Source organism: Lytechinus variegatus, chromosome 10, assembly GCF_018143015.1.
Source record: "Lytechinus variegatus isolate NC3 chromosome 10, Lvar_3.0, whole genome shotgun sequence".
In the NCBI taxonomy this organism is placed as follows: Eukaryota; Metazoa; Echinodermata; class Echinoidea; order Temnopleuroida; family Toxopneustidae; genus Lytechinus; species Lytechinus variegatus.
This window is the reverse complement of record NC_054749.1, coordinates 35,290,028-35,434,206: the sequence shown is the minus strand read 5'-3', so window position 1 is coordinate 35,434,206 and position 144,179 is coordinate 35,290,028. Positions and strand designations below refer to the sequence as shown.

General features: G+C 36.1%; 3 protein-coding genes across 4 annotated transcripts in view; all 3 read left to right on the top strand.

Annotated features, from left to right (window-relative positions):
* Positions 1 to 73,702: 73,702 nt before the first annotated feature.
* On the top strand, positions 73,703 to 106,456 carry LOC121422745 (speract receptor-like). Of its 2 annotated transcripts, none has more exons than XM_041617925.1 (20): positions 73,703 to 73,854; positions 79,755 to 80,073; positions 82,561 to 82,707; positions 83,075 to 83,250; positions 87,858 to 87,996; positions 88,418 to 88,569; positions 88,984 to 89,028; positions 89,731 to 89,915; positions 90,445 to 90,550; positions 95,575 to 95,733; positions 96,114 to 96,218; positions 96,813 to 96,884; positions 97,774 to 97,939; positions 98,603 to 98,752; positions 99,438 to 99,621; positions 100,361 to 100,501; positions 101,105 to 101,228; positions 101,586 to 101,829; positions 102,843 to 102,941; positions 103,307 to 106,456. In XM_041617925.1, the coding sequence occupies exons 2-20, from the start codon at positions 80,034 to 80,036 to the stop codon at positions 103,975 to 103,977; spliced, it is 3,105 nt and encodes a 1,034-aa protein (XP_041473859.1). In that variant the 5' UTR covers positions 73,703 to 73,854; positions 79,755 to 80,033; the 3' UTR covers positions 103,978 to 106,456. The 2 variants fall into 2 exon arrangements, with proteins under 2 accessions (XP_041473859.1, XP_041473858.1); XM_041617924.1 differs by having other exon boundaries at positions 73,703 to 73,875.
* A 5,504-nt stretch (positions 106,457 to 111,960) lies between these two features.
* On the top strand, positions 111,961 to 131,004 carry LOC121423174 (autocrine proliferation repressor protein A-like). Its single transcript, XM_041618486.1, has 15 exons — positions 111,961 to 112,574; positions 117,851 to 117,965; positions 119,446 to 119,511; positions 121,032 to 121,080; positions 121,594 to 121,710; positions 122,271 to 122,363; positions 122,927 to 123,016; positions 123,597 to 123,726; positions 123,993 to 124,110; positions 124,820 to 124,907; positions 126,806 to 126,850; positions 127,464 to 127,552; positions 128,459 to 128,552; positions 129,180 to 129,245; positions 130,619 to 131,004. The coding sequence occupies exons 1-15, from the start codon at positions 112,385 to 112,387 to the stop codon at positions 130,739 to 130,741; spliced, it is 1,473 nt and encodes a 490-aa protein (XP_041474420.1). The 5' UTR covers positions 111,961 to 112,384; the 3' UTR covers positions 130,742 to 131,004.
* A 4,505-nt stretch (positions 131,005 to 135,509) lies between these two features.
* The window catches only part of LOC121423029 (autocrine proliferation repressor protein A-like), an 11,911-nt gene continuing 3,241 nt past the window's right edge, over positions 135,510 to 144,179 (top strand). The window contains exons 1-10 of the mRNA XM_041618302.1: positions 135,510 to 135,860; positions 136,509 to 136,623; positions 137,269 to 137,334; positions 137,919 to 137,967; positions 138,336 to 138,452; positions 139,201 to 139,296; positions 139,799 to 139,888; positions 142,525 to 142,654; positions 143,441 to 143,558; positions 144,001 to 144,088. Coding sequence (XP_041474236.1) covers positions 135,611 to 135,860; positions 136,509 to 136,623; positions 137,269 to 137,334; positions 137,919 to 137,967; positions 138,336 to 138,452; positions 139,201 to 139,296; positions 139,799 to 139,888; positions 142,525 to 142,654; positions 143,441 to 143,558; positions 144,001 to 144,088 — 1,119 coding nt within the window. The 5' untranslated portion in view covers positions 135,510 to 135,610. The remainder of the gene's footprint in view (positions 135,861 to 136,508; positions 136,624 to 137,268; positions 137,335 to 137,918; positions 137,968 to 138,335; positions 138,453 to 139,200; positions 139,297 to 139,798; positions 139,889 to 142,524; positions 142,655 to 143,440; positions 143,559 to 144,000; positions 144,089 to 144,179) is intronic.

Sequence of the window (144,179 nt, the reverse complement as noted above, 5' to 3'; positions counted from 1 at the left end):
AGTATTAGATGTAACTTTTTTTTGGATACTTCTTGATGGCTTTTTTTATTTTTCCTATGTTGCGTTACTCTACTTCTCAGTGTCTCATCGCTATCTTAAATCTCCTGTTCACTTAGTCCTCTAATAAAAAATATTGCCCTTTTTTTCTTTTTTCCTCCTTATCTCCATCATTTTTTTAATTCTGTTCAATACTTTTGTTTGAATTGCTGTTTCTGCCTCTCCTTTATCCGCATTACTTTGTTCTACATGTACTTCGACCTATTTGTATACCCATTTTTCGTCTTTATACTTCTAACTCACTCAATTTATTCGTACTTCTGTCATAAATCCTGCTTTTTCCCCTTCCTATGTTTTAATCCCTTTTTCCTCTTCCTATTTTGTGTTTCCTTTATTTTTCATTCCCAGTGCCTTATCCAATATTCGTTATGTTATCTTCTTCATCTTCTCCTTGCGGGGAATACTACATCAGCAATGCATGAGTTCCCATCAACTTGTTTAACTACTAAATGACGTATAATAAGAGAGCTGATGACACGAGGTCACACAGGTTGACAATTTGTACACACAGACTACCTAATGGGACAGGTGTGCGTGATCTTCTCAGCTTACCTTGTCTAACACTGTCACAGCTGATATGTATAATGCAAGATTTATGAGAGTGTGCGGTTTCTAGATGACAATTGTGGAATCAATGTCCTCCCGATGAAGTTAATCTTTCTCCTTCTTAGCACTCACAATAATCATGTATTTATTTTATGTTTAGACAACATTTCAATGTTGTTTTTTTTATTATTCACAGATCAATTATTCATTGTGAAATATGGTTATTTACGCTTTCTGATTTCAACAAGAAATTCCTTTGATTTCACTATTTTAAGAAAAACGTAATATACATAAATTTGTATTTTCTAAGAACTAATTTAATATCTTCCCTTGCTTAATTGTCTCCCGTAAATGTATCACTTAAAAAATATATGCCTCGTACAAACTTTAAATCCAAAGACGAGTTCAAAGTGACTGGCCAAGTGTCATCGAGTACCGTTGAAATAGTAAGTTGACTAGAGTTTTCTGTTGATTTTCCGGCTCCTCGTCTTTTCCTAATCTGTACGTTTTGACATGCTTGTCTGATAATGTTTATTTCATGTCGATCTGCTGGGAAATTACCCATAGTGAATGGTTGCTTAGTGCGGTTAAGATCCACCCCCACGTCATACACATTGGCTGCTTGCGGTATCACTTTTCTTTGTTTTTTCGTTACGGGCACACTCGGATCTACGGTAGATGTGAAGTAAGTTTTGTTTTAAACCGTTAGAAAAACCCGAACGTAGAAGTCATTTTTCAAATTCAACGAGATTCAGAGCATTCAGACGACAAAAAGGTAGAGTTGAATTTCAGTATAGTTCAAAGTCAGCCGCTGCTGTTAAAATAAACTTTAATTCACATATTTCGTAACGTGCCGTTAAATGAAGTGGTTGTTTATGTTTGTGGATAGCTAGAATAACGTTCGTCGTTCTTCTAACGAGCGAGGAAAACGTGAACCAACGTGAACCATTTCACTTCACAGGAAAATATTTGAAGGCCAATACACATTTCATATGCACCAGATCAAATTATGAATACCAGATACATTTAGTGTCGGAATTGTTTCTGGAATTTATTAGCTAAGAATATGCTAAGGTACTGAATCGGTACCTTAGCACATTTTTAGTTTATAAAAAACGTGGAGCGTTGTAGCCCAGTGGATTAGTCTTCGGACTTTGAAACAGAGGGTCGTGGGTTTGAATCCCAGCCATGGCGTAATTTCCTTCAGCAAGAAACTGATCCACAATGTGCTGCACTCAACCCAGGTGAGGTAAATGGGTACCGGTAGGAAGTAATTCCTTAAAAAGCTGTGTGCGCTATGAACGCCTAGCTTAGCCGGGTAATATAGGAGCGCCTTGAGCACCTAACAGGGTGGATATGTGCGCAATATAAATACCCTATATTATTATTATTATTATTATTATTAAATCATTAAGAAGATGAAGACAGGTCACTTTAGTTTCAACTAGTTTTAATTAGTTTTAGTTTAAGTGTACAATTGCATTTGTAATTATATTACGGGGGTAATCTAGCCCACAAAGAATGACTGGAAAGACATTCGTTAACAACGTCTTCATGGAAGCAAATTAGTTTTTCAGGCAAGGTTAGATCGCCTAAACATTACAAAAGGATTCGACTTTCAACGAGTAACCAGAAACTCCAAGGTTAACTGAAAATAGCTTCAACCTCGCCTCCTGGCTTGATGCTGCTACCCATTATGCGTAAGCGAGTAACAAAAAATAAGAGGAAAAAAGTAGAAAAAGCCATGAGATGTAATGAGAGTAGAGTAATGCGATTTCCCGTGGTTCGCTCGGATGTACATGACGGAGTTTCGTCATAAACAATGTTTATTTTATAAGACAAAGAGAGGGTGACGAAAAGAGGAATTTGAGCTAACTTGGCTTAATGCTGAATGCATTTGATGTATCGGTTTGTATTGAGTGCTCCGGGTAACCCTATGTCTAGAGGATTAAGTAAGATGATGAGGAGAGGGTTACATGGAAACAGAGTAGATAGAATGTATGGATAGAATATGTGTGTGGGTGTGTGTATTTGGCAGGGAGCGAGAGGGAGGGGGGGGGGTGTAAGGAAAGGAAAAATGTAAATACATTTTCATGAATGAAATGGAAAGCGACATAAGGAGATATAATTTCTAATTCTAATGTGGTGACGTACAAATTTTCAATTTTCTTGAGGGGTTTTTGAAAACTTATCCTTTACATGTTTACGAGCCAAAGCTCTTTCCCTATTTAAATCAACCTGAAATTTTGTTAATAATTATGTTAATATACGTCATTCCATTTTGAATATAACAAGATATTTCAGAAAGGCTTCCATAGGCGGTGTCAGAGCCAGGGCTCACAAAAGCTGGTGTTTTGTTTCAAGTTCCACTATAGCATTCTTCTTTAGGGTAAGAAAGTAACATGTTTTTGTACGTCGTTTCCTTTTTTGTCATGTTTCCTGTCCATTGAAGGCTTATTTCCTGACTTGTTTGTTAGTGTCACGTTTCGCCTGCCAAGCTTGCATTCCAAAGACAATTCTTGCAGGTGGATTGACGCGGGAATATGAGAGACCCAATGTCATGTTTATTTTTTCCCCAAGTATTTGTTTGTGTTATGACGTCTCGTATTACATTCTCGAGGTTCAACCCAAGTCCCCCCCCCCCGCCCTTTATCATCATTCATAACCTCAACGATATTTCGACATCTAAACAAACTGATATATTATTTGGCAAGTTTGTCCCCGTTTGTTTGCAACTTCGAGTTTAGACGTTTCTACTTTGCTAAGCTATACTTCGCAATACATTTGCAGAGTGATAAATGTCTATTTTTATATTTTTTTCCTTCCAATTTCAAAATATATTCAGCAGGTTAAGTTTACAATAAGTTGTCTGAATATCATATCTACATTTCATTCAATTCATTCTCGCTTCCCCCAAGTACACCCCCCACAAAAAATAAATAAATGTTTACAAAAACGACCTATCATGCTATCATATCAGAATGCATTTTTCCCAAATGTGTAGTTTTCCAAGGCTATCGTTTTAATCTAGCCAGTGTGATATTTAATTACTTTAAATTCTCAGGAGTGGAGAAAAGAATGAAGTACTTGAGGTATGACTGGAAAAAAAACGTTTCAATGCCACGACAAAGTGGAATTTCGTAAGATCGAGATTTCATGTGGTCTTGATACTAGATTTAACCTGCGTGTAATGCCAAACAAAAACAAAAGAGCAAGTGTTAAAATGCTAACGTGCATAAAATGGATCTATGGACATGATGGAAGTATTGAATTTCTCTGCTGGGGAAAGTACGTTCGACCATAGTATGAAATGACTTTAAGCGTTGTTAACAATATAAATCCTATAATCCCAATACTGCAAATATTTGCCTCCTGGTATCTACCTGTTGGCGTTGCAACATGAACCGAATTGGAAAAGGATAACGGCCTGCCTCGACCTAGCTTCCCACGAGAACATTTATTTTTACAAGCGATCCAGGCTGAGCCCGTGTCTCTTTCCATACCACACAATAGGGGTAGTAGGCTTTCTTAGTTAAAATCTCACCGACTCTCTCATCCCTCTCCCCCTTCTCTCTCTCTCTCTCTCTCTCTCTCTCTTAATGATTATATTTTCTTCATCCTTGTCATCCTTTCGTAGAATCCCTCTCGAGAGAAGACGCACAGTATGGAGCAAAAAGTACATGCCCCTCTTGCTTTTATTGCGACACGCGTTCAAGGTAAACTCGAAAGCCCAAAGATGCAGCATGCTTATGAGCCAATGATCTGTTGGGATGATATTTTGCCACTCGCAAATCATTTTTCCATAAAGTGAGAGCCGGCTGCCGGCGCAGAAGGTTTTAAAGAGAAAAATGTATTCTCAAGATAGAAATAGACATGAAAATTATAATTTCATTTCTTATGTTTGCAGGATAAGAAAAAAAATCACATAATTATTTTTTTAATTTCGGAAACCTCAGACCAAACCTTGTAATTAATAGCATGTTATGGTGTTTCATAATATAATATAATACTTAAATTCGTCATAGTTGATTCTTAAGGGAAATGGTTTGAGAATTCTATGTCATGGTGCGGTAATCACTAATAACGTATAGCGACTAAAAGAGAAATTTCCTGAATATCATTCATGCTAAATCGAAACATTACATTGTCAATCTGTTTCAAAATCATTAATTCTAAACAGCTTTTACTTGCCTTTTAAAATATGTCTTGCGTCTGTGCATGAACATATAACAGAAGTCTTTTCGCTACTACAACCCATCTTTTATCTCGCATACATTCGTAATTCCGAAGCTTCGTTATTCCGAAGGTTCGGTTATTCCAAAGGTTCGAATTTCCGAAGGTTTGTAATCCCGAAGGTTCGTAATTCCTAAGGTTCGTTAATTCGAAAACGAAATAAGGTTCGTAATTCCGAAGGATCGTTGATCCGAAAATGAAATGAGCTTTGTAATTCCGACGGTTCGTTAATCCGAAAACGAAATGAGGTTCGTAATTCCGAAGGTCCGTTAGTCCGAAAACTCATGATTAACAAACCTTATTTCGTTTTCGGACTGACGAACCTTCTGATCAACGAACCTTATTTCGTTTTCGGATACAAACGAACCTATGGAACAACGAACCTTATTTCGTTTTCGGATTAACGAGCCTTCGGAACATCGAACCTTATTTCGTTTTCGGATTATCGAACCATCAGAATAACGAACCTTCGGAATAACGCCACAAATGTTCGGATTAACGAACCCTTTTACGTTTTCGGATTAACGAACATCGAGGTATAGGCAATTTACGCGTTTCGGAATTACGAACCTTCGGAATAAAGACCCTTCGGAATGACGAACCTTCGGAATTACGAGGTGTAACCCTTTTATCTTGTACAACCAATTTCAAACATTTGTTTCCCTTTCTAAATTCGGTTTTGATCGAGCTATTAAAGCGGTAGGTGCAGAAGGCAGGATAGCTAAATGGACATCATCCCAAATTGCAGACTGTATTTACATTACTCGCAGCTATTAAAAAACTGTCTTTTATGAGTTTCATAACTCCAGGAGCTTTTGAAAGGAAATATTATAGAAGTCACTTAAAGCACTTACTGGTAATCGCCTAAGCGCCTTTGTGCTAGGAGTTGCAGTCTCTTCTCTACCCCCCTCCCTCTCCATCTCTCTCCCTCTCTCTTTCTGCCTCTCTCGTACGTCTGTTCGAACAGAACAATGTAAATGTATATTCTGATAGATTTAACACTATAATAGAGTGCAAAATACCGAATCCTCTGGCAAATTGACGATTGAAATGCCACCTTTGCAGCTTCAAACGTGACCGGGATTGCTTTTCCCATTAGAAAAACTTTATGTATTTTACACATGACTGCACTTCTAAAAGCAGTCAGGATGTTACAAGCACTTATCATAAAAGAAAAAAAGGAATATTCTAAGATTTCTTTGCATAAGTTTACCCGAGAAAAACAAGGACAAGTTGGCTAACCTTCATGATCCAAGATTTCAAGCTTTATCCAATGTTAATAAAATGAGTCGTAAAAATAACATTATAAAGACATCCGTTGATACAGGTGTCATATTACATTCATTCGTTATATATGATAAATTGTGACGTTTTGCTGTTAGTCATGTTCGCAAATTTGGTGCATGGTTCATAGTAACACTAATGATTATTATCTGTTCATAGAATTCTCGTAACGTCCAAACGTGCTCATTGAAACTGGCTATGAATAAGAATATAATCTAGAAAATGACTGTAAATGTATTATTTTGATAGCTTCTGCATGTTAGTTGGAAAGTCCGACATTCTCTTTGAGATCGAGCTTATGAAAAATGCATTTAAAACATTAGCATTCAAATTTTACACAAAAGTGGTTTAATTACCACAACAGATCAACGAACTGGTTAAGTTACTTAATTTATTTTTTTATTATTGTGACTGGATCTTTATTTTTTATCATAAAACCGAAAACAAACTTTGCGTATTAAGGGGATTATGTACCGGTAGAGTAATTCGTATTATGGATAACAAGGATGAGCCATCTTGGTCATCGCTTTATTTTATTTAACTTTCTAAGATTGCTAGTCCAGCCAAAGTCCTCGCCACTGCTATCTTTGATTCTATCCATTTTCTGTCAATGCACCTTCAAATAGGCGCCCCCAAGTATGGCTATACTTGTACTTATACGGAAGGGATTTTCCGACTTTCCCTCTAAAACGGATACGGATTTCAAAGTATCCAAACACCAGATGAGGGTGCTACCATTAACGGAAGTCAGTCAGGAACATAATTCTTACAAAACAACCTCTTATAGACTTACTCCAAGATTCTTTCCCATTCTTTCCCATCATCTCATTTACAATGTCCTCATCGATTTCACTTGTTTATTATCGAAGCCATCGACGATCCAAATAAAGCGCTAAAAACCAGCCCATTGCAGGATTTCAGCCCAGAAACCAAGTGGTAACTTGACAGTACAAGATATGTTGTTTCCTCTCGGTTCATCCCAAAAGAAGGTTTGTTTATTCAAAGATCTGCGGATAAATCGGTGATTGGGAAACCGCAATATGTAAGCCATGCATGATGTTAACATCATCTATGTGATCACGTGATCGAATGAAAAATGATCGTATATATATCCAGAATGCATCCCGAGTCAAGGCCCGCGTTCGCAAGTGAAAGGCGGACATTGAAACGTAAAAAAGTGGTTATAGTTTTGATAGTTTAGCGACGACTTATCTCTTCTTCTGAGAGACAAATAAAAACAGAAACAAACAAATTAATTCGAAACCATACTACAAAATAAAAGTTTATGACTGTATACTTAGAAGTCAAAAAGTGTAATGATGATTCTCAAATTAATTTTCGTCAAGTGACAATTAAACATAATTGATATGCCTATAACATAGACTACTTTGATATTGCACTACGTATATTTTAGCGTTAAAAAAGTATTGCATTAAGATCTTTTTAGAGCCGGAGGTAGTTGTGATAAAAAATACGGATAAATAAAACATTGTATTCTTAACTTCATGAGGTTGTTTTTTTTTGCTACGATTCAACGGAATTCTTTATAGTTTGCGCACTCGGTTGTAATTTATGTAGCAGTGTTTAGAAAGCATGGTTAAGGTTCTAGGGATCCCTTTTCACAAAGAAAAATTAATTCTGTCACTGTTGCAACTACCATGGTAACTGGGTTCAGCAGCCAATCAAGGTTTCTATTGTAATTAAAAATGTTTCAGTCACAATAATTGCAATTCTTTACGAATTGGGCCCTGGGAGACGAGCGTATTCAATGAGGTCAAACGGATGTGACATTGGTATAATCAAGCCTGTACCTATTAGGAACAGGAATTACTGACATTCATTTAAACAAAACAACCTCCGAGATAATCAGGCAAATACCATTAATACGAGCAGAGGCGAGGAAGGTAATTACACAAAGGACATCGGGATTGAGTTTAAAATTTAATTGGTCCGGTGCATAAGGTAATCCGAATCACTCCAGCACTTTTGTTAATCAAGCAGAGGTCACTCCGGTCTGTACTTTGTTCATGCATGTAAGTTTAAATTCCCAGTTGCGAAGGGTTTATAAAATGCGTTACCGCCTTGGTCACCCAGAGGACGCGCACTGATCAATGCTATGTGGTTACGTCATTGTGAGACTTACCCAGGGGAGCCGGGTATCATTGATAGTAGTTTTAATAGATGGATGTTATAAGCTACTAATATCATTGCATCTGATTGGCTAAGAGTAAATTAGTCAGTGAAAATCACCGACATTTTTTATGAATGCTGTCCAGGGTCAAGTCCAACAAACAATCACGAGTAACTCAAAATCATCCATAAGTATCGATGAATAAATGATATCTATGATGCGCAATTTCATTAATACGCAGTACTGCGCTTAAAGGGATGGTCCAGCCTAGATATATGTATATTTAAAAGTATTGTTTAACTTTGTAAGCAGCCGATTTAAAAAATTCTCAAACCAAGATGAAACATGTGTACAAGTGCATGTATTAGAACTAATAAACCCTGAAAACAACCATTATTGAGAATGAAAAGCTAAAACTACAAGGCAAACCCCGATTTTGTAAGTAGGTGTCTTATAGACGCTTAAATACTACACATAAGTGTATGGGATGAAATTGAATTTTTTCTGGGCTTCATTTTTGTTACATATCACAGACACAGGTGACAAGTGTGACCTTCTAGCTCAGATTTTTTAAAAGTCAAACCAATGTTAACCAATCACTTTAAAATAAAGAGTAACATTCACAATCCAGCATGCTGGAAATTTGATCAAAATCGGATAACAAAGTTATCACATTTTAAAGATTTGAATTATTCCGGTGAAACAGTTCTAGGCATGTCTTTATAGATATCGATTAGTTGGGCTGATGTCATATCCCCACTTTTTCTGTTCTATTTTATTATATGAAATTAGGTTTATTCAAAAATTTTCTACCAAGAACTAAAATAATTCGATTGATAACTAATTAAGTACATTTATTATTTATTGCCGCAACTGATATCATCATAATGGAGACACATAAATTACACATGTATGAAAAAAATGAAACAATTATGATTTCACGTAATAACATACGAAAAAGGAAAATGGAGATGTGACATCATATTTATGGCGATGTGCATTCAACTATTTTCACAAAATATTGATAAACTTTAAAATTCAACAACTTCATTATTTGTGATCTGATTTTGATGAAACTTTCAGCAATTTGCTCTGTGAATTTTACTCTATTTATTTAGATATAAATATTTTCAGCCCGGCGCATCCCTTTAAATCCCTTTTGATTTTTGTAACCCCCCCCCTTCCCATCCATTTTGAGGTGGCCACTTTGTGATATAACTTTCACATAAGAAAATGTTTAATGCTTTTAGAATAATGAAGTTGAATTATATTTTATGTGTGAGCCAAAAGCTCTAAGCTCTGACAGTTTGTGTGGTTGTGATGAAAAATTGGTGCATGTGTTTACTACAAAATTAGTCCCATATTTCAATCAAACAATACGCTATTTCAATGTAGCGAGATGGACTCGAGATAGCACTCAAACACAAAGATACCACAAGTCCTTACCCGCAAACATAATTATGATCAGACTGTGAAGAAACGAATATTTATTGGTCTATCAATTAGGTTTTATATCTACAGGTGTGGTGATAGTTATACCAACACAGTTTATTAAGTGGCAGAAGCTCTTTCTCGCTCTTTAATGCAGTTTTATGTTGTAAAAATACAAAGCAACCCTTTTTGGCCACCTCTCCCTTGTTGATGGCTGTTTTATTCAAGAAAAATTAAGTTTGGGGTCATGAAAACCGATAGTGCTGTCCAGAATGTGGTTTGCTGAAGCAGAAACTTCGCCTTGAACCGTATAGAGAGATAGAAAGCCCTGAGATTGACTTTAACCACGCACTCAATCGCCCAGCGTTTCCGTTCGAAAACTCGATGGAATAATTTGAGACGCTGGGAGAGATAGAACAAATATTGGCCGAGATCTTTCTACTCGACAAAAAGTCCATTTGCAAGAACGCTGTACAATATTTGCGTAAATTGAAGAGCGAAACGGAGAAAGAAAAAGAAGAAGGCAAAAAGAACATACGGCGTAATTATGTTCATATTGCTAAGATGTACCACAGAGGGTGTTGCTTTCACTTTAGCGCAAAGAGTTAAACGGGGAAATTGTGTAACAAATATTAACTACAACGCTTCTCCGCTGGTTTGATTCTATCAATAGTTCTCAATTTTATTTGCTGGCATATTGGAGGCAATCAATAAATACATTCATGTTGTTTAGCCTATAGAAGTATGATATATATACAACGGATAGACAAAAATGAAACGGAAAACAAGAAATAAAATTGATTTACTCAGACGAGCTTAGAAATGCCAAGGTAATATCGGGATGTTTAAATAGGGACATGCTGAAGCCTATTCAACAGATAGATCTAAAACTTACTAGTCGAACACACAATAAGAAGAAAATTGTGATTGGAAGTGGCGTATGCTTAAACCATTGACGAGTATTAAAATTCTTAAATATATATAATTTGACAATACAGTGTTATATTGAACTGGCTAGGGAGTGTGAAATGAAGTCGTCAAAGAAAGCCCTCTCAATACAGTGATGTAGCGTAACGTCAAAGGAGACGTGGTTAGCCCAATGTGACTAAAGCACCCGCTTCAAAATGGGTCTGGGGAAACGCGAGAATTCTCGACCTCAAGGACCCTTGTATAGTGGAAAGCGATTCATGCAACCTGTTCAAACCCGTGCTTGGTTTCCCAAAGTTCATCCAGGGAAGGGGACATTGGGAAGCTCTTGCTAAGGCGTGACGGCAAAGAGCACTCGGCATCGACAAGTCATCCATATTGACCCACTTACATGCCACGCCACGTCGTATGATACTCGTCAATGCGATAGCTTAGTTATGAGAAGAGGTAGTCAGAAATTGCAAGATACGACTCAAAAGGCGAATGCCTAATGGCTGGTAAGGGGTGACTGTAATTGAAAAAAAAAATAAGATGAATCAAATAATATTGATTTACTTCTGTATTATGTTTCTGGTGCTCACTCATTCAAAATTATATCTACTTTCAAATTCTAAATTCTTAACATTGGGTTTGAAACTACCTGCTAAAAAACAAGGTACTATTGAAATAAAAGCAATCAAGTGGCTGTTATTTTGTAATACACCGTTACCATTGTGATATCAATCATTAATAAGTTTCATAATAAGGTATGCACGGTTTTAAAATATACATCGGTCACATCAAGCATGGAACTCGCATTCTCTCTTTCTAATTTCCCATTCATGTATCTATAATTCCATTTTTCAATTGACTTTTCCATATTTTTAATGGTACTTCGATTTTGTGTTTTTCTCCTCATGGTTTTAACATTAAAAAAATAACTACATTGTCATATTGCAATGCAAATTGAACCTCTCAAATAAATAAGATCATTTGAATATAACCAATCTGCAATACTATAGAATAGTAGTTATTTATAGCAGTAATTTCTCATAACTATCGCTTTAATAACATAAGTTGAATTTCATGGGCGGTTCTTCAATATATTTCAAACATCAGCGTTACACGAATCGTCTATTTCTCTATCCGTTTAAGTTTGTTGATGGGAAAACTTCATTTTATTGAAGCATTAATAGATAATCCGCCAAAATGGTTTCACCTACAGCTACATGTTCGAAATGGGGATTAGCTCGCTCGTTTACACTCCATTTAACATGTTCGGCAAGCGAGTTTGATTAGGTCTATTAACGTTAAATATATGTTTTAGCAATAACAGAATGGCATTATCCTGAATATTCTCTGGTAATCAGGTATTAAGCAAATTGCTTTACACTTTATATTTCCGATGCAGGCTGCCATTATTACAATGTCATGCGACGGTTTGGCGACGTCTATGGCTATAAAAATTATTGACTGCAGGTTTTGTTTTCTTGTGAAGCTCTCCCAAATAAACATTATTAGCTTTCCCTTTCAAGGTAGATCATGTAATGGGATTGGTTTATGAACTAGAGATATATCTGATCAAAGTAGTATTTCAATCAACACCATTACTGAGATAACACTTTCAAACACATTAATCAATGTTCTGAATTACAGTGAATATTACCAATGATAAAACAAAACGGTGGCCTCGTCCCGTTTTCATTTAATTATCATTTCAAAGGGCATTGGCTGTTTACGAGAAGTTGGTCGGAAACATTTAATATCATAATATGATTGTACTAATTAAAACAAAATAGTTTGGCTTTAAATATTTTAGGGCAAACCATCCCACCCCTTTCAAATAATTACGTACCATTAGGCCGGGCGTGTATTATTCTTCGGCTTCCTCTGTTTTTTTTTTTTTTTTTTGAAAAAATCATGTTACATTGCTATGACCTTTTTTCGCAGCAAATGCCGGTTGGATTTCTTCTCTTTTGTTGAAATATCGCAATCTTCGTAATGTGTGATTTGTTTCCATAAACTATATTTTCATTCAACATTCTTAATACCCTTAATACAATTTTTTATCAGTCCGCCCACTTATATACCTCTAACAAGACTTATAATGAATCATTGTTTCTTTATCGAATTTGTTTCCTATTTTCACTACCACTGTATTATTTTATTTGTTGGTTTTTTTATTTTAGTCTACCTTATTCATACATCAATCCTAATACAAAAGAGATATTGCAGTGTCTCTTTCTTTCTCTCTTGACTCTTTTCCGCAGTGTCTTTGACATGTAGATACATTTTTTTATCGTTTCGACTTCGTTTAATGATAATGATAACGACAACAATAATGGTAATGGTAATAGTGATGATGACGATGATGATGATAATAATACTGATAATAATAATTATACTGAGAATTGTTGTTGTTATCAATATCAATATCATTATTATTATTGTTATTATCATCATTATAAACATTATATCATTATTATTATTATCATCATTGTTATTCTAAACCATTTTTATTTATTATTTTTTAATACTGCAACATTTATTTTCTGCAGTCCCTTTCATCTGAGCAATCAAGAACATTTTTCCCTCGAAAAGAATGTCCACAACGGCATCACTCTTTCTGACATTCACCCATTAGTTTCTTATCCCTTTCAAAATCAAATCTTTGTCGTGTACCTGTCCGCCTGCTCGCTCCATCTCAGTGTACACAGCATCTTTTTTTTCTGTTATCATGTTTCCCGATCCCACATCAATCAAGGAGGAACAGACAATGTCAACAGCGGCTAGGAGAACATTATCGGTGAGACCTGATGTCGGGGTCACCAATGTTTATATGAACTTCCATGAAATTGTATTAGAGTTCGAATAACAGTAGGACAAATATAATAGATATGGTGCATGCGTGCACATGAATCGTGGTTTCGGTTGCGTCAATAGATGCGTTGATAACGACTGGTGTAAATGGCGCGTCCGCCTATGCATATCATCGGGATAGGCATGTGTTATAAACCAATACATGCGTTATTAAAGTATTTCTCAAGTGGCAACTTATAATTATGCTCAACAGGTCTTATATATATACACACACATACACACTCACACACACACACACGCACACACACCACATATATATATATATATGTAGAGAGAGAGAGAGAGAGAGAGAGAGAGAGATGATCACATACGTCCCATAATAGTCAATGAATGAACTTTTAAAAAAGCGGTTCATTTTGTTAAAAAAATATTTATTTATTTATTCATTTTTTTCGGGGGGGGGGGGGTCTACTTTACTTGTATAGCTTGTAGTTATATTGCGGTAGTATTACGGTCCAGAACGGTCAGCATAGACTATTATCCTGGACTGAGTTTGACCATTGATGTACACTGAGACCATTTGAATTCAAGGCTGAAAGGACTATAGATGAAATGATATTTGAATATGTTTGCCCAGTGAATGATTGAGGTTGGGTTTGCAAAGAAGCTTTACGTTTTGTGTTTGCTTCTTTTTTTTCTTACGGTTTTGTGCTTATTTAGAGTCGAGTTTAATGAGTACTTGATCCAATATACATTTTATAATAATTGGATCTCCTGATACACACCCACTCCGTAATTGTTTCAAATGAAAACACAGACGATGAAGTATTCCCTTAAAATACATGACCTAAAATTATTAATAATCGTGCTGTCATGTTTGTATATTTCAGTCCAAATAATAAAATCAATTTTACTTATAAATAAATGGATATAATTCATAACGAATACATTTGATGAAGAAAGAGATCGCACCAACATTTTTGTTTCTTTGCAGTCTGTACATAATTCGCTGTGTATAGTCATAATAGATGAACAAAATGCCAAGATACATGGTCAACAGCGGTTTGGCTCTCTGTATTCAAATAGTTGGTTTTGTCAGAATCCATACAGGAGAGGTTTTGTCACGCAATGAGTCCTTATGTGTGCTTGTGTGAAAGATAATAAATTCGTTAATGGTCACCTAATTGGACTGCATTACAGAAAATATCCAATAATGAGCCACAAGGAACTGAGCGTGATACTACGTGGTGATATCAATTATAAGAAAATGTAACCATGGTAACAATGTCATTATGCGAAGACACAAGGTTAATATGCCCATCGTTATGTAACAAAAAAAAATATGGATAAGATAAAGATAATGAATTTACAAGAAAGGGCTACACTGGACATTATATTCCTTTCTCAGAGGTAGGGCTACATAATCATTATCGCGTTTGGTAGTTCATAATCACTGAATGGGTTTCATAGATTGTGGTCCTGACGTTCTATGAGGGTAAATTGTGAAGAATGGACTAAATTCTCAATTAATCGATCAGTCATGTGGACTATCCATGTGACATTTTTGTTCTCAATGAAGAGTGCCCCCCCCCCCTTCGCCAAAAAAAAAATACAGATCACCTGCGATCCTTACTCCCCAGGGCTGGATACCGTTCATGCCGATTCAGCAACAACTGACCACCCTCACTCATTAAAATACGATTTACCATGGTTTACTAAGCTCCGAGGTTCGGGGGCTAAGACTTCATTAGTAGGGGTTTGTAAAACACAAGAGCTCCATTGCCTCTGTTCACCTATTTTCAAGGGCAGGCAGGCAGGCATGATTCCCCGTTCTCCGTATGAGAGTCAAACACGCCGTGTAATCGTCCTATTTAAGCGTATGATTGCTTTCCCGACGCCCATCAATGTTTAACCTTTTCGCAATTCGGATTAGTATTATCATCCTGTCTAATGTCTTAAATTCCTTTTGAAGTCGGAGTTCTAACATATTTGCCCTTATTGTTCTTAATTTTTGCATCGCATCAACCGTAGATCACTTGAATAGATAATGATAATAATGATGATAATAATAATAATGTAATAATAAGATCAATAATAATAATTGTAACAATAATAATAGCTAGACTTTTTATAACGCTTTGTTCCTATGAGGCCTCAAAGCACTTTAATTATTTCATTGGCTTTAGCTGGAGTTACGATTGTATTCATCGGCGCTGAGTGCATTCAAGGAATTATTCTATGCTAAGGAGATATCACCTCTTGAAGTGATGTCTCCTTGCCCATTCACATAAGCTGGATTGTGTGCAGTCTAAGATTGGAACCCACGGCCCTCATGTTTGAAAGGCGAGAGTCAGAATCACTAGATAGCGATGACTCCAAATAGGAATTTACTTTACGATTCTATTCGCTCTACGTGACGTTTGACTTTATCAACTTTTATTCAACTTACTAATTTTATAGATTTCGTGCAAAAAGAAATGTTTCAGATGAAACTAATTCGCTAAAATATTCCCCTTCTATTGGGTCATAAGTAATTTTGTGACTTTATCATATTACATGTATGCTGGCTACCAACCGTTGCCCTTGCCACTAAATTCAGGTTCCATTTATTTATTTATTTATTTTTGGCTTAACTGACCATCTACCTATTTAGGATCTTCTCCTTCTTAATCAAATGTAAATATCGGAACACTCCTCCCCCTCTCGCACTTGAACAGTCCGTTTCAGATGTGAGATTAAGTTATGCCAATCGAATGTGTTGTTATAGAGGCGAGAAGAAGGCAAATAGGTTTTACAGAAATAGGGCGAATTGGGAGAGAGATTACTACAAAATAAAGGTCTTGTCTGTATTTATAGCACCCCATGCAACTTCGAATGAAGATGGACTGAAAGAGAAGAAGGAAAGCATCATTGAGGGAAAAGAAAGAGAGGTATTCTGAAGGAGGTGGGCTATTCTTTTATAACGACGCTCTTTAGTCTGACATCAAACTCCGAATCTGTCATACGGAGCGGACATTTTATACCACTGCTACATTATAGGTCTGTTCCCATTGCCAAGTTAACACTGCAAATAAATGGAAAGAAAGAGGAGCAGTGAATTTGTTCTACTCCACCAATAGTCTGTTGGCGGGCATGCGAACGTGAATAGTGTTTGTATTTGGAAAGAATGATATGGAAAGAGGCCGTGACGAAGATGATGTGAACGCAAAATTATTGGAGAAACGCGATATAAACGGGTCAGGTTTGCGCTTTTAACGCACCAAGAAGAGCGGTACCATATCTCACCTGTCCCATCTAACATGCCATCCGCCATTAGCTCTGTTATTTTAGGGATGAAACAGGAACAACAGTCGATGCTATCTCGGACCAGATTTCATCTCTTACCGATGCCTTTTTTAATCTTTGCTGTTGCGATATAGAGCTTTAAACGACTAATGACTTTATATACATTTAAAGATGGATTGCTGATTGCATTGTGTGTGTGTGTTTTTAAAGGCAAAACATTGTAGGCATGAATGAATATATTCCGTCACCAAAGATGCGAGGTTGATTTTTTTCTTTTCTACCCATGGAAGATGTCAATGTTTGCAGCGGACTCGTCTTCTGGTAAAACAAAAAAGGTTCAATATCAAATTCGATAAGTTCATATCTACCCCTGATGTAGAACCTGTATGATGTAAGTCCCGTAACATACCATTAAGGGTTTTTTTATAAGTCAGTCCCACAGTCATTCAATGTATTATAGGGCTCTGAATCCTCTGATCTAATGAAGAGGAACAATGGTGACGGAACGACATTACGTCTTTCACACAGTACCGAATAAACAATACTGACTAATATAATCCCCGTGTCGGTTTAAGAGTTTTTGTCACTAGGAGGCGCGATAGCTCAGTTGGTAGAGCGGGGATTCGTATTCCGGTGACCCGGGTTCGATTCCCACGGTGCGCTAGTGTCCTTTGGTAAGGCATTAACCTCATTACCAGGTCCTTCGGAGAGGACCTTAAGCCGTCGGTCTTCTGGTTGATATCACGCCGGGTTAATTATTTGTTGACCATCCGGAATCGAATCCGTCCATGTCGACTACCCGCAAAAGTTCTAAATGACAATTTATTTCAGTTTTGAAGAGAACATAACGTCTCAAAAACAATTCTCTTTAAACGTGATCAGGCAGAAAATTAAACCAGAACTACCGTAATTGCTCGTCCAATTAGTCAGTCCATCGAGTCATAGACCTATTGATGATGCGTATGACAAAGGAAAATTATGACGGGTCAATCTTTATATAAATATGGCTGACTTCAGTGAACGGTTTTATTTTGATTAGTACTTTTGTTATATTGAGGTCAATAAAAATAATCGTCGTCTGCCTGTAAATGGCATGGTCAATCACACATCAAGGTCCACTATGGAGTGAAACTTCATTCTCTCATTAAAAACCAGCTGCAAAGTCCCCCACCTCCTTCACCCTGAGTACATTTTCAAACCTTGATGATTCAAAGAGCAAAAAGAATGGCCGCTCCATTTATACCCCTTATGGTAGCCTGCTGGGAATAATGAAATGGGTAAGTGTTCCGTGTGCATAAAAGCAATCACGTCTTGGATTGTCTTTGATATGATCCAAACACGCCGAACATTTTTACGGGGGTGGACTATGGAGTAATGCTAATCGCTTACACGAAATCATTTTGGGTGCTCTCATAACAACACCTGGATGATGATATAAAAAGGCCGAAATGCGATCTTCTTTGTCGGCTTATGATCGGCTAAACCGAATTTGTCAACATACTTCACGGTCGTTTTAACAGGGTTAATATGGAAATGAATACATAAATTTCGGTCGTGAATGTATAATGCTGTTTGTTTTTGCCTTTACTTTTCCCTCTCATTTTGTTTTTGTTCATTTTATGTTTTTGTTTCAATACGTCTAATCTTGCGTGTGGTTCAAAGTTGGTAACCTATCACATCGGGTGCTTCTGCCTGCGATATCCTATAATCAGCATATTTTCCCCATCCTCTTCGATATTTTCTCTTAGAGATTGAATTGTGGTCGTTTGGATGTGGCCGAACGGCAACTTTTTTTAAAAATTGGATTGCTAAAGGATTGTAAAGCAACCAATATACAAAACGGCCATCGTAACAAATATGACTAAAAATGTCAAATGGGCTTAATATGTATGTGTAAATGATAACAGTTAGGAAACAGAGTATAAAGAGTTTTCAAAATTATAGGCTCACAAAACCTTGTTTTCGAAATATCAATGTCTAGTATTTTATTTCCATTTTTATTTATCATCTGATACGTTAATCTTTGCTATGATCTTGCCACAGTTGAGTTATTGTAACATCATATGGGGGAATTGTCCAAAATACTTATTACAGAGGTTATAGTTGTTGCAGGAACATGCTATTAGAATAATAACAAAGTCACCATACCTTGCCCATACAAACATAATTTTTAAAAATCTCAATATATTAACAATATTTGACCTGAATGTGTACTGCGTTGCCATATTTATGTATCAGTATTTAAAAAATGTTTTGCCTGAATGTTATAATGATTTAATTATTTTTCAAAGGGCAGTCAATAAATATGCAACAAGACACTATAATGATCTATACTTGCCAAAGTACCAATATGATTTTTCTCGTTCCATTATTAATTACAGAGGACCTATTATTTGGAATAATTTGAAATCAGAACAGAAATCTTGCCAGTCAATGCCTCTTTTTAAAAGACGATACAAATCATATCTTATTAATCAATCGTTCTTTAAATAGACTTTCAGTTGCCTGTTTTTGCCCTTTTTGTATTTGGTGTATACTTTATTTATTTATTGTTATGTTATGTTCGGGGACTAGCCTTGATAGGCCTTTGGCCTTTGCTGGTCCCCTGCATCCGGTACTTGTATGTTGTGCTTTTATTTGTCCTATTTGTTATCTGTATAATTGTATTTTGCTTTTTTATCCCTTTGCCTCTTTATAATATTTGTAAATATTGTTTTATCATGTTAAATGTATGATTTTATCTTGGATGCAAATAAAAGGCCATATCGGCCAATCAATCAATCGAAAGATTGTTCAATTTATCGCAATATATTGGAAATGGAATTAACTTAGACTAGATGCCTTCAATTGCATCTTAAAGATTGCCATATTTTATTTTGTTTAAAGCATATTTTGATTCTGAAATATGTTTATAAAAATATATTTTCATCATATTACCATCCTGTTATCAGGAGTTTCTTCAAGCTAAAATGGCCAAATTAGAGACAAACTTATGGGAAAAATCAGTCTTATTTCAACACATAGTAATATCTATTCTTATGTTTTCTGACGTGCAATTCATTTGTACTAATGCTATTTTGACTGTGTAGCCATAAACAAAAAATCACGGTTTATTTGCAACTGCTTTGCGGACATGATAGCTTCAATTCGAAAAGAAGAGAAATCGCTTTGAGGTGTGAATTGATTCCGTGTACTCCCGACCTCTAAGACAATTCAATGTCTGATGAAATGACATGCGGACACATAATACCATCACCTCAGGGAGGGTTGATTGAGAAAAGAGTAGAGTTTGTGCAGCACTCGATGATACCATTAGCCAAGTAATGGGATTTTACTTGCACCCTCCAGCTCCTTGTACACCTTGACTTATACCGAACGCATCCGGAATCGCAAACCCATTGCCGCTGCGTGCAAATTATCACAGCAAACGTAGTTAGACAAAAGAATATTAATTTACCCTTCGATGCAGACTCATTGCGCTATCCCACCACGCTTCCAATTAAATATTAAGGGACCCTATTCAAACCGCTACTTGATCTTCATATACAACCAACAAACGCCCTACGTTTGGCGAACAGTGCATGATGTGGATCGCTATATTTGGCATAGAGGGGGGGGGTTAAAGGAGTAGTAACCTTTCAAAACTATACTTATGTCTACCATTTAATGAGGCTGGATCGAACAAATTAAACTGGTAAATGCAATATTTGGAAAAGTTGTTACTTCTCCCTCCTTTCAATTTCTCATTTAACATTTGAGTGCATTATGACAGGAGCATGGTTAAGATTATTGGCCAATACATACAAGAGGGCAACACATTATTTGTCTAATTGCTGATGTGTTGCCCTCTTGTATGTATTGGTCAATAATCTCAACCTCAACCGTCTTCAGGAGTGGACAGTCAGCCTGTCCGAAACGTCGAGTCTCTCTACTACTCATCATCTCTACTCGCCAACTCAAGCCAGCATCTCATCAGCTCTACTACTCAAGCTGTTCTCACTCAACATTCCTTCTGGTTTACAATCCTTTTCAGGACTATTTTCAAGAAAGAATACTCTACTCTCAAATCTCCACTTCTCGCCTATCCACTTCTTCTCTTCTATCCACTGTTTCTATAACACTCCACATGGTGTACCGTAAACCACATCAGCAATTGTACATGCCACCATGCAAACCCTCAAACAACATCTGACATTATTTGTCGTTTTACGCCATAGTTGACCCTTGTTCACCAGGGTCTTATTTTCATTCCCGCAATTAGGAAATAAAACTAAATGGTGCATGATCGAAACATGATTTCACCATCGAAAAATGGTTTCACCATCCATGTATCCCAATACGTTTAAAGCCTCATTTCAAAGAGAAAGAAAATGCGAAATCACGCTTTGATATTGATAACAGCAGATAGAGAATCACTTTTTACTTACATTGAATATGAAGTTGGAGTCATCTACTCTCTTCTTCAAAGTGCTAACAAGAAGGCATTACTTCTCTCTCTCTCTTCTCAACCCCTTTCTTCCCCCCTCTCTCTCTCGCACCTTTTCGCATTGTTTTCCTGTCCCTACCATTATCCTGGTTTGAGTGGTATTGTATGGGCATTGTAGTCTGATTTCATGTCCTATGGACCAATCATAGTTCTGAATATCCGACAGCCATTAGAGTCCTTACTTGAGACAATGCCTGATTATGTGGATGAGTTTGCGTTCACATTTTATACCCTTTCTCTCTCTCTTTTCACCTCTTTTCTACATTTCGATCTCTCAAGCAAGCTCAAATACGCGCGCCTGCACCCTCGCACACGCACAACACAATACGTGCAATATTAAATAATAGTGAATGCTTATTTTCTTCCTGTGAACATACTCACTTTCTCTCCCGCATCTGTATTTTTTGGTGAAGACTCGAGGTCTTTTCACACATCGTTTAGCCATTTTGAATTGAATATAACGCCAAAATGTCAAGCGCCTTTCTGCTCTGCCGGCTGAATTAATCATACGTAAAATGGAGGGTGACTGCCACACCTCGGGGCGGTCGGGGCCCCGTTGGGAGGTGGAAGGACTTCTGCAGCATTCCGGTGCCTTGCGGCAAGGCATACAGTCCCAACACCACTATCTGTTGGACTCTTCATGTGAACGCTTCGTAGAATTATATATGCCACACTGACCTAATGGAAAACACCCTAGGCAGGTTTTTTTTTCTTTCAAACTTCCGTTTTTATCATCCTCCTATCTTCCTTTGTTTTTATGTTCTTGGAATTCATCTTAGTAAGTCATTGTTTATCATTCGTATTCTCTTTCTCTCCTATCATCTTATTCCAAGCATTTCAAGTTCAGTGATTTTCAATTTCTTTGCATATAGTTTGTGATGATATATTTTTTGTTCAAACAGTTTTGAGAATAAAATAATAATGTCGTACAAGCAAAAAAACAAAAACAAACAAGATGCAAGCTGTCATGATTTGTATTAATTGGCTCACCATTCATCTTCAACCCAAGAACACTTGGTAAATGACATGCTCATGGTGTCCCGCTCTATCCTTAGTTTTTGGTTTGTCGTCTCTCCCAACTTTGTTTCCACCCTCTCATTCTCCCGATCCCACACGTACCAACCCTCACACACACACATACACACACCCTTACACCCACGCACCTAAACCCACACCCATACACCTTTCATTCATTTATTCCTTTCATATACTTCCTCTATTCGTCCACAATGAGGAATTGCTATGGCCTGGGGTGCTTTGCTCTTGAGAGAAGTCGAGTATAGCAGGTCGAAAACAACTATCAAGGCCCGACCATTCCGGAACAGTCAATAATTATTTCATTAGAGCAATGTGGAGCTGACAGGCCACTGGTGTAACGCAGAGAACATTAATTCAATTTACTGGAAGAGTGCATGAATGCTACACTATACAATTAAAATGATATAATTCAAACCTGCCATAGCTTCCTACCTGAAAACACATACTCTTCTTTATTGTTTACCTCTCCTTCACTTCAAATGCTGTGGAAGAAGAAGAAGAAGAAGTAGTAGTAGTAGTGGTAGTAGTAGTAGTAGTAGTAGCAGCAGCAGCAGTATTAGTAGTAGTAGTAGTAGCAGCAGTAGTAGTAGTAGTAGTAGTAGTAGTAGTAGTAGTAGTAGTAGTAGTAGTAGAAGTGGTAGTAGAAGAAGGAGAAGAAGAAGAGGAAGAAGAAGAAGTAGACGAAGAAGAAAAGAAGAAGTATTAGCAGCAGCAGAAGTAGCGGTGAGTAGTAGTAGTAGTAGTAGTAATAGTAGTAGTCATAGACGGTGGAGCAGAGGATTATCTTTTGTGTTTGGGGGAGGGGGGACGCAACAATAGCCGTCCCCCCCACAAACACAAAAGATAATCTGCTCCGCCGCCAATGGTAGTAGTAGTAGTAGTAGTAGTAGTAGTAGTAGTAGTAGTAGTTGTTGTTGTTGTCGTAGTAGCAGTAGCAGTCATTTTTTTCAATCATTTTCTTATCATCATTTTTAAGCTCGAACATGCTTCATGTAATCATAGAAAGTATTATAATGTGACCTTTCAGAATATGACAATCCTATTCTGCAAGATCCAATTTTCATTTTATAAAATCAAAACAAGTCATCGGTTAAAAAGAAATATTTCCCTTGTAATTAATTCCTTCGGATTGGATTTATAATTATCTAGGACAGGTGGATGAGATAGTTGGAAGTGTTGCCATGGCAATTGGGAACTGGTCAAGATAACTTGCCATGATTCGTGCCCTGAAGATATAGTAATAATGATGAATTGCCTTCTGATGCACACGCTATAAAAGGTCCAAACTATGCTTAAACGTGTGTCGAATGCTCGATAAAACCCATTCTATTATCATTTTCATTATCACTAGTGCTGTCATTGTTACAGTGATCATAGCTGGAGAAAAATAAAATACGACAAGACAGTTAGGTCACTTTACTTGAATTAGGCGCACTTTTTTTGGACAATGTCATTATTGTCAATATATAACGAAACTCTTCTTGTCTGGGCCTTATGATAAATATAACAAAAAAGTTTACTCTCATTATAGTAATTCAGCATCGCTTTATTAAAGCTTGTGGATACTATTGTTGGAATTGATTAAGAAGACCCTGCATGTGCAAGTACGTCAGTACAGGAAGATCCTCTTATTTTGAACCCGACATTGCACTTTCCCTTAATTCAAAATACCCATCATGTTGATCAATCTATATCATAATGGGAAACGAACATCGTTAATTGTGTTCAATCATCAGCGATTTACTCAGGCAAAGTTCCTAATAAGATGGGAGTTATGTATCTCCCTTGGTAGGACAACTCGTCATTTCCATTCTACATCATTTGATGAAGAACCGGATAAGGTTGACTGCTACCTGATCAAAGACACCCGCGTTTGGCTCTACATTTATTTTAATTGAGTTAATATTGGTTAGTGATGGGTGTATACAAACAACACGTATGATTTCTCATTTTGATTACATTACTGTACAAGCTGTCGAGTCCAATTAATGTATCAAAGTCTATGGCGTTGTGGTTAAATTTCAATGGTGTCATTCTATAAAAGTTGTATAACCGCCATTGTTCTGCAGCTCTAATCCTATTAAGCAAGTATACTTTTCCAAAGTAAAAAAAGAAAGAAAAAATGGGAATAAGGAATGTTCAATAATGAAGCTCTCTTGCAATTTCGAGTACGAGGCACATATAAACACCTGTTTTCGATTTTAGAGCAAGGTCTTGAAAACAAGTTCATTAAATATTGTAATACCCCCCCCCTTTTTAATGTGAAATTAGAACGATTGTCATGGTCATATCCACAGCGATTGATTTTGAAAGATTACACTTGGGGGCTTTGAATCACATCTGGGGACCGCTTCATCAACATTTTTGTCTGACAAGTTGTCATATCTGACATCTTTCCTTCCTTGATTCTGATTGGCTGAGATGCACTATTCCTATGTTAACTGTCAGAGAAAATGGGACTTGTCCGATAAAACGTCCGACAAGTCCTTTCATGAAACGCTCCCCTGAAGTATTTAATTAAGTAATTAAGTAAGCATAAAAGGAGCAAGAACAGAATACAGGAAAAACCTATGTCAAGTGTAAAACATTCTTGTTCCATCTGCTGTATACAGGTAACTACCTAGAATAACCATTTTTAGTTTTCCAGATGAAGCCAATTAAAATAGAAATGCTCTAATATGACAGGGCGGGAGAGGGAAAGTGCATTGAAATTTATCATCCGTAATTTAGAAATAGCTATATAGTTATTGGCTTTGGGGCAATATGCTTAACACGTGTCAGGCTAGTATTTTGTATTTTCCATGGTACACCTAGCTTTTACAAGATAATTAGAATGAAATATTTATTGAGTAATCTGCTGTTTTTCCTAGTGCAGATATCCACAATAATTTGTCACTGATGAACTCATATAGCAAGGGTAGAAATTGTTGAAATTATGTGCAATATTGGGTAATCTGCTGTTTTTCCTAGCGAAGATATCCACAATAATTTGTTACTCATAAACTTATATAACAAGGGTAGAAATTGTTGAAATTATATGCGATATTGGGTATACAATACTACAGACTGGAAGACTATTCCATTTTTTATGACAGCATAAGTGTTGTTAAATGTTACACTTTTAACCGATTTTAGTAAAGAACACTTTTACAAGCTTTCTAAAGGTTTTCTTTAGAGTTCTAGCCTTTTGAATTTTTGGCAACTGGTAAACATGTTAAGAACATGAAAATTGATTTCGAATGTTCTGTCAATATAGACTCGAATAAAATATAAACGTTTTCCGAGCACTGCTTACGTAATTGATCCTCCGCATGTCTGAAGAATTTTGAAGTAAGCTCATAACAATCGTGACAATATGTAAGTATTTTCGCAAAATGCGTCTCGGATAACTTTTTTCCCAACAAAGTCTCAATTATATACTAAAACAAACATGTTAGCAATGAAAAAATAATATCAGGAAATACAGATATAACGAAAGAGCTTTCCACAAGAAAGTCGATCTTTCAACCGTGATCGATGCGGTGTAACCTTAAAAGTCAAGTCCACCTCAGAAAAATGTTGATTTGAATCATTAGAAAAAAATCAGACGAGCACAATGTTGAAAATTTCGTCAAAATCGGATGTAAAATAAGAAAGTTATGACATTTCAAAGTTTCGCTTATTTTTAACAAAATAGTTATATGAACGAGCCAGTTACATCCAAATGAGAGAGTCGATGATGTCACTCACTCACTATTTCTTTTGTGTTTTATTGTTTGAATTATACAATATTTCAATTTTTATGAATTTGAAGATTAGGACCTCCTTGCCTGAAGCACAAAATGTTACAATGATGGAATTCCACGTGTTCAGGGACGAATGAAACTTCATTTAACATGACAATGGTGAGAAAATCAAAATATTTCATATTTCATATAATAAAATGCAAAAGAAATAGTGAGTGAGATATGTCATCAACTCTCTCATTTGGATGTAACTGGCTCGTTCATATAACTATTTTGTTGAAAATAAGCGAAACTTTAAAGTGCCATGACTTTCTTATTTTACATCCGATTTTGATGAAATTTTCAGTGTTATGCTTGTTGAATTATTCTCTTTTTATTCGAATCAAGTTTTTGTTGGGGTGGACTTGTCCTTTAAGTAATTAAGAGGGACTTCCCTGTAAAAAAAACTGATTTTACAGGGGAAAAAGAGAAGATTTTGCAGGAAGCAATGACAGAATCACTCCGTAAATTCATAAAACAGGAATTATTCTGGAACTTAACAGGGCAGGTCTGTTTAAAAAGGGGATAATGGTGTTTCACTTAAGGAAACTTGTAAGGTTCAATACACCAAATTCCAATTTCGTGTAAGATTACGCAATCTGGTAAGATTACATATGTTTTCGAGACTCTGCTGCAAGAACTTCTTTTATTTTAAGAATAAATTTTCTAACATTGTTATATCTATCTGGGTAAGTTCTGAATATCCAAGCGCATAATTGTATACTCAAGTAATTTAAGGCTTGAAGGAAGATGGGTTGAAAACAATCTTTGGAATTAGATGCTCGTATAAATTGTATAATTAGTATTCAGCGTGTATATTTCATGTACATTAAGCCCGTGTGTGAACATTACATCAATCGATCACAATACGAATGTTGTCTAGACGCTGATTCGGTTACATTTTCTTATTACTGCGAAATGACTTGCCCCTAGGCATCATTTAAATGAACAATATGCATGAAAACTCTCACGTCAAATTCATGTTTGTCACGTTTCTATCATTTATAGGTGTTCTATGAACCATCAACCATCGCCAATAAAAAGCGTCACCTTTCGATTCGTTCGCTCATTATTTTTGACATAACATAACTGAAGGCAAATATGTACCACGCTTGAAAGCCAGCACCAATCACAAAACTTGAACATCAGTATTTTTCTTTATAAAGTTTACCTTTGCGCCTCATTAAATGTTAAATCTTTATTATTCATGGCTGAGTTCATCCGTACCGCACACTAATGTTGACTCAATTTTCTTTCTATATATATCTTTCTGTATCTCTGGATCCCTCTAACGTAGAAAACTGAATAAGTGTTGGTCCTCCCAGTTTTGGGAAATACGTTTTGGCGTATAATTTAGGAAAGTGTTGAATGTGACAAAAAGGGTCCATTACACATCAACCAACTGTATACATTAAAATAACTTTAATTGAAGTTGCAGTTAATGAACAACATTTTCGTCTTTCTTGTGAGCATCGTTCTTTATGCGTGACACTTTGTTACCCTAATGTTTTGTTTCGAATTGCTCCGACACCATGAACCTGGCGACGGAATGGTTCACATGGAATGTTTTGATTGCAGAATTGATTATTCATGATCATAATCCAAGCCCGGCTGCATGATTCTAATCAACAATGGTAGTCATTAATGCTTGGTGATAAGACACCTTGTGTACATTGGGGGTTCTTTATTGCCTTTTCGTACTTATGGCATAATCGATTTGGTTTGGGAATGGGAGAAACGGACAAAGAATATACAAGACAGTGCGTGCATTTTGTCGACTTCTTTGTAACTAACTTTAATCACTTATGGCTTTTTCGTATGTAATGGTGTTTGATAATTGTGTGTGAGAGGGTGAGGGTAGATAGGTGTGTGTGTGTTTGTGCGTGTTACAGTGTACCTGGGTCTGCATGCATGGGTGCCTGGCTGAGACGAAGCATGCGCCGTGATATATACAACCATTAATAAAAGATACTTCTCGTTTAGCCTTTACTCTACGAGGATTAAAACTATTTTATTAGTCTGTGGGGCATGACTTCTAAACTCTGTAACGAAGGGCTTTCATCAACACCATTCGATATTCATGTTGTCAAGAACACGCTTGAGCACCTCGAATTCGAATATTGTTATGATCCATGGCGTAACGGGATGCAAAATGCCGTTAAAATCAACATTTCTAATCATGGTATGAGGTCTATCCCTCACTTTATGAAATATACACTGTATTGCAGCGCCATCTGTGTCCTGCATATGATGTGTAACAAAAGTGGACTCAAAATGCATCTTGGCCCCTCCAGTGACAAAGCATGGTATTCGAATTGTGTGTATTACTTAAAGTGATTTTAATTTCCTTCGAATAAGAATCAATTGGTTTTGATAGAATTTTGTTGATATTAGCTAATATTAATTTTGTATTTTATTAAACGAAATGACGTGGAGTTGCCCCCCGTGCAATTTGGCGAAGTACAGGTCTACTTTGTATTATAGTTATTGGTATTTACTATCCAGACCCTACACAGCAAAAATTGTGGTGTTAACCGGTGTACATAGAGGAGCACACCAGTTATTTTACACTGGTGTTACATTGATGGTTGTTACATTTATACTCTTTGGTATAATGTTCAATCTCTAGGGTGTTATTTTAAGGGTGTGGTCCTCTATTAACACCAATTAGTCTCAGTTTTAACACCACGGTTTTTACAGTGTAGGTTGTAAATTAAGAAAAAAAAAAGATTATGTCCGTGCTTTTGGCATGTTATATTGAACAATGCGAATGGAAACAGAAGACACTTAATGTGAAATATATTGCCTCTATTCTGCCCTCGCAATGCCATAAAATGCATTACCTAGCGTAATGTAGCTGATGTTTAATAGCACCCGTAATTCAAGTCTGTCTCCTGTGTCCTGAAAACGGTAGCCGTAGAGTATTGTCATATGTTGGACCTACTTTGTTTATGGCTCAATTCTAAACAACCTACCTCCATCAAAATCCACAAGAGGGTCATAAATGAGTCTTTATGTATACCTTGACACTCTCCAAAGATATCATGTCACTATTTGATTGCAACTCCTTGACACAGAGTGATTACATTAATCCATGTTCGACAAAAACTAAACGAAAAAAAATCTGCAATCGTTCTGTTGCCTACTTTCTGTATCGCCCTTCACCTCCTTTTCTATACCTCTATACCCCCCCCCCATGTCTCTCTAATTATATCTTGCTCTCCATGTGCTTATAGTTATCATGCTCATTTATTTCATTGTTTTTTTTATTGTTTAAAGATAGGAAAAATTATCACTCTTGCACTTTATTATTTTTCTTTTAGATCTTTTCCCTTGGATATCTACTTAGCCCGTTTCCTCCCTCTATCTACTGATATTTCATGGTTATTTTTTATCGTTCTTGATTTGCGAATATATGTATACAAAAATATAATATAATGAATCTGGATGACACAAAACGTATAGCGTTGGGCATTGTTTTTAATTCATGGGCAATCAATTTTACGTTATAATGTGGTGTGATAAGGTAATTACTTTCTCATCATTTGAACATTAATCATCACTAGTATAATAACAGTTGAGATCTGTTCCACCTTCATAAGCCTAATTATTTTTCCCCAACATCACCCGTTCCCTATTTACAAAGAACATAGGAGATATACATTCTTATGTATTGCTAATAACGCAAACTGTTTGTCTGTTTTATGCAGTATATGCAAATCGAAAATGTATTTGCTCGTGCAGCCCAGTTTTATCTTAGACTGCGGTATTGTGGAAACTCAACCAAAGTCATGTCGTGTTAATCTACCCATTCTTTCCAATCTAAACTGTCTTTCTTCAACATCATTCAAGTGTCTGTGGAAACCTTAAGCATTTCACTTTCTGAGCGCAGAATAATTTGTTTTTGGCCCGATGTAATCAAAGGCCTTGGCGTAACAAGGTGTCTATGATATTGGGGTGTACGATATAGGGTAATTTAGGGTTGATATCCGAGTGGCATTTGTCCCCATTCCTACCCCTTCATCCTTCGGAGCCGTCAGCGATCAGAGGTAATAAGTCTTTTTTGGTGTAATGATTGGAGCAAACACCAGCGTGTTAGTGTATGATACCTTAGAGATGCAAATAGTGAGATATTGCACCCGCAGTGGAAAATCAGATCATTCGATAACGCACTGTTCTCAGTGTGGGGTGTTTACACACACAATATGTGTTTCCATTGAGTAAGTTTGGATATTCAATGAGGAAAAACCTTGATACTTTGAAGAGAAAATGTAATAGCAATTCGAAATTTAGAGAGGGGAATTGCGTCCCACACACTTAAATATCCTTTCTGCCTCCACATCTGCCAATTTCTCCGTCTCTGCTTCCTTTCATTAAAAAGAGTCTTGATTAATTATATTATTGCTTAGCGTAAGCCTCACCCATTGCTGTGCAAAAATGTAAAATACAAGTATTGAGAGAAAATAGGGAAAAAAGCAGCGTTCATCTAAACTATATGTTGAAATCACTTCGTTTCTTGATTATTCAATGATTAATTTATGTTGTTTTTTTAACCCAAGCTCTCGGGAATGAAATGGAATACATATATGACCTAACTTCTTTATTAAAATGCCATAGCCAATCCCGCTGTTAATTCTATCCGAGTATCATTATGAGGTATACCTGTTGCGTTGTGAACAGGAAAAACAAACATAACTCAGCTTTTAGATGACGCAGGATACTGCTTCCTTTCCACAAACCTTGTCTTATCTTGCATTTGTCAGGGAATGGTACATGAATGCTTTGATAGTGTGGACCCGTCCACTTCCATTTATCGAACGAACTGGATTTGACAAGCCCTTAATGCAGACTGTCGCCGACCGTTATCCAACCTGAAGTTGAGGGGTTAGCCCCTAGCGGCATCGGACTTCTGAGGGATTAACCCTTCCGAGTCAAAGATTCTCTATACGCGTTTGGGCTTTCAACATGTTCAATAGCTAAAGAATTATATGACTATGCATGTGAATAAAACGGCAGACAGACACTTTACATTATGACAACAAAAATACACAGACGGACTACACTGTAAAAACTGCGATGTTAAAACTGACACCAGTTGGTGTTAATAGAGGACCACACCCTGAGATGTTAAAACTACACCCTAGAGATTAAACATAACACCAAAAAGTGTAAATGTAACAACAAAAGGTGTTGTAATAACACCTATAGGTGTAAAACTAACACGACCAATTTAACACCGGTGTAAAATAACTGGTGTGGTCCTCTATGTACACCGTTTTGTAAACCACAGTTTTTGCTGTGTACATTTCTTCTCCAACCTGTGGAAATTAAACATATCTATTTTATCAACTTGTTTATCATCCGATTTTTTTTTGTCAACTGATGTATGTCAACTCCAATAGCCTATTGATAGTATCATTAATTATTTCGTGTGAGATAAATTCGGTTAAAGGAAGTTTGTAGTGAAGTTCTTCTTTCCTTGCTTAACACTATTAACCTAGAATCTGAAGGTGAAAGTTGAGCAGACCAGGCTCTAGGGTGAACTCCCCCCTCACACAACCTTGTTAGAATTAGAGTGATCCTTGTCAGCACCGGATGAAACTGAACACGATCACGGTCCAAGACAGCATTGACTTCAACCCTATACAACTATAGTTGAAGAGACACGCAGAGTCACTAGGGGCCGCGAAAGTGGGGGAGGGGGAGGCGGGGGGGGGGGGGCTTCAGTCCCCCCACTTCTTCCAAAGCTGTGTACGAAAACGTAAAAATTACCAAAATGATTGCGATCTTTTGCATAGTCAGCCCCCCACTTTTGGCTCAGCCCCCCCCCCCTCCCTTTGAAAACCGTTCCGCGGCCCCTGGTCACAAGTGCAACAATTAATAACGTAATTGAAGCTACCTGACACCTATATCCTATAGCTTTGTAATAAGTAAATGAGAACACTATATTACAAAAACCGCTATTGAACGATTTAAAGTTAAAGACGTAGTGTAATAGTAAGTGAGATGATAGAATGTCGCCAGCAAACAAGAGGACATCCCAAACTGTTAAACAAGTACAGGAAAATATAGCCACAGACAAAGGAAAGAAATATAGAAAAAAAGGGGGAATATAAGGAAAGGCAGTGAAAGGGAAGAGAGAAGAGAGAGAAAAGGGATCAAACCTTAATAGTTGAAAATGCTAAAATCACACTCATGGATATTTGACACAAAGCGAGATCGATTACAAAGCAACATTTCTCTCAAAGATATGCAGATACTGTTATCCTACGGCCAAAACCTAGTGATATGAAAATGTATTTAGCAGATGCACTCCATTCAAAATACAGTTTGTCATTTGTTTATAGTGATTATATTGAAATAGGTGGGTGGCTACATCGTTGTGACGTACCTACTGTCTTGTAATAACATGATCATTCCTGCCAATTCTGACTGCCATGCACCTAAATGGCTAATAACAACACGTTTACTGAAGACAAAACAGACTTGACTTTTCCTTCCTGTCTGCCTGTTCTACTCCATACGCCTGGAGGACCGTGTCATCCTTTAATAAAATACCAAGGGCTTCGTTGAAGGAGGAATATGGGTCTGATTTGACAACCTCATTTAAATTTTAAATGATAGAACTGTAACACTGCCCTCGAGTTATCTAGTAGTCTATAATACTCTTTAGATTACCTCCTTGGAATCGTGTCGTATTGGACAGGGTTCTGTTCATGTTGTTGATATTGTTTTATTTGGATCATGGAATTCGTAGATTACCGGTAGTCATCCTTGCTGATACTATATAAATTATAAATCATATATTATTGAAATAAAAACAAACAGATAGTTTTATTTGTTTTTATTATTTTTCTCCTGGTTGTGATAACTTTGGCTAACCAAGATGCGATTAATCACGCCATTCCCTTCCCAACCCCCGTCGCCACAACAGTACCAAAAATAATCTAGCCATGGTAGTTGAAATTGACTAGGATAACAGTTGGATGGTGTACCCTCTCGGGGCTTAAGACCCTGATGGCGGTCGAGACGTCACATTCAACGCCTCTATAACTGAGTTGAAGACGTCACATGTTCCCAATAACAGCCTAACCTAACACCTCCGCGCTTCAGTCATTCTAAAGAATGTACTTCGGCAGTGGCGAGTGGCGGATAATTGGAACATTCTCCTGTCAAATCGACCATGTGCATGGTCCCCTTCTTTCGTTCTCTTAGAATATACTTAAAGGGGTGATGGAATACTCTTACAGATGACTGTTCATGGAAATAAAATTATGGTTTATATCTAACATTTAAAATAAGAAGGGATATCAGGATAATGATTTTGAATGTTGTTACAACTGGCTAATTCCCAACTCATTATTTTGCAAGACCGTAAGGGTCAATGCGATGTAATACCTCTTCCATAATATCGGGTCAGCAAGTCCGATCAGGAAAAGATGGATGTCTACTATACGGGCGATCACAGGACGATAGTTTGCCATAGTCAGGTTGTTATCATAGCATGTCTGCAGTGTTAATAGTGCAAGATATTCCGTTCATTGTGGAGCGTTTTGGCCCAGTGGATAAGTCTTCTGACTTTGAAATAAAGGGTCGTGGGTTCGAATCCCAGCCATGGCGTAATTTCCTTCAGCAAGAAATTTATCCACATTGTGCTGCACTCGACCCAGGTGAGGTGAATAGGTACCCGGCAGGATTAATTCCTTGAATGCATGAGCGCTGAAAGGCAGCTCGAGATATAGCCGGGATAATAATAATAATAAAAAACGCGCCTCGGAATAGAATATTTCTAGATAGATGGCGCTATATAAATGCCTATTATTATTATTATTATCCATGCCATATTTCGTTTAGTATTCTCCACTGGCAGTTATGTCATGCACAATGTGAACATTTTCTATTCGTTAAAATATTTGATCCATTTGTGCGAACTGCTTTTAAAAAAGTGTGTTTAATCACTTCCCAACGAATTTCACAATAAGGAACCTTTAAAACTCCAATAGAAACACGATCTGTCTGTCACCAACAAAGCACTCGACGAGAAAATAATAACAGGGCCACCCTATTAGCCCGCCATCACGCCAGTCTCACATGCCTCAGACACTGGCACGTGACCAAATTATCAACCAGGAATCCATTCAGGATGCAGTTGTAAGTTCAGGACACTTAACCATCGATTGAAACAGTAGACTCCTCTCTGACCTTACCCCAAACCCTTTTACACAGGGAACCTTGAATAGCCATATTCTACGCACCCATCCCCTACAGTATATAACGTAACATAGGCCCTAATTATATTTTAGACATAGAAATTGGCAAAAAATGGAAATCTTTTTTTTCTTCAATGAACATTTTTTGTACACGATGGAGCTGAACGCGAAAGGAATACACATTCAAAATAGATATGACGAGAAATTTACGTCAAAAGTAACAAATTCTCGCTATGTTCATTTGGTAAAAATTAAGATATCATTTAATATGAAAGACTTCATTGGCATGGTAATACGGTATAAATAACAAAAAATGACGATTACCAGCATGTTGCCTGTTCCAGAAACATTCCAATGCAAAACATTCCATATTACAATAAGTTATAAGCTCAACCTTTGGCATAGCGACGATTGAATTGGATCAATTGCATGTATATCGCAAGTGTTAGCACATTTTAGTTTTAATCAGCGCTCTTTATATTATCAAAATAAATTTGTTCGAATAAAAAATAAGATTTTATGGAATGAAAATGATTCCATATGTACCATCAGATATTACCTAATGCCTATCTTCATTAGATATGAAGCAATTATTTTTGCTTGCCTCCAATTAGAGGATTTATTTACAACATCGCAACATGACACATTATAAAAATGAACATACATGAGATGACATGAGATGATAATGAAGCAATTGTGATTCTGGATAAGTGATGCATGACCCTTGAGAAGTATGGTCCCGTTGCATTAGTATACAGTATATACTTACATTGGTTTATATTACCCAGTTCCCGGAGAAGACTTGGCGCCGTTTGTTCTACGATCAAAATACAAAAAAAAAACACAGATGAACAATAGGTACTTCAATGTCGGTCCAGCGATATAAGTACAAAAGTAGTGTGTGACTCTTTTTGTTAAATGCATAATATCATCTGCGTTGAGATTCTTATCTCAGCAATCGTGCTACCATAGTATTTTGTTGTTAAAGGAATCAATGCGTCCAGTATGCATATATCGTTGTATTGTTTATCATGCGTAGATATATATATATAATATATATATATATATATATATATATCCGAGGTTTTTTTTTAGAAAAGGTATAAACGATTAATATAATGGACGCAATATTAAAACAAAGTAACCCCCCAAAAATAACCTCCTACGAATGTTTTCTGACAGGACAAGATTCCCTGTATATGGCCATGAATACTGACGAGTGAATGAAATTGGATTTGAAATGTAGGAATTGAGGGCAAATGTATATCTAGTTTCAATCTGCAAATACGATTGTCAAGACAATGTGTCTGAAATATGAAGTACTCTTTTCGCTGTTTTTGAAGGGTGTGATTTATTTAACATTCACTTGACTTCGCGTCCCAGATAGTGTTTCTTATTTACGATCAGATATAAGCAGCCTATTCAATAACCCATTTCCAGACAATGTGGTCGGAAGGGCGATTGACCACAAGGAATAGACTGTAATGGACAGTCACACTGGAGCAGACCAACCATAGTTATTATTCACTTTCAATAACGTATAATCAACCGATTTGGAGTCGATTGCATTGATGTGACGACACGAAGACTAGGGAAAATGAAGAGTTTGGAAACGAAACGAGGAATTATTTCAAAATAAGTATTTACTTATTTTGATTTATTTTTAGATTATATTTGACAGAGCACATGCCTTGGTCCTGTTTGGTGGTAAAAGGAATCCAGCAGAAATGAGGTTATGATAATTATAACGGATGTTATTGTTCCTACCATTACTGTTACTACTACAATTACTACTACTACTACTACTACTACTACTACTACTACTACTACAACAACTACTACTACAACTACTGCTAATAATAATAATAATACACTACAACAACAACAACAACTACTACTACTACTACTACTACTGCACTACAACTACTACAACTACTACTAGTAGTACTATAGTACTACTACTATTACTACTATTACCACCATTACTAGTACTGCTACCAAACTACTACTTCTATTACACTATCGCTGCTGTCACTCCTACAGTATCTTCCACTGCCAACAGTATAAATAATTTATTGCATTTCACCTAATCTACATTTTAGTGATTTCACAAACCCCTTAAAGACTGACAATGTTATACCTCTTTTATGCAGGTTAAAATAGTTACAGTCAACTGCATTCAACTTATTCATATAGTTACTACTACATGAATAAGTTGAATGCAGTTGACACTTTTTATTTAAAAAAATCAAATCACTCGAGTCGATATAGGAAGCTTAAGTTCGCGGTTGATTATAATTCATAACCGAATCATACATTTTAGTGCTAATTTCTCCCGGGAAACATATACCCTTCGATTGAAAGTGATACTACAACAAGCTCAACGAAAGAATGATCAAACCTGGTTATCTGTATTAGAAGTGAAATGAATCAGTTGTCTCAGATTTTTGTCAATGGTTTGGAATCGGAATGTATGGGATGTAGGTGGTACAAAAAAATGTAATATCATTTTTTTTTACCTTATATATAATAGGTGCCGATGCCGAGGCGTAAAAAACCGCCTCACTGCACAGTTAAAAGTCCATGGTACGAGACCTAAGGGCCCGTAACACAAAACTTAGCAATGATCGTAGAACATTTTTCTACGGTTGATCCCATAGACTTCAATGTACAATCAATCGTAAAATCAGTCATACAATCAATCTTTATGCTTTGTGTTACGGGACCGTGGTCAGGGTAGACACACGCACACACACGATCGCACGCCCGCACACAAAGGCACGTTCACAAACGAATTTTAAGCTGTCGCTGTTTATGATCACCTAAAAACATGAAAAGTACAAATTTGTTCGGAAAAGTGAACCTATCAAATTGAATGAAAGCTAAGATTTTTAAATTAATTGCGTGAAACTTCATTATATTCTTCATTAGAGATTGTCTTCATCAAAGACTTAATAAAACAAATCTTATATACAGTATTCTGATTATTAAGTACGTAGAATTGATATCAAGTTATCGGGTATAGCTCAAGAGATTCAGATTAAAATACATGGGGATCAGCAGTTTCCATGGCGACTACAGAGTAATAACAAAAAATGAAAGCAAATTTCTAATAGGATTTGATAAATGCGTGGGGGCGTTTAGCATTGCAGAAAGTTCAACAAAAAAGATCTGCAAATATTCCGTTTCAACTTTGAGAATCCCGAGCACATTGCCATACGGTTGATGTACATCCTCCTACTGCTACATTTGTACAGAGAAAGTTGTTTGATTACGATGGTAACCAAGATGGTAAATTCAAGATTGACAAAATCGAGATGGATTTATCACTGTAAATTTGGTTATAATTAAAGGACAAGTCCACCCCAACAAAAACTTAAAAAAAATAAATAGAGAAAAATTCAACAAGCATAACACTCAAAATTTCATCAAAATCGGATGTAAAATAAGAAAGTTATGGCATTTTAAAGTTTCGCTTATTTTCAACAAAATATTTATATGAACGAGCCAGTTACATACAAATGAGAGAGTTGATGACATCACTCACTCACTATTTCTTTTGTAATTTATTATATAAAATATGAAACATTTTTATTTTCTCGTCATTGCCATGTGAAATGAAGTTTCATTCCTCCCTGAACACATGGAATTCCATTATTTTAACATTTTGTGCATCAGGCAAGAAGGTCCTAATCGTCAAATTCGTAAAAAATTGAAATATTGTATAATTCAAACAATAAAAAACAAAAGAAATAGTGAGTGAGTGACATCATAGACTCTCTCATTTGGATGTAACTGGCTCGTTCATATAACTATTTTGTTGAAAATAAGCGAAACTTTGAAATGTCATAACTTTCTTATTTTACATCCGATTTTGATGAAATTTTCAGCATTGTGCTTGTCTGATTTTTCTCTATTGATTCAAATCAACATTTTTCTGGGGTGGACTTGACCTTTAAAAAAAGTATTTGCAACATAATAGCACGTGGATATGATAATTGATAGTTCGATCATACTCCTTTGAAAAGAATAAGTACCGATATCATAACTCCGTCATTGCCTGATATGAATAGCTAAGAACTTGCCCTCATTTCCACAAAATAGCATTTCTTGTAGTCTCATTTTGGACATGTTGCAGAAGGGTGGTTTAAGATTCAGCCTCAGGCCACGTTTAACCCGTCATCGTGTCATCAGGGAGTAAGACAAAAATCATGGAAATTCATATCATCTATATTCCGCTTTTGGTTTCCCCGTTTAATCCTCATGAGAATTACGACAGTGTTCAATTTTCAAGTACTAGGAATAAAAAAAACAATAGATATATTAAAGATTTGCAGGGCACATGCACGTTGATTAAGGGGTGAACTTTTGCACTGAAGAAATTTTCTTTCCAAGATGTATATTTTAAGCATTCTTTCTCTTTTGAGCAGTAATGAAAAGGGGAGAAATAGCAACACTTAAGGGAGGGAGGGTGGGGGGGGGGGGTACTCAACACCACCATTCCTTTTTACATCAATAATTCAAGCGAATGAAATGCAATGATTCTGATTGTTTAGTAAAGAAACATTTTCAGTTATGTACAAAGGGAAAATATAAACATATCACCGCCGATAACGCATCATTATTATTTTCTTTCTATTTTTTTTTTAAATTAGGCATTTCTACAGCGCCATCAGTTTAAAAAATATTTTATTCCGAGGCGCGTTGGTATTATTATTGTTATTATTTCCCCGGCTTGAATTATACTCTGATAATTAAAGTTCATGAACGTCGATGATGGTAATAACAATAATGACAATGATTTTAATAATAATCATAATAACAATGATAATAATAATAATAATATTAATGAAAATAATAATGATGGGCATTTTTATAACCCCATTTATTTATAAATAATCTATTCCGAGGTGCATTGTTATTATCTTTACCCCGGCTTTTAGCTCGAGCTGCCTTTCAGCGCTCAGTACATTCAAGGAATCAATCCTCCCGGGTACCCATATACCTCACCTGGGTTGAGTGCTGCACAATGTGGGTAAATTTCTTGCCGAAAAAAAACGAGAGTCGTAACCACTTGACCCCGGCGCGTCCGTGATTAATATAATTTCCCCAAAAAGTCAATAAACATATAAAATATTAGATAAAACACATTCATTGTATACGCACTGTATTATTAAAAGATAGGGAGAGTTTAAATGACCTTCCATGACATGCAGGATCTATACATACTTGCCCTCAAAACATCCTGGGCATTTCTTTTCATTTATTTTGTTCTCGCTTATATCCATAATACTTTAAAACGAAAATTGTCTCCGTCAAGAATGTTCTTTGCTGCATGTAGGAAGAAGATAGCCAATTAATAAAATTTACATAAATTTGTAAGCATGGTAAGTGTGCCTTGTCGGCATTTGTGAACAAGGATGATTGGTCCTTGAAGTACGGAAGCATTTTTCTACGAAGTAGAAGACTTCTTCTGCGAGTTAACAAGACCAAAAGGAAATTAAGAATCACCTTGTAATAAGATGGATTCAATCATGTCGGAAAATCCTTTGAATTTTTTCCGATAAAAAGCAAATTAATTATTACATTATCCCGGCCATTACGATGTTCTTTTAAGGTTATTATTATATATCAATTTTCATATTTCCTCGGCTAGAAGGTTATATTGTATCACCACCCACACACACTCTCTCTCACGCACATTGTTTTCAGGCACCAGCCTTCTCTACTTATCTAATGATAAGGCGCTCCTCAGCAATACACTAGATCCTTCGTAGATAAGTATTCACATCAGTTCTTATTTTATAATGATGATAGTAACAATAGTAATAATAGTAACAAAATATTACCTGTAATAATATTGCAAAAAATAAACACAGATTTTATGCAAACGTTTCGAATCATGAAGGGCGAAAAAGGAACAAAGCAAGATGACGAATAATTAATGGTACAAAGACATCTTAGAAAATATAGATACAGACGACTGAAGGACAAACAGTATAAATGACAAAATACATTAATGCAAGTATGATATTGTGATTACCAATATTATGCAAGGTAAATGCAAAATATCGGTTTGAGAACTATTTACTCGATATTTACTATCTAATTAATCTATATCCATCCCCTCTCACTCAAACACCCCCAGTTTCTTTTTCCGTAAACTCTTCATAATCCTTTCCCCGCATTTTACTATATCCACACATATATGTGTTTCTGCTGAAAACTATTGTCGGTTCCATCGAGGGTACATGGTTCCATAGAGTCGAGACCAGTTTCTTCAGATCCCTTCCCCTATCTCTCTCTCTCTTCCTACCTCATACACACAAACGCCAATTCCCCACACATACGCACACCCACTCACACTTATACACGCACCCGCATCTACGCCTTGCACACAACATGTAGGTACGCACAAAAGCAAGGTAAATGAAACACCTGCTGTTTTCGCAGGAAAGTAAATCAGATCAGGTTTCAAATAAAGTGATTGCAAATCAATTGCACTTATAGTGCAAATACTAGATTTAAGCCGGAATTTAAGGATGCCGCTATAGACGAGGGAAAGACCAAGGCACAAGTTCTTATGAAAAGTTAAAAAAAATGCTATATTAGGCATGGGCTGTACAATCGAAGTACAATATTTGAGCATTTTGCGTGTCTCGTGGTTACCTTTATTTCCCCCTTTTCATATTCATATGGCGCGTATATTCCATCCCATCCCTTTGTGATCCTTGAGTTGATGCCCTGCAGTCATGGCAGCGAAGATATCCTTTTATAGAATGACTTTCACGGAAAAGAATTGAATTCTATTTTGAACTTTTAATCTCTAAAGCGCAGCAGGACAGACCTAGGCAAAGCACCCGTTTGCCTTGATAAACTATAGCATAGGCTAAAGGATGACATAATGGAATTGGTCCTGCTTACTCCCCTTTCAAGTGAGCACTCCAATTTGGTAGAATCTCGTCAAGGGTTGGCTAAGGGCGTGTTTTCGTGAAGGAAACATTCTCTACTTTACATTCCCTAGCCTTAAGGTGTAACTTCAGACTTGGATTCGCCTCTTTATACACAAGGACCATCAGTGATCGAGAGGTTGCAATCGAGAGAGTGAAAGGGGCACACATAAGGACCAGTCTCGTATCCCCGGGCTACAAACGATTCGAGAAGAGCTTTAATTGTCTATACATCATCTTATACACTCTTAAAATGTTGGGCAACATACTGTCCACACAACAATTGGTTAAAAAATGTATCCAACTCTGGTTGGTTTTTAACCAATACTGTGTATTTTTTTTCACCCAAAGCACACATCGTTGGTTTAAAACTATCCAAAATTGGATAAAGTGTTAACTAATTATTTTTGTGTGGACAGTATGTTTCCCAACATTTTTAAAAGTGTAAGGTAATGTTATTTCGGTAGATAGCCCTAATCATTTTAGAACACTTTCTAGGAATATGGAAGTAAAATACACTTAATACAAAGCAAATACAACCCGAATATAAAAGGAAAACATGGTATCAGAATTACGACTCAGTAACGAAGTGGTTTTGTAGAGACATCAGCTTTGGTTGTTGGCATCAAACGTGAATGAATAATTTAGAAGTATTTATATCACGTAATGAAAAAAAAACCTTATCTAAAAGCAATATTATCTTCATGAAAGTGAGCAATCACCTGAGAAAAAAAAATCGAATCTCAATTCTTTTAAGCACAATTTTTGCATGACCATTAGTAGGTCAATTCTTACTATAAATTTGTATTTTCATTTCCTCCTGGCTTTCGGTTTGCCTTTACTACAAATCCGCTAGCGATTCAGTTTCTAATCAACGAACTTTTAAATCGTTGGCAATGTTTTATGCAAACAAAATGCAAAAACTTAAAAGAAAACGTCCGTTTGTGTAATTTTTTTAATCGATAATTTGTCCTTGGGTTATTTTATTCATCATGGTTTTGATCATATTTTCATCTTTCTGTAGTGACGGTCGTATTTCAACAGTATCAGCTGCAAGCATTTTCATGTCCATCTACTGATGACGATAAAAGAAATGAGTTTATTTCTTTTACAACTTTTCTAATTTGTCTTAGGCGTGAAGATTAACTGCGGATTGGTTTTAGACTTAGCGACAGTAGGCAAAGAAATAATAATCAGCTTCGATTTCCTCTTATGTTTGATAGTTCTATGGTCTTTCTTTGGCAAAGATATTCTGCCCCCCCCCCCTCATCAGAAACCAAAACGTCAGGTAGGATTCGAAGTTCTAATTCCATTCTTGTAGGAATAGGGATCAAGATATTTTCTTTCTCCTATTTTCTTTTTTCAAGTTTTAGCCACTGGTTGAAAAGAATTGACCCATATACTCTCTTAAAAAGATGAATTCCAATCATGATCCCCTGTATGAGTAGGGGTCTTGAAACAAAAGTCAACATTACAATCATTACTAACAAGAGTAAATATCTTTCGATACATCATATAACAACATCCAATCACAGACAATCATTGGTACGCAATTCATTAGAGGTAAGAAGGGTCAAAGATGTTACATCAAATTATTACAATTTTGAAAACAACTTTTCATTTTTCTTAATTCTTGCGAACTCTTGCTTCAAAAGTAATTCGATCAATTAACAACAAAACATTCATATACTTGTTTTGAGAAGGTGATAACAATTTAGTTTAAATCAGTTTAGGAATTTGTTAAAGTTCTTTACATACATGTATCAATATTCTTGGATGTCATTTCGATTTTACTTTAATATTCAAAAATGTGGATAACTTGATTTAAGATCAATGTCCCTGTTCTTCTTCTAATGAATCATATATCAGTGCTTTACTAGCATCTAAGTTCATTTGCGAAATTGCTATTATTTTTGCTAACCTCAAATCACTCAAGTAGATTCTAGATTGTATTATTTAATAAGAATTAATGAGGATCTGTATAATTTTACGAAAAAGCAAAATGTGTGTCTTTTTGCTCCGATTTCGTTGATATTTCGGCTGTGATTTTTAGAAATTAAGACTTTATTACGAAAACTTGCGTCTGTATACATGGTATGACGTCTCTTTTCAGCTTCTTCAATCCATTTGGAAAATTACATCTGGACAACTCGAATTGATTTAGCAATTTCATAAATTGATCGGAATGTAGCAAAGGGGAAATGCAGTCTTTTATATCTGATGTGCATTATGACAATTTTACATTATATAACTATATTATCTTTTTCTGTACCTTTTTTTTAGGGGGGGGGGTTCTTTAGCTCTGTCTTAAGGGGGTTCAAGAACATACTTTAGGCATTGCTCATGATTTTTCTTCATAGTATCTGGCTCGATGAAAATCGTCGATGCTGACTGAGATATTGAAATAGAACAAATCCAGTAACAACCCCCCCCCCCCTCTCCCCTCTCCCCCATCTCTACTCTCTGTCAATCCAAGGATATCTGGTAATCATGAAAATTAGTTTATTTCTTAATGGAATGCAAGTCACTCGTTAATCATGAATCTTCTACTTGACATTTCTGGGATTCATAAAGTATGATGAAGCACACCGTTGAAGTTTCCGAAACGTGAGATCCTTAGGGTTATTACGAAATAAATGAAATGAGGATTTGCATTTGATTTCTAATACAGTGAAATGAGGTATCGTAAAAAATAGAAGAGCGATAAAAATGCGAAACCGGAGTCAAGACAATATTTTTTCATAAAATCTGAAACAATAATCAAGAACATATCGCCGTTTACGGAACACACTAAAAATATCTGGTAGCAAAATTAGGTGTGTGTGGTTTTTTTCCGGTATATCTATTTAGGTATTAAAGATCGGCATAAATCTGTTTTTCGTCAATGACCTGATGAAAACGAATAAAACATTACAACAAAAATCATCACATCATAGTATATATATTACACGAAAATAGAATTTAATAAATGAGTGGAAAATATATAAGCAATGCTTGGTAGCATAAATAATCACTTATTTTTTTTCATAAATGATAACATGAATATGGCTTAAAGGTTTACGATATCAGCACGGAACAGATATGAATAACTAATTGTATGACTTATTCTCTGATAAAAAAAAACTTTTTTTTTTCAAATTCAAATAAACATTTATTTTCCTCCATTTTACAAAGTTACATTCATTATTGTTCACAAGAATACACTTCAAATCAATTTCTATAAAGAATATAAATATAAACAACTTATGTGTAAAGAGGAAGGCGTATGTCCCTAGAAGCATAATGCTTGTGGCGGGATACGCCTGTGGACAAATATATACAATACACAAAATACAATACAAAGATAAGAAGGGCGAGGAAAGGAGAAGAGAAGTAGAAAAGAAAACGGGAAGAAAACGAGAGAGGGAGAAGTGAGCAGGAAGACGGGCGGGCATGAGTTACCGAGTACCGAGCAAATAGAGCGTACAACAATGTATGATGGAGAGAGGGAGAGATAAAAAATAATAATGCCGCAACATTTGCACATTATTCATGTTAACTTAAGATCAAAAGGAATGTAAGGTATTAGGATATTCAAGCATAGGATGATAAAATTGATTTTTTAATCTTAAATTTTAAGCTAGTTGCTGACAAGGATTTTTTTTATGTAGTCTGGAAGATCATTCCATATTTTCGGGCCAGAATAACGGATGTTGTGTTGAAAGATAATCTTTTTGTGTTTAGGAATATATATTTGGTTATTTGTTTGGGTATCAAAATGATGTATATTTGATACATGCGTAAAGAAATCACGAAAATTTTCTGGAATTTGAGAATTTAAACACCTGTACATAAAATTACATTGCTGAAGTTTATTGATGTCGTTAAATTTCAGCAGTTTCTGGAATGAAATAAAGATTTCGTGTCTGTTGGTGGTATGATGTCGTTCACAAGAAATTATACGCACAATTTTATTTTGAAGGGAACATAATTTTTTAAGATGGTTTTGGTATGTGTTAGCCCAGACCAAATTACAATAATAAAAATATGCAAGATTAGAGCAATATAATGTACGTAGGACCGGTTTTGGAAGATAAAAGCTTAGGCGATATATAATTCCGATATTTTTCGCTACCTTGTTTTCAATTTCATTTATGTGATGTGATCATGTTAAATTACTGTCAATGATAATACCAAGAAATTTTGTATTTTCAACTCTGGGAATAATTTGGTTATTAAGCCTAACTTCAACATGATTAAAATCTATATGCCTTGTAGAGTTACGGAAATAATGTAATTGCATTTTTTGTAATTGATTGTGAGTTTGTTTGCACTGAACCATTTACAGACATTACTCAATTCGGTATTAACAGTTTCACACAAGTGGTAAAGATTTTTATCAGAATAAACTATGTTTGTATCGTCAGCGTACATGATAAAGGAAAGAAGGTTTGATGAACGATATATGTCATTGATAAATAAAATGAATAAGAGCGGGCCTAGTAATGACCCTTGTGGAACTCCACATGTAATTGTCCTGTATTCGGATTGAACAGAGTTATATAAAGTACATTGCTTACGATTTAAGAGGTAGCTAGAGAAAAGATTAAGGGCAGTCCCACAAATACCATAGTTATTTAGTTTAGTTAAAAGTATAGTATGATCAATCGTGTCAAACGCTTTTGACAGGTCAATAAATATTCCAATCGCGAATGAATCGCGTTCAAAAGAGTCAATGATTTTATTTGTTAATTCAAGGACAGCCAGTTCTGTTGAATGGTTACTACGGAAACCGTATTGAGATTTAAAAAGACAATTATTTTTTTCAAGAAAATTATAGGTCCTTTTATAAATAACCTTTTCCAATATTTTGGAAAAAATAGAAAGGACTGATATGGGCCTGTAATTATTAACCTGTTCTCTATTACCGGTTTTAAAAATTGGAGAAATTCTTGCAGTTTTCATTTTATCTGGAAATATCCCAGACGCAAGTGATAGATTAAATATATGACACAAAGATTCGCTTATTAATTCGATTACAAGTTTGACAATCTTAGGAGAGCAATCGTCTAGACCCGGGGCCTTGTTATTACCAAAACGCATGACAATATTACATATTTCACGTTGGGTTACCGGACTGAAAAACAATGATTTAGAATTTGGTTCAGGTAGATACGTTTTGAAATCTGTATAATTTTGAGGAGTGGTGTTAGCTAGCCTAGGACCAATTTCAACAAAGAAATCATTAAAAGTATTTGCTATTTGGAGTGGGTCTGTCGATACACTTCCATCACAAACTAAAGAGTTGGGGGTGGTTTTTCTATTTTTATTCAATATTGATTTGATCAATTGCCACGTATGGTTTATATTATTTCTATATTCTTCAAATTTACATTTATAATAACATTTTTTAGCCTGTCGTTTCAAAAAGTTAACGTTTTTAAGAGAGTCTTTGTATTTAGTTTCGTTTCGAACTGTTGGTTTATGGATATATTTTTTTATAAAGACTGTTTTTATAACGAATAGTTTGAAGCAATCCATCGGTCATCCAGCATTTAAGTTTAATTTTCTTTCTAGATGTTTTTTTTCAATGGAAAATTACTATCATACATTGCACGGAATTTGGTTATGAATGTTTCATATGCTTGATTCGTATCTTGCATATCTAAAATGTCACCCCAATTTGAATTTTCAATTTCATTTTTAAATTTCGAAATATTGCATGCCGTAAAAGCCCTACGAGGTACCGCGTGATCTTTCGATTTAGTTTTAATAACATTCATGTCGGTTACGTGAAATATTGGTAAGTGATCTGACACGTCTGAGTATAACAATCCACCTAAAGTATGTAAATCAAATTGATTAGACAAAACATTATCTAAAAGGGTAGCACTTGTTTGTGTAATTCTGGTGGGCCGATTAATTATAGGGAGAAAAAAATTACTAAAAAGACAGTTTACAAAGTTTTTAATTTGAGAACTAGAATTATGCTTTAAAATATCTATATTTAGATCACCCATCAAAAATATCCGTTTGTTTTCCCTGGAAAGACGAATCAAAAGGCTATCGAACTCCTCGATAAATTCATTAATGTCTAAAGATGGGGCTCTGTACAAGGTTCCTACAATTATATTTTTCCCTGCGCACTGTTCCAGTTCGACAAATAGAGAATCACATTTTGTTTCGCTTTAGTTAAGGTCATTGCGTTCTAGGAAATTAAAAGATTCATGTACATACATTCCAACTCCACCGCCTCTGGAATATTTCCTATTGTTACAAACGAAAGTATAGTTGGGCATATATACAAGGGGACTTTCGAATCTTAGCCAGGTTTCGGAAATGGCAATTATATCAAATGTAAAGTCCAAAGATTTAAGACAGGTTGTAATGTCATCAAAAGAATTTAAAAGACTTTTGGCATTTCACTTTAAGTGAAAGGAAAGAATACATTCTTGGCATTGTCTGATAAAAGTTAAATGAAGATATATTATTCAGGAATTGCTTCAAATTTAGTTGACTATCCATACTCTCTGTGGTATACTTGTAAACTCCGTGTTTATACAGCAGATGCCTTTTTCAATAATCCAAACAAATTTAAATAATTCTAAAATACAATTTAAAGCAATATCCCCGTTTTATGATGGTTCGATCAAAAGTGATGAATTCAATAGAAACTTGAACTAAACTTACCCGTATAAGTAGTCATTACACATCCCTTTTCATGTGAGTGAAGAGAGGATGGTCGTCGTGGATTATTTTCTATGTATAACATTCGGTCTTTAACTTTGGGTCTCTCCAATCCATTCGTTGCGGGGCCAATGTGATTCCTTAGTCACATTTGCTCTTCGGAGTCGAAAACAACCGTTTTATTTATTTTTTATTCAACCATTAAAAAAAAAATCAACGGCTGCTTTCGACTCGCCATAAGTCCACCGAAGATCAAATTTAAGTGATGTATTAGTAGTGTATTGATCCTGTCAGTATAACGTCATATTCTTCCCGATATAGGTAAAACGAAGAAAAAAAATGAACAGAAGAAAGTTATTCCAGATACTATTCCAGGCTTCATCGATTTTTGCCATCGAGAAACTCGATTAATCAGCATACACACACTTCTTAAACTAGATCTAGGGCATTTTCATCTTCTAGCAATAAAATCGTTGAGGTTACATTAATAATACTAAAGGTTTAGCAAAAGGAATTATTACAAGCCGCAGAAAGGCTCTCGTATATCAATCAAGCTAAACCCACTTAACGCCAATAATTTAACTTAAACTAGGTCGGTTTCTAAGGATCCCCAGACGATATGACGTCGTGATTTTTATGGATCGTCGATAGAAATCTGGGCCATTTTTAAAGCTATTTAATAAAAGTGTTGAAATTATTCACGCAGTTTTGATACAAGTAATCGGAAACCACGAAAGAGGACTTTTGAATTTATTTCAAAAACTTAAAGGAAAACCTTATTCAGACAAGGAATATATGTTTAACGTACATGAAGAGATATTTTAATAGAGCAACGTGATTGTTTTTTTAAGAATGGAATTCTACATGAGCATGATTAGTCTGAAATATGGATTGAAAATGTTGTGTGTCATGTATCTCATTTTTCTGTTAATGTGTTTTGAAGTAATGGATTTCAAATTCTTATTCTGTGAAGAATCGAAATGAGGATTGAATTAAAAAGTTAAAGATTCATACTTTGAATACGATTTTAATGTAAATATAAAGGTTAGTTAATAATTGTCCATCGTCCAACCCACACACGAGAAAGCAAGCACAGTTATCGTATAGATCTTGATATACACTGTACGTACTTCAAAATGTGTAAAGTTTCGATGAAAAACAAAGGAACAGATCGACCTTGCCCTTCACGAGAGCATTTTTTTTAAATTTCAAATTCAAATTCGAAATCTAGTGCAAATGTATCGCATCTCGGTTATGATCGTTTATGAATGCTCTTTTGATTTGTGACTATATGAATAAAAAAATATCTTTCAGACTTGGCTTCATACACTGACCCTTTTTCAGCAATGTTGCTACCCATTTTCCCATCATTTAATTATATATGTTTCTGTCTGCCTTTCACTTCATCCCCCCCTCTCTCTCTCTCTCTCTCGCTCTCTCTCTCTCACACACACACATACACACACACCAACACCCCGGCGCACATCCACACACACCCTCACCCCTCTCTCCCCCCCCCCCCTCTCTCTCTATGTCCCTCTCTCCCCCTCTATCTCTTCTTGTATTATTACATATGTTTTTTTCTGATTTCATATAATCTTATTACCCCTATCGAAAAAGAAAAATCGACAAACCACTTCAACTAGGCAAGCAACATCGATCAAATCCCACAACGGAGGCACACCGTGTACCCCAACGCTGAAAACATGCGTTTCACTCTTTGTAACAGGGTCGCTGTATTGATTACGCGTTCTGAAATATCATCCAGCTAAAAAAAATGTTAACGGCTTGAAAACAGGGTAAACGGCTGATGGAAAAACAGATGTTCAAAGGCATTAAAAGGAACGGTTTAATGATACAAAAAGTCGGTCTACTTCTTGCGTGAGGAGGATCGCTAGGGAAAGATTCCTCGAGTAAACACAGGAAAACAGATAATTGCTGACTGATTATGGTATACGATAGGACTGATTTCTAGATAAGAGGTTTAAAACAGCCTACATCTGGGCATGTTGATGTTAAGAGCTCAGAATATTCTGGCAGAGTTTAGTTTTGGGTGTCAGATTGTACTATGGATCTTACTGTCGCAAGTTAATTAATGTTAATTGACTCTCAATGCTTATAATAAATCATCAGATTCTGCTGGAGCCAAATGAACCCACTTCCTATACACTTGCTATAATAAGTACTATATAAAAAACATAATCAATGAATAAAAAACAAGTTGAGCTTCCCTTACAATAAATATACATACATATCTAAATTATTCAATTTATAAAAATGGAAGTCTCAAAGTAATCAAAATGATTGAAACAAAAAGCGACTAGATTTGAAGCATCTGTATATAGTCATTGATTGTATATTAGTCGCCGGATACAAATCTTCTGAAGGGTTATTTCAAATAAAACCATCTGTTCCAACTTTGACACTCATGTTACTTGTTACCAGATACACAAAATAAGCATCTGGGTCGATCGCTTTGTATTTGTGATATGTTTTTTGAGTTACTCAATGTTCAGTCTGTGTTGTCAACAGAACATCTGATGATAGTGTGTATGTCTTCATGAATCAATAGCGTACCACGAGATGGATCGGGAAATGTAGATCAATTGAGGACTACTTCCTTTTACTGTTAGGGGAATCTAAAAGGTGCATTGCTTAAATCGATTGCATGAATGTAAAAAATCAGGGTATTGAATAGCTCAATAAAACGTAATCGAATCGAACTGATGAGTGGCACAGTTTCAGCGACAGACATGGAACAGCCCCCCCCCCCCCCCCCCCCTCTCTCTCTCTCTCTGTCCGTGCAAAAAAATCTACGACTTGAAAGGATAAACGAGGGCAGTCAAAATAGGGAGCCTTATATTATGGACCAAGGTCCATGCTAATATCAAGGCTGCAACCTTGAAACCAACCAAAAATTATCTCAAACAGATATTTCCTGTAGACCTGAATTGCAACTTATCCAGGACAGTTTCAAAATTAAGGTGATGAGGTCGGCCTGTAGTCGACATTGGGTCGGTGTGGAATCAGTGTGGAGTCGGTTGTAGTGAGTCGTTATTGGGAAGTGTTGTGTGGTTGATAGGGAAGTCGGAGACAGCACTTATGATAATATGATGTCTGACTGATCTGATTTAATTTTATTATCAATGATTTAATCTCAACTGATAACTATTTTAAAAATAAAGTATTTTAGCCCCAAGTTCTGGGAGAAGGCAGAATTAATCCGTTTCAGGAAACCTACTGGTTTTGTTTTTCAACGCGAAGGCTTTTTTTTAATGGGTCGGGAATAGCTCGGTTATTGCATTAAACAGGTGCGCTACTGAGGAGCAATCTGACACCTTACCAGTTTATTGTTTTTTTATCAAAGAATAAATGAATCTTTACCTTCATAAACACTTTTTTTTTGCCTAAAGGCATGAATGTTTCTTTCATGATATATCAAACAATCATTCAATTTCTATAGTTTTTGTTAATACTATACATTTTGGTTAAATGCCTGTCCGATTACACCTCACTTCGTTCTCTTTGTGTCATTGTTATATCGCTGGATAGTGACGTGTAATTGAATATGTTGAATATGGCGAAGGAAACAGCAATTTCCCATATCGAAAATTGATTTTCCCTGAATATATCAATGGTTTATTCTTAGGGACTAAATTCGTAGGACACGGACCCTGTAAGACGTGTGGTACTATCAATTGCATTTAGAATCTTTGTCGATATCACTTATCAACCCACGCAGGCATACCACAACAACATCTTCAGTCAATCTTGTTTAGAGTGACATTTTTTGCAAGGTTTAGATGCCGCATGACCTTTCTTCGATTGTTGAAATAGGTCAAGATGTAGAATGTTTTTTTGTTATATACCTGTCTTCTTTATTGGGGGATATTGCTGGGATTCATTTTATTGTGTTTCAAAAAATGAACTCTATTATGCAATATAATTATATAGTTATAAAATAATTATATAATTATATGGATCGTTATGGCCCGGTGGATAATTCTTCTGACTTTGAAACAGATGGTCGTGGGTTCGAATCCCAGCCATTGCGTAATTTCCTTCAGCAATAAATTTATCCACATTGTGCTGCACTCGACCCATGCAGGTGAGGTAAATGGGTACCCGGTAGGATTAATTCCTTGAATGCATGAGCGCTGAAAGGCAGCTCGAGCTAAAGCCGGGGTAATAATGATAATAACAACGCGCCACGGAATAAATTATTTTTCTAGATAGATGGCGCTATATAAATGCCTATTATTATTATTATTATTGTATAGATTTCTGAATGCTATTGTCATTTATTATCGTCCTCTGTATTGTCCTTCTCTTATTTTGTTCTCCTCCATCGTCATTATCTCCTTCTGTCACTCCCCCTGACCCTATATCCGCATCGATTTTTTTTCTTTTTAGTCTTTTTCCGCGCCCATTTTCAAATGCCTTCCCAGAAGTCATCACTCCCTTCATCATCCCATTACTCTACAATTTACTTCTCCAACTCGTCTTGCCTCGCCGTACTGAGTTCAACACGCTCTGTCATGGAGTTTCGTTTTAAATATGCTCTGGATTAAAGTCTTAATATGCGGGTTTGATAAACATTGATGATTAAACATGTTCAATATAAGGGACGTGGCATATCAATAAGGCATGGAGTTTCGTTTTAAATATGCTCTGGATTAAAGTCTTAATATGCGGGTTTGATAAACATTGATGATTAAACATGTTCAATATAAGGGACGTGGCATATCAATAAGGCGCGAAATTGAATACTGATTTCGATTAGTAATCAATGCATTGGTTGGTTGGTGTTTGTTTTAACGGCGTGTGTATGTCTATCATACAGGTAGTCTTCTCCAATGTTTTTCTTTAATATTTATCTTCCCCCTGCATCCCTCTCATCTTTATCTTTAAATAATTCTTGTCGCTGTTATGTCACAATCTCATATCATATGTGACGGTGAAAGAGCCAATCTTCACCACAAGGCGTTTTAGCAACAGTTGCGCGGGATTAAGACGTGAATTACAACACTCTTGAAAGTTTTGTGGTTTTATTAAGATAGAAAAATCGATTTCACCAAAGGCAAAATGGACATTGGTTAAGGGATAATCTCACACAAAGCTATCAGAAGCATTATTCTATTCATATTGATTGAGTTTCAGTCGAAACACTTATCCTTTGACGTCACGATAAACTATTTTGAGAAGTCATCAGAGCTTCTTAAATAGCTTCAGGTCATTACTATGTTTAACGCTTTAAAGATAATTATCTAAGAAAATTATTTTTCGCTTTTATAATCGTAGTTGACATTTCTTGATGTTAAAGTATTGTTTGATAAACAATTTCTTAGCTGTATACCCGTTGATCTATCAATTTGAAATCAGGCGACTAAGTATGATTTTGATAGAATAATTATGAGGATGATAAGTCTTTCGACATTCACTCTGGAAAAATGATGAAATTTATTTTGTTGTATGGTGTGAACGGTCTGGAAATAAATCTGCTCATAACCATATTTCTCGAAGAGCATGACAGGAGAAATTCTATATCAAAATGTTGACATTTGGGTTATATGCAAATGGAAGTGAGCATCGGATTGCCATGGTAAAGATTCAAAGTTCAAGACAACTTAGTAAGAGAACTGTACGTACGGTGATTCCATATCTTCCTTAGATCGTATTAGTGTATCGTTATCCATCGACCCTCGTATGACCTATACACCAACGAGATCAATCTGAATTTGCAAGCGTGCGGCATGTTCTTTTTACTTTACCGCCTTTATCCTCTTCTTATGATTTAGCCATTTGACCAAGATGATTAGGCTTTTTTACCTAGTAACGTATAGCTTACCCTGGCTGCAGGGGTGACTTAAAGCTAGACCGCCATCATGACTTATGTATGCGTAATGGCCGAGGAGTTATGAATTATTCACCTTTATGGTTTTTTTAGTAATAATTAATATTGAAATGTGCCCCCACCCCCCGAAACAGAATGAATAAGAAGGGGACGCCATACAATGTACGATGACAAATAATTTATTTATTTATTTTGTTTGTCAGATTGAAATTTACCCCCAAGTTATGCATGTTAGCGTTAAACATATTTTCTCTGCGGGGAGGGGTAGATTAGAGTATCATTTTTATCATTATTATTTTCTTTCTTCCACACTCTAAAAAAAGTGTTTATCATGTTTATTTAGCACCTAAGGACCTAATATAGTTATTGCACTTCCGATCGCTGATTTAGTAATTCAAATCTGTACTTGAAAATCAGCACTCCGAAATGGCTCTGTACAAGCTCTGTAAAACCAATATTAGCACTTCATTTTTTTTATCAATCTGTGGAATTTTCAATTAACGTGTTTCACAGATAAAGTTGAAAAGTGTTTGATAATGGGGATGCAGCTTATTGGATGGGATATGCTGTACAACAGGTCAACATTTCTTGACAACAGTGTATAAAATACCCTCTGCTTCGGTACATCACCTGACTCAAAATAATCCAGCGAAGTCTCACAACCTTCTTCGGGCGTGCACTCCGGTGATTTTATGCGCGTCACATTCTGTGAAATCCCCTCTAGCTTTCTTTCTCATCATCGCTGTCATCAGTGGTTTCGATCACCGTCCATTCAAACTCTTGCTTTACAATTGTGAGATTTCACGCCTGTCGTTCCAGGCATCAACACTTTAATCAACAGGGGATGGCTAACCTCTCAAGACAGTCACATTGAAGAGAGTGGCTATCTTGTTCCCTTGTCTCAGCCCATTCTCTGTAACCCCCACAATGACATCTCACTCCATCCCGTGTCTGCCTCTCCCCCTTTCTTCTCTCACCCTCCCTCTCTTTATATCTCTTTATCTCTCTCAATCTCTCTCCCTCTTTCTCCCTTAATCAACAAATATACCCCTCATCTTCTTTCATCTTCATCGTCATCTTTCCAGGTTTACTTCATTATAGTGGATAATATTTATACGTTTCTTATATATATGTATTGTTTTTTTTCATTTCAAGTAATCTGTACACCCGACATTATTTTTACACAGTAACATATTGAAATGCTAGAAATATGCATGAGGTTTACTTAATAACAGTATGTCTAAATTGATTCCCTATTGTACTCTATGTTCAAACTGGGATTTAATTTCTCTGAAATTTTGATTATGTTGCCATCTTCAAACACGCAAATTACACAGAAACATTCACTTACCGAGATAAAATTAGGAAGATAGCTTTCCATACTAAGAAAGGATATAAATTGTGTCACCGATGGGCTCGGATTACAAGAAACTGGTCTGAAGTTGAGAGCCTGTCACACATTAATATCAATTTAGGAAGAAAAATCAATGAGGCATTGAGGTAGCTGTATTTTAGAGGAGCCCATACAATGCTGGGAACTTGTACCGTAGAAGATTGATGGCTCAGTTATTGGTGACTTGTTTTAGAAGTCCCCGGGTTCATTAAAATAAGATAAGTTGATCAAGATAAAGAGCCCTAGAAGGAATTTTACGGGGTTTTCAAAAAGAACTGATCTATAAAAAAATGGGCAATTGTCACTAAACATTTTTAAGATATATTTGAATGATGATATTTGAACGTCAGACGTTTCCTGAAATTGTCGAACCTTTGTAAAAAAAAAAGACTCTCACCATGTTAGCCGCAATATATTAATCTCAATAAAACCTTTTTCGTGTACTGCCCTCCTGGGTTGTCACGGGCCCGTTTACGGTAAGACCTTGGGCATTTTGGACTGTTGGGTTGGTTTCAAACTTTTATGTTACTTAACTTATGGACAAGGGATTGGGCCTAATTATCTCCTTCGCGTATAGTCCCCTCATCACGCAATTGGCTTACAAATTCGTAATCACCATTATTTCTGTCATATAGGTCCTAAGCATTATCCTACTCTGTGATTCGGACCTTTCTCTCCTTCCTTCTCTCTATATCTATCTATCTATCTATCTATCTACCTATACTTGTCTATCTATCTATCTATACATCAATATATCTATTTATCTGTCTATCTATCTATCTATCTATCTTTCTGTCTATCTATATATCTATCTTTCTTTCTTTCTATTTATCTATCGATCTATATAATATCTATCGATCTATCTATCAATATATCTGTCTATCTTTCTATATATCTATCTATCTTTCTATCTATCTATCTATCTATGTGTCTATCTATCTATTTATCTTTCTGTCTATCTATCTATCTTTCTATTTATCTATCGATCTATATATCTTTCTATCTATCTATCGATCTATCTATCTTTATATCAATCAGTCTATCTATCTATCTTTCTATCTATCTATCTTTCTATCTATCTATCTTTCTATCTATCTATCTATCTTTCTATCTATCGATCGATCTATCTATCTCGTGGAGGTGCCGTGGCCGAGTGGTCTAAGGCGCCTGGCTATACATTGAAAGTCCGGGGTTCGATCCTCGGCCGCGGCATCTATGCCCATGAGCAAGTTTCATCTACAATGCTCTTTTATCCTGCTTTCAAATAAATGGAAATGCTTTATGCACTAATGGTAACTAGGTGTGCACTTGTTTAAAAAAAAAGTTTTAAAAAAAATCTCTTATCTATTTATTTTTTTCTATAACGCAATTCCCTGGGATACCACCTGTGACTACTGGATTTTCATGGTTAGGGAGAGATTATTCTTTTGACATTTGGAGGAAAAAATGCAAGGAAACACATTCAGGCAGGCGATTATTATAGTTTCTTATATAAAACGTCGTTTCGAAAGGTTGGATATTTTGTAGGTTTTGTGGTGAATAACCGTGGCAACATTTGAATGACTTATGCATGTGTTTTGATGTCTCTTATGGGGAAACTCGGCCTTTACTTGTTTTATTCAGGATGATGTTTATGGAAGACTGCCATCTTGAAGAACCTCCGATATATGGGAGATTCGTTAAGTTTTTCAAGCGTCCGATTTTTATCAAAGAAACAAATAACAGGCAATTTAGGCAGGTATGGGGCTTATTTAATTGGTATAGTCATATCATGCTTGCCAAACCTTCGCGTTTATATCTTGTAAACAGTCTTATATGATATTAAAACAAAATCGCAATATTCTTGTGATTTTTTTATATTCATGGGTAAATCTCAATAACGTATTGCCCCAAACTAGTTACAGATACACGACACCTCCTTTCCCGACCTCTTTCTCCCGAGTATGCAAAACGGATGCACGTCTGTCACAAACACCTTATAATATAAGTTGAACTGTTCTGCCAATTAGATTAAAACTACATCCAAGGAATGTTGAAATTGATGCATCGGGGCATTATGAGCCCGATTACAAAAATATAAACAAGACATATTTTCGCCTGACCCGTTTTCATGGGGAAGATCATTGTTCTTGGTGATGTGAGCTTTTTTTCTCCGGCCCCACTTCCTATCTCTCTCTCTCTCTCTTTTTTTTGTGTTTTCTTCTCTCTATATCATCGTTCATTATCTTCTCAATTTATACTTCTTCGGGGCTTTACAATGATCGAAAACGGGGTGAAACCACCTAAAAATCATTGGGCCGTTTACGTCGCAAGCGTTAAGAAGTAGAATGACAAAGGAAGACGGTGTGTTACAAAGTCTGTTCCTACCCCTTCCTCCCGATCTTCAATATAAACCTTGGAATCTCTACCTGGTTTAATGTTGCGCGACCTATACCGGGGGCACTTGTCTCAATCTGTCACCCATTAATCCATATACCCCTGAAGTGAGAGGTAAAAATATACAAATTAAGCTCACTTCGAGGCCTTCGTCGCTCTGAATTCCCCTCATCTGTCAAATAGGAGAGGCGTTTTCAACTCTCCTCCATTTTGTACTGCCTTGGATTTTTTTAGTAGTATATATGAGGTACGACATAACAGTTAAAAAATTTGAATATCCAATCCAATCCAATTGATATTTGAATTTTTAATTGTCTAATATTCCTTACTTTTTAATATTGTATTTCCTTTTTCGTTCTATTTTAGTATATTTCAATCAATTTTTATGTACACTTGCTATTTGAAATTTATTTATTATCTTTGTACATTGTAAATTGTAATTGTTTGCTTTTATCCGTGACTTGTGAACGTTTTATTGTAAACATGTTAATTTCAGCCTTCTGGCTTTGTAACATGTATTGTTTCTTATACGAAATAAACCATGATTTGAATTGAATTTTGAATTGAATTGAATTGAATATAGGTACTACCTTTGCATTTACAGGCCTAGCACCATTAGAAAAGGCTCATGTTTTACATTCTGCTGCAAAACTGAAAAATGACACATCAGTTGTAAAGTTGACAATTCTGTTATCTATACTACCTCTTTCCCTCTCCTGATTTTATTCTAATATTTTGTTTTAACTTTGACGTAATATTTGCAAACAATTTCGTCATTATATATTTACATCTGCCCTTGTCTGGCTGATTTTTATTAAATATTTTAATCAGATTTTACGAGGGAGAACTTCCATGGTATGAATATATGTTGTTTTTGTGTGAAATTTTCAATAAGCCTTCACGAACAATGATAGGAAAGGAACAAGAAGACAACCAACATATTTTTTTTTCCTGTTTCGATGGACCTCATATCGTATGGTGGTAATCGATAATCTGGAAATCTAAAAACCTCGTTCTCATTTTTGTACCCCCGAAATTAATCTTCAGTTTGGAATTTTCCTCGAAAAAATACTACTTTATGATCGATTTGTGTTCCCTTGACATTGGATGGCCAGAATCTGATGTATTCATTAAGTTTTAATAACCATTTTTTTCTGAAATTATAAGCCTTGCCATCGTTTTTCCTGTCAAACTCAGCTCCTCGGTATTTTTATTCTATCCCTCCCTTCAAACAATATCTCTCTCTCGCCAGCCCTATCAAATTTATTGTATGCACTTGGAAGTCTGTACTCTCTTCAGTTACATATATATTCAAGATTATATAAGCTAACCTTCTTCTTTACGGTGTACCAGTCTTCATTTTAATTATGTAGTTTATGATCAGTATATGATTAAACTATAAGATAAGGAAAATGCGATATTCCAATTTGTATCTACTGATTATATTCCATTACCTGCCTCAGGGTGAGACAAATGTCAGTTAAGCTGAGTCCATCTTATTTTCTCTCAAATATCACCCCACATCCAATTGAAAAGCAATTATTTGTATTTTGTCGCTGTTTCTCTCTCCTAGTCGCAGATCGTTCCCACATTTCTTTGGGGATGGGAGAGGGTCGGAAGACATTCAACTTCTTTTAGTTGAAAAAAGCAGATGATTCTCTTCCTGTCCATCTAATCAGACTCGTATCCAGGATTTTGCACCACGAGGGCCCGACCTAATCTTGGCGCCCCTCTGAACTTTGGGAAAATGGCACCCCCTCCCTCCTTCCGCCAGGCAAACATAGGTTTTTAGCCTTAAATGCACGTTGAATATGTTGTCATACCACTTTTTGAAAAGAATAGGTGCGACCAGGTGGGTTTTCATAAAGCTGTTCGTAAGTTAAGGGCGACTTTAAAAACGTCTACATGGTGAACCTTTCTAACGCTCTAAAAAAAGAAAGGATCACCGGTCGTTCTTAAAGTCGCTTTTAATTTACGATCAAATTTATGAAACGGCACCCTGAAAGCATAGAATTTTAAGCACTTTGGGGGTTTCAACTTCTCATCAGAGTAGGCCTCATATGTCAATTCGGTGCCCCCTTCCCTATTTTTTTTTCTCTTTACCCTTTTTTCTCTTTCTCTTCTTCTTTCCCTCGCTTTTCTCCCCCTTTTCTTTTCCTCTATTTTTTTTTTTCTTTTTGGCGCCCCCCTTTTCGCCTACCCGGGGGCCCGGGCCCAAAGAGCCCATACGCACATGATTAATGGTCAGTCCCTTGCAACATGACAACCAGGAAGTAGAATGTCATCATCATCATCTATCTACTCATGATGTCGACACACCATTTTATAATGTCAAACAACCGCTTTTCTGGCAGATAAACTTCTCCCGCTGGAATGCACCTAGTAGGTTTTTTTCAGGCAGCTCTCAAACGTCCAACCCCCCTATTTCATCATTTCGAATTTCATCTGATTAAATCGCTTATGCGATTGGATTCTCCGGGGAAGCATTAGGGATGGAAAAGGCCCAAGGGTTGTTGTTATTTTCGAAGCTCAACCACAATACAGTTTCATCTTGTTACCAAAACATTTCCAGATGTCCAACCTGATCCTTCTAATAAAAAAAGAACTCATATGGAAATTGATATTTTGAATAGTTCAAAAGGCTTTCAATACATTTTTTTTCTAATTAAATACCTTACAATTTATTTGTCTAATCTATATTATTATTGCATTAATTCTATACGATTGTTTGTGTCACTGACTATGGCGGTTCATTCATTTCACGTTGGTTTTCATAATGAAATATATAATCTGTTGAAAGTTTTAAACCCAAAAGCTCTTGCCGCCTTCAGATATTACGAATACTCTGTGGAATTTTGACAGACATGGTAAACCTATTTTATCCTCATAAGTTTTCTAAGTCAAATGGTTAATCCACTTATAGTATTTTCTAAATGACAATTGCTGAGTTATCGTGGTGATTATAATTATAAATTTTTCAATCTTAAAGAAGCCCTGCATTTGCAGACCAAAAGGGAACACTCTAAAAACACTGAGTAAAATTTTACACAATATTGGGTAAAAAGGGAACATGCATGTTTGCTGGGTATTTTTTTTACCCCATATTGGGCTATTTCAACGAAACATTGCCTAAAATTTACCAAATATTAGGGATATTTTTACCCAACCAACATGTTTCCAGTTTTCCCTATAATGGGTAAACCTTTTTTTAGAGTGAAATAGACTTTTTAATTTTTGATGTTAATATCTAATCTTAATTTTACTAAACTTGTATATGTATTTCCGTATGAATTAAATAAAAGGGTTCAATCTATAAACTGGACACACAGTAATTCAATCTTGATTGATAATTTAACAGTATTTGAGGGTAAGTTTGTTTGTTTAAGCGAGAAAGAGAGAGATTAGACATTGTATGAAGAAGGGCACCCTTATTTACCTATATTGAATTATCCTGTCTGATGTTCGGAAGCCATTGCTCACCCTTTGGCATGTGGATTATCTAATTACGTAAATGGAGATGGCATTTTGACTTTGATTTATCCCTTTGCTCCCAGTGCTGAACTATGGGTCGCTTTTCTCCTCCGTTAATGAGCCATTGATGTCAGGGTATAACTGAATTTCCTGATAAAAAGCAGAATTTGATATCTTGAAGACACCGTTTGTGAGACTCCACAGGAGGAGTCGCATACACGCACGCACCCACACGCACACGCATCCATATCGCAAGGTCGCGACCACACAGCCCTTTCTGCGCAGAAAAAACGTAATGACGTAAACAAAAAATAACTAATTGATACTATTTTCTTAAAAAATAAATGACAGGTATGTTGTAATCTATGTACTCTTTATAACAATATTTATATTGAATCTTTCATGTATATACAGATTAGACTTTTGTATTAGATTAATTTTTACTTCGTACGGCATGTGTTCTTAAGTGACATTAGCTACATCAACTATGGTTGTAGTTTAAAGCTTAGGTTTTGTAAGACCAAAAATGATTCATGTTACCTCAGGAGAATGTGGATTTGATATTTTTATTTTTATTTTTAATATGTCAATAAACATGAAAAAGAATGCAACAACTTTGGTCTGACTTTTTAAGGTTTACCTATCTAACATCAAACTTCTTTCTTTTGTTATATCCATCCGTTTCCCCTTTCTACCTCACTGTCTCTGCTCTACCCCCCCCCCCCCACACACACACAAACTCACCCACCCTTCCACCTCGCCTCTCAATAAGCTATGTGAGACAGCTATTGCGGAAAATGATAAATCCGTTGATACACCAGGATGATATGCCTTAAGTTACTCTCACTTGAGTAGATCTCCTTATTCATTCCTTCTGTGGGTGATATATTTTCATGAATAAATCATTGCTTTTCAGTCACGTGATTTACATTCTCTTATTTTTGTTGTTAGTGAACTACCATCAATATGCTTTTTGTTAGTAAATAAGAAACGCAAGCTGATCAGCCCTGGGTGAAGAAGTCTCAGTTCGTAATATCTTCTTTATCATTCTGTATAGAAACAATGAAGATTATGGTGGTTTGTATTATTACTTGGCTGGTTTCTTGGAAGAAGAGGGGGGGGGGTGCAGAGGTTAAAATGGGTTGACACGTGGTTTATTTGACCATCTAATTGACTGATTGTTGGGTAAGCAACTTTGGTATATACATCATTCTTCAGATGCACATTTTGTAATTCCAGAATGGGTAAGACTGCAAATACATTGCATCCATATTCCAACCTAGAGAACGTCTAGACGTCTAAGTATTGTCTTCGGTTAGAACATAATGAGAAATATATTGAATGGACTCAACCTTTTGTCGATGTTTTTCATGTACAGAAGAATAATATGAACCTTCCTGGTAGGAGTCCAAATGTATTTTTTACGACTTTTTGCCAAATTTGCCCTCTCCCAAAAGAGAGAGAGGAAAAAATCTTTATCATGATTTTCCTTTATTATCAACTGAAAATCTCCCCAAAATTACTTTGTTAATTTATGAAAAAATGATGTAACGTAATATAAAGTCGCTTATCTTGGCACACAATGTTTCAGTCTTATTCAGATTTTGCACATCTCTAGTAAGAACGATCGCCGTCTGTCAATGAAGATTAATAACACGTGTGTAATTATTCTGCCAAAAATGGAAAGTATAACCCACGAGCAGTTCTCTATGTTATGGTCGTCTTTCTAAGTTTCATTTCCACGCTAGTAGAAGGAATATTCAAAAAGATAGATGACATTTCAACGACTTCTCCTCCGCGGAAATTGGGGTTATATAATCAGTCAGTGGACATCACCCATACATCTATAGACCAGCCCTTAGGGGCATGCAGCATCTGTCAAGCAGAAGGTTTCTTAACCTATAGTGTCTGTTCAGATCATATTCACCATCTTGAAACCCAAGCCTAGCTCGATCATTGGTAGTGAACGGGGTTAGTACACTCTCACCACATTGAGTCAAAAACAGGGAATATTTTTTGACTATATTCTTTTCGTCAATCTCGGCAGAAATATCGATGGTCGTTGACAGAAATTATACCAAACCATCTGCTTCTAAGATTGCCTTATGATAGGTCTATATTTACAGATCTAGATCTCTGACGTTTTCGATTTTCTCCCCCTGTCTTCTCTCCGTGAAGATTAACTTTTCCAGGATTAAACCAACCTTTTCCTATTTTAGCGTCATCTGTCGTTCTAATTAAAAAAGCTAATGCCGATTCGAAGAGCTGGGGAAAATAAGGATATTAAGTAGATTTTTTTTTTATTCTTTATTCGCAATACGCAGTTTGACAACATCGATGATCCATATTTAGCACAATTAAAGGAAATATGTTGGTTTGAGAATTTGTTTACTCCAGAGTACATGTGATTATCAAAATATGGTTGACACGGATTTTTTGTTGTTCCTCTGATTCTAAATCTTTCAGGGCCATGGGACCTATTTTTTTTACTGTAGGTGCATGCAGATGTAAATTTGAAAAGCAAAACAAAAATAATGAATGAAAAAAAAGGTTTTCGCTTTAAAGTGAAGGTTCCCTCGTTCCCAAAAAAATTTACAAACCAAAAAAAATCGTTCACTCAAAAATTAAGGTTATTTTTGGAGCGAGAATCTTGACAAGCTGAAATAAAGAGGGTTTTACTCAAAGTATAGCTCATTTGTCTTACGTTTCTCCATTTCTTACACCTACCAGAATTGCTGGGGGGGGGGCTACCTATTATGGAAAATAAATACACGCAGCGTTCCCTCTACATGCAGGAAATGATTTTTTCTCTTTTCGATTTTATCATTATAAGTTGAATAATGATATGTTTTACAAATTTCCCGTACTTGTGTTGCGAAAATCACAAAATGACATTGCGTCTCTATGTTGGTACATATATATATATATAATATATATATATATATATGTATATATATATTGTAAGAAATGGATGAAGAGAACAATGGTAGGCGTAGATTAAATCAAGGTTCCCCAGAGCTATCTACCCTTTGGAAAATTGGTGATGCCGAAAAAATGTCTCTGCCGGGAATCGAACCCGGGCCCCCAGCTTTGAACGCCGTGCCTTAACCACTAGACCACAGAGACGGTTAGTAGCTAGGGCGAGCCCGATCCGATTGACCGTCAGATAACTTTACACACATATATATATATATATATATATATATATATATATATATATATATATATATAAATATATATATATATATATATATATAATACTTTTGAATACAGTTCACCTGGTTTTATCCAAGTCGATTCGTTCAAGGGAAAAATCTTTCAAGACCCCATGCAGTCTTCAGTACTAAAAATCAATTCTACAATTTACCCCCAAAAAAGCGGGAATGCATATTAGAAACGTCGAACGCTCTTACAACAAATGGCAGGCACTTAAAAAAAGAAAAGAAACGTATAAAATTAGATACAGAATCTATCAAAATTTCCAAAAATCTAATATCATTTCTGTTTATGTCTGCCATAGGTCTACATCTCTATGTTAGCAATCAAACATTATGCAACCAAACATTATTGATGTTTTATTACATAATTATGAGTTCGTTGATCCTAAATTGTTGTCTTTTAGTAGGCGCACTTTGCAATGGTGCACTTCTTTTGCCAGACTAATCAATTTTCAATATAAAAGAGTTTTCCAGGTCATCTAAGGATGTCAGCCTTAGCAGATGGCCTTTTTAATAATCTACACAAACTATTATTTGTAATTCTATATTCAAACGTTCTCCTTCTGATTAGGACCCGTAGAGACCATCCACGTGTACTTGGTGGTGAGGCTGGAAGAATTGTTTAACAATTAATATAACGTGACCCATGCGTCAATATGACCCCTGGGGACATCCCATACGGTCGGCAGTAAAACTCACACAAATCAATATGTGTGACTACAGTTTAAAAAAGACAAATCAAAGTAGAAAAAAAAGATAATAGCATTACACCTTTTTTTCGTACTCAGATTTGCAGTATTTCATCACAAAATTACAAGGAAAATATACCCATTAGGCATAAGAACCATTAGGTGTACGATAAGCCTTTCTATATTCTTAATACTATTAACGTTTCTACATTTTTTGTTCTTGTCCTATAGATTTTCTATTTTATTTTCAAATGTTGTTTACTGTTCCTTTTAAGAAAATATTTTGCGAGAATGAAACAAAGCTTATCCATTTTCTATGTTTTTTTTTTACAATTTCTCTAGAAACACTTGAAAAGTAAATTTTGTGAATATCACATCTCAAAATAAAGCACCTATAATTTCTTGGCTTACCAATAAGGAAGGTATGTATTATGCATCTCCATTGCGGTAAACCCAGCTGTTATCCTTTTAAATTCCACGTGCATTAAATCACAAGAGGCACTTGGGAGACCGAGGCATCGTATATCATCAAATATTTTGTATTCGTGTAATAATGATCAATAGTTACAATGTGACTCTAAAAATACTTCGTTGTTAAATTGGCTCAATAGCAGCAATATAAGACAATGAACTTTACACGCGTATTCGCCCATATCAGATTTTTCTTTCATTACTTTGTTGTTGCCTTTTCGTCACTTTCCTATGTCGCTGTTTGTGGTTAAGTCATACTTGAGAAAATCCACATTTCTCCTCTTTGCAGGAAGAGATCTTCGACGATTTTTTTTCTTATTTGTCCGTTAATTTGATTTTGTCAACAATATTTGAGGGAAGCCAGGTGGTGTGAAAATCGCAGCCAGCTTTGCATAACGACATGCTCTTTTGTTATAGATGGAGGCTGTTTGAAAGTAATTGCTCTGCAACGTTATCATTACCGGGCATCTACCTCAAATACCATTCATCATTTCCTGATTTTAGAGAGTAAGACTCATTATCGACAAAGAATGTCCTTTTTCAAAGAAAATTTGTTTTCTTTTAATTACAGTCATAACTGGGATGTTCTTAAAATGATAGATTCATCCCACCCATATTTATTCAGCTTAAGTATTAAACTCGTCTAAAAACACGTCCAAAGTGTACTGCATAAACGGAAACAACGTACACATTCTCGTAAACTCAGGAGAGATTAATGTGAAGTTCAACACTTAAATAAAACTATTGTAATTCAAATTCCTAATTGATGTTTAAAGCCAAGTAAATCCGATGTAGTCCTTCGAAAAGACTTCTCAGTCATCTATTCCTTAACGATCCATTATTGTTTATCTCACGTATGTCGTTCACTGACAAAAGGAAGCAACTCTATGGAATGTGTTTCTAAGTAAACATGGTAAATGAGGAAAATGTGTCATGAGTGTATGTGAACAAATGTAGAGTTACATGATTTGAAACGTCTACACTTTAGGAAGGGGATGCCAATTATTTTAGCAATATGTAGGGCATACACGATATTTCCCAAATCGAATTAAAGTGTCAATTTTAAACTCACAAAAGTCAGAGTTGCTTCTTTTTGTCTGTGGACGGAATATGTCATATCTTCTTACATCAAAGCTCTACTAGATAATCCTTCAGATCTACAAGCAACCTTAAACAAACTTTTCAGAGTTTTTTTTTACGAAAGATTTAGTTTTTTACGGTGTCGTATATCTCTTTCTTGTCAATCATGCACTTAGGCTATATCACTTTACTTTGAGGATTTTGAAGTTTGGTTTTGGCAATCGAACTAAGTGCAAATTAGTTTTAAAGAAAACAAAGACCTTTGTTCTGAGTATCTTTTTTATTTGGTCCCCGGGACATGCAGGTCGCTTTGTTCACTTTACTTGTTTTTTTCTTAATAGGACATCGTATCGTATTTGCTTCCAATTCTTAGTTTTCTTAGAATTTTCCAGAACAGTCAAAAGAGAGAGAGGATGCTTGAATCAAAAGCAGACGTCAGGATAAAAAAGATACTATCATTGTGATGTAATTCATCGATCTAATTCGGCTAAGTTTAAATGAAAATTGAAAAAAAGAAGAAGCGTTTGAAATAGATACTAGTGTCTAATATAATACTTTCAGAGGCTTAATTAGTAATATATACAATGAAAACTTGATCTAATTTCACTTGAGAAAATCTTTGATATTTCCATTTTATTATAACTCCAAACTGAAACTCCGTTTCCTTCTCTTCATTCACCCCTTCCAAATTCCCCCCCCCTCTCAATCTCTTCCTCCTTCTCTCAATCTCTCTCTAGTTTTTTCTTTATCCCTCTTCCTTTCGCCCCCCCCCCCCCCGCATTTGAAAAAAAACTTTCTCTCAATCACTCCTATTCTATCCCTGTCATACTTTTTTTTCAATCCATCCCTTCATCCACCCTTGTTCCTCGTTCTCTTTTAATAACCCAATTTCTCAGGCGAGACGCGAAAAGCAATATGAGAGCCCGTCTGAAGCGAAGAAATGTACGAGTGTATTTGATGGAAAGCAAAGTACGATCCAACTTGATAGTAATAATGTTTCTCTATTCGGTTACTTGAAGCTCTCTACCTTGTTACTTTCTCCCTCCCCCTTTCTCTGTCCTCTTAGGGGCCCCTATGGGAGAGAAGTCTTATCCTTAGCGCCAAAAGCCCACGTTGCGCTTCTGATAAGTAGTCGTGGTAAATCTGATTAGCAAAGTGCACCGTGCTTTGTGCAAGTCAACCTGTGGCGTCCAACCGTTAACTTTTCCACAACCGGGGATCCCAATTCTTCTACGCGTAGATCAACATGGTTGGGAGTGAAATGGTTAAAATCATTCCCTCCGACGGCTACTTTGTTTTTTGTTTTGTTTTCCTCTTCCTAGCATTGTGATGAATCCTCAGTAAAGCATTTTTTCCATGGACCTCATTATTTCCCGATTGCAGTTCGTAGAAACTCGATAAATATGTAATGAAACATGCACTTACCCACCTCTACCATGGGTAATGCAATGTCTTGTTATCGGTATAACCTCTACATTGCCCAGCTACTGAAACTGCTTTACGTCCATTTTCCGGATGGAAGTGTTGATCTTAATTGTAGTAATGGCTTGACCTCATAATTCCATGGAATTATTTTCAACTCTGTTCATATCTCCCGTAGATTACAGACATGACGTGATAAGCAGTGAAACCCCGAAACTTTATAAAATCGAAGTACACTGTAAAAATATGATTTAGGGGTATAGAGTGTAGGTGATTTCTACAAGTGACTATTTCTACTAGTCACCTATACAAAGTACTTATGGATTAGGGTGGACATTTTAAGACGAGTTTAATACTGACGTTGACAAAAAAAGGTTTAAAATGAACAAAATTGATATTTGTAGAGACGTGTGGAGAAATACCAAATTCATGTGCAGAGTAGTAAATATATGAATCCATTAATAACAGATGCAATTTAAAATGCATGCATTTTCTTGAATAAAATGGGACCTCATTTGATGTGAACAGAAAGGGGAATTGCTTCTGACACTTCGCAATGTTCTACTGAACATTCATCCTGTCAACCTCCACAATCCCTTTTCGCTCGTCACAGTCATAATCTATCCGACAATCGTTGTTTTGACCTACTCCTCTCACCTCTCAATATTCTCCCATTCGTACCACCGGCTTTATTTTCATTGCAAACAGCCTTCACAACAAACAACCTTACGATGAGCTCGAGTTGCAGCTGCAAGAGAAAAGAGAGGTGAAAACAACCCCCCTCCTTCCCGCTCATACCGTATCTTAAATATAATGGGTATATACTGGCCCTAAGCGACACCGGCATCAATCACTACCCCCCCCCCCCCCCCTCCACGCCCTTTCTCCAAAAAAATAAACCCCAACCTCCTTCCCTTCCGAAGAAACACGAAAACGACAAAACGGACAAAACAACTAGAAATGGTTGGGCCGGCTTTTTTTTCTTTTTGTACAGTTTTTTGTAGTTGCATAGTCATGTATTTGTTTGCTTTTATGATTACATACAGTGAAACGCCGAAATTATTGAATTAGTATCTTGTAAAATGTCATACATTGTACACATCTTGTTTTCAGCTTCTGTTTATACAAAGTACATAGCCAAATTCTCTCTCTTAGTTTCCCCCCATCAAAATTGTCAATCATTGTATATTCAAATAATTACGTTAGTGCTGCGTTAGCTATAGAATCATGTGAGCTGTGACATATTCAGGCGTGAAATAATGTAGCATCAACGAGGCGTAAAAAATACATTTTGGAGAACAGTGCGTGGTTCTCCTACTGCTATAAATGCAGGTGTGTATCTTACAAAAGGAATTGTTTACAGATCATGAGAAAGTAAAACACAGGTGGAATAATATTTTATTAAATGCTTACAATGATATATCGTGTGTTGTTCTTGATTTTTTTTTTATTTTAACGCATCCACTGTCGTGGCAGTGAATTATATATGACGGTAATTCAACTAAATTGTATTTAATGCTGAAACGTGCAAGTTAGATGTAAATATATATATATATATATATGTGTGTGTGTGTGTGTGTGTGTGTGTGTGTGCGCGTGTTTATATATATAAACGTGTGTGTGTGTATTTATATATATATATATGTATATATATATATATATATATATATAATATATATATATATATACATTCGTGTGTGTGTTTGTTTGTGTGTGTGTATCGATGTAATTTAGAGAACGTTAATTTTAATCTTGTCTGCGGTACCGATTTGGTTAAATATAGTGCGACAGTCAATATAATTTGTATTTCATTGGTCCTACTCGCGATTATATTGTCTTACATTCTGTTATCATTTTAAGTACATCATTACTGTGTCTTTTTTATTGGAAACTTCCGAAATTCGAACGGTTCAGTTTATGATGCAGGATGGGTTTTACTTATCTATTCATGCTGAGACACGTAGAAAACCCATTATATCCAGTGTACCGATAGGTATATACAGACGACCGTTGTGATTAATCGCTTCCAAAGGGAACGTTGCCCATCCCTGTATCATCGCTCTGATGTTGATTTCTACGTCGGCTTGTTTCCATGACAACGCATCTCATCGTGTCACATCGAGTAATACACCGAAATAGTGAGAATATCCATTTAGTAGACCCGCGGGAATAGGAGAACAAGCAAAAATATAGGTGAAAATGATGTACTTGAGGTGTTGGCAAGCATTGAGAATAAGTCGGATTAAAATTGTATTCTGCGTGTATTCATCTTATATTACGCTTTTCATTTTCAGGATAATATGATTATCATGACATTTCACGCCATGTGATAGGGTTACAGGCGAAGTACTTCAATGAAAGAAATAATTCCTTGGGCCTTTTTCTCGGAACATTAACGAAGTTTTCTTGACGTAACAAGAGTCATTGCACGGATTCTTGAGGCAGTGAAAAAAAATTGATGCATCAAACCTTTTGAAAATAATGTATGGAATCGAATCTTATTCATGTTTGTAAATTTTCAGTGAAGTCCCAAAATATTTCGGAATTGAGAGGGATATAAAGTCATAACTGTCTTTTACTCAAAAGTCAACATTACCTGACTCTTTTGCTAATTTAATCATACTTCAAATTTTGTCAAAAAACACAAAAGGCTACATTTTTTTCCCATTTTCCTTGAGTGAAAAAAAATCAAAGGAAAGATTGTTGTTTGATCAAATAAAAAATGCTATCATTTATTTTAAGGTGGATATGAAATATAAAGCAACATGGATCACTCTGTCGATGCTAAATTAAGCTTTTGTTACTCAAAAATCATTTATTTGTATTATAACCATATTTTCCCGATTATTTCTATATTGTTATGTCTACTTAATTGTAATGATGTTTTTACTTTTGTATAATTTCTTGTTCTTTCTATATGTATCTTGTATATTCTTATTTCTTCCATTTTTTTTTTTTGCTAATATAACGTTTTGAAACTTCTGTATAACGCGCTTCATGATTTTTTTTATATTGTTGTAAAGATTATAAGTTTTTAACTGAAGACTGATTATATGAATGTAAACCTTGTCATGGTAAGGTCTATGTTCATCTACCCCGACTCGGCGGTGTTGATTCCGACTTTCATTCAGCTATACGTAGAAGTAACACATGCATTCGAAAGAAGATGATCAGGTCAGCAGGTCAAGGCCTCGGATGATGAACTCGTAGTTATTTTACACCTTGCCGCTGGTGGCGCTGCTAATTGTTCACCCATCTGATTTTCATGTCACCTTTTGTCATGTTTGTCTTAAATTTATTGCAGGCACATCTCTAAACACTTTACGGCTTGTTCCCACTATACTTACAGATGCAGAGAGGGTGTAAAATGGAAAAAGAATCGTGGAAAACTTTATATATCCGTTGTGTACTCGTCCACTGCGATTTCATTATTCGCCCATTTAATGTCCGTTGTCTGGAGCGGATGAAAACGGATGGAGCCACCCCGAAATTTCCCTTGCCCGCTGACTCCGTTTTGAATACGTTATGTGTCCGTCGGCCAGAGAGACCAGGCCTATAGAAAAGTGTGAACATAATCCAGATCACAAAACAAAGGTTTCGGAAACATTTTAATTAGACGGATCCGATTCTTTCAGGAAATATCCCCATCACTTTTACTTGATTTTTTTTCTCGCGAAAGGGGAGACGAACCCTGTTGCACGTAGTCCTACTTCATGACGAATTTGATGTTATCAAGTGCCTTTCCAACCACCCTTCGTGTCTCTGGGGGTGAAATGATCACCAGGTTACAAACAAAATAAATCGATTCCGCCCGAAATGTAGTTACAATGACATCATCTTCAGCGCAATACCGAGTTTTGTTTCGTATCATTCATGTATGAAATTAACCCATTCCTCCCGAAGACAGACACTCTCGGCACGTACGTTGGTATGGATATTGTTGGATTGATATAGAAGAGGTTAAAGAAGGCATGATGGAACTCTTGCCTTGGCTTGAGTTTCATTTTATCGATTAGTTCTCATCGCCTCTCGGTGCGTATGTCCCTATGATTGTAGAGAGAAGGAAAGTGTAACACATATCTTCGGTCTACTCTGCAGTCGACAGCCGATGTTAGACCTATTGGTGGCATGGGGCATGGTGACCGCCCTACGTTCTGTTCAAGGTGTGAATAGATATATTAAATGGCCCATTCAAACGGTTTATATTCCAAATTCAGATACTATGATCATAGTATATATATGATAATATTTAAAAAAAATCATTTTAGAAATGGGAAAATAACTCAGATGACAATCACAATCAACCTTTGCACGGCTTCATAACGATATTGAAGTATTCGATTCAAGGCAAATTTGAAGATGATACAACACTCATTACCGCCCCGTCATCTATTGATACGTCATACGATTGAAATTATGATGAAAAAGACGACATAAAAATGGAATATGATAGAACACATCGTATACCAGACGGCAAAATGTCACAGTTGTGTTTTGTTACTCGATAGAATAGTGATGAATCGAAATAATTGTTGATGGCATTAAAAAGATGACCCACGCCAACTCTTCTTCCTCTCCTAAATGACTTTCCAATATCATTAAAAACACACACACATAATGTTGATAAACTGGTGTCCATCCAGCCCTCCCCCACCCCCCCCCCCCCCCCCCTCTCCTTCACTACTACCCTGTCTCTCCTGTCTGGTGTATTTCCGGACGGCGTTGAGAAATGGAAGATGACAGTTTAAAAACTCGCTCCGGGTGAAATGATTGATATCTTTCATTCGTTCTTATAAAGCTAAATCAGTAGACGGTAAGAACAGCTATCCATTTCAACTGATACCGTCACAAAATCAATCTGTTCCTCCTTCCAATATCATTGCATGCCTGAAGAACACTGGCATTGCGCCAGAAAGAGTATGACATGCTTTCCATCTTTCGTTCTTTTTTCGTTCTCTCAAGGGAGTGTTTCACGGACATTTATAACACCTTCCAATTGACTGGCTCTCGCATCTTCATCTACCTTATCAAGCGTATTGCTTTGCTAGTAATCTATATTAGGAACATCGGATCGCAATTTCGGGTGTAAATCCATCATCTTTCAAGATTCAGTATGGATATGGCTTTCCCCCTCTCCTTATCTATGTCTATTTCACTTGGTGGAGATAGTTCTTATTGTTTTCAGCAATTGGCCTGTGGGTTAGATCTCGGTGATGCTGTCACCTCTCGATGGCTAATCCAGACATGACTCAGTGAGGTGAAGAAATGTAAAGAGTGAAGTGGTATTAGGACTACCCCCCCCCCCCCCCCCCCCACACACACACTTTCCTTTCATACACTCAAACAGTCACTCATTATCAACTTTTCGGGCGAAATAGAGTACCGAAATGTGACGTCACTGTCATGACAACGAACCGGTTGGTTCTAAACAGAGTCACAGCCGACGATCGTCTATTCGCAAAAATTACCATCATTCTGAGGTTGCAAGCGATGAAATTCCGCTAGCAGCCATTTTATCCTATGATAAACACACTCCGGGTTCATTTGTTTAGATTCAGGCCGCCATGACACCATGGCAACTGACGTCATCGCTTCGTTACTCTTAATTAACCAACCATTTCATAGGAAATGGTATAGGGCAAATATTATACATGGTATTTAAATTTTGACAGAAAAGGAGAATGTGAGAAAACAATGATAACAATACTGTAACCAACCATCCCTATCATGCCTATTGGCCAAGACGATTCGAATGATGTTTTTAAATAAAAAATACAATGTATGGACTGACACAGCAACACACCTGTACCATTGCATAATCCATTGAACGTGTTCTTTGACACCATAAATTGCATTCCTGTGAATTCTAATTCATGAAGAGCATCCCTTCTACTATGAACACGGAGAGGTTATATCCACGTTACCTGATATTTTCGACGACTGTCAAAAAACAGTCACGTGTGGTCGCCGTTACGTCGGGTGTACACTTTAGCCAAGACTTCTGTCCCAATTGCATTTTCGAAAGAATTGAAGGATGGATACATATACAAACTTGGGACAGAGATTTTAAGAGGTAAAACGTAGAGTGAACATGGTGAGAGATCTAAAAAAATTTCGCAGTTAATTGTCTTTACCCTGTATACCGTTATATGCGGGCGCGTCGTGGTCTAGTGGTTCTGATTCTCGCCTTTCAAACAGAGGGTCGTGGGTTCGAATCCTAACCATGGCGTGTTTTCCTTCAGCAAGAAATTTATTCGCACTGTGCTGCACTCGACCCAGGTGAGCTGAATGGGTAGCCGGCAGGATTAATTCCTTGCATGCACTGAGCGCCGGTGATGGTAGTTCGAGCTAAAGCCGGGGTAATAATAGCAGCGCTTTGTTTCCTCAGGCAAAAGGCGCTTTATGAATACAGCTATTATTATTATTATTTTGTCTATTTTAATTGAGCACAGAGAAAAAAGATCTATATGTCTGTTTATTTCTCTTGTCATCATAGTTATTACATAATACAAAATTTTACGAATAAACTAAAATACTTCAATGCCATCTTGATTTATCGACACCCTGAATTAATACTTCTCGATCAGATCTGATAGATGAAATTATTAGACAAAATATCCCTTGACTTGATACCTTAATTTTAATAAATTTGTTACTCAGCTACATATGTTCATGGTATATGGAGGGAGGTAAAGACCGTTCGAACTGGTTGACAAATGCCAATTTTGATTTTGAAAATTATACTAAGCTTTCAATTAAATTGATTGATTTGCAATTCACGCTTTATCACCCGTAATACGCTCTAAAAATATTTGATAAAATGTTTCATGAGGGTAATTATATGTTTCCAACCAACATTGGGCATTTCTTCTGGGCATTTTTATTTATCCAGTATGATGAACATTTTTCCCATGCTAAAGTAATTGCTGCTCATTTTTAACTTTACTGGACGATATGCTTCAGGAATGGGTAAAATACTACCCCAAGTTGTTGGACACATATTTATCCTCGTGCTGTTTAAAAATTTACCTAATACTTTTTTACAGTGTACACAGCCCCCCCCACACACACAAACACATATAAACTCCCACTCCCACATACATACTTAGCCTTTTCTGCTGAAAACGTTTTTTGTGTGTACTCTTTCATTTCAATAATTGACACTTCTTTAGGCATAAAACCTATTTAAAACGTGTTAGAATGTTATTCGAACATCTATCACGGTTGATAACGATCTAGCCTACTTTCTCTGAGTAGGCCTACATCTATATGCAGGCAGTGCGGTGATTAGCCTCGGGACATAAACGCAGACGCAACGAGAAACGCAGTCAGAAATTATCTCACTTCCGCGGGCCAATGGAAAAACTTCACTTGTGTATGTAGCCTTGATCAGACGTTGGATCCTTGTAGAAGTAAAATTACACTATTCATGGATTAAAGATATATATGTTATCATGACCGAGACGTGGGCTATTGCGGTCGGAGGAATAGTAGGAGAAAAGGTCGGAGTAGAGCCCATCTGGACAGAGTTACTCCGACCCTCGTCCGACCAAGATACCCCTACTGGTTTCCTGGAGTGTCTTGTTCGGAAGAAGACCCCTAAAATGAAAAAAAGAGGATTTGGAGAGGGAAAGGAAAATGAGAGAAGTGTACTGGAAAAGTATAGGGCTTATCCATAATACCTCAATGCTCAATCGATTCATGAAAAAAGGCAGGCCCATCTGGGGCTACCCCCCCCCCCCCACCTTACCCCCATCAGGTCATAGTAAATTTTACTGGGAAATAATGACTGAGTTGATAACCGGTTTCTTTATCGGAAAACATCAGTTAAGGTTTAAATTGCACAGGCTGATCAGTTTGGTTTTAGGGCTAACACCAGATAGGCGTTTAACAACACCAGTCAAGTGTTAAAGCATCATTGGTCTGGTTTCTAAACCGGTGTTGTTTCAACACTTTCCGGTGTTTTCCTACATAAAAAAGCCGGACTGGTGTTGAATTAAACACCAAATATTTTGCAGTGAATGAATGCAACAGTTAGTGGAAACGTTACCCTTTTCGTTATCATTGCCCGTAAACAGTGACGATTCTTGTTGGCTATGGGCAATATTCTTGGCTTACTAAAATATATTAAATGGCAATACAAATTGATGTCTGCCAGCAGTCACAGTAATAATAGAACAAATTTGATTTGATGCAATGGAATAGCGCGTCTGGCGGTTAGATAAGCTACCAAAAATAACAATACCGACTCCGATTTGGTAGATTGAGATAAGAAATGAGGACAGCATATACATCAGATTTCATTTTAGAATCATTCTGTGAGCTGTAATCACCAAGGTCTATCATCTCTTGCGCCTTTCGTCCATCTTATGAATTACCCTGTCTTCAATTGTTATTTTCTGGTTTTGTTTTGCTTTTTACTGCCCATCTCGTTGTACAGTATATTTGATCTTCATCTTTTCTAACATTTTGTACTTTCCATTCCTACACCAAAAGACTTCTACATCTCTACACATTTTAATAAAATAAATTCAGTTTCCAGGATTATTATACGGATTATGCTATTCTCAATAAACTTTCACCGAACCGTAGTTAGAGCATCGTTCATTACGCGATTTTTTTTTACCAACTTCTAGTTTGGATGTCAGTGAGCATGTCTCTCTAATTGATTAATCTACCTGTCACTTCCCATCTCAAGATTAAAAATGGCTAAAACTGCAAAATATATGTTAATTGCATATTTCGGGGGCTTATCGAATCACAAAAAGTAATTGGTACAATATGCCTGTTTTTCTGTTTGTGTTTCTTTCTTCTCATTATGTTCCCTTTTAACCCCATATCTAGTCTTCCATAATTATTTACGTTTCCTCAAATATAAATGTTCAGTGTTTTCTTGTTTTCTCTCAAATTTTGTACAAGCCTGCAAAGAGAAAACCTTGTTATATACTCACTGGGTATTTTACCTAACATAATCATTAGCTTTAGGTAATCTTAAAATGTTAATCTGATTTCCCAACCCCCTTTTTTTCATCCTGTTTTGGCTACATTTTTCGAGAAAAAAAAACCTCGCTAGGGTACATTCGCTCTCTAAATCCCGATGAAAAACCAAATCGAATTTTCATGGACAATATACACATGGGGAACATGTGGGATTTGCCAGAGTATGATGAATGTTCTGCGCCCTGGAATCATTCAACCTGTCATTATACACTCGACGTCTAATGCTCCGACCAAACCCCTCGACTGAAGATAATCGAAATAATTCAATATTGCCCCAGCTGACATGACTGCTTGAGTTTTCTGCACACACATTCAAGAGTACATTATGCACGAGGTCTATATCACCCTGTGATGGCGAGGACAGGGATGGGAAAGGCAAGAGAGAGAGAGAGAGAGAGATGTCTCAGATCGATACATTTAGAGACAGTGATATATGAGGGAACTGAAATTCTATGTTACACTATGAAATAATTAACGACTCTTTCATTTGAAATTGCATAGTCATGAATGGCCTATGTTTATTTAAGTTCAACGTGCATGTCTCTGTGAACCCAGTTTATCCACTGCATGCAACATTCCTATAAATGACCTGGAATTTCAAAGATAAAGATTTCAAAATGATCATTGAACTTTGTCTCGATGACATCCAGTCGTCCTTCAAAAAAGCTAAATAATAGCAAATGAAAGGAATTTACTAGTGCGCCACCAATTGCTCTAAAATAAACAACTATGCACTCTCGTCATGTTCGGTACACCGTCTAAGAGTAGCGAATCGGTGACCCATTTTGTTGCCACGTGCTTTAATAGAAAAATGAGAGACTTACCGGAACGCGATGAAATGCTACCGGGATGTGGCGCCTTCTTGATTAATTGAATCGTGTTAAGAGTGTTCGAAAATTAGGGTAAAATGGTTGGATTCCCGCCTCATCTAGGCTTCTAGCGCTAGATTGGTTAACACCGGAAATGAACCTTGGAATAAAGCATGGAGTTGAAAGGACCTGGCGTAGTAGGAGCGCGTTCTTGCAAAAAGCTTGGAAATGTAGCACATGCATTGTTAGGGATTTTTATTTCGTTGAATATGACTGCAAGGACGCATTTGCCGAGGTCTGATTATACTGAAGTTCATGTTTAAGTTAGCTCTGGGCAAAGCAATGCCTTTTCATGTATTCTCTCTCTCTCTCTCTGATCAGGCCTGTCTCTCTCTCTCTCTCTCTCTATAAGGAGACATGTCAATGAACTGTTCATATCATTTATCCCTGTAACAATGGAGTTGCGCACATTAAGTAAAGCCAACGTTATTCAGTCGCCTAGCCTAACCTAACAATAAAAGCCTTTACGGCAGATTTCATGATCATTTTGCTTGGATGGAAAAAAATTACCCTATCGCTTCCTGCAGGCCCTTTCCTGTGAGCCTGTATTTAAATACTTTTTTTTCAATGCTTTCAAGTTTCTCGTATTGATTTTAAAATGTCGAAGTCATATCAAATAAATGATAAGGCAAGATGTCATGTTTTGTTAAGTCGATTTTGGATGAGAGAAGATCTTAGATCAAACCAGGATGACTTCAGCAGAACGAGTACCATCCTCCATATTAAGCATGATTTGAAAGGATTTAGAACTTCTTAAATTCTGGTTCCAACAAAGTCGACTTGACAAGAGCAGGACCCAGAAATATTGATTAGAAAAGCTGTTATATTCTCAAATATTGATACTTATTTGAAATGGTGACAGTGTAGATCGCCCAGAAAAGAAATTGTTGCATTGCGATTCAGAGAAGCTGTACATGCAACGATCGACTTAATCAGTGAATATTTCTGGCCGAGGGACAATGTCCTGTATGTTGTTGGACACCGAGGCGAGTGTAGTTCATTCTAAAGCTACGTGACCGTACCATGAATACATCGTTGAACACACTGAAAATTATCCAGGGCTCCGAATTTCCGAGAGTATTGCAGAACCAATGTTTAATAACAACTGGCAAGGATCTAAGATTATTGTCTTATTGCTTTCTGAAGTAAAATAAAAGTCAAAGCATCGCCAACTTGGTAACGATACACAGGTCATGGTCATAGCGTGGTAAATGGTTGACACTTCTACCTGATTGCTAAAAAAGCATAAATGCTTGTAGGCAAACAACCAGAGGACCGACGATTTAAGGTCCTCTGCAAGGGACCTGATAATGAGAATTGATGCCTTACTAAAGGGCACTAGCGCATCAAGTAGGAATCGAACCCGAGTCACCGGAATCCCGAACTCCTGCTCTACCAACTGAGCTGTCGCACCTCCTCTGAAAGCTTGAAATAATCATCCTGATTGTGGGCCTACTACCCCTGGTAGGTCCCTGAAAGACTAGAAGGAAAAATGAAAGAAAAACTTGGCAGAAACATAAAGAAATTGTTCGTTCTTTGGGAATCCACCACTTATATTTGCATTTGAATTATTCAGAGTACGTTTACCTTCAATTATATTCATTTGCTTAAGATAGTATACTTAGTATCTAGGAGAAAGCCGCGGGCTTTGGCTGATAGCAGCTTCTAAAACTAGAACACAAAATAAGACTTGCATAGATATGGAGTGCCGTGTGTTGATGGCATTGTCAATACTGGGTAGTGTCTCAATGGCTATGCACACATGCATTACTAGTTATTTGGTTAGGGAATACGTATGACCCATCTGCGAATGAAATAACAACTGAGTGTGAATGTTGCGCTTGGCGTAATCATTTTACCCCCTTAAACCCAGGGACTTCGATCTATTAACAAGACAAGGAGAGGCAAGTACCGTCTAAATTGCAGGCATGTGTTGAAGCTAGTTTCGGACTAAAGAGGATAGTTCTCCTAGCTTACAGATTTTTAATGATCGATTGACATTTCTCCAATATGGTCCTTGTTAGATTGTTAGGTTGAATTTCTTATTAAATATATTCTAAATGAAGACGTATTTCTCCTTTTTATTTCTCACTGCACTATACAGACTTGTGCCGAAGCTAAACTGAGCGATAAGAGCATATACCCGACCTTTGCCAGGACGATTCCAACAGACGACCTCTTGACCGAAGCCGTAGCCGTTCTCCTAGAGCACTTCAACTGGTACAACGTCAGTATCGTGTCTTCGTCGGCATCCAACAAGATCAGTGTAAGCGAGAGCCTGCAATCGAAGCTGCCAACCAAGAATATATATATCAGCGACGTCAAGGTGTACACAAGCCCTTACATCCCTCCTCAGTTTGAAGAAGATAAAGAGGAACCAGAGATGCGTAAGATTGTAAAGGAGACCTACGAACACACTAGAAGTAAGAGACGCACTCTGTTTACCTGCCGTTTAAATTGATTATGAAGACGATATTTTTTTTACGAAAAGAAATTGTTCAACCCAAAGTCTTGAAATATATAGGTATGTATATAATGTATATACATAACTAGTTATTCTCTGGTACCATTTTCAACATTCATGCCATTTTCATAATCACAACCCGATCCCCAATATTGCTTTTCGGAAAGAATTTTGTACCAAAAAGTTCTTTATCTACTAATGATCGAACTTGATATTCTGATGACAATGTTAAAAACAATAAATGACATGGAAAACTTGCTTCGGCCTTAATGGGTAACCACATTAAATTTAGTTTGTTAAAAAAATACATAATACATCTTATAAAATGATTAATGATAATAAAAACATTTTGGTACCGGAATCATGACCAGTTGACAAAACTGTTAAGATATGTTTAATGTCATTCCAAATTTCAATGTTCACCAAGGTAATTAAAAAATAAAATGATTTTATTGGATCTAAGATTTAAGAGTGTGTATTCCCTTCCGGAAATAAACTCGGTTTTCAATTAAAAAAATAAACAACATAGATCAGGTAAGTGTCTTTAGTAACAAACAAGATGATTGTTTACTTTGTTTATAAAAAGATTGCAATCATCAAGTACCATGAAGACCCTGAAAGATTTATTCGGTTTCACTCTACCTACGACACTGTCCAACAGCAATAAAAATACCATCCTATCTTCCTTTCTCATATTGCTTCTACACATTAGGATTAGCGCGGTAAGCAAAATAGGTTTTCAATTTGGGATTCGTTTTAATTGATCCGTTGATCCCTGTGGCCAATTAAAATGAAATTTGCTCGTTTGTTGTCCCGAGGTTCGAAAATCAACCATTTGTGGATGGAATCGAAACGATAATGAAAAAGGGAAATTGAGCTTCGTTTCAATTTTCCTTGATTGGTTATATCACTCTTCGTTGTGATACGGGTGATATGAGGTATCATGTTGAAAGTAGAAGAGCCAGAAAATGTCCCAGCTTATTCGAGACCGTTACAAAGGTCCAACAAAGAAACTAAATTATCAGTGTCCAAGGCACGGGAAAAACTTCCATTAGGCCTACACATTGTCTGAAATGGTGGTCAATGATCAAAATCTGGACATTTTAAAAACGACACATCAAAATGAAAAAAAAGAGAATACAAATGATATAAGCTTGATGAACGTGTAGAAAATGATGGGGATTTTTTTTTCATAATTACATCAAGTTTAAGACGAATACTTCCCCCCCCCCCCCGAACCACCACCCACCGCCTCAATCGGAATACCCTGGAACCAACCTCCTTCTACTTCACGCGATACTGGGACTTTAAAAGCCAAAACAACCTAAACGATATGGAAATCCAACAATGCCATAATTTTTTATCTCCAGGAAATTTGCACAATGCCCTTTTAAAGAAAATATAAGCACCCTGAATTTTCAAGAAAACGATAAATGTATGACTTTATATCATATATAAAAAAATATTTTGAATAAACTTTCATTTTAGATGTTGATGGCTCACCATAGTAGTGGTTGATCGAATCAATCGTAACTACTTGTAAGACGGGGTCCAGGAATCGTTTGCCACAAAAGATGAGGGCGCCCTATAAATGGCTCCGAGTTCTTATTTAGGTCCCTACGTAACTGAAGACTATTGTTCCCCAGAGGTGGAATCTTCGATTTCCTGCTTTTCCCATTGTTATGATTACCAGTGTTTAATGTATACCCACCCTGACCAGGTAAAAAAAAAGGTCGTCATTGATTTATCCGTTTCTGGATGCGACTAGTCCCTGGGCCGAGGAAAGGCCATGCGATATAAGGTCTAGCAGAATCATGTAACTAGTCCACTGTTTGAGAAAGGGGGTAAGGTAGCAGAAAGAGGTAGGTTGAGACCTGTGGGGCAAACATCTCGCATCCACTTATTCTCAGGTTCCATGATGCCGTCGGAAATGGTGTAGTTCAATATATCTGTGAATCCCCCCCCCCCCCCTTATCATCAAATGAATGAGCGTCTAATTAATAGCTTGATAACTACTGAGGCTGTGCTAAACGACTGATTGAATTCGATTACTGGGGCAATACTATAGCACGTATATATATGTACAGCGCGCAGACACGTCGTTCCGATGTATTAAATCCTATTTAAAGGGGAATTATTATTATTAATATTTGTATCATTATTAATATTTGTATCATTCTTCTTTTTTTTTTTCCTCTTCTGAGGTAATTTATTTCATAAACTCAAATAGCAATATTAATATTATCATGTTTTATCATTGTCATTATTAATATTATCATCATCATTATCATCATTATTATTATTATTAGTAGTAGTAGTAGTAATAGTTTTATTATTATTATTATTATTGTTGTTGTTGTCGTTATTATCAAAATATGGCAATGGTATGTTCGTTATTTATGATACTAATCTATCATTTTCCCCACTTTCTCCTTACAAATTGAAGTCTACATATTTTTTGGTGAGATCTGGGAAGTTTACGAACTGCTGAACGAGATGAATTTCCATGGGCTTTTGGAAAACGGTGAATACATGGTGATCTATGCCAACCAAGAGAACTACGATGACAAACAACTTCATCTATTTCAAGGAGGTAGGGCGCCACCACATTTTCAAATTTCAAATAAAAATACTAGGCGATGGGGACAAGAAATTTTGTATTTTATAAGTGTTGATAACCAGCCAAATGACAAGCAGCAGATTTTTAATGTTTAAATTATTTTGGTTTTGTTTATCTTAAACTTTATTTTTAAATGTACTTGCTTTTTACGGAATATCTCCCGACACTAGGCAAATTGCCATTTTATCTTTATAATTCATTAGTGGCTCAGTAAGGAGGTGAAGCTGCGAAGTATATACACGTCCGACCTATAAAAGTACGTACTACTCTTTTGCAAACATAGTTTAAGTAGTATTTTGCCTTCCAAATTTTACCGCATAAAATTACACTACCTCCACAGATCCTTACCTGCGTCAACCTTCTTCGAAGGTAATGATGTATTACCGGACGTTGTTGGCGCTCTTCCTTTCACCTGCTACGGACCCGAGCTACAAAGATTTCAAACGGAGAGCATATCAACAACTTCAGGAAGAGCCCTTCAAATTCCCATTCGGAGATGAAAAAGACCCTTTGGGAGTAAGTTATTACTATATCTGTCATCCATCTACATTGTTTTAATATCTAATGTGAAAAGCACGATAAAGTGTTCTTAAAAGGAGATATTAACTAAATTGATATTGTCTTGCGCAATGCCCTTCATCCCGAAAATAGTAGAAGTCGTAGTACGAGAAGTAGTATAGTAGTAGTAGTAGTAGCAGTAGTAGTAGTAGTAGTAGTAGTAGTAGCAGCAGCAGTAGTAGTAGTAGTAGTAGTAGTAGTAGTAGTAGTAGTAGTAGTAGTAGTAGTAGTAGTAGTAGTAGTAGTAGCAGCAGCAGCAGTAGTAGTAGTAGTAGTAGTAGTAGTCGTAGTAGTCGTAGTAGTTGTAATAGTAGTAGTAGTAGTAGTCGTAGTAGTTGTAATAGTAGTAGTAGTAGTAGTAGTAGTAGTAGTAGTAGTAGTAGTAGTAGTAGTAGTAGTAGTAGTAGCAGTAGTTGCAGTAGAAGTAGTAGTAGTAGTAGCAGCAGCAGCAGCAGCAGTAGTAGTAGTCGTAGTATCGTAGTAGTTGTAATAGTAGTAGTAGTAGTAGTAGTAGTAGTAGTAGTAGTAGTAGTAGTAGTAGTAGTAGTAGTAGAAGTAGTAATAGTAGTAGTAGTATTAGTAGTAGTAGTAGTAGTAGTAGTAGTAATAGTAGTAGAAGTAGTAGTAGTAGTAGTAGTAGCAGCAGCAGCAGCAGCAGCAGCAGCAGTAGTAGTAGTAGTAGTAGTAGTAGTAGTAGTAGTAGTAGTAGTAGTAGTAGTAGTAGTAGTAGTAGTAGTAGTAGTAGTAGTAGTAGTAATAGTAGTAGTAGATGCAGCAGTGTTACATATTTTTAAAAGTTCGACTAAATTATACTCATTGCATTATCACTTGTAAAAATAACTATTCTCCCTACGCACAGTACAAGTCAATGAAAGTCGTTATTGAACTGGCTTATACGCACCGATCAAGCCATCGTTCGAGCAACACCCCGAATATTAATGGACGTTTCTTTTTTTCAATATTGCTGATGAAATTACTGTTCTCGATTCAGAATAGAATTAAGACCAGACAATCTGGATCATCAACGTTTGTTTCTGCAAAGTGACTCGAACCTAATACATTAATTTCGATGCGTACTGGGTCGGAACTAGTTCCCATCCCCCTGGACGGTGTTAACCAATTACAACCCCGAACAGTAAATTCAATGCGTACGTTGTGAAGTGATGCCTAAGTGGACTTTGAGAAATCTCAAATGAATATGCCCTAGAGTACCGTTGATAGCCATCAGTCGGTATTCAATTTAAATTTGGCGTCCGAAGAAAGGAAGAAAGGTGTCTGTAAACCAATCCTTGTTTAGCCTGCATGTCCAGACTTTAATTTGAAGATTCAAGTATTTCTGAGAATCGTAAACAGGTTAAATACAGTTTGTCGTCATCGGCATGATACTGTTTTTGAGACCACCGAAATGAGTAACACAAACATTTTGATTTGCATTTGCTTTAGAGTCTAGAGTTAATATAGTTTTTAAGCCATGGTGGATTTCGTGTTTCTTGCTCGCATCACGTTTTTCGTTGCTAGACTATCTTTAGTCTAATCTATCCCCACGAAAAGCATTCTGGGGAGAAAAAAATCGGTTAAATATTCGCTAGTAGGGGAGGATTTACCTATTTCCACTATTTTCCGTTACTTGTGAAAGATAATTGTGATTAATGTTCGGCGTGTGGGAGTAATTTGATATATGACCATTTGCCTTTCAGTTATGCTCTATAATTAGAAGTAATTTATGGATCTCTTTCTAGAGCGCACGCCGTCGTAAACTGCCGAAATAAATGAAATTGATAGGTTGACGATATATTACCAGCAATATTGTGCTTTGAAAAAATATATTTGCTATAATGATATAATATATTTGTATTAAAAAACATAGGAAGACTTTTGTAATGACAATTTTTAAACCTTAAACATCTTTAACATTTTCTGCGACGATTCCACCTGTCCGCAGCACCAATTTTTAATGCGCAGCTCCATTGCCGTTTATTGTCATCACTTTTGCATTATTTAGAGACCACATTTGCGATATCCGGGTACGAGTGCTCTAGAATGTGGTTTAGCGTTGTGTTGTCAAGAAACCTATATAGAGCAATGCCAATGCTGGCAGGATTCCTAACATTTCTTGACCATAATCATGCACCCTTGATGAGAACTGATAAATCTTGATTACGCGCACTAAGAAAAAAAAGTCGGTCATATCCCCTTTTTTTAATTAATGATCAGAGTTATCAAGGATTCGATGAACAGGATGAAAATATTAGGATGGGTTTAAGCAGAAGCTGGCAAAAACCTGGTTTACAAAGCATTTCCGATCGATTAAGAAAACAAAACTCGTATCGGGCAGGTGCAGTATTAGTGTTGTCTTGTTAAAAAATATTGATTAACACAATATGGTTTAGATGATTATTATTGTGAAGACTCAACGGATTCTATCCCAATAATTTCCTTTTTTGGGGTGACTATTTTTTGCTCTTACCCGAGCGATCATTCACCTTTATCCCCGGTCGCTCTCCAATCGTTGTTTCCCTTAAAAAAACCGAGAAGAAAAGCAATAAAAACCAAAAGCAAATTAGAGGTCTGGATCGTGAATATTGATCAATATTCCATCACCTGCTGTTCAATGTAGGGGAAATTGCGTCACATTTGGTCTTCTTGCCCCCTTCCCCCAGTCAAAAAACAGCCCATCCCAGTTTTGTCAACATGTGAGAGCAAAAGGGGAGGGGGTAGAAAAGGCATGATAAGAGAGAGGAACCAAGTACAGAAAGAGGTATTAGAGGTCGTGTAATTATACTAACCGCATGTAATGTTGTCTCCAACCACTTTTACACTTTACACGCCCCTAATTATAATGAATTATAATATTCACTGTGTGTCCGTGTTTGTCACTGGAATGCTCGCTCTCAGCCAATCAGATGCCAGGATTTCAAATACGTTTCCAGGGCTTCGTAACACGAAGGTTTGCAATCAATCGCTAAATACCAGTGACCAATCAAGATCATCATTGCATGCGTACTTTGTTTAAAATACTGACCGAGAACCAATCAGTGCGGTTCTTTCATGTTTGCTATTCATTGCAAACCTTTGTGTTACGGAGCCCTGGAAAAGTTACTTGTAGTAAATACATTTTTCTGCTAGTTCGAAAATGTATTTAAAAAAAAGAAAAAACATCACTAGTTTTGTTTATGAGTGTGTTGTTTTGTCTGCTGCATTTGCACTATAAATTTGATGATAACAGGGGTATACAGCTGAGATTAGTTACTTCTCTTATCGGTGGATATTCATGCAAGACTATCAAAGGCGCGAAATCTGTTAAAAGAAACAAAAACAAAACAAATAATCAACGATTATGATGTTACTGTATGTTGTTGTATTATAATATATAAACATGAAATACATGAACTTGTGAAGAAATGCCAGTATTTTAATAACAATAATGAACAATGCTTATCTACGAGTATAGTAAAGAAAACGAAAAATTTGACATTTACACTGTCTTAGCGAAGAAGTTGTGATATAAATCTATAAAATATTTAACAATTAACTTCTGCTGCTTTAAGTTGATATCAATTTAATGAAATAGTCATGTCGCGGATAAAATGTGGTTATTGCACCACTTGTACTTGATTCCTAGGACTTCTCCATTTTCTTATGTCTTGGCATGAACCTCGAGGGGTTCCGATAAAACTTCACAATCGTGGCAGAAAGCATGTTTGGCGTCTTGGTTTCGCTCTCTTCGGGGATGTGAAGATCTTTATGAAAACTGTAAAAATGATCTCCTACAGGGCGTCGAGAGGATGAATTATGAGGATGGGTATAACGGGAAATGATTTGATACGACCTCTTGATTGGATTTTTGAGAGATTTGGCGCCTCTTGTGGATCGGGAAGACCTCAATTGAAGTATGAGTGCGCCAGTTGAACTTTTGAGATTAACACCGGGTCCATAGATCTTAAAGGGTTCATTTAAGCAGATAATTGCTTGGAAATGGAAAATTGAATACTCCCAAAGGAATGCATACGTGAAGGACTATTACAAAAATATTTTTACGTATTATACAAAGGTCTTAGTGTAATTGAACAACAATGCTGTTCATCATCAAGTTTTTATTTATTACCATGACGCATTCGTTGCAATTTCTCTATTTTACGATCCAAAATATGTCATCAATATTTCAATATCGTATTAAGGGTAGACACCTTTTATTATTATGACATCACCAGTAACAGGAAGGTATCAATAGTCTCGTTCTTCCTCTTCTTAGTCATCTTCTACGTCTTCTCTTCCACTCCTCCTCCTCTTCTTCTTCTCCTCCTTCTTCTTCTTCTCCTTCTTCTTCTTCTTCTTTTTTCCGCCCCATGCTTTATTTTTTTCTGTATCATTACCCTTTCCTTTCCGCATATTTTCAACTACTGCCCAACCCTTAATATTATTTTCTTGGTTCGTCTACATTATCTTCCTATTTGCATTTTACATTTTCTTCTTCGTATTTTTTTCATGCACTATTCATTTTCCTCTCTCAATGTCATCTTGTCATTCCATTATTCATTCGATCATTTATTATCTTACCCCATTAGATTCCTATCGAGGCTGCCTACCTCTATGATAACGTGTATAATGTGTATGCCCCGGCACTCAACGAGACCTTAGCCGAGGGTTACAGCATGAGGAATGGTACAGAGATCCTCAAAAGGATACTATGCAGGAAACACGCCAGTAAGTTACTATGCTATCTCCTCTAAATCTTAGCAAAATCATATGGGGTATGATTTGTTAAATGTTGGAGCAGTAAAATGGCACACTTGGTTTACGAGATGGGGGCATGGTCTACGGACAATTGGCGAGTCAGCTATTTTCTATATATATCTGATATGATGACGCCTTTTGACTGAAGAAGGGGTTTGAATATGAGCACGCACAACGAGAAAGGAGAGTGTTCCTTCCTTGCGATTTGCAGAAGCTCTGAAATTTCATTGATTTAGTGTCCTAATGAATGGGATTAAGTTGTTCCAAATTTATTCCTACGAACTAAGAAAATAAATATTCATTTTCTTAGCCTAATGCTTGTGGGAAGCGCGAACAAACATTTCGTAATTCATCAATCTGAAAACATTTTTTTTCTTCATTTCTCGCTCAGGTATTACGGGGAGACCGAAGTATATTGATGCACGTGGTGATGCCTACGCTGATATCACTGTCATTGGTGTCAAGCTCGGTGAAGAAGTTGATGAAAAATTTGGATATATCATGCATCCAGTGGCCACCATCAAAATCACCAACAGTACACCGGTAAAAATCATTTGATTTGTTTAATATCAAACGCCCTAAAATATGTCATTTGAATTCATGATTGTTTTTTTAAGCTAATCTATTCGGGAAACGTGAAACCGGCCACCGTCGAGCTTAGCCGGGCAAAGCAAGTATATTTCCAGATGAACGGTGAAAGTACTTCAAAATTAAAATTAGGTTGTGAGATAAAACTTGTTAAGAAATTTACCCCTTTCTTTGCACGTGTATACAGCCTAATTATTTTTTTCAAAAGTATGTTACGATCTACCTTAGATGTAAGGGTAGAGTATGGATGACCCCTGGGATAGGTTCTTCCAAATAGGCTTTAAATTTGGCATCGAGCAACACCGCATTGAACGTTTCAGACACTAGTTAACAATATTATGGTATAATACAATTTTTTCCATAATACAGGCAGTTGAAAGATCATGTCTAGGAAATGGTACATCGTTTCAATGGGTGAGTGCATTGTTTACAATAACCAGGGATACATCATACATACTTTGTTTCCGTCATTACAATCTATACCATTTCATGTATTGGTAACGCCCGCCGATGGATAAGCGCAAATGCCAACAGAAGTTCGATTCTTACATTTTTATCGTCAAATGGCGCGGAAAGTGCAATACGGGTGCAATACTACATGTAACTCTTCCGCCAACGATATCCCTACCTTTCCGGATCTGGCAGTTCAATAAAGTTTTAGATAGGTGTAAAATAGTTGGTCAAGCTTGAAAAATAATGATGATCATTTTCAATGATTACAGTCGAACATTAATTTTGTTATTTTGACTTTAATCATATTGCAATAATCACTCGCCAGAGTACTAAGGTCGACCGGTGACCCCTCTCTCTAATAGAAGCCTGCACAATTAACATGTTCGTGACATTAACCGGTAAACATTTACTACTTCAGCTTCAAAACATCACGTGTAGAATGATTTGCCACTTACAATTTGAGAATGTCCACCACCATCTATTTTTTCAGGAAGGCATTATGTAGTTTCTGGAATGACATATTTCGACACACTTAATTATTTTTAAACCTTTCGGACCAGTAATAATAGTCTATTCTTTTAACAGTGATGTTGACTTTCATTAACAATAACATAGACCTAATCTATTTCTGTGTTATCCGGAATCCTGCCGATATCCGTACAGGTTTACGAGCCGATCAATGGCACCTTTATCCCATGGATCAGCGGTGGTGTTCCCCTGGCTGTCCCCAAGTGTGGGTTCTATGGTGAATTCTGTGATACGCCATACAGACCCGTTGTCGAGATCGTATCGGGGGTCGTCGGCGGTCTCCTCCTCATCATCCTCATCGTCGCCATCGCTGTGTATCGGTAAGCATCTTGGTCAATCTTCCTCGCAACAGAAATTAATTGTCCCACGAAATTATTTCCCAACACTGTGACACTGATTCCCCCAAAGTAGTTTTATTATTGAAAAGTACAGCAAATATTCATTGGACAGATTATTTCTACGAAATATCGACTTGCGAAAGACCAACCACTATCTAAATTATTTCCAGTTGAAAATTTCACAACTGGACCGTGCAGTGTGGCCACGGACAACTCATTTTTCAGATTAATATCATGAAGACAAAACGAAGATTTCCCAAAGGGATATCCCACGGGTTGATCAGTTTCTCTGGAATTCGGATCGTTGATACAATGTTATTTAATAGTCAAGGTGACCTAGAAACACAATTCAAAGAAAAGCTATCAATTTTGTTCTCTAAGCTATTTTTCTTAACTTTCCACTTTTTTATTCTTCAAGTTTTTACTGCAGATTAGGGGATGCTTTTAGGACTAGGGCATGAAAGGCAACATAATACGTCAAACATTTATATTTTAATGATTGTTTTCCTAGAAATTGGAAATACGAACAAGAGCTTGCAAGTCTTCTGTGGAAGATTGACTATGCAGATATTCAAACTAAACGCCATAATGGTTCAACTATCTCAGCGATTAGTAAGGTAGGTCATGCACATATGTTATGTTATGTGGAGGATTATTCCGTAGGGCTGATGATTATCATACAGATAGTCACTAGGTAATCTTTCTGATTGTTATCACGGAAAGCAAGCTTAGAGCAAGTAGAATTTTTCCCAAAACTGACCGAAATTTACATGTACGTACTTGAGAAAAGGGGAATTGCAGAGCAGAGTGCGTCGGTGATTAGTATGATTCGCCTGAAACAATACATGCTTCAGGCCTATATTATAGTATTATTTTGGTTAAAACTGAATTAGATAATATGATCATGAATGTAGGACAGGAACATTAACTCCTATATCGAATTCAACCAGAGCGAAGAGTCGTAATCGTTGCAAGATAACTCGGTATAAAAAGAATTTATTCAATCCGTTTTTCAGGTGGGGGCTTTCTTAAAAGCTCAACATGATTTTGTGAAAGCTTTTTAACTTTTACGAAAGATCCGTATTGGAAGTGGGTGATATGCAGGTATCTTAGAAGTCCCTTAATACTTAAATTAAGATACCCAGAGGCTCCAACTATTCTAACAATTTAAGAATGACATATTGTTTTAGTAGTGGTTTCACATTTAAAATAATATCTGGAGCCCCTGCGATGTAACAGATTATTTCTACATGTTCACATCAAAAGTTCTTAAAATGGTTATTGGGAGGTGGCTTCAATAATCGCGATAATCTACCCATGTCGATCGCAGTGTGAATAAGCTCTGGAACAGGTAACATAGGTAGAATATTTTTAAGTGAAACTTCAGGGCATAATCGTTTTAGTTTTGACGATAGACGATAATACATGTTTAAACATTATGGAAGTAGTTGTGGAGGAGGAGTGTGTATTAAGAAAATGCCGATGTAGAAAGTCATAATGATCAATCAAGGACTGACAGACGTCGAAGTCTCTTTTTATTTACATAATTTTAAAATGTACATATCATGCTACATTACCGTAGAGGTGTTCTGGAAAATTCTCTAAATAGGGTTGGATTTGTCCTGGAAATTAAAAAAAAAAACCTGTATTACCTTTTAGGCTTCATAGTTGAGGAAACTGTAACAAGTAGCGGAACACAAATACTTTTTCCAGGTCAAACTGCTCACTCGACTGCGTTGAGTTAGAATTCGCTCTGAAAAGAGTGAGTCAAATAACAGAACAACATTCATAATTGGAGTCATGAGTGCGCACTTGGTATACTTATAGACATTACGATCATGATACATCGCACACATAAGTGTGTCACGTCACACACAAGTGCGTCATGTGCCACATTCATGTTACTCATTCACAGTATACATTTATATATACACCATTTTACTCAATAAAATATGTCACGTGAACCAGAAAAGTTTCCCATTTAAATAAGATATCGTTATTACAATTTCATAGTATTTTTAAAGATGGATCGAAAAAAGAGGGGAAAATTTTGGAAGCAACCCCTTACGTTTTATGATATTGAAATGAATGGAATGTATACTTGGTAAATAAGTTTGCATTATGGCTTTTATTTCAAATGGATGCTTTACCATTATGATTCGACTATTAGACCATATCTATTTCAACTACATGAATGCTAGCATTCATTTTTGTTTTAGGCCTAGTGAAACCTAGATAGATTTAGACAAAATATAAGTATTCATCCTCACTAATACTGCCGAGACGGTTTTACTTTTAAATAACGGAAAGTCCTTAAAATTTACCTAAAAGATTCGCTAATCCATTTGGTAATTTTTAGATTCAATTCCAAGTTATGTTTATGTTTGTATAGTCACTTTTTTTCATTTGATATTGATTCAACGGAAAATTCCTGTTTCAGGTCCATCATAGCAGTGCTGCAGCATTTTCATAACTTTTCATACTATTTTCATCTTAAAATCTACAGATCTATCTTGAATGTTGGGATTTCCCCAGTACAATACATAGTGAAATCAGATATGACAGTTGACGTAGTGTTGACAATTATTGAATGGATCTTTTTTGTTTTACTTTTGTTCTACCCCCAACATCATTATATTACTATCACATGTATGTCACCGTTACCATGGTGACCTAGCTCGTTACTACTCGTACGGGAAAATGGCTAAAGGCCAACATGTTACATCCGTTGTTAAGGGCCAGGCAACATCTTCATACGCTTGTCTCGTCTTCTAGGAAATTTGAAGAACATGATATCAGAAGTAATGACCTACAAAACGACAGTGATGAGATCAAGTGATGATGCACAGTAACTTGTAGACACCCCCGTAGCGTACCTACGGCACTCTGCCCCCCCCCCTGACGAGCCACAACCCATGCAAAGGACGTATACCTGCCCCCCCCCTGACGAGCTTGAAAGACCCTTTTTGCCCCTCCCCCCTTACGAGCTTGAAGACGAACTTGATTGTCACCTTTTCTGGTACGAAATCCATTATTTGTGATTTAAGACCTTTTTTGCTTGTCAATGTTTTGCCCCCCCCCCTGTGGAAAATCCTAGGTATGCCACCGCTTGTAGACAAAGGTGGAAATACCGAATTTCAATACCCCCCACCCCCATCGCTTCAATTAACAATAAATCAAATTGGGGTAGAGTGAAAGTGGTTTTGGGATTACCTCTTTCGGATCTAGACGAAGGAACATGCACACCACAAAGTTGCTCACGTGTATAACGACAAAATGATATTCACAAGAAAATAGGAAAATCAACCATTGTTAGAGAAGAAGTCATTTAAACGCATTTATTAACCATTATTTGTGTTATGTAACCTCCCTTCAATTGGTATTACTCTGTGATATCGCACAGATCATAAAATTTGAATTGAATACTATAGCCATTTATATGCATCTATATGAATGTTTAGTAGGTAAAAAGAAGGGTTGACTTCTCTTTATGAAAAAAATGAAGATCGAATTTGCAAGAATTTTCTTAGATCTAACTTTCCTCATTGTTTCACATGAACCAGATGAACTCAATTCTATCTAGATCAGTGTCTTCGCCAATTGGATTAGTTCATTCATAGCGGGTTTCTATACGGAGTAGTGCTGCACATACATTGGCTAATAATTTTGCTTGGCTGATTGATAATCATCAAAATCGCTGCATCCTACATGTGAATAATCTGATGAGTGCCTTGGAGGAGTATCTCGAATTGACGTTGAGTGGTTGTTTGCGGAAGCAGTAAGACACACTCGGTACCGGCTTCATAACTCAAGACCAAGGCGTGGGTAGAATATAAATTACGTCTGGTGCCAACGGCCAGACGTGCAAGTGCGCAACTCTACTGCGCATGCAAAATGCGCGTGAGGTCTTTGAACAGTATAAGTGTGTTTGAAATCGTTTGAATAGAAGGTTCAACTGAGATAAGATATCACACTTCTGGCACCGAAGAAGACAATATATAATCATCTTAAATCGCCTAAATAGTTGGATAGATTGGTCTCAACCCTCTCTCAATTGTCCCCAGGAAAAAAAAGCTTAATACAGGCGTATGTTTAGTAAGAATCAAACCTCAATTCACTCTTAAAGGTGTTCGGGATTTTCCCTTAATGATTAATAGAACGATAAAGCGCTTTTCAAAATGTTGGAGGCGATAATTCCGTGTGGGATTACGAACTGAGATGCAAATTACTTATAATTGCTATAGGATGTTCTAGAATGTCGATAATCTTGTTTGATGGTGGAGGTAATTTGTACCAACTGAAATAGGTCCAGTCTCATGGATTTCCGAGGCTTGAACATCATTATGTATGTACGGGAAAATAGGGCACAAAGAACTAAATATACAGTGTTTCAAGATGAATGTAATTTAAATTTACTGGTTTGATATGGACTAATATAATAAGTATCACAATTTTGGTTTAGCAGAACATGAAACAGAACCTCCTACTTTATATTATCTTATTGACATCTGTCATGCACATATACCCTGCTCACACCATATCCTACTTTCCCACAAGTTTAATCAAATGAGTGAATGGAAACTTGAAAATAATCATATTCATGTATTAAGGCCACCGCACACCGTACGACTGTTCGCGGTCCGATTGTGGATAAAATCGCATTTAAGTTGCTCATTTTCTGAAAATGTGAATGGAATATATCATTTTATTTAGTTTTTTTGTTAAAATTGATTGAAAGAATACTAATATAACAATTTTTGTAAGATTTCAAGCCTTTATTTCTGAGTAAAGGCCAAATTAGTTTCAAATTGTAGCCAATCGTACGACTGCTATGACGTCATTACGACTAGATATTAAATTTGCGTTTTTTCTAAGGATGATAGCATAGTCACATATTTGAACGTATAGGTATTCGTACGATGATTTTGAACATTACACCTCGATACTCCAAGATATTCCAAGTTTCAATATTAGCATCAAATTCTAGCTACTACATTTTATTCCAAAATTGAGTCGCATACCAATCGTAAGGTGTGCGGTCCCCTTTAAACATTGAGCCATGAGTTATGTTAAATGTACAGATATTGTATCAAGTAGAGAGCTTTGGAGTTGTAAAAAATACTTAATAATCTTTGAATACCGTGAATACTAACCTTCTAAAATGAAATTACTTTTTTTGTACAGTATAAACTGTTATTCGCCACTCATAAAAAAATGTATAAAAGATAGCTCTCGTGTCATAGTCCTGCCAAAATTAGAATACGATATACATGCATGAAAATATGTGTTCTGAAGGACCCATGAATATTAGGCAATTATCTTAATTTTAGTTTCAATGTGTACATGTCCGTGTCATAAGAACTCACAAGAATCACTAACACCAGGCCATAGAGAATCTGACTTACTGTAGAAACTGTTTAAGCTAGTCAAGACTACTATTGGAGGGCTATACATGTACCTGAAAACGTGATTTGTTAAAGAATTAATTTCACTAATCACCTACACAGATGCATCTTTGCTTTTGCAAATGTGAAGGCGCTCCTGGACATGTCGATGCACTATCGGTAACGTTGATTTTTTTTTAATTGGTGCGTAAAAAGTATGGTTTTAAGATCACATTTATTTGTTATCATTTCAACAGCTAAGTCTTATGACAACAGACAGTAAGAACTCAATAGATCCTTACAGATGTCAGATCTTCACTGAAGTAGGAACATATAAGAACATGCTGGTCGCCATCAAAAAGATTCACAAGAGACACGTGGACCTCACCAGATCCGTGAGAAAAGAACTGAAAATCGTGAGTGTTTCATTTTTCCTCCTATTCTGCTCCCTTCTTTTTGTTAAATCTCGTTTATGATTTAATTTCTTCCTTAAACTTTTATTTACCTTTTGTATATTCGTAATTATGCACGACAAGATCTATTTGAATGGTAAATTCGCACTTTTATTGCAAAACTGGGAGCTATTTTTAGTGGATAGGTCGTAGGTTGTGGACAAATACGAGAATAACCAAATAACTAAAAAGTGTATTTCGATTGCCACGTCAAGGTCTTTGCAAAACTCAAAAAGACGAAACAATCGAATTGCAAAGAGATGAAACAAAATAAACCCATTGAGTTAGATATAGTTAATAATTATGTGTTGATTAATCATTTATTTATCTATCTGTTGTTTTAGATGAGGGACTTACGTCATCCTCACCTAAATCAGTTCATCGGCGCATGCGTGGATCCACCCAACATATGCACCATCACAGAGTATTGTCCTAAAGGAAGTTTACAGGTAAAAGTCAAAACATGAATGTGTTTTTATTTGACTTTTGATTATTATTTTTATTTGTATTTTGATACTGGATTTATGTTTTTGCCTCTAAATCTCTCAGGTATCATAGATATAGGCCAATGAACTGATTTGGAATTGATATTGACCATGAAAAATGATGAAGCGAGAGCTACAAATTAATTGCTGTGGTTCAGATGCTCCGAAGCTCCAGCAAAATTGATTAGGCTGTCATTGCGAGATAAATCCTCTTTACCTGACAAGTCATATGTCATCATGACGTATTATGCTATCGTTTCCATGGCAACATATAACATTTTACATGTTATAGATGACTCGCCGAAATGTCGACCTTTTTTTATAAACCGATTTGGCAAGATATCGCTTCTCGCCATGCAAAATACTAACGCTAATATTACATCAAAACCCCTTGATTAAATTGCTCGCTATCTTCATGAATAATCAGACATGAATTACTTGAAAGTATTTTCTACCGTCGAGAAAATGCAACTTCTTATATTGTTTGCCCAAATACAAAAATCACAATCCCGTAACACTGATTAATATTGTTTTTTTTTTGTTTTTTTTACATCAAAGGATATCTTGGAAAATGATGAAGTCAAGCTGGACAGTATGTTCATTGCATCTTTAATCGGAGACATCTTAAAAGTGAGTCCTGGGTTGTGTCTTATTATTTAAACTTACAGGGGCCCGTTTCGTAAAGCTCTTCGTAAGTTACGAATGACTTTACGCACGACTGGTGACCCTTTCTTGTGCCAAATGATATATCCCTATGTAACTGGTAAAGCGCCTATGAACAGGTTCCAGTCATCCGTAAAGTTGTGCGTAACTTTACGAACAGCTTTATGAAACACCACCCAGGTCATTTTATACAATAATATTTAAATCTTCCTCAGCCAGCCGTTTCACTGTCTTTCCCTACACTCTCTACCCTCTGTTTTTGTCTCTCATTGGCCGCTTTCTCTATAATGTTATCTTTTTTCTCTCTCTCCCTCTCTCTCCCTCCCTTCTCTCACTCTTCTCTTTCTCTCTCTCTAAAAAGATATTGTTGTTGTTGTTATGAAAGTAGATTTGTTAATGACATTATTTTGTAAAATGGTCAATATTCTCAACACCCGCAGTAAAAATGTAAATTTTGAATTTAGTTCACGCTGTTTGGTATACAAACCTTAGAGTAATATTTTAACCGTGGTAACAGTAATGGTGATTGCAATTCGTGTTTAGAATCATCGAGCCTTTCACACACAAAAAATCGTTTTAAGTTATTAGAAACTTAATTGGAATTCACCTTTGGAGTAGAATTTGAATTCCCGATTGTGATTAACGTTCGTCATTCTAGTTTGGTTTCACACGTGCTAAAATTCGTCATTAGCCTTATCTATCACTGGAATCAACATTCAAATTACGATTTTTTTACCGTGCGAAAGGGCGGTATCATAGCTCAGGTGTTATTTTCAACTTGTTTTTCTCTTTCAAATCACGGTCCCATTGTTAAGCTTAATTACAATTACTTCGTACTTGGTTTTTTTTCCTATAGGGTTTGAGCTGCCTGCACGCTAGTGAAACACATTCACATGGGAACCTTAAATCCAGCAATTGTGTGGTGGATAGTCGATGGGTGCTGAAGATAACGGACTTCGGTTTACACCAGTTTAGGAGCGGTAGCAACCCGCCGGAGATTGGTGAACATGCGAAATACGAAAGTAGGTTGCTAAGCCATTTTATGATATTACTAGTAAAAATGCATGTTGATTTTGTACATGGAGCGCCCGGTTCTAGGAAATGGTTTTAACGTTCCATGCGGACGTAGTGAAGAATAAAAAGTTTGATAGCTGATAAAACTTGTAAAACAAAATCTATATAACGTATTTACACAAATAAAATGAACTGATCTGAAAACTTTGCCACGTTAAATGCAAATAATAACTGAAAAACCAAAATTGTTGTTTATTTAGTCGTTGCAATTTCATTTTTGATTGATCATAATGAGTTGTATAATATGCGATTTTATTATTTCAATGCTTAGAAGATGTATATGTAGATTATAGGTATAATTTTCAGAACTTATGATTGTGCCTCTCTATTGTATAAGACAAACCATTTGAAAAGTTATGGGGATTTTATGGCTAAAATGTGATTATTTTTCCTGTAAAATCGCCAAGTCATGACACTATGGGCCAGAGAGTGAGTGCATGAAACAGAAAATGATTGTACTCTTCTTTTCTGTACTGTGGCATTTCATCAGCATATGTTTAAGTGTGCACTTCTAGGACTTTCAATAAAACAGTATCTTTTACAAACAAAAACCGAGTAATGTTTAAAGAAGAAAACAACAATAGTGCAACCACGATTTGTTTTTCTTTTAGAACTTCTTTGGCGGTCCCCCGAGCTTCTCCGAGACCCTGCACCAAGACCAGAGGGTACCCAGAAAGGAGATATGTATGCACTAGGTATCATCCTTTATGAGATGGCTACGAGACAAGGACCGTACGGCAAGTGCGTCTTGGGACCAAAGGGTAAGGATTTTGAGAAGGTTTCATTGGAGTTAAGAGCATTGTGAAACAACATGTATATATTTGGTTTATCGGAAAGTCAGTGGTACAGAATATCTGGCATTTATCAACGAAAATGTATACTCTGGGTCCCGTAACACAAAGGTCAGCGATTAATCGTACGCTTGATTTTCACAATTGATTGTACACTGTAGTCAATTGGATCAATCTTAGAAAAAATTTCTACGGTCATTGCTAAGCTTTGTGTTACCGGCCCCGGGTGGGTGTTTCATAAAGCTGTTCGTAAGTTAAGAACGACTTTAAGAACGACTGGTGATCCTTTCTTATTGTAAACGATATACACCATTGGCGATGGTTTAGTGTGTAAGAAAGGATCACCAGTCGTTCTTAAAGTCGTTCTTAACTTACGAACATCTTTATGAAATGGCCCCCAGGTTTGTTTACACGTTCTTATTACAATATCAACTACACATGCTAGAATCACGTGCATCACTATTTCGTAAAAAAAATACACATACGCCTCTTGAAAGCATGAGTAGAACCTTACAAGTCACCAGTAAAATCCAAGGTTACATGTCCAAAAGGTTTCGCATTTTTATTTTTTGAATTATATCAACTGCTTTTATAAAATCTTACAAAATGAGAATTATTATTGTGACAATGTTTATCCCATGTTTCGGAATTTCAGAAATAGTTGACAAAGTGACACACCCATTGGACCCTAACACACCGTTCAGACCTAATGTAATGGAGGTGGAGGATTGTCCTAGCTGTATGCTGACTGGTATGCAGGAATGCTGGCGGGAAAACCCTGATGATAGACCGGATGTCAAAGCCCTTACGACACGACTGAAACCCCTCCAAAAGGGAATGTAAGTCAATTATTATTATCATCATTATTAGTATCTATACTTCCAAGAATGCATGGATGTTCTGATTTGAGTGAGATGTATCAATGACCTGTATGGACGCCGTAAACAAAAGGTTCAGAGGCGGCGAAACATTTGGCACAGACAAAGAAAGTAGAGAGGCACCTTTTTGCGGCCTGCCAAACAATAGGTGCCCCTCCACTTTCATTTTGTGAACCTGACGTTCCACCGCCTCTGCAAAGGTTTGTGATGAATTGGAAACATGAAAGAATCGCACTGATTGGTTCCCGGTTAGCATTTCAAACTGTGCGCATGCAACGATGGTATTGATTGGTTATAACTTAGCGATTTATTGCAAACATTTTGGTACGGGGGCCCTGGTGATATATTGATTCCTTGAGATCTCTAAGGAACTAGCAACCATGAGGGATTGGCATTTTCTTTTTTTTCCTTTTAAATGAAAGCTACTGTTATCCTTTGGAGTAAATATTTCTCTAGACTAAAACATGTAAATATATCTTGTATAAGTCCATCATTTTATCGTTCATGTAATTTTGTTTCATAGAGTGTAGACAATGTTGTAGACAATGGTCACGAAACGTCTGAGAGATTCGTTAATAACTATTTGCAAAAAGAAATGAATGAAGCCCGTTTCTTGAACCGTATGATGAGAAATACTGTCGTGAATGAATGTTGACGAAATAATTGTATGGATCTTGTTTCAATTCTTACTCATCTTTAGGAAACCAAATATCTTGGATAACATGATAGTCATCATGGAGAAATACGCAAATAACCTAGAAGACATTGTAGAAGATAGGACCCATCAACTTATTGAAGAGAAGAAGAAGACAGATAATCTACTCCACCAGATGTTACCGAAGTAAGTAGTACTGACCTCGTATACAATTAATTTGCTAAACCATCTAAATGTGTAAATTCATGCCCAAAGTAACTTTATTGAAGAGAGTTCGTCGTATAGGATCTCATCAGATTGGTGAAAAGGAGCAGTTAGCAAGGATAGAAAAGCAGTTGCCGTGTCCCCATGAATGTGCCATGTGACTATGTGATCACCGGGTAGACAGTTTCAGCAGTTTACTTTGTAGTTTCCAGCTTGCCTACCTTTCCAGAAAAAATATATTCTCATTAAAGTCTTCTTAAAGTCTTCTAAATCAGTACTAATGGACAATAATAGACCCTTGATTAGTGTGTCTTTGTTACTTGTATTTTCTTCCACAAAACGCAGCTTAGGTGAATCAGGACACCTCTAGATCTGCTCTTTCCCATTGAAAGTCATATTCCTTGATTGAAAAGGCATTTCCAGATTTGTTTAAAAAAACACGATAAATGTTTAATGGACTGAATGTATTCATTACCATCAGAATAGTTCGTCATTTTTATTTGATTGAACAAGAATCCGACCGCATTTACGGCAATTGTATTTAGTCATTGGTTGATTTAATGGCTTTGTTTCTTTATTTTTCAGACCTGTGGCGAATCAGCTAAAACGTGGAATGCAGGTTGTTCCAGAATCGTTCGAATGTGTGACAATTTTCTTCAGTGATATAGTGGGCTTTACAAGCTTGTCCTCAGAGAGTACACCATTTGAGGTATTTATATTATTATTTTATAAAAAATATTGAGTTAATCTTTCTAAATTTCAGAACAGCCCCTATAACACCAATCAATATAGTTGTCCTATTTCCTGGACATTAGAATCGCGAGTAACAACGAATGGGATTATAACAGATTGTCATTGAATGGTGTTTATTGATTGGAATTGAATTTTGTTAATCAAAAGGAAAATAAAATCAGTTTTGGATAAGAAGCGTAGCACTGAACAAGCATTCGATAAACTGTACAAGACAGTAAATTAAATGAAAATTATACATTCTGAAATTATTACTGATTACGTGATTTTGTCGATAGCTAATGATATCAAATATCTGCCTCGCCTGTATGAACAGGTGGTTGACATGCTGAACGACCTCTACACACTCTTCGACGAGATCATCAGCTACTACGATGTGTACAAAGTGGAGACCATCGGCGACGCTTACATGCTGGTCTCTGGACTTCCTCTCCGGAACGAGAACAAGCACGCAGCCGAGATAGCTTCGACATCACTCCACCTGCTGGATGCTGTAAAGGCCTTCAAGGTTCGACATCGGCCTGACGTCAACCTGAAGCTGAGGATCGGCATCCATTCGGGTAAGCTTTTGTCACTTATGGTGACTTTACAAATTTAATATTGGGATTTTCTCGGCGAAATCATTGATAACTTCCAATATCCAACTTAAACAATCTTCACATTAAGCAAGTGTTTCACAAAACTTATATAACAATCTTCACAGATTCTCTGATTCTTGCCGCAATCTTGGTGTCATTTTCGATTTCCAAATGACAATGTCAAATCAGGTCACAAGTATTTGTAAATCTGTCCGCTATCAATTACGTAACATTGGTTTCATTCGAAAATATATAATTCGTTCTGCAACAGAGAAACTTGAGCACTCACTCATCTCCTCACGTCTTGATTTCGGCAATAGTGTTCTCTTGAATATACCTAACTCGAAAATTACCCGACTTCAGAAACTTCAGAATTCAGCAGATCGCATTTTTTCTCTGTCAAATAAACGCGACCACATCACTCCTCCGCTGGTTGCCCATAAAGGATCGCATAGTTTTCAAAATTCTGCTGTTGGTTTATCATATCATCAATGGATCCGCACCCGATTACAACAGGTCTCTTATACACCACTATCAACCTGCACGCACACTGCGATCATCCCAATCTAGTCTCTTACATATTCCACTACCTAACAAATCCTTGGGCGATCGAGCCTTTGCTCATGCCGGACCAGCCCTGTGGAATTCACTACCACAGGAGCTGAAGAGCTCAAACTTTAGGGGCAACCTAAAATTTTATTTGTTCACCAGCAGGTGCTAGGTTTGAAGACAGACATTTTTCCTCATTTGTAAATTACCCTTTCTCATGTTTCTTGTACTTCTCGTAGTTCTTTTAACTTTTATGTTTTGCGATCTTCTAAGCGCCTTGAGCATTTAATCACAATAGAAAAGACGCGATTTAAATCCTATGTATGATTTCTATTGTTTATAACAAGCTAATTGTTCATTAAGACGGTCAATGTTTCTTCTCTGCAAATTCGAGTTTTGGTTTAATTTTTTTGTTATTGGCTTTGTTCTTCTGATCATTATCGTAGGGTCGACTGTTGCCGGAGTTGTCGGGTTGACTATGCCTAGATATTGTCTCTTTGGAGATACCGTCAATACTGCATCAAGAATGGAGTCGAACGGAGAAGGTATGGATTTGCAAGCAAAGATTGTAGTCTTCAGAAATTATCTACAAAGTTTGTTCTTAAAGCTTGAAGATTTTGTTGTGCTGACTAGATATTTTCCCTTATCAAATTGATTTAAACATCAATTGACCCTTACATTTTCAGCGTAACAAACGTATTAGACACAAGGAATAGGTATGAAAATGGCTTGTACATTTATTGTATTTTAATGTGATTTTCAATTAAGAATGCTGTTTGTTTTCCTTCTCTAAGATGAATATTTGATAAAGCATGGCGTTAATGGTCCGTGGCATTTATAAATCATGGACATTTCGTGAATTAAAAAAAAAAAATAATAACATCCTTATTTACCTTTTTTATGTCTGTAGCCCTCAAGATTCATACCAGCTCGGAGACCAAGAATCTTCTGGAGCAAATAGGTGGTTTTGATGTAGAGGAACGTGGCCTTATCAGCATGAAAGGCAAGGGCCAGTTGGTCACCTACTGGTTGTTATCCGCTGACCCTTCGTATCGCCGAAGCTCACCATTCCGAACTGCAGAAGAAAACTTAACCGTCGGCCTATTTGATTCCCCGCATGGCAACCATTCAAATCGCCATTCTAAGATCAACTCGCAGCCACAGAAGGAAGCATTTGCTAAGCGACTGGAAGCCGATGGCCGACCTTCTAATCCCAACGTATGCCGTGACGTCATTAAACCTTTCCCAGATCAAACTGGCGTTGACCGCCAGAGACCGCATTCCATGTTTGCACCCGGTACTCACGGCGGTACGCCAAACCACTTTCCCAACTCGACTCTCATTGATTTCAGCCAGCTGAACAACTCGAATGAAAATTCTCCCAAAGTTACAGACCGATTACTTGGACACCTCGATAGACACGATAGCAGCGAGGCAAAGCTGGATTTGTCATCATGCACGAATTCGCTGTTAGACAAGCGTCAGAGGCTAAATGACAGTGCCTTGGAATACTCTAGCAGAAACAGTAACAGCCAGATCAAGGAAGGTCTTCTTGACAGCGAAGTTGAGACCGTTGTATGAGGGCGCTGTACCTTTTTTAAAAAATGACTGCAGGAAGAGGGTCTTCACAAGAAACCCCGACAAACTCATGTGACTTTCAAAAGCACAGTACTACGTTATTATGAGTAAACTTTTACGGGATGTTGTTCTCTTGTGTTGATGCACTCATTGTTATGCTTTGTTGCCGAACTTTTGGCAAGCGGTGAATAACATTCAGATTTATATCCCGATATTACAAACTGATGGCAGCATTATTAGCCTGTATAATCACTATGGATATGTCTTAGGAGTCCGCATCTATGTAAATAGTTCATTCTTTGCGATTCACGGTGAAATGTTTGTATAATGGATAAGCACTCTATGAAAATAAATCCACCTTTGTCACGTTTATCAATGCATTCATTTCGGAAAACTTAATTTATCTGTGAATTTAAAGGATTTGAATTCATCAGTCATGGATGACAGCCTCGCCGTGGAACACAGTTCTTGTAAAATTGATACCACTTGGACAAGAATTGGGAAGGTTTTCTTTTAAACGTGCAAGGTCCATTTAAGAGAGTGACGTGGCAGCTTTCGCATTGCATGGAAAATTGGATTTTACCCTTCTTCAAGCTGGATGGAAATAACAATGGTTTTATCTTTATCATGACAATCTTTGTTTACATTGTTGTTCTGCATTGTTATTGTTATATGTTTTGCAACGATTTCAAAACCACACTATTAGATGATCATTGGTGACTAATACGAATTCTTCACATGCCCGATGTAAGTGTTTCCAACATCAAGGTTGAGTTCTCTCTCACACCGCATCCCTTTATAAAGCGGCACTTTGATAACATATCGCAAGTATGTCATACAGTTCAGGATGAAGATAACTGTATATAATGTATACATTCGTTTCGTTGAAGTAGATGCTGAGGACATATTTCTCTGTAGACATGAATTCAGTCTACCCTATGCGACTGCTACAGTGGAGGAACTCATTTCCTTCTTTCAAATGTGAATGCAATGTTTTTTGCAGTAATTTTGTGAAAAAGAGTCTTTTACATGACGTATAAAATGTGTTATTCGTTATCATTTAGTAAATGTTACTACAGGGATGCCAGACCATTAATCTCCCTTCTAACCCGGTGTTAGCACATTGCCGAATACCAACTTTATGTTGGCAACGGAAAGATAACGAAATTCCAAATAAAGATTTTTCGGAATTCTGTAGTTGCCATGTTTACACGGGATGTATTTTATGTTTCTTGATAAACTTCTGGTATCCCTGTAACCTTACACTTCACAATTCTAACTTCGAGATATCTATTGAGCTTCTAGTATTACTAAAAACACGCATCGTGTTCGAACAGTTTTGTGTGAATGCTGACGTAACCTATTACGTCACTGCTTCAAAGAGCTGGGTATGGACCAAATTTTCAGAAGTGAAATCGGAAAAAGTAGTTTGATTGGACTGCAAAAAAAAAGTGGAAGAGTCGGAAAAAAACAGGAGATCGATTTTTGTGAGGTAGCGGGAATAGCATGAATGTAAAATGATGGTAGGAATATTTCCATAATCTCATTTTCCCCGCCGGTTGAGTTTCACTGTGAATTTATCTTGATTTTCATGTTCTCGTGCAATTTGTTTGATGTTTTGTCAAAAGGCATATTCTCCTTATTCACAAAGTTATTGTGTATGTAATACAATAATAATGTACGGGTTGGGGCGGCTACACATCTTTCGATACGGGAAAGACGATCGAAAGGTGATGTTATTTTTCTCAATGGAATAAAAGGGGTAATAAACTTACACAACCAAGGCCTTTATTCCTTTGCCTTCTTTCTTCGAGTTTCGTCCTTCTTTGTTTTTTTTTTCCTTTTTCCTTTTTTTTCAAACACTTAAAAATCATATAAGGTGGTCGCTCCTCGTCCCTTCCCAGAAGCGCCATCCCAGGTCGTATGTCCGGAATCATATGTGTACAGATGATGACTTAAATAGGTGATATGTTTGATGATTATTTCATGTAGATATTTAAGTCTCATTGCCTCCGGAAAAGTGCAATATCAGATTACATGTCACAAGAATTTAAAGTTATTGAATATACATTTTATTTTTTATTTGGATTTGAAAATCAAATGCGCAATAAGAATTTTTAGACGCTCAGCAGGTGTCATTTTCATCTAGGTTAGAAATAAGGATATTGGACTGCTGTGCTCAAAGACGATTTGATCCCAGTTATTCCCAGTTAATCATTTATATTGTAATTCTAATTACATGCTATAACATAGAATATATCTATTATAGAAATATAAGACGATATTTGTTTGAAGGTTGATGAACGCCCCCCCCCTCCATGGAATAAACGATTTGTATTTTTCATCTTTTTCCCGATTTATCTAAAAGAAATTGTACGACTATTGAAAGCATATATAACTAGCCCGATTCCCAATGCAAATCAGAAATCTCAAATCTTGTAATTACCTTATTTTGAACTTCCTTCTTCCTGAAATAAATTAATCCTCTTTATAGTATGCGAGAAGAAAGGCAGTTTTTTTAGTCAATCGGGAATTATTGTTGTTTTCATCTTTTGTTGTTGATAGTCTTCTTCTCCTCATTCTTCTTATCCTCCTCCTCATTCTTCTTCTTCTCCTTTTTTCTTCTGTCTTCTTCTTCTCCTTCTTCATCTTCTTCATTTTCTCCTTCTTCTTCGTCTTATAAGTATTAACATTATTTATATCATTATCATCGTCATTATTATTACTCCTATTAGTTTTATTATTATCATTATTTTCATTATTATTATTACTAGTATCCTCCTTCTTCTCCTCCTCTTTCTTCCGAATCGTTTGGTCTCTTTGTCATATTTTCTTTATTATTCATCTTGTTTTAAATTCTAAATTGTGCAAAAGTTAAACTAGGGTAAGCTTTCGTTGTATGAGCATGATAACTGCGATATTTTCTGTGTCGGCAAAGGCCATGATGATGTATGTTATAGAATGTAAAGTTACCAATTCGCCCATGTTGGAATATTTATTAATATATTGTTACTGGGCATGGAGCATTAATATTTATTGTTCTAAAGCTTGAATTTAGCTCGGACTTGGGGAATACCCTGATTATATTATATCTTAGATGTGTATATGATATAATGTATTTTCAATTCAATTCAATGTATTAAGGTACTACGTAATATAATGCACTATGTATTAAATAGTAAAGATTGTTGGAGTGTCAATGTATATCTATTATGTGACGGATTTTTTTAATGACCAATCAAAAGTACTACAATTTGACTGCTTTTGATTAGATAATTATACGTAGACAAAAGGTGTACAAATTAGTTTTGAAGTGATTGTGTTATATGTATTATTATCATTATGGAAACCGTATTATCATGAAATTTTATTCCTTGAAATTATGCATTAAATTCTTTATATTTGAAATGTAAAAAAATGAGTAGACATTTTTATTTTTAAGTAGATGTAATATCGGTTATTTTCATTTAATAAGATCCCCTTAATAATAATAATAATACATTGAATGATACAGTGCGTTCCACAAAAAACGAAACCGAGATTTAGCGATGATTTATCATAACTTAATAATAAATACAATAATGAAATGACCTACCAATGTAAAGCTTAGAATCTTCTCTTTCATCTGAAATAACTGAGATTATTCCTCATTCATGCATGAGTGAACAAAATCAATTTGAAGAAAGGACACCAAACACTCATTTGGAGGGGGGTATCTGAATTTAAAAAAAAATCACATGCCTAAAAAGTTCAATATCTGCTTTTTTATTTGATACCTTCTTCGCGGAAAATGGTCAAGAAGTAAAAAATCATGTTCCCTCGAAACAATGCTTGTATTGCCATAATTTCACAAAATAAACGTGTTTTCACCGGTTTTCCAAAGAAGCTATCTCATGGTTAACAAAAGACTTAATGCATGGCTGATCGTCAACAAAAGGAGTGTCGAGTGAATCTGGACTCTAGCCTGTAAAACCTCTTCATTTTATGAAATTATTGAAATTCAAGCCTTATTTCAAATAACCAGAACTTTGTTATTTCTTGACCATTTTCTGTAATTGAGGTATCAAATTAAAGAGCGGATATTGTACTTTTCCAAAATGTGGTTTTCTGTTTGAAACCCAAATACAGCCTCTAAAATGACTTTTTGGTATCACCTGGCCTATGTCATAACTTTTGTCACAAAAATTGTCATAAATTTTGTCTCTTTTCTCTTGCGCATCAAAAATACGCGGCTTTAAACGCAATCCTTTTATAGATAGATAGATAGATAGACAGATAGATAGATAGATAGATAGAAGATATCCTGTATATTTTCAGCATCGGCTCGCGGTTCAGAACCTACTACTTTGTTGGTGCAAATTGCCGGTTCTGAACCGCGAGCCGATTCAAAAGCCGATTAAGTGTATACGCGGTATTATAATCGTCTTTTGCATCGGCTCGCGGTTCTGAACTGCGAGCTGTAACAGCGTGTAAACGCAGTGCAAGATAAACCATTATTGGGGTTACGCCCTGCCTGCCAAATGGCCTTCCTTTCGGCTAAAATGGATCCCACTGGGAACATAACGATGATTTTGATTAGCTCGCTTCCGATAAGATGTACGGGAACTTAGAGAGATATGACAGCGAAAAGACAATCATGGGAACATTACACTAGATAATATTACTTTACACAGTCAGGCATAGGAAAAACACGATATACTGAGTACAGCAAGAGCCAACCTTTTCCAAATCGGTACATCAAAATACAACATGAAAACCAGCACTTTGCTGACTGAAACTTGTGACAAGTTTCAGTCAGCAAAGTGCTGACAATGTCTAGTAGTTTCTAAACACTAATACAAAAATAATGGTGCAAAAATAATCAATGAGACACCCCTAAAACAAGCAAGCAAAAGCCATGTGCAACATGCTAGTGCGCTCATTCAACCACAACCATCATAATATACGCGCACACGCATCCCCCATCTCCCCCCCCCCCCACCATCTCCCGCTCTACATTCTCCCTCTTAGCCACTCTCTCTCTCATTCTCCTATTCTCTCCCTATTAACCTTTCCATCGTATCTTATCAATCAATCTACATGTATGCATATTAAAATACCAATTCCTATTGTTACTTCTTTCCATACATTTATATTCATTCATAGAGCACCTTTCAAAATCAAGATAATCGAAATTTAGAGGGCGTCCTAAATATCAATCGCTTATCACAGTTTGAATCATACCAGAATTTAAAGAAAATCCTCGGCTTTGTCATCAATATCTTAATACAGTAAGCAAGTCACACAACTGAATGATTGAGTCTAAGGGAAAACACAATTTCCATTTTGCCAAGTTTCGATTTAAAAAATGTGTGGAGTGGAAAATGATCGATCAGTCAGGAAAAGGCAACCATTTCAGCCTTGCACTTGTTGAAATATCTTGTATAATTGATTTTCATCGTGAACAAGTTCAGTGACAAAGAAATCACTCAGCTTAAGGCGGTTCAGCTTCACCAGCCCAAGAAATGACATCCGTACCTCTTGTCTTCAAAACTGAAGTGTGAGTCATGTGTGGTGCTAAAGACACAAGATATGTTGCTATTTGAAATTATTTGATGAATTTAAGGTATGAGTTTCAATGATATCTTAATATAAGACCTATAAATTCTGACAGTATTATATAACGCATTGTTTATCTTTTTAAGATATATTTATATGTCCACCATACCTTTCAGACACGCACAAAAAATGTATTTATAGGGAATTTATGACAATGAAAATGAATAGCATAATGACAGTTCCAATTTATTGGAAAATAAAATGAATAAATTTTCAACAATAACATTTACATTGACCTATTCAAACTGGGTACACACCAGATCCATTTGTTGACGTAGTTTGTCCAAGTCGATACAAGTTTTCTTTTTCACACTCGTAAAAATACCATTGCGTTTTTGTTTTTCTTTAAAACGTTGCCATGTTCTACACATGAGCGAGCTTACAAAGCGTTTCAACTGACTCAAACCATAACCAAATTGGAATTGATCTAATTATTGAATATGAAAGTCTGATAAATGTCAATTTAATTTTGACTCTGAGTTATTCCTATTTTTTTTTTATTATAGAGAGCTCTTATTGTTCAAACACATCTGCTCAATGGCTCTGCCAAATATAATCCGAAGAATGCCATCTATAGTTCGTTAATCTGCAAGGTTTGAGGTCGAGTACAACCATGAAGGTTTCAAAAAAATTTGAACCATAGATAAAATCTGAGAATGTACACATACCAGTCAGCCGCTGTTCCTTCTCTTGAAAGATGTTGGATGTTATGGGTTTTCCATCTTTCTCTGTTCAGTGCATTATCACAGCATTCATGTATCTCTCTTCAATATTTCCAAGCCAGCTTTTGCTTCTATGGTATCTTCCTCTTCTACTTTAAAATCATCCCTACATGATTTGCCTTTCTTTATTTTCATAACGGCCATTGACAGCAAAATCTGATATCCACTGACATGAAACCTGCTAGAGGATTGTCTGACATTGCAAACACAATGGGTAAAACCTTCATGAATTTCAAACGTCGTGGATCCCCTCATGGACTAATGCTAATGGAAAAAGTAATTCGAGAGTCACTAATACCTTGGTCACATAGCCTATGTTCTACGGCAGCCTTACGGCGAGTCGAATACAGCCGTTTTAACATTTGTTTGTACCAGCTACATATAGGTGATTTGAGTAAAAAAATAATAAAACGGCTGTTTTCGACTCGCCGTATGGCCACCGTAGAGTAAATGTGACCATGGTATTAATTAAATGTATTTACACTAAAATACGTAGAGGTTAGGTTGTACCTATAGGCATAAAAATCATTATATTCAAAAGATATCTTCCTTTTGGAACTGAGAGGTTTGAAATGCACGCAGCTGATCGTCCCATGCTTTAAAATATCAGTAGATACTCAGGTCATAACAGGCAAAAGTTCATTGTGAACTGGCCTATGTCTAGTAAATTTACATGACTGAATTAGACCTACAATGTATATGGTACCTATCCACTGTTCAACGTGTGACCAAACCTGATTATCTTACAATACGATAAAACGCTTACTTCCCAAAGGGCCCTAGAAACGTTTTTTAGAGGGGTTGCTGGTTTTGAAGAAAACAATTAACAATAAAAAATATGGGTTTTAATCCGAAATGAAGGTGCTTTCGGTCAGGAAAAACATTGACAAGCCCCCCCCCCCCCAAAAAAAAAAAATGAAGGTCATTTTGGATAAATTTCTACTTTTAGCATACCGATCTGTTTTCCAGGGGGTGCTACCTATGGTGTATAACACAGGCAAGAAACCATCAAGAAAAATCTTGCGGGAAGCTCCTACCAATGCATCCCCTATACCAATAACTTACCAGTTCAAATTCAAATCGCGTTTAGGATACATGGTTTTACACGAAGGCATTTGAAATATACTTATGTTTCATCCAGAAATTGGTATGATCTTATTCTCGTTTTGTTGTCGACTTGCGGCTCGTGTGCTGTTTTTGAGGCTGAGGCTGTACTTACTGTAAGCATTGAGTATAAAGGGTCTCACGACCCGAGAGAGAAAATTAATATAAGCAAATTCAAAACTAAAATAGTCAACAAACAAGGTAGAGTCTTCATCTTCTTGTCACGAGTCAATATTTGATCTAGATATAGAGGGGGTGGGTCTCGATGATAACATACTTAAACTATCTGTTAACATGTATCCGCTACTGAGATAGAGATAACTCCATCAGTGCGAACGTGATGTTTTATGACAGTTCAGTTTAGATATTGATAGAAAACTACAGTATAGTGATTATTAGGTTACTTCCTCCAGATGGACCAACAATCATGATGATGTTTTATTACTATCATTATTCATTTTGTTTAATCTCAATGCAATTCTGAGCTTCATTATAAACACGGTTCGAATGCAGTTGCAGAAACCCCCTCTACGATCAGTCATCGATAACTCTGTATTAGGTATAGAAATGGTATCGAAAAGTTTACGTCATTCGCTTCTAGGCTAAACGATCTTTAGATCGCGTGCGATCTTAATGCACTTCAATATCTACAATATTTGTTATAATAGCTTATCATATCTTAATTATTCTCTTCGTGGCCAAATCGAGAGACGCACAAGATTCAAGGGTGAAGTGGCTATGTTGGACTGTTTTTACGGTCACCCACGATCGTATGATCTCCATAAGAGTTCAGAATTATCTGGTCTTGTATTTAATCATCCACAGATTTGTGGATCAATGTACAATTTAAACCCTAGATTAGCAGTACCTAGATATGGGAAATAACTTCATCCAGCCATTCTGAGACCAACTTCAAACAGCTAGCCTGGGAAAGTTTTCCATCACAAATCAAGAAAAGTCGCATACCAAGGACGAGGATAGCAACCATGGTCGATACGAAGTTGTTTGTGGTGGTGCTTTGTTGCTGTGCTGCAGCCACAGTGGTGGCAACACCGCTGGACGACTATGTCAACATGGCGGACCCTCATTACAAGTATGAAGTCCTGAGCGAGCATAAGGTGCATGGGGAATACATCGCTTATGTTCTCAACATGACCTCACAGAAATGGCTCACATGTAAGTGGTTCGAAGATGAATCCTCATGGCGATTGCCGCCTTGGGATGTTTCAAGGAAGTTGTCAGAACTGGCTTAACTTTCAGATCTGATAATTTTTTTGAAATCTTTTGTTTTTATTGACTGAGAAACATTTATCTCATACTGTTACTATGGTAACTGTCAAAGAATGACAACTCGTCAGCGCTTCGTTAAATGTTGCCATTGATGGAACTTTTTGAAGAGTTGTCCGAGAAAGTCTGTTTTATCTTACAGTTACCTAGAAAATAGCCAGTCCCACTACTTTCCAGCAAATCAAAACCGTTGAAAGTGCTCACATTTGACACCTTTTCAGACGAGAAACACCGAGCATTGCAAAACGCCTATGGAGTTAAGTCCTTATCTTGGTAGGCCAAAAAAGATTATTGCACAAAAATAAGATTTGATTTAAATCATTCTATGTAAGGACGTAGTCCAGCTTGAGTCTCGTGCATCATAGCACATTTGGAATCGTGGAAGATCAATAATAGGCATGATATGTTTACTGTGTCACGTATTTTAAGGTCCTATATAAACAGTAAAACGGAGTCCTGTTCAATGTTTGTTGACGACTTTATATCAAGTAAACTTCGCTCTAAATCAATATAGCACATGCAACAATTGAAAATGCACATGTGCTTCTTCACAAAACACAAAAAAGGAGTTCGTTAACAGGTTAATATATCGTTTACCGTGTTTCCGAATCAACTTTGCTCTACATCAATATAGCGCAGTAATTAAAACTACAATCCTTCATGACATCACAAAACAATAAAATATCCATTGCGGTATTACCTCTTCGAGTGTTTACCAGTATTATCCCTATGTATTGCCTTATTGGAGCAGCTCGCAGTGAACCCTTCTACGTGTTATAATATTCTCTGTTTTTAGAGGGCTATAACTTTTATCTAAACATTCTCAAAGGAAATGTTATGTAATAAAGTTGTATAGTGTTTTATGGACTTTCTTCTCATTTATAAATTTATTAGAGTATTGATGTAATTGAGCATAGCATCTGAACCTTTCTTATATTTTCAATCTTAGATTTCCGGCAAACCTTTGACCCTTTTTGTTTTGGTTCTTGTGTCGGTGGCATGATGTGTTTGCATTCATACCTAAATCATGTTAATCTGGTATAAATTGCACATACTACAGTGAAAAGGATCTCCGCCTGGTTAGACTGTCTCTGACAAAAGCACTTCTAAATAGGTACCACGCGTCATAACAATGAACCTCGCCGTTGTATTGTGTGTGAGGGGGTTTTTATTGATTTTCTCCTCTCTTTTGTTTTCAATGAATTTCCTGGGTTTAATAGCAGGAGGATGCATTGATTTTTTTATTGTAAAGAAGGTACAATAAGTCTTTCACTTCGTAGTTTTGATAGGTAATGGATCCAAACAAAACTACGAAAACTACAAAGCTGCCGGGGCCTCAAAAGAGAAGTATGTGGATTTGCAAAAATCAAACAAGTATACGGTGTGTACCACAGTTTATGAAAGACACAAAGATTTAAAAATATAATAATATTCAAACGCTGAAAGATTATAAAGGAACGTCCTTGATTTATATCGCCATACCGTGCACCTTAAATTCACACTGAATTACGGGACATTGTAAAGTAAGAAAATAAATTTACATATGGGGAACGATGTATCATAAATCCTTCCTTTGGATTTTATCAAGTTTATTATCTTATGCCCCAACCATGGTCGTCTTACCATACTATTTTTCTTTCTAAAACTATGAAGTTAATAATCGAAATGCAGTCTAAATGTGAGTAATGTCACTGTTCGCCTTTGACAATGTACCGCTGTAGTTATCAAGTAAAACTAGCAAATATTTGTTTCTTTTTCTTCCTGTTACTGCAGGCAAACTCCTCAATTGGGATATAATTGCTGCAGGCGTGTGTGGCTAGTGGTGAATTTGAATTAATGATGTGCCCCCCGGATGAAAGTAGACATTTGAATTTTGTTTAGCCTTGTCTTAAAACCATCGACCGATTTAGCTTCACGTATGTCTACTGGTAGCAGATTCCATTCTGCCATGGTCCTTGGAAGGAAAGAGTACTTGAAGCAATCTTTTTTTGTTGTTGGTCGGGAAAAAGAGATTGACGATGATTTCCGTGTCCTGACAGAATCTTGAGAGGGAGCTGTTAAGTATCGATCTAGGTCGACCAAAGCACTACGATTTATAGATTTATATAAAAGTGTAAGTCTTGAGATAGCCCTTCTATCTTCGAGAGATTTCCATTCAAGTAACTTCAGCATCTGGGAAACACTACTGGTTCTCCTGTGATCTTTACAGACAAATCTAGCGGCTCTTCGTTGAACTGCTTCTAGTCTACTAATCTGGTCTTTCGTGTATGGGTCCCACACAGAAGCACAATACTCCAACTTTGGACGTACTAACACTTTATAGGCTGTTTATTTTACATTTCGGGGGCAAGTATACAAGTTTCTTCGAAGGAGGCCTAAGACCCTATTCGCTTTAAATATGGTAGTATTAACATGGTCCGACCAGGTTAAGTTGCTATTTATCTCGACACCTAAGTAATTGTGACTTGTGACAACGTTTAGACGTTTCCCATTCATATCATATGTGATTAGAAGGGGTTTCCTTTTATGAGTGATGTGCATAACATGACACTTATCGGTGTTAAATCTCATTTGCCATGTAGTTTCCCAATTACACAGAGTATTTATGTCCTGTTGTAGAACTTTCCCATCATCCTGTGATTTTATCTCACGGTAAAGTATACAGTCATCTGCAAAGAGTCGAACATGTGACTGTATATCTTTGGGAAGATCGTTGGCGTACAGTAAGAATAGCAAAGGCCCTAAAACTGTACCCTGGGGGACGCCCGATCTAACTGGAACAGAGGCTGATGCTTCGCCTTCTAGTACTACCCTCTGAGACCGCTTAGTAAGGAAGTTTCTAATCCATATATGGAGGGGTCCTGTGATGCCTGATTTTCTCAGCTTTAGAAGAAGTCTCTGGTGAGGGACGGTGTCAAAGGCCTTGCTGAAGTCAGTTATGATAACATCTACTTGGCCCTGGTGATTCAAAGTCTCCGCCAGGTCGTTGACAGCTTCTGCAAGTTGAGTTTCACAGGAGTGACCTTTCCGAAAGCCATGTTGTTCTTTATTTAGTATTCCATGTTTCTCAAGGTGATTCATAATGTTTGAGTGGATGATATGTTCTAACACTTTACACTGAATAGACGTCAACGAGACAGGTCTATAATTGCTTGCTTCGGAGCGATCCCCCCTTTTGAATATAGGAGAGATATTTGCCCTTAACCAGTCCTCAGGAAGTTCTCCAGTATCTATTGACTTTTGGTAGATCTGTTTTAGAATTGGAGCAATGCTGTCTGCACATTCTTTTAGAACTGATGGTAGGATTCCATCTGGGCCTGGTGCCTTTTGTGGTTTGAGTTCTTTCAAGAGTTTTACAATTCCCTGACTTGTTATCACAATTGTAGTCATACATGTAGATGGACAAGAAGAAGTTACATGTGTAGGTAGGCTGTGACAGTCCTCTTGAGTGAACACAGACTCGAACTGGCAGTTGAGGACATTTGCCCTCTCCTGCGGAGTTACGGCAATACTTCTTGAAGTGTTCAGAAAGGCTACTCCAGTAGAACACTGTCTTAAGCTCTTTATGAATTTCCAGAAAGACTTTTTGTTTTCTGTAGTTAAATTTTCCCCCATTTCGCGTAGATATACACTGCGTGCTTTCCTTAGACTTCTATCCAGGTTTCGGCGTAGGTGTCGGAAAATAGTCCAGTCGTCTGCAGATTTAGTGCATTTAGCTTTATCATATGCTTTCCTCTTTTGATTAATGAGTTTTTTGTGAGTATGTTTGAGCCAAGGCAAGTCGTTGTTTGACGAAATCAACTTTGTTGGTATGTGCCGTTTCATTGAAGAAGATAGGGAGTTCTTAAAACCTATCCACAGATCATTAACACTCGAACTTTTTATAACCTCGTCAGAAAGTGAATCTGCGTACTCATCCAGATCACCACTTATTTTAGCAAAGTTTCCCCTTTTCAACAAATAAATTTCTCTACGTTTTACTTTGATCTTCTTGTGGGGCCATTCCACCAGAACAGAGACGACATCATGGTCTGAAATGCCTGGGAGTACCTCTATCTTTTGAAGTAAAGATGGAACATTTGTGAATACCAAGTCTAAAATGTTTTCGTTTCTTGTCGGTTTATCCACAATTTGATGTAAATTGTGTTCTTCGGCTATGCTTATCATCTGTTTACTAGTAGCAGGATATCTTCCTCCGCTTATAAAACAATTTTTTGACCAATCGACATCGGGAAGGTTAAAGTCTCCAGCTAGGAAAATTTGGCTGTTTGGAGGAAGTTTAGTAATTGCTGTCTCGAGGTCATTTAGCTGGTCCTGGTCTAAAGCCAATGAACCAAAGTGTTTTCTATAAAATGCGCCTATAAATAGAGTAGGGCGGCCTTTAACATGAATACTAGCCCATAACATTTCACAGGAGGCATGCTGTGAAAAAGTGTGCTCCTCCTTTGCAATTAAGTCTGAACGCACTGCTATTAATATTCCTCCTCCATTAGTGTCAGAGTTACGATCACGGCGATATACTTGATATGATGACGGTAATAAAAGTTCACATGAGAATATTGACCCCTGAAGCCATGTTTCAGTTCCAACAACCACATCCGGTTTCTCAGTTTCTAGTAATGCCTGAAATTGTGCAATCTTGTTGCAAACACTTTGAAAGTTAATGTTTAGTATCTTCAATAAGTTCCCACTTGTTTTTTTATTTGAACCATCATTCAATTTAGATTTGCGTGTCACTTTCTATTGGTGACAGTAAATATGATAACTACATTATTATTGATCGCAAATGTTTTTTTTTATACATGAATGAAGGGTACTCGTACGGGCGATAATAATTGTGAAACCATTTCAATTGTGACGAAAGACCATTTGTCAAATTAATTGCGGGGGACTATCCAATAAAGATGAACTCAACTTCAAAGCAACTAAACCATGTAACTTATAGCGGCCATAAACCATGATAATTAGCCCCCAAAGGAGAACAAAAGCACAACCAATGTTTAATGCTACATTTGAGAAGACATTTATTTTGATTAAAGTCATACTTGAAGTCAATCTTAGAAATGAAAGAAAAAACAGGACCCAAACCGCATTTGGATATGTATACTATATAATATAATATGAAGTAGGTTTATACTTCATATAGATTATTTTCCTGATTGCAGATAATGATTCTGATTCAGCTATATGGTGGCATTACTTGACAATCACGATACCAGACGAGCTAACCCATCCTGAATATGCTGCTATCTATGTGACTGGAGGATCTAACCATGATGGGTATTGAAAAAAAAAATATATTGAATGTGTAGGGGAAGGCAGGATAAGTTGAGCATAGGGCAAGTTGAGCCACCACCCCCTGGCAAATAATGAATGAGTCAGACATTGTGGTGGTGTCATGTATTGATGACCCATTGCATAACCCTTAACCCCACCACTTAGTTTTCAATTTTGAAACAAAAAGTACTTTTTTAGAGGGACATATACAAATTTCACCAAAAAAAGTAAAAAAGGGTGTAAAATAGATAAGTGTTTTTTACCCACACACGTCTTTAAATATATTATAGAAATAAGAACAATATTGTTAGTCCAGGTATGGATTCTCATTCTCGTCATACTCTTTTACATGACGAATGCATAAGAAATGTGTGGATGTGAAAATATCGCAATAAGTTTGGACTGGGGTAATTTAAGCCAAATCAACATGGGGCAAGTTTAGCCATGGTAATTCTTATGGTGATGTATAATTGAAAAAATAAAAATGTATAAAGCCATTGCTATGCAGGCAGAAAGGAACAAATTCACATGACAGTTCTTTTACTTTTAGAAGATGTTAGTATTTATAGAGAATTAGCAAGTGAAAAGACTTTGAATGAAAAATTGACATCCTCTGATTCTTCCCGCATACATTTTGTACATAGTTTTTGTGGCTCAACTTACCCTAGACGGTGGCACAACTTACCCCACAGATGGGGCAAGTTGAGCCATTTGACATCGTTTTTTGTGAAGGTCACGATGACTGTCAGTGTGGGGGTAGAAAGTTATATATCGGTGAAAAAGATTTCCCAATAATCAAATTTAAAGGCAATGTACTTATTTCTACAATATTACTAGTCATATCAATTCTAACATGCAAAATGCAAAAAGTGTCACAACTTACCCCGCCTTCCCCTACATATCGAATCAATGGTTGGTTGGTTTTTTGGTTGGTTGGATGGTGGGTTGGTTGGTTGATTGATTGATTGATTGATTGACCGGTTGATTGATTTATTCATTGATTTATTGATTTATTTATTTATTTGTTGACTGATTTATTGATTGATTAATAAGCTGTTAATTGATTTAGTGAGTAAGTGAGTGCATTTATTTAATGAATGTAATATTAGGTAATTAAGCTATAAATTAAATGAAGCTATAACCATGTTGACTATTATATTCCAGTTCGATCTTAGGCGTTAATGATTACTATACCATGGAGTAGGTGAGTGGGCATGGTGGGGGAGGGAGTAAACGATTGATTGATCAATCCATCAAATAAATGAGTGAATGAGTAAGGAGTGTATGCGATCAACTGCTCGATTCATTCATCTAATTGTGATGCACAAATTCATTTACAAGTGATTATTAATTCATGGATTGTTCTCAGCGTGGTTCATCTTTGCACCGATACATTTATATACCAAATATTGCCCTGCTGCATGGATTTTGAAGCCCAGGGCAAAAATCTCTTGTGTTTAAACGGTTTATTTGTAATATTTAGTCCCCCAGATCCACTCAAGGATGCAGAGACTTTATTTACCTCCCTGATGGCGGTTGGTTCCGGATGGTAAGTTACCTCATCCGGTTACACTTCGTAATTCCGAAACACGTAAATCGCCTATACCTCGATGTTCGCTAATCCGAAAACGAAAAAGGGTTCGTTAATCCGAACATTTGTGGCGTAATTCCGAAGGTTCGTTAATCCGAAAAGGAAATGAGAGTCGTAATTCCGAAGGTTCGTTAGTCCGAAAACGAAATGAGATTCGTAATTCCGAAGGTTCGTCGATCCGAAAACGAAATGAGGTTCGTAATTCCGAAGGTTCGTTAGTGTTAGTCCGAAAACGAAATGAACAACGAACCTCATTTCGTTTTCGGATAAACGAACCGTCGGAACAACGAACCTCCTTCCGTTTTCGGATTGTCGAACCTTCGGAACAACGAACCTTATTTCGCTTTCGGATTAACGAACCTTCGGAATAACGAAGCTTCGGAATTACGAATGTATGGAAGCTTAAAAGTGCCACCGAGATGTTGAGATAATTATGTTGGGAAGTCGGCATCATGATAGCAAAAGATCAGATGGCAAGATCCCGGATCTCATCATGTCCACATCTTTCAGAAGACATGATCAGATGACAAGATCCCGGATCTCGTCATGTCGACATCTTGTAGAAGAGATGATCAGATGACAAGATCCCGGATCTCGTCATGTCGACATCCTTTAGAAGAGATGATCAGATGACAAGATCTTCGATCCATGATCATGTCATCTGATCATCTCTTCTAAAAGATGTAGACATGACGAGTTACGAGATCATGACATCTGATCATCTCTTCCACTGGATGTAGACGTGACGAGATAGAAGATCTTGTCATCTGATCATCTCTTCTACAAGATATCGACATGATGAGATCCGGAATCATTTTATCTGATCATCTCTTCTGAATGATGTGGACATGATGAGATCCAGAATCTCGTCATCTGGTCTTTTGCTATCATGATGTCGACTTCCCAAGATAATTATCTCAACATCTCGGTGGCACTTTTAAGCTTCCATACGAATGTATGCGGCCTCGTCCCATGTCGATTCCATTTTAACAAATTATTCAGTTTTGAATTGAAAATACCATTACATGAGCAAACAATATCCTATATTTATCGTATTTTCATTATATTAGTTTATATCCATTCAGTTGAAGATGGAAAGATAAAGGTAAACCAGTTAAATGAACATTATACAGAAAACATGATGAATTTATGCAAATTAAAATGCATCACCTTTGAAGAAAATATGTAATTGATTTAATGTTACCTGTATCAGTAATAGATACAAGAAAAATAGGCACTTAGTAATTTCCTTTTACCTATCCCATAAAAATTGATTTTCATTCAAATGTAAAAAAATTAATTCGTGCCAAATTAAAGTCTTTATGGAATTTCAATTGTATTCAATTCAGTTCTTTACTTAATTGTATGTTTGATTTTTTTAAGTATGAATACACATTATAAATTAACATAACAGAACGTTGAATTATCTTCTCATAGCAACAATAATATATTTCACATTGTTTGATTTCTATTCGTAGTGTGAGTGCTATTCTTCGGCAGATTCCAAATCAACCCATTGTCTTTAAGGTACGATTAACATGTTTAACTATATATCATTGGTTTACAGTCCGTATCCATCCCTTGTGAAGATCAACATCGTGCACCTATATTATTCATTCCCCAGAGCCTCAGCCCCTCCCCCCCCCCACTTTACCCCCTAGTTGACTCAGTTGTATTATTCGTGTTATACGCGTTCTTGTTTGATTACAATGGATGCTCAAAACTAATGTATTTTAATGGAAATCCCTATTATTACACACATATAATTATGTAGAAGGGAATAATGGATATCTATTAGAAAAAAATGTTTTTAAGGCCCTATTATTTCATAAATATTCATTATTTCAAATATTAGAACGTTTATTTCTATTCTAAAACATTGATAAAATAGTGTTCCATGAACTTACATTTAAAGTGTTGACTTTGTCTGATAGTTCAGTATAATGATCATGAATTTTCCATCCACAGTGAAAACAAAATGAATGATTGTGATAAATTATTAAACAAACTCTGTTCGATTTATCACTATCTTAATTGTAGACGGATCCACTGCAGAAAAGGCGATCTGAAGACGCCATCATTGCCTTTACGTGGCGCCATTTCATAGAGAATGGGACAGATGAGCCTTATTGGCTTCTGAGAATGCCAATGACAAAGGTTTCACTTTCTTAATCAGTATGAGAACTTAATATTGAAAGAAGAAGAAGATGATGACGAAGAACAAGAAGAAGAAAAGTAGTAGTAATAGTATAGTAGTAATAGTAGTAGTAGCAGTAGTAGCAACTTGTTTGAACAAACAGAAATGTCTAGTTTCTGAAGATAAAATGTAGATAACATATAAATATTGAAAAAAAATTAAGAAGGAAAGAAGAAAGAGATGGTGTTGAAAAAAAATCATACTATAACAAACTAATATATCACAAATCATAAAACAACAACCACAACATGAACAACAGCAGCAACAACAAAAATAATTAGCCAAGAAGAAGAAGAAGAAAATAATAATAATAATAAAGAAAGAGAAGAAGAAGAAGATAATGATTTTGATAGAATTTAATGAAGAAATTATAAGATGGCATTTATTATATACTGTTAAACTAAATAGTCTCTATTCACCCTCGGGATATCAGCTCAGTTATTAAAACAGGTAAACTGGTAGAATTGTAAGTAATAAAAATGAAATGAATATATATAATTTACATATTAATTGATTACAGGCAGTTGTTCGTGCAATGGATACTATTACCGATCATGTACTAAAGGTACGCGGGGAAAAAGTGTCCAAATTCGTCATCGCAGGAGCATCTAAGGTGAGAGGCATTGCTGTGTTTATTTTTTTTATTTAGTTGGCCACCTCTTTAAATTTGCAGTTGTATATTATTCAGTGTAGTTGAGCACAGACTGAGATGCATTTCCATTTTCATTTTGACATAATATTCGACATGTATCAACCCAAACTTTTTTTGTATTTTTTTTATATCGAGAAATATATTATTGACATTGAGTTTGCAAAATATAAGACTTAAGAGATGTCTTTACAGGCCTACACAACACAGACATGAAAGTAGTCAAAATGGTGATAAAATCAATGATGGTCAATTTTACTCATGTCATTCCATTATCTCTTCCCCATTCGCATATTTGTTTTAGTGTTTATCAGTGTTGTTATCTGGGCACATATATTTTGATCGACTAATCATATTATATTCGACAAGTGCTATTACCGACGGAAATAATGGGTTGACATTACTTGTTCCTGTTATCTTCTGCTCATTCTCTCCTTTCAGCAGTAAAACAATAATTACAATCAGTATGAATTGGTATAAATCAATGTATGTGATTCGTATTTTTTGCAATCTTTCTGTCCGCACAGAGAGGCTGGACCACGTGGACTACTGGTGCAGTTGATAAACGTGTTGTTGGAATAGCACCAATGGTTCTAGACCTTCTCAACATGGTAAAGGTGAGCCATAAATGATTTAATAGAGGGTATGATTTTGAGGTATTCAGGTATTTACTATAATCGAACTTGACTTTTTATTCTTAAGCAGTCAATTACACTGAAAGGTGTGCTTTATTAAAAAAGTTTAATCGTTGGCTATAGAAAGTAAGCAAATAAATCACCTTCTTATTTTTTGTTAGTAAAATCTATCACTGTTAACTACGTTAGGATCTATAGTTCATATCCATCTATTTATCTGTCTGTCTATCTATCTATCTATATTTCTTTTCTTTCTATCTATCTTTCTTTTTATTTTTTTCGTTTTTTTTTCTTCAATGACGATTTTCAAATAATTGCACCTATGAAGGGTTTTCATGCAGAGTTTTTATATATATATATATATATATATATGTATATATATAATAATGTATTGGTTGGATATGCTTAACTATATATATATATATATATATATATATATATATATATATATATATATATATATATATATATATATATATATATATATATATATATATATATATACATATATATATATATATGTGAACATTTTGGGGTTCTGCTTCTATTTACTTTCTTATAGAATCTACATCATATGTATCGATCCTTAGGAGGTTGGACCTTTGCCTTTGAGGATTACTACACTGAGAATGTCACCCTTTATCTCGATGACCCCAATACACAAAAGATGGCTGACATCGTTGATCCACTTGGTAAAAAATATATATATACTACCCTTTGTGCGATACGTCTGTAAAATTAAACATTATAAATCAAACGAGAGAAGCTGAAGAATAGCTATTGCTTATTTTAAATATTATTAATGCAATTTGAAGTAATTATCAAACTCCTCATTCCTTAGCGTTACATTCTAACAGAATCTGAAAGAAAAAAAATCACATTAATAGGAAAAAAATGATGTCATAATAATCAATGTATTAAATCTATTTTTATTCGTTTATTTTGTTTACTTTTATAGCCTATAAAGATCGATTAACAATGCCGAAGCTTATCATTACTGCTGGGTCAGACGAGTTCTTTCTACCAGATGATTCTTACTACTATTTCGACCTGATTCCAGAACCAAAGTTTCTCAGGTGACTTACCATGTGACTTTTCTTCACATTGTTCTATCTTACCAATTACCATGGTTACGTCTTTGGTCATATGTAGTTATCTGTCTTTCTAGCTCTCTCATCCTCTATCTTCCTACCTCTACCCATTCTTCATTCTATATATTATCTCTTATCTCTTTTTATCTACCTATACCCACTCTCACTCCTTCCCCTATCCCCCCCCCCTCTCTCTCTCTCTCCCTCTCTCTATCTACTTTTACCACCACCCCTTGTCTCTTGTTGTCTATATTCAGCGTTTGTGTATTTTTATTTTCTCTTGCAATTTTCTAATTAAAAACATCATGTGATATATCAAGAGTGAAAGGCAATATGTTTTCCCGCACCAGGGTAAATCCAAGTGGCGAACATGTTGCTCAAAAGGGATGAACTGTTGTTCCATCCCTATATTTGAATAGTTTGCACAGATCTCCCTCCTCCCCCCCCCCCCCATAAAAAATGAAACAAACCTTAGATGATCTCATATGCCACTCTTAATTAGCCAGAAACTTGTATTGCCCATTTCTTTAAGCATCCTCGCTGAATCAAACTCGAAAGCTTTTATTATTGTTCTTTTTTTAGAATCGTGTAACTAATGGTCTTTATCTTGTAATGTTATTTGGCGGTGATTATGATGGGAATCCTATAAGCGTTTCGTAAATTAAACCTTAAATGGATTTTCAATTTGTTTTAGAATAACCCCTAATGGTGAGCACTCTCTTACTCTTCATCATGTTGAACTGGTGACTGTAATGACAGCATTCATGAGAACAATCACTGAGGTACGTTTGAATTGAATTGAAAATTTGCCTCTAGTTATCTATTCAATGCACGTTTCATGATGTTTTTTTGTAATATAGCTGTGGTAGTAATATAGCTGTGGTAGTTGTAGTAGTAGCAGCAGCAGCAGCAGCAGCAGCAGCAGCAGCAGTAGTAGTAGTAGTAGTAGTAGTAGTAGTAGTATAGTAGTAGTAGTAGTAGTAGTAGTAGTAGTAGTAGTATAGTAGTAGTAGTAGTAGTAGTAGTAGTAGTAGTAGTAGTAGTAGTAGTAGTAGTAGTAGTAGTAGTAGTAGTAGTAGTAGTAGTAGTAGTAGTAGTAGTAGTACTAGTATAGTAGTAGTAGTAGTAGTAGTAGTAGTAGTAGTAGTAGTATAGTAGTAGTAGTAGTAGTAGTAGTAGTAGTAGTAGTAGTAGTAGTAGTAGTAGTAGTAGTAGTAGTAGTAGTAGTAGTAGTAGTAGTAGTAGTAGTACTAGTATAGTAGTAGTAGTAGTAGTAGTAGTAGTAGTAGTAGTAGTAGTAGTAGTAGTAGTAGTAGTAGTAGTATAGTAGTAGTAGTAGTAGTAGTATAGTAGTAGTAGTAATAGTAGCAGTAGTAGTAGTATTAGTAGTAGTAGTAGTAGTTGTAATAGTAGCAGTAGTAGTAGTAGTAGTAGTAGTAGTAGTAGTAGTAGTAGTAGTAGTAGTAGTAGTAGTAGTAGTAGTAGTAGTAGTAGTAGTAGTAGTAGTTGTAATAGTAGCAGTAGTAGTAGTAGTAGTAGTAGTAGTAGTAGTAGTAGTAGTAGAAGTAGTAGTAGTAGTAGTAGTAGAAGTAGTTTTTGAAGTAGTGGTAAAAGTAAAATAATGTTCAAAACGATAAGCTCCCTTTTATCAGGCATATGTGAATGCCATTTTGCGTCTTTTATGTTTTGTCTTGTTTCAGGTTTCTTTTCCTTTGGGTGTTTTTTCTATTTTATTTTTTTCTGTTTTGTTGGGTTTTTGTTTCTTTAGTTGGTTTCTTTTTTCACTTTTAATCATATACCATCCATTATACACCCCGTATATATTGCTTATCAATTAGTACACGCAAAGAAGGTGAAAAACTTTTGAAATATTGATAACACTAGCCCAGTGGTGCTCACATACCATTTTTTCTACCTCAAACACCTTTTTTATAATTAAAGCAGCCGAGCGTCTGCATGAAATCGATTAGTCACATAAATGCAATGGATACTGAGCGGAATAGTCCCGAGGGAAATTGGATTTCGATGAGTTAGTACAAGGAAAATTAATAGCTTTACATTCAACTGTTTTCAATCATTCTCTTATAGGGTATGTAATCATGCTAATTGCGATTTACCTCTTCTTCTTTTTTTCTGTAGTTCCTTCATCCTTCCTCAAACACCCTTTTCTTTAATTAAAACCTTAAAACCCACCTCTTTTAATAAGTTTCACTTTCCTATACTTCGCTTCTATTGTGTTCTGTATGAAATCCTACCCCTCAGTTAATTTGCATTATCATATTGTGTTCAGATTTTTAAGTCGGATTGTGTTCCTAGTTATTATGATTATATAAATTTACATACATGATTATCGACCCGTTTTATTTAAGTTGTGTATTCGCCGATTATCTCTTTATTTGTACGTATAATTAATTTTTCGTAATGGTATATTCACTTTCAGTTCCTTTGTTGTTCTTAATTTACTGAGATATCTTGTATTCTTTTCCCCTTCCTTCCGAGACCTTTGAAACCTATGTATAAAGCGCTTTACAAATTTTGTATATTATTATTTTTATTTTCCTTTAGTTAAACCTTACTAGCAAGAGTTAAAAAGGATTAACAGTCGTCAGAATATTGTATTCAATGTATATAATTTACTTTGTAATGATTAAAATGATTTTGTGTGTGTTTGTATTATCAGCCCACTGACTGGACTCAACCTAAAATGACATGGAAAAGATATGAGGTGGGTGTAATTGTTTGCATATTGAATTGCTGTATTATTCAAACATACATATCATATTCAATCAAACGGACAGACAATGTGATTAGCAGCTACTATCATAATTTTCTTTTCAATTGTTGATTGAATGTAACAGCACAATAGTCAAATGACTTGTTTATGGGATTGATCGAAAGAGGCTTTTAGTATGTAAACTAAAAGCATTATTATTAACATATTTCTTATTTTAAGAAAATAATGTCTTGGACATTAGTAGCACCACCCAACCCTCTTACGTCCTCCTTTAAAGTGCTTCGCTTGAAATTCCAATTGTTTCTTTAATATTCCATGATATTTGTTTTCTTTTTATTATTTGTTTATCTACTTCATTAAATACTTCTCCAATGACTAAGGATGGCATCGATTTCCTCATTACTTGATTTTTTTTTAATTATTATCATTATTTACTAACTAAGCATTCCCATGATTTAGAGAACCTAAGCGTTTCTTATATTCCTGCAGATTCGAGCAGAAATCTATATTCGATTTATCATCTATGCACCATGTGCGCTTTGATATAATGGCGTCACATAATATGTATTTATATTACATGTATTCCCCATATCTAACTCCGTAGAACAGCACACATGGCATCATTGAACTGATCTCTGACCCTCCACCATTCAGGATTGAAGTCTGGCGTACTCTGACTAACAGAGGAAAAAGGTAGGCCTATATACACAGCAAAAACTGTGGTGTTAAACGATGCACATAGAGGACCACACCCGTCATTTTACACCGGTGTTAAATTGACAGTGTTAGTTTAACAGCTATAGACGTTATTACAACACCTTTGGTTGTTATTACATTTACAATCTTTGGTGTTATGTTCAATCTCTATGGTGTAATTTTAACACATCAGGGTGTGGTCCTCTATTAACACCAACTGGTGTCAGTTTTAACACCACAGTTTTTACAGTGTATGACTTGTCAAGTCTTATCAAACATATTTTTTTCCTTTAATAGATTTATCCTAAATATATAAAAAAATAATAATAGAAAAATCCCCTGTGAAATTCGTAAAGGAGAAAATGTTAGATTCATTCGTGGATTCCATAATAGTAATCGTCCTGACAAGGAGTGCAATGACATTATAGTTAGGAAAACGAGTTTAATAAATTTTTATACTAAAAGACAACTTATGTGGATTATTAGACTAAGACGTACTAGCGTGGTGACGTTTGGTAAGTCCATTGACATTATCTACTTGTTAAGAAAGTTATGGGGCAATTCCATAAAATATGTACGTCCAACCCCCTATATGTGGGGACTTCATGAAATTTTCTATCTCTGATTTTTATTGTTCTTTTGACAGTCAGTGATGTTCTCAAGGGTCCATGACTTGGTCAGTTTATGAAGAGAAGTAAGACTTGAGAAAATGGGATCGGACGTACATAAAGGTTGATTATTTTATGGAATTGCCCCTATAGTAAATTACCATGATCACCGCCTCACTACCATGGATACTTTGAAAAGATACAGAACAAAGAAAGCAAACGTTAGGTGTGATTATCTGATCAGATTTATAATTGTACATCGAAATCCTTTTTTTCATTTCCTGTCTTTCATAAGACGAGATTTCCGTCTGGCCGTTGCTAAAACCGAGGGATCATCCGAAATCTATCCTCATCTTATCATCTATAAGAACTTTCCTGCGAGAAACCCGGTAAGTTTTATTGTACACACATACGAGCACACTCCCTCGCATACACCCTCCCTTACCCAAACACACACACACCACCACCACCACCATTACCTCAATTTGTGTATTTCATCACGATTTCGTGAAAATGATCGACAACAGACTAAACACCGTGCATCAATCACAGCTTCGCTCTTTCAACAGTTCAAAGTGATCACACAGTACATTTAAAGAGTTTTTGCTGGGATCTCATTCTACTGATCATTCCTTATCTTTTTCTGCATTTGTTATTGAATTATATATTTCTATAGCTGCCCTTTCTTTTAATTCTCACTCGCGGCCTGTGGTATGTACATGAATTATTTTCTCAGGAAAAAGTGATCAACCCACAAGCCTTTTACGATAACAAACGTTGGTGGCGCACTTAGTATGAGACTGACGGCTCCTCGTGAAATAGAGAGATATACAAGCAGAGAGAATGAAAACCTACAAAGACATGGCCTCCATGATGGAGCCACTAGGTCTCTGATGATTCAGGTTTCATGTTCCCCAATATCATTTTATATAACATGGTATGTCAAATAGAAACTTTGATGAGTATCATTTGAAGTTTAAACATTCGATTTTTTGTCAAATCTCCTTTTGTTTTAGTCCCGAGGGAAATACATCGCTGAGTTCCTAACTCCTGAAACTGGATGGCAGTGTTTCTTCATTAAGGTGGGAATAAATCTAACTTTAATTTCGTACATTATCGTTTTATCTTCATTTTTATCGACAAATCTAGGTTTAATAGGCAAGATTTGATACTTTTATAAAATTCCCCACTCTTTAAGAAATTTCAATTCGAGCAGATTGATTTGAAAAAATCTTATGAGGTAAAGTGATCAAATATTCAGAATATTGCGTTGGGGATTTCCTTTGAAAATTGAATTCTCAATGGAAATCATGTTCAATTGTGAACAATCTAAAATTATTGCAATTGCTTATAAATTCACGATCGAAGCAGTAATCACGATTGTATGTTATAATGTGGGTGCTATGAATGTCTTTAGTGATGCATTAAAATGAATGGAGAAATTATAGATTATTTTTATCGACAAATCGAGGTTTAATAGGCAAGATTTGATACTTTTATAAAATTCCCCACTCTTTAAGAATTTTAAATTCAAGCAGATTGATTTAAAAAATCTTATGAGGTAAAGTAATCAAATACTCAAAATGTTGCATTGGGGATTTCCTTTGAAAATTGAATTCTCAAGGGAAATCATGTTCAATTGTGAACTATCTAAAATTATTGCAATTGCTTATAAATTCACGATCGAAGCAGTAATCACGATTGCACGTTATAATATGGGTGATATTTATGAATGTCTTTAGTGATGCATTAAAATGAATGGAGAAATTATAGTTTAATGTGATGAACCAACCTATTTTTCTTATTTTCTATAGAAAAGAAATAGAGTGGATATAATGTACACACGATAACAATTGAAATCCAGTAAAAATGAAGATAATTGTATGAATTGTATAGTGACAGAAAAACTTATAAAGCACGTAATACCGCCTTTTTTTAGATTTTGATATATAATACTGTGACCATGTTCATTGGATTCGTTCACCTTTCTCCCATAAAACTTGCACCATAACCAGATAACGAAACCCTATGGAATACTCCAACATGGCGCCATTTCAAATGCGCACACGTATTGTTGATAGATATTTTGGTGTTTGATATTGTTCTATACTGAATTATTTGTTAGTAGACCATATTTTATTTAAAGAATGACCTTTTATTTAGTCCCTTTTGTTATCTATAATTCATGCCAAAGAAAACAGTAACCCTGCAATATATTATCTTTGTTATGTAATGAAAAATGTATTATATACAAATGTTATGAACGCAAAAGAAAACAATAAATAAAATAAAATCTGGTGTTTTCCTGAATAAAGATTTCTACAAAATAATAACTAAATAGCTACAGGAAAAAAAATGAAATAAATAAATGAATACATAAATAAATAAAAAATAATTGAATAGATTGATAGATAGATAGATAGATAGACAAATAAATAATATATCTCTCTTCTAGGCCTTCTACTATGCACCAGGAGGAGCCATCATAAGTTTTACTACGGAAGCCAACATCACTCCATCACAGAAGTTCGCCGTTCCTGATTGTCATGGAACAGAGTGTAGAGGGACTCTCGTCTGATGGGTGTTCCTAAACCCCCTCCCTTCTTCTCTTTTTTTTACCATGTTACGTATTTCCGATACCTTTAGTTCTTCCCTCATTTTTTTTTTCTTTTGATTTGCTATAAATGACAGTATCACAAGCTAATAAAACTGAAATATTAGATTGAAGTGCAAAACCTCTTACTCTCATTTTTAATTCCCCTCCTCCCCTGCGTTTTCTCTCTCTCTCTCTCGCCCATGGTCGAATACCCCTCTCTCCCCCGTCTCTCCCTCCCCTCTCTCCCTCTCGCCCATGGTCGAATACCCCTCTCTCCCCCGTCTCTCCCTCCCCCCTCTCTCTCTCTCTCTCTCTCCATCTATTTCTTCCTTTCTCTCTCCTTTATTTCTCCATTTTTCTCATTCTCGTTTCTCTTCTGTTTCTTGTCATTTTTATTCTTAAGTTCCCCCTATAAAAAAAAAAATTATTTTTGCAAATGACACAGAAGATTAGATGCCGATTTGTTTTGTAATTAATAACAGGAATTCGGCATGCCATGGTCTTGTTAGAGAGGAGTTGCAATGATGAACATTTATAGGTGCACCATATACAGTATTATAGATGAATTATAATCAGGGAGATATAGTCAGACAAGATTGTAGAACGTGTTGATGGAATTTTATTTCTTGTACATAGAGAATTATACCATTTTCCCTGATTGTCTTATTTTATATCACTGTTACTTTTAGATTAAATAACCTTGAAATGTGAAAAAAATAGATATATACAGTACATTATGGCATTAAAGCCATTGGCACAGAAGTAGCTTTAACATGCAATATGATAGGATATCAGTGGCGTACCGTGGGTCATGGCATTGGGGGGGGGGGGCACCAGCAAAAATTTTGAGTCACTAAGTGAGCGCGCGAAGCGGGCCAAGTTGCTGGGTATACTGACCTATTAGAGACATTTTAAGGACAGTGCCATCAAACGGAAATGTCTCTCACTGGTCAAATAATGCGAGCGCGAAGCGCGAGCCTAAAATTTTTTATATTCAGACCTAAAAAAGGACATTCTAATCAATCTTTTGTATGTAATCATGATACGTTCTTGTCTCGTTAAATAATGCGAGCGCAAAGCGCGAGCTGAATTTTTTGTAAATATTGACCCCCAAATAGGAAGATTTTAAGGACTATATTTTAGGAATCCATTAAGATTATACACATCTCACCTTAGTAATCTAATGCGAGTGCCAATAAGCACTTGCTTATTTTGTTAGGATTGCATCTAAACATGCACATAAAGCACTTGTAATCATGATTAACATACCCATCTCACTAATCAAATCTTGCGAGCGCGAAGCGCGAGCTGAAAATTTAGGAAATTCAGAACTGAAGAGGGACATTTTCAGGCTTGTTTGTAGGAATCCACGAAGACTGTACATAGTTTACTAACCAAATGATGCGAGAGCGAAGCGCGAGCTGAAAATTTTTGATATTCAGATTAGAAAAAGGGACATTTTAAGGACTGATTCTAGGAATTCATATTTCACCAATCCACTTCTGCGAACGTGAGCACGGACAGGAAATGTTTTATATTAAGACCTTAAAATCACTATAAGTAGTCATGAAAAAGAAGCATACTATTGTACATAAAACAATAATATTAAACTCGAAGTGCGAGGAAATATATTTGGCAGTTTGGTGTATTTTGACTTGCAAACGGGAGGTTTTAGTATAGCATGATTATATTTCTCGGTAAACAGACAATGCGAGCACCAGGAACAATGAAGACATAGGCCCTGAGCAAATTATGTCTCATAAAGTTATGAAAAAAATGTTTCTTATGTAATATAACATAACATAATTATGATATAATATAACATTATAATGAACAATAATGTCTTCTTTCCCACTACGTTTCTCTTCCTTTCTCCCTCTTTTTCTCCTTTTCCCCGTTTTTTTTTTGGTCAGCCGATTGGGGGGCACGTGCCCCCCCATGCCCCCCGTAGTTACGCCACTGTTAGGATATAATATATCATATTGGATATTATGTCATGTTATGTCGGGTTATCGTTATCGTTATTGTCTTGTAATTGACTGTGAAATTATAATGATTGAAGCCCAAAAAAAATCAAGATGTTGCAATAAAAAATTGATATCTTATAACCATGATATAACGACTAAAGATTTGTTGTTTTTCTGTCAGTCACCATCTGCCTGCTTGCAAACATTTCAAAACGAGCATTTTCAATTATCAAATATTTCTTTTTCTTCATAATTTTCTTGTTCTCCTGCTTCTTCTTCCAACTCTTCTTTCGTCTTCTTTTTGTAGCTTTCATCTTTTTTCGCTGATTCTTCTTCTACTTCCTTTTCTACTTCTTCTTCCTCTTCCTCTTCTTCTTCTTCTTCTTCTTCTTCTTCTTCTTCTTCCTCTTCTTTATTATTATTATTATTATTATTTTATTCTTCTTCTTGGCTAATTATTTTTGTTGTTGCTGATGTTGTTAATGTTGTTAGGATTTGTGATATATTAGTATGTTATAGTATCGATGATTTCTTTTTTTCAACACCATCTCTTTCTTCTTTCCCTCTTCCTATTCAATTTTTCATAATTCTTTTTTTTCAAAATTTATATGTTATCTACATTTTATCTTCATAAACTTGACATTTCTGTTTGTTCAAACAATTTGCTATATCACCTGAATTTTGTTTATCGATAAGAAAATGGAGGTATCAAAATCAGAGTGTTTACCCTACACTTCAGTATGTAGGTTAATAAAGGTTTATTTATATTTTTTTATGTTTATTTCTTTTCTTTTTTTACTTTTCCCCGTTGTCTTTGAGTAATCCTTTCCGTCTTAAACTGATTCTCAATAATTGCATATGCCAATACGTTTTTTTGATTTGAAAAATAATCAACATGGGAAACAAAGGTTTATCCCAAATAGCTTTTACACAATATATGCGTCTTGATGACTTTCAAAGTGGTAAGTCAGTTTGAATATGCATAATTGGATTCAAGAGTCTTATGGGGCGTTGCAAGAAAATATTTGCGATCAATGGCAAATTTCAGGTGCAATCTTGCAAGTGATAGATCAATATTAACCAAAGCAAATCAATTAATACTTGTTGATGCAAGAAAGAGACTATCAATCAATGGCAAATAAAATGCATGTCCAATAAAATGCATTACTTTCAATGAATTTTAGGACTTGAAATTGACTTGCGATCAATTGCAAGATTCTTGCAACACCCCCATTAGACTCATTAATTAGAATGTGACATTTATTCCAGACTTTACTCGGGTTGTTTATGTATTTGGATGAAAGGTAATGTTGAAATGGTTATTCACCATGTTCACAATATATTATGCCACTTGCTTCACACTTTACAACTACGCCATCTACGACGAAGGTCTGCAGTCTCTCAAGTCGTACTGACGCGAATAATGCTTTTGCTTTACTTAAATCTGAGAGTTCATAGAAGTAAAATTATTTCATAATAAAAAGAATATCAAATTTATAATTTTACTTTGCTGCAAGCCTTGTGATCGGAGTCTGAATAAAGTCGCAACCGAGAATGACGTCATTAATATTTGGAATTTAAGGGGAATCCAGCCTTGGTCCTAAAAAAATTGTCTTGGAAAGGATAACATGAATAAAACAGAATGGGGGAAGTTTGAAAGAAATCGGACAAGCAATAAGAAAGGTGTGGCTGCTTTAATATTGAGAACCCTGACTTCAAATTGGCAACTAGAGGTGTCGTGGCCGAGTGGTCAAAGGCGCCCGACTATACATGGAAAGTCCGGGGTTCGATCCCCGGCCGAGGTACTCATGCCCGTGAGCAAGGCAGTTAATCGGCAATGCTCCTTTATTGTGCATTCAAATAAAAGAAAATGTTATACTCATTCATGGTAACTATGCGTGAACTTGATCAAAAAAAAATAATGATAAAAACTTGGTAAGGAAATTATGACAAGGGACAATGGCAACTTTCCAATAGGCCATATACATAATTATCAGGGATTTGTAGTTTTCTCCTATACCCATACATTTCCCCGTGCAATAATTTAAATTTAACCCAGGTAGTATCTTGTTCTATGTCCTCATGAAAGAAAAATACAGATTGATGTAACACTGTCACTTTAGCCATTTATTACATGGAATAGTAGTTCTTTCCTTACGTCACTATGACATCATATATGCGGCCAATTTGAAGTCTCCATGAATATTATATATGATTACCAATATTTACAACTTAAAAAAATATTAACGTTCTTATTGTTTGTACGATATTGTTCAAAATATGTTCACGTATCAACTTCTCAAAAATCAAGTGTTTATTTGGGTCGGCTTTCTCTTTAAGTTCGGTTTTATTCATACACAGGTCACAGAGCGGATTGAATTAGACAGGAGTTCCGATCATTTTAGTTTTCATACCACTTCTGGGATTGCAATCGTCAAAAATTAAAAGGTTATAATTTTCATATCAAAAAGCTTACTACCATTTGTTTTGTTACTGTGGTGGTGTGGGCGAGGCTTTGGAATGGTCGTACATCAGAGAGCAGGCGTATACTCTCTATTCAGAGAGGGGGGACGAAATCTAAAAATACTGTCTGATTTCACTTATAATGTTTATGGAATTCTCAGCCTTATCTTATTTAGTTTTCTTAATTTCATTTACTAATTGGTATGAGTTGACCTTTAATCCCGCTGCCTCGGAACCTTTATCAGACTCGGGGCAAAGATAAGCCCATCAGCCAAAACGATATCTGATCCACCTCTTATTCTAAGGTGACGATAGCACTTCAGAAGTGCTTTGATTTAAATATGGGGTAAATTGCCCATCCACCCGAGGCCCCGTGAGCGCCTTCAAATCGGCACTGTTATCTCGCTACAGAATTTCAGATATGACACCAAAATTACTACCCTGTACAACAGTCCTAACAGGTACAACCATGGCATCGTCTTTGCATGTCTCCGGCTGGTCTGCAGCAATCCTTGTTGCCCTTGTGGCAGCAACGGTCTCCGCAACCCCTCTGGATGACTACGTCAACATGCCGGACAACCACTATGAATATACGATCTTGAAAGAGTATAGGATACCCGGAGAATACACAGCTTATGTCGTCAACATGACGTCGCAGAAGTGGTTGACATGTAAGTAGTGCCGATGCTATTCTAAAATCGACATAGGAATTGTCTGTTATAATAAATTATATTTTCTTGCTTCTTCCTCTTCCGTATGCTCAGTTAGTATTTCATTCTACTGGTCAAAGCAGGCTGGCATATATGGATTAGCACATTAAAATGAGATCCAATTAAACTTTACGGTGGCGTTCGCTGTTGTTCAGGAAAAAATAAATAAAACACAATAATTCAAATCCTTCTAGAATTTAAGGAAAACATGTTTAACTACAAAATGTTGGGGAGAATTAACCATCTTTTTATTGAAATATTCACCATCTTCAAGTTTTATTTGTTAACGAAAACGGTGAACTTGGTTGAAAAAAAATGTTTTCCAGGTACGCCCTCTGTAGGACGTCTTAAAACATGTGTTATGGTACATGAATGGAGATTATGTCATTCAAAAAAAGTTTTGTAGGCATTCGTTCTTAAAGCGGTTAGTTATTTTTTTGTTTTGGTTTCAACTAAAAAAAGAAAAGGTTTGATTTTTGTCATTTTATTCGATAATAGTCCTTTCACACTTTTCACCTCCCCTTCTCTTCCTGTCTTCCTCTCTCTCCATCTCCCTATCTCTCTCCCTGTCTCTCTTTCTTTCCCTCTATCTCTCTTCATGAAAGACAGACAACGATTCAGATAGCGCCATCTGGTTCCATTATTTGACCATCACCATTCCAGAGCACATCGTCAGTCCAGAACACGCATTTCTTTTTATCACCGGCGGATCTACAAAAAGCAGGTACACATTAAGAAATAAAGGTTCAAAATTGAACACCGAAAGGTTGATGCAAAATCAGCACCCTATGGGTTCAAAAATTGAACCCTGCGGTTGGGGTTCATTTTTTGCACCCTGCGGGTTGAAAACTGCACCCCTATGGATCAATTTAAAATTTAAGGGTGCAGTTTTGAACCCGCAGGGTGCAAAAATGAACCCCAACCGCAGGGTTCAATTTTTGAAACCATCGGGTGCTGATTTTGCATCAACCTTTCGGGGTTTAATGTTGAACCTTTATTCTTAGTGTGTAGGTTAACACGGAACATCACAATTTATAGTGTTGTGATTTAAAAATATATATATATTTAGATAATCTAGAGGGCGAAACACACTTGTTGTATATTTCCGAATGCGGACATTCATTTTTTTTAAATTTCATTTTATCTGCTCTAATTTCCATAATGAGCTTATGATTAGTAATTTATGTTCAATTTATTCCGAAAACACCCTCTAATTGCTTATTATTTTGTGAATACATTAATGATTGGTCTTACAGGAGGAAAAACTGCCTTGCCTACTTAATCAAGACTGTTTATTTTTTTATGAATGAATTAATAATTCATCTTAAAGAACATGTATCCCCCTCCCTATATCTTTCCCTGTTTCTAGTCCACCTGATCCTCGGACTGATAAGGAGATATTGCGAACATCCAACATCGCTATCGGAGCTGGAATGTAAGCAGTCTAATTTTCAACATAATAATCAAGCACACTCAATGAACATGTACATGTAAAATTTAATATCAGTTAATTAAAAATCTGAAAGGGTTTATTGTTGCACAAACCTATACAAGAATCAATATAAGACAATTTTCAAGTGATTTTCAAGTGATCTCAATCAATGAATGTATTCTTCTTGGGGTAATCCTATTGAAATTGTATAGTAAAATGGAAACCAAGAATACATTTTGGATACATTATTTCTTGCTAGATCTGGCAAATGATCTTACAATCTCTAAAATTGCTTGGAAACCTTGTACAAAATTATTGATAAAATCAAAATATGTTAATAAAAATGATAAAGAACAGATTCGTTAACCTTGTATTAAGATGAGGCTTCATATGTAGACCCACTTAATGTTCAAAACAACGATTTCGGGAGATTTGAATTAATAATAGTATATGTATCTCATCATTCAGGTTAATACAATATTCTTAAAGTTAATAATTTTAAGCTAAACTACATTGAACTTAAAGAAGAACCATCAAATTGCTGCAAAGCTAAATATGTTTATCTTCATAATCTTTTATTTTTTTAGAGTTGGTGCGACGCTCCGCCAAGTGCCAAACCAGCCAATCGTTTTCAAGGTAAAAATGACGAAAAGCATTAGGATTAAAAGTCACCCCCCCCCCCAAGAAAGAAAATAGGCTGCATCATAATAATTTCCCAAGTTAGTCGAAATATCAACGAAAGAGAGTACGGGCAGACATGCAGAGAGAGTGACAGAGGCAATAACATAGAGATAGAGAATAGAAACACAATTGAGAGGGGGAAGTGTGGGGGGGGGGGGGTCAAAGAGAAACCAATAGTAAGAAAGATTACAAGACAATATAAACTGGTAATGCATACAATTTAGAAGAGAAATAACTACACTGGAAAAAAAGTGGTAAATAGATGTTCATCTCTTCAAACACATCCGTATTTTTGTTTTCTGTCTATACTTCTTTATTTATAGACTGATCCTTTACAGATGAAAAGATATGAAGATGAAGTCATAGCCTTTACCTGGCATCATTTCCTATACAATGGGACTAAGGAACCAAACTGGCTCTTGAGATTACCGATGACAAAGGTACACTGTTTTCCCATAATTTGTCAATATCATAATTTAGAATACGTATCTTTCAAACGATGTAACGAAATTTTTTCCAACTGTTGTTTAAAACATACAGTTTTGGAGAACATGGAAAAGGTTCAATAATAAGAATTTTCGGGAATTACATAGGTCGAGTGAATATTTGTCTAACGCTTACAATCTCACAAAATGGTTTATAGCGGACGTCATATTAATTTTCATTTAGTCTATTCTTTTGGTAAAATATTTTTCTCCCAAGTTTATGATTAAGCGCCCTCTTTCGGTATATAATTAAACACTTTTCTTATAAATTGAGTAACCGCATATATAAGAACCAAACTTAATCCTGAAATTTCCACTGTATTACATGAGTGGGGAAAAAAAAACATGTATTCTTGTCAAAGACCGGACAAAAGTAAATTTACACTATCAAAAAAATGTATTAACAAATCAGATTTAACATCGAATCTTTCACACAACAGTTGTTTCATTCTTTCATTTTTATAATGAATTCTATTTGAAAGAAAAGAATAATCTCCATATTTACCAAAACCTAAATACATACAGCAACCATTTAAATGCACGGTCGGTACTGAGAGAGAAAATAAAGAATACTTTCTATCCCAAAATGCGTAATATTTAGTAAAATTACATTAAAGAGCTAGGGGCGAATCTATTTGTTGTCATACCAATTCGACATGCCCCGATGTAATCATTTTTCATTTTTTCTTTTTCACGTATGTAGGCAGCTGTTCGTGCCATGGATACCATCAGTGACGTCGTATATGACGTCACCCCGAATCAAAATATATCTAAATTCATAGTAGCTGGAGAATCAAAGGTACAAAGTGTAGCATTTGGCAAAGTGAATATTACACTGTTAAAAAATCCCAGATTTTATAGGGAAAAAAACAAGATATTGTAGAAAGCAATAATATAATCATTCTGTAAAGTCTTAAAACAATATTCTTTTACAATTTTACAAAAAAACAATCTGATATTAAAAAAAATCAAATGTTGTTTTATAATTTGTAAACTTCCATATATGTATATATATATATATATATGTATACACCAAATACAAATTTCCTGTAATTTTACACGATATAGATTAGGCAATCTGGCAAGATTACAGGTGTTCATGAGACTCTGCTGCAGAAAATTTTTAAGGATATTTTTTTTTCTAACAGACTACTAATTTTTATCATTATAAGACAGTCAAGAATTTTCTGAGATGGTGGGATGATGATGATGATTATGATAAAGCTGATGATAATAATGATATTAATAATAATGATAATAATATTGGAAAAAAATAACTCGTTATTCTCTGACCATTAAAGAGAGGTTGGGCAACATGGACAACCGGAGCTGTTGACAAGAGAGTTGTTGCCATAGCACCTATTTGTCTTGATCTTCTCAATATGGCACAGGTATGGAGTCACTTCATTTGTCATCCCTCTTCAACCTGTCACATTTTGTCCAGCCAATGCTTATCCTTCTTAATTGTTTTTTTTTTCCACAAATCAGTTTATTTGCTTATATATAAAAGAGATAACATACACTATCTTTTAATTGTTAAACTATGTTAATGGCATGCTACTTTTTTAATTTCGAATTTTAGAATACAGAGATTTTAAGAAAAGGATGAATTGAGAAATACTGCAAAAAAAAAGTTTTTGTCGAGGCAGTTCTCCTACAGTAAAGTCACAAAATAATTAAAGAATTAAAAAACTTTTTTGAGAAGGAAATATCAGAAGAAATTGAAATAAATTGATTATAAATACATACATTGAAATAAATAGGCCTATAAATACCTTACAAACTCGAAGCAAGGATCTTGGTCAAATAATCAAGAATCCAAATTAGATAATAATGTGTCCTCCCCATAATATGCACCATTATAATCGTTTACTAGGAGAGTGTAAAGCCCCTTTTACACCTTCACGGATGCAACACGGATCATCACGGATCTCAGTCCGTGATGATCCGGGGTGCCAAATTTGTATTTTCCTAGCATTCCCGGAGTGAGTACGGAGTTAACTGGTTTTTAACACGGATATGTACGGAAAAGTACGGAGTCTACAAGGATAGGCAAGGTAGCAATAGGGATTCTGTTTGATATGCTCCCGAGCCAACACGGAATACCCGGATGATCACGGATGTTACTGGGTCTTTACACGGACCTTCACGGTTGCTCACATTCTGTACTGGGATATATCAAGTGCATTAGGCAAGTATTCTGACGATAAAATACATAGAAAAATTGACCTAAATACTGTTTAAGGGCCAAACAATTATCATAATGATACAAATGTTATTTGTACCCAAAATGATAAACTTTTTAGGTGTAATTATCAAATTATACATAATATTGCAAAATATGCATAAATTTGCATAATTAATTAGCCGCAAACAGAAATAACAAATTTTCCCGAATGGTACATGTTATGTATGCAGGATTTTGCAGTATCCATGTCGATGAAAGCGAGTATTATAAAAGAATATTGTAGAAATAAGATTTTAAATGGTCAATTTGGCAGCCATTTTCTTTATGCAAATTAGGTGGTCAAGACATTAAAAATTGGCTTGGGAACCGGTCTTATCAGATTCAGCACCTTCAAATTAGGTGAAATAGACCGGTTTCCAACTTTTACCCCAAAATGCTCCTTGAATTCAAATTCTCCCAATATTGGTCTTGTCTAGTTATGAATACGGACTATTGTTCATGTACGCAAACAATACAAACATTTGACCCCGGATAAAGCCGGTATCAACAAGGATCACCCGGTTCTTACAAGGAGCCTCCCGGATGCATTCGGTAGCTACACGGATGTACAAGGAGGCTACAAGGATGAACACGGATGATTATCAGTCCGTGTACTCCGGGATGAAAAATTGAACATGTTCAATTTTTCTCCCGGACATGCCGGTACATCAAGGATGGCGCCGGATGAGTAGCCGGAGTGTACACGGTAGTCCCGGACTGTACACGGATGACCCCGGATTGACAATCCGGGATGATCCGTGTTGCTTCCGTGAAGGTGTAAAAGGGGCTTTTTAGCCCCTTTTACACCTTCACGGAGGCAACACGGAGCTCCCGGCATGTCCGGGAGAAAAATTGAACATGTTCAATTTTTCATCCCGGAGTTCACGGACTGATAATCATCCGTGTTCATCCTTGTAGCCTCCTTGTACATCCGTGTAGCTACTGAATGTATCCGGGAGGCTCCTTGTAAGAACCGGGTGATCCTTGTTGATACCGGCTTTATCCGGGGACAAATGTTTGTATTGTTTGCGTACATGAACAATAGTCCGTATTCATAACCAAGCACGAGCATGTTCCAGATGCTGCAAAAAGGGACAAAACTTCATTCTAGCAAGATGCCGGCGACAAGAAGTGGTAAGGTCCAAGTAAAGACCCAGTACCATCCGTGATCATCCGGGTATTCCGTGTTGGCTCCGGGAGCATATCAAACAGGATCCCTATTGCTACCTTGCCTATCCTTGTAGACTCCGTACTTTTCCGTATATATCCGTGTTAATAACCAGTTAACTCCGTACTCACTCCGGGAATGCTAGGAAAATACAAATTTGGCACCCCGGATCATCACGGACTGAGATCCGTGTTGATCCGTGTTGCATCCGTGAAGATGTAAAAGGGGCTTTATTCTTATTATGTTGAAAACATAACTCTTTTCTCGCCCGGACTCAAAGATGGTCGCCATAGTCGACGCTTTTGGTAAATACTCTTTTTGGTATAATCCCAATGTTAATAACTATTGAATTAAATGTTAAAGTTATTGGATGTAAACATACACTGTAGAAACTGTGGTGTTAAAACTGACACCAGTTGGTTTTAATAGAGGGCCACACCCTGAGGTGTTAAAACTACACCCTAGAGATTGAACGTAACACCAAAGAGTGTAAATATAACAACCAAAGGTGTTGCAATAACACCTATGGGTGTAAAACTAACACCACCAATTTAACACCGGTGTAAAACAACTGGTGTGGTCCTCTATGTACACCGAATGACACCACAGTTTTTGCTGTGTGTCTTCCCCAGAATATGCACCACCATTACCGTTCGCTAGGGGGCTGGACTATGGAGTTCAATGATTATTATGCTGAAAACATAACACTCTTTATGGATACGCCTGAACTATCCAAGATGGCGGCTGTTGTCGACGCCTTCGGTAAATAACTAAGTTTAATTTCTCACACCACTGCAAAAATATAACAACTGCGGTGTTAAAACTTTCACCAGTTGGTGACAATAGAGGACCACACCCTGAGCTATTAAAATTACAACCTAAAGATTGAACATAACACCAAAGAGTGTAAATGTAACAACAAAAGTTGTTGTAATAACACCTATAGGTGTAAAACTAACACCACCAATTTAACACCGGTGTGAAATAACTGGTGTGGTCCTCTATGTACACCGGTTGACACAACAGTTTTTGTTGTGCATTGGCATTATCTATTTATTGGCTATAAATCTTAAAGATTTCTCATGTTCCTCCTCCTATATAACGCAGTCATGAATGTGGGTCTAGCACTGACCCTCCTTTAAACATTTCCCTCCGTCAGATTGATATTAAAAATCCACTATAAAGGCTATAGATAAACTACAGTACTAGTCATGGAATTGTACAATATAAAAAAAGTTTATGAATGCATTTGGAAAATGGTGATCATTTGTTAATGCACTGAAGAAATAATGTGTGTCTGAGATCTGGTATTTAATCAAAAACATGAAATCATCTCAGATCAGTCTATTTTAGTAAAAATACATAATTCGAGCTGTTCTATGGCTTAAGTGTCTGAGTAGCAATCATCTGCAGATAAACTCTTTTTATCGCGATATTCTTCCTAAATGATAATCATGAAATATGAGGAAAATTCATTATCATTACTTTATCATGCTTTCTCTTTTTATCGAAAAAAAATAATAAAATTCAGAACTTTCTTCTTCCTAGCGTACAAAGATCGACTGACGATGCCGAAGTTTATTGTGACGGCAGGCTCTGATGAATTCTTCCTTCCTGATGATTCTTACTATTATTTCAATGAGCTAACCGGTCCCAAATATCTCAGGTATGATAATTTTCTTCAACTGATTTTTTCTTTTGTTTAGTGTAGGCATTGTCGTATGCAGGGGAGGGGTGGGCAGGCGGGCCTCCCCTCCCCCCACAAAATTGTGAAAACTCGGTTGTTGTGATTTTACTGAAACTCGTTACAAAAGTCACCACAAGTGTGCACGAAATCCGTCAAGTTCACCTTTAGAAAATGCAAAGCGTACATGACAAGCTTGTAATTTCACTCCCTTCTGGGTTTCTTCATTTTTTTTCGGGGGGGGGGGGGGCAAGACGCGTAAAAAATCGTATAACGACCATGATTGAGGATATTAATACTCCGTTTCAGATCTTGGAGCTGACAAAATTCGTTTTTTGTTTCCCCTACCTTTCTCTGCCCCCTCCCACAAATGATATCTCATAACATTATAATAATGTCTTTGCTCTCTTTCGATTTCATTTAGTATAACTCCAAATGATGAGCATGAATTACGATTTCATAATCTTGAGTTGACCCATCAACTTACATCATTCGTGCGGACCGTTATAAGAGTAAGAAATGAATTTGCATTTTTGTTTTTTTTTTATGTGAGTGAGTGATATTCTGAGTGAGTGATATTAAGCTTATAAACTAATCCACTTT

Excerpts from the sequence above, each read along its gene's own strand:
- LOC121423174 (XM_041618486.1), top strand. The coding sequence starts at position 112,385 with ATGGTCGATACGAAGTTGTTTGTGGTGGTGCTTTGTTGCTGTGCTGCA. Across the intron at positions 121,081-121,593 it reads ATCAACCCATTGTCTTTAAG|ACGGATCCACTGCAGAAAAG; the intron begins GTACGATTAACA and ends TCTTAATTGTAG. Across the intron at positions 123,727-123,992 it reads TGACATCGTTGATCCACTTG|CCTATAAAGATCGATTAACA; the intron begins GTAAAAAATATA and ends TTACTTTTATAG.
- LOC121422745 (XM_041617924.1), top strand. Across the intron at positions 101,229-101,585 it reads CAGAGAGTACACCATTTGAG|GTGGTTGACATGCTGAACGA; the intron begins GTATTTATATTA and ends CTGTATGAACAG. Across the intron at positions 102,942-103,306 it reads AATGGAGTCGAACGGAGAAG|CCCTCAAGATTCATACCAGC; the intron begins GTATGGATTTGC and ends TTATGTCTGTAG.